Source organism: Tinamus guttatus, unplaced genomic scaffold (genome assembly GCF_059628265.1).
Source record: "Tinamus guttatus ecotype Peru unplaced genomic scaffold, ASM5962826v1 Tinamus_guttatus_pri_ptg000222l, whole genome shotgun sequence".
NCBI classification, from domain to species: Eukaryota; Metazoa; Chordata; class Aves; order Tinamiformes; family Tinamidae; genus Tinamus; species Tinamus guttatus.
The window spans coordinates 159,893-297,740 of NW_028288756.1; the positions used below are offsets into that span (position 1 = coordinate 159,893).

Genomic DNA, 137,848 nt, shown 5'->3' on the forward strand with positions numbered 1-137,848 from the left:
AAAACCCTCTGTTTTCATTCTAATATTTAATTGCTATAGCCTACTGCTGGGTGCCTGTGTTCCCATATGTAAGCAACAGGTCCGAATTTCTGTTTCTCTTTTAAAAGTGTAATTCTGCAGCATGAAGTTTAGGTATTACACTAGCATTCTCATATCTGAGAAAACCAGAGCACAAAGACAGTTAAAAACTCCTTTTTCTTGTAACTGAATAAGAATCAGTGTGAATTAAAACTTTATCTTTGCCTTGAAGAATGATTTATCTCAAAGAAGAGAATAAAATGGCACAATAAGAGCAATATTGGGAAATGCCAGTTTCTTTCAACCTGTCTCTACAGCAGGGATTCAGTGCTGATAATTGCAAAACAACAATGAATATGAAATGAATATTAAAGAGCAATTCATTTTCTACGTGTAATCTCAAGTTACTACACTCTTCATATTCCTATCTGAATGCAATTTGCTACTATTATGCTAGCATAATTCAATTGTCTTAAGAACAAAGATCTTAAGCTCTTGAGCAGTGAATGATGATAACAAGAGCTGTTTAACCTGGAATGCAAAAATCTACATGTGAAGCCATTGTCTTCTAAGGAGACAACTCACTCAATAAGCAGGTATCATGAGAAGTGTTCCTTAGCAAGTGTTTTTACATCTTGAGCTATTTCAACTAAGCAAGGTCTGAACTGCCACCTACATGCACTTAAGAAATAAGAACACCACCATCTTGCCTTCTCTCCCCTGCATTTACTTCTCTGGTTTTATGGCTATAGAGCTCTTCAAGTTTCAGTGTTTTTTAAAAAAGATGGACTAGGATGGATTAATACAAGAGGAAAGTTCCTAAAAGAATTAGGCATTTTCTGGGAGATTTTGAAAAATCTCTCATCTGCTTTAGGAGAGAAAATGCTTTCCAAAAGCACATTTAAGTTCCAGGCAGAATTAACAGCATTGAGTGTGTTACTCTACAATTCACATATACAAGGAAATTTCACTACTTGAGAAAGTGGGAGAGGTCCACATGTTTTCAAGGAGAGTACCTTAGTGTTCAGAAATTTCAGCTTTAATAAAAAGAGAGAAAAAAGCTGATTTTTATTGTAAGACCTGGTAAGTGATACTTAGATATACTTTTAAAATCTATAGATTATTTGAAATCAATATCTTTAAGAAAAAAAATGTTTCTGGCAGTTTCATCCAAGATGACAAGCATCTCCTAGATAGCTGTCAGCAGCAAAAAGTGAAATACAGGACCTACCTAGGACATTTCCTGAACAGAGCATTGTACAGTTTATCAGCAGCTAAAATTAGCAATAGTCTTTAGCAGACAATAGCAGGCTTTCCCTCGGAAAAAGCTTATATTGTACTGAGGGAAAAAGATTCTATTCACAGGGAGAAGTTTCTGCTATTCTTTTGAGAAGTTCTTGTGCTCTGGAGAGAGACTGGTTTGCATTCCCAGATCCTTACGTTTCAGGTAGATTTATGCTCTCCCATAGGATCTATAACATTCCCAGACGGCGCTTTCAAACCATGGTCCTGAGGACTGGCCAATGCAAAGACAAATATTCATTGTGATGTAGGAAACTCTCTCAGGTCCTAGTAGTTTAGTAAACAGCATAAGTTAATTTTTCAGCTCAGTGTTGATTTTTGAAGGATCTGGTCTAAGTCAGTTCAGCTCTTATACAAGAATTTTTATTTCCCATGTCTTAACTTCTACGAAGATGGCTTGTTGTTGTCTCCTTGTAGAAGTTGTCTGAACTACCATTTCATGAGTCTTAGAGCTTGATCACTTTCAAGTGCCTGAGGTCTGCAGGCTGAATATTCAAGCAGCCAGGCCCTTCACCCTCATTTGGAGTCCCACTGCTTGAAAGCAGTAAATATCTAAATATCTCAGGTAAGCAACTTCATTTAGAATAGATCATCACTCATTCTTAAAGTAGCTAGCCACCATTGGATTCATTTAACACCTGTGAAATCTTTAAAAACTGCTACTTGAGCCCTTTGATTACACATGGTAGAAGAGATTTCTCCTTCCAGTAATATGACACTTCTTGTCACAGGAACTAAGACAGATGAGTGACTAATAACGATTTCCTTAGCCAGCTGGTAGACAACCTGGATCAAGATGTTCCAGGCAATATCGAAGCTTGCTCAGACCAACAAAAGCTCAGGTCCTCATGGATCAAGTGCAAAGAAATTCAGTCATCTCTGGATCTGCTAGGGTCCCCTGTAAAGGAAGAAATAAGCAGCAGACAAGATTCTTTCTGTAGCTGAAGAATACTTTTTCATTAGCTAGGGTGGAAGGAAGAGGCAGAGCGTGTTTGTTTGAAGAGAAAAAAGGTTTGATAGCCATAGCAGCAGCATCTGCCTTCACTTTACAGTGGATGTATCTTCTGGTACGCCTAACTGAATCCAGTTATTTTCTCAGCACATTTCTGACAAATATTTATAGGCTATTTAGGCCTATGCTACTGCTACTACTACTGTATAGGCCTATGTTACTATAGACTATTTATAGTGTTCTGCCTAGAGAAAAAATTACTATTGTATATTGTATAAGTATAAAACAGGGAAGAAGCATTATCTAATAACTGTTTACAAAAAATTAATCATATTCATGCCTACAGTTATATACACTTATAGATGTATCAGAATAGAATGTTTTAATTTTTATTTATACTGTCATTATTTCAATAGGCATCTTATTAAACAAACTACACATAATAGTGCAATGCAGAATGGTCGGTATTTGTTTTACTTGCAATCTTCAATTTAATCTTCATATTCCTTAGAAAGTCCAATTCATTAACACCATTCACTACTTCTCATTCACTGTATCCTTTTCATTCTCCAGGCTGGAGTCAAGACTTGGTGCTGTGGCTCACCAAGTACTTCTTCTAAGAAAGGGAAGGCCTTTCTTAGAAGTCAGGAGCTCACACATAATGATGCCTGCTACCACGGCAGAACCTCCTTGAACTTCATACGTGAAAAAGATGGAAATTTGTTAATGCTGAAGCTTTCCAAGGCCTGCAGTGTTTCAATGCAAAGCCCAATCGTGTTTTTCTCTTGTTGTTGGAGAATACCACTTGCAAGGGCCTAGCCTCAACATGCAAGTTGAATACACTATCCTATTGTAGGAGTTGGGTTGAGGTGGAGGCAGGGCAGTCCACAATTATTATTTTTTCTTTTTTTAAAAGAAGGAAACAAAATCAGTTTTGCTTATTTTTTGTGGCAATTATTCTCTTGACATGACTCATACAGGATCTAGGGTCTGTTTTTCTCGTGTGATTTTGAAAGAGCAGCAAGACTGAAGAAACTCTGAGAATCCTTTGAAGGCATAATATAGTTAAAACTATTTTAACTTCTTGCATTAGTATTTCACCAGATGACAGTTTTCTCCTGCCCATGACAGAGCCAATGCCATTTCTGGAACTGGGAAAACAGACAAAACTGTGCACATCCATATACTCCCTTTGATTGTAATTGTGGCAGTCACTTCACCGCTTCACAAGAGACACTATTTCCCCAACAAATCTAACAAATACTTCTGGCTATCAAATGTGAAGTGAGAGTCCTTATAGCAACAGACATGCTTGTTTCTTAGTTGTTCCCAAACATGGGCTCGAACAGACTCCATCCACTGTGTTTATGGGAGTACAAGTGCAGAGTGAATTTCCCACACATGGCTGAGGAATCTGTAGCTAAATGTCAGCTGGCTCACTAGGCAAGAAACAGGAAACATTTGCAATCAAGCTGGACTAAAAGAAAGCCCAGTAGCTTACTACAGTCTCAGATTTTAGTGATCAGCAAAATAGCTTGTTTTTTCCTATCCTGCCTTTGGGACTTTCTAGTTCCAGAGCACCAGGCTCCTGCAGTGGGACACTGCAGTCATACTGGGCTTCCAGGCTTGGCTATGCACCAAAACATTTCTGCCTGAGATGACAGCCATCAGGTACCATTTCACCTCACCAGGAAGCAGTAGATTTCACACACAAAGGATTGTGTCATTCCAGGGTTTTGTTACTTTAGGAAGGCTGGCTGTCTCCTAGCTAATGCAGAGCAGTGAATAGCAGAAGCCATTGACTAGAAACTAAGGACAAGAAAGTCAGTGAGGAGACAGAGTGATTTATCAGCAACAGTGCTGAAGTATTACCGAATCAAAAAGCCTTACTCAAATACGGTAAATATTGTCATCAAGGTCTAAATGCACAAATTTTGCAACTCATAGTTTATTTTTCATTTCTTTCAGAAACTTAGTGGTAGATGACATAAAAGCTGCCATTAATGATCTAACTATCAAATACTTCTGCAAAGGCTTTTTGAAACAGTCCTATGCTAACATTTTGTCCCTCTTATTTTCAGTTGACCCTCACAATAATATTATTTAACATTAGTTAGTTTGCCATTTTTTTCTAGATATGTTTACTGCATCTCTCATATTCCACTGTCTCATATATTCAATATCTTCTAGGACAGTGAGAGGTACTACCATCTTGTTTCATATTTTGCTATTTTCAGAAGATAAGAGCATGAGATGATATTACTTTTTTTTTCCAGTTTCCAAAGCATCTGGTACTGGTTGCTATCAACAGCTACTGGCTAGATATGTTTTAATAAACAAAATTCTCATCCTCAGCAGTGAAAGCAGTCCCTCACTGACCATTCATTAGACCATTAGACCATCAGACCAGTGCAGGGCTACAAGGATGATCAGGGGCCGAGAACATCTGGCCTGTGAAGAAAGGCTGAGAGAGCTGACCTGTTCAGCCTGAAGAAGAGAAGGCTGAGAGGGGACCTGATCGGTGTATACAAATACCTCAAGGGAGGGAGTGGGGAGGATGGGACCAGCCTCTTTTCAGTGACGGCCACTGACAGAACTAGAGGTAATGGCCACAAGCTGAAACACCAGAAGTTCCACAGGAACTTAAGGAAATTTTTTTTAGCAGTGAGAGTGACAGAGCACTGGAACGGGCTGCCCAAACAGGTTGTGGAGTCTCCTTCTCCGGAGATCTTCAAAACCCACTTGGACGCAGTCCTGTGCCACATGCTCTAGGTGACCCTGTGTGTGCAGGGGGGTTGGACTGGATGACCTCTAGAGGTCCTTTCCAACCTTGAGCATTCTATGATTACCTCAAGACAGTAAATTGAAATCTTGATGCATCCAGTAAACAAACTGCTGTTTACTCACAAGCAGTTGAAACTAAACTATATCTATTACTGCAGGGTATTTTGGCAGCACTCCAGTTTTATCTGTGTAATCCATCAAAGAGCTGGAGTGATGTCAGCTATTGGTTCAACAGACTGGTTTTCTTACATAAGTAGAGACACCTAACTCCACACCTCACTCAGTTCCACCAGTTCTTTAAGTGATCCAAGTCTGCAGGGAGCACTTTTCCCCTGCCACATGCACACAGCTCCAGAAATGCTTTCCAACATCCCACCTTCCAGATATTCTTATGGTTCCACCAGTCTTCTCCTCCCAACGAAGACTAGAGTACTAATCTGCCAGCCCCAATGGCTGATTAAGTGCAGTGAACTCAGCAATCCTCAGTCCCTGCTCCCTTTGAAGGTAGACATCACTGATCACTCTCCCACATAGCCTGGCTTTAGGCAATTCCTCAAACTCAACCCACACCTTCTTTGTTCTCTATTTTCATCTTCCCACCTCTTCACCAGCTACTGCCTCATACAGCCATCAAAGCCCTCTCCTACCTCATTAAAACAACTCACTTGCCCTCTGATCCCCTGACTATTCAACTAAATGATTTCCCCAGCAGAGATGGAACTTGTGGCATCTCTTCCCCATAGTTCACCCGCTGCTTTTTTAAAAAGAATTTCTATACTCTTTACATAAAATGAATGCTTAATTTAACTGTTAACACATTTGACACAATATTAAAATCTAAGGGCAAGATAATTCATTACACTGAATTAAAGAAAAGTAAGAAAAGCATGAGGGCCTACAGCTCTCCAGCAGGAGGTAGCTGTTTGCTTTAGAACATACAATTTGATGGTTAGATTTGCCAAATATATAGGCATTTCTGAATGACACACTGAATGTAAAACTAAATGAGGCATTAAACCACCCACAAGAGCCTGTCATCTTCACATAATCCCACAGAAATATATGACTAAAGCAGATCAGTTTATTTACACACTCAGAACCTCCCAGGTAACTGAACGATGAAGGTCTGTTGGGTAAAGGCCTAAGGCTGACTATTAAAGCAGTTAAATATTCCAAGAGCCTAATTTATGTCATTATTTCTAGAGCTTTGTTTTTCATCATGCAGTTAAGAAGTTGTAGGAATGAAATATTCTATACACATAAACTACTGATTATTTTTTAAAGGTGGTAACACTGAGCCCTTTTACACATCTTGAGGCCCCAGAGATCTCTTTACAAGACAAAATGGTGATGCAACCATAATTTAAGCTCTTAATGTAAGGCAGCAATGGGTATTTAAGACCCACACTTCAAGGAGTCTATCCGTTTTTCAAAAAGCTTGAATTCATTATGAACTTCATTTGACCCATAGGGGAAGAGTAAGTATATAATCTGCAGTAAAGGCTGATATAAATGTGCTCATCTTTCACACTGCTGTTGCTCTTGTCCATCAATAGTGCTAAAAGCTTTTCCTGCAAAACAGGAAAAGGAAGGAGTTCATCCTTAGAGGCAAATATGCATTATTCCAGACTGAGATCCATCCTATCCAGATTCTCCTGGACTTTCAGATAGACTCTGTCTATGTCCATCTGTGTAAAACACATCAGTGCCAGGTTAGTTGGAAAACGCTGTACAGAAGTCCATATTTTCCTCTAGAAGTCCTCTAATTCCATCATTTGAAAAGGCTCCAAAAACAGGATGTATTCATAAGCAGATTGCATCTAAGTTTAAGTATTTCTTTCTTCCAGTTTCAATGTTCTGTGGAAGTTTGCTATTTGGGGCAAACTGCTGTGAAGAAACAGCTTTTTCCATTATTCTTTGAGGTACTTATCTCTGGTATCACTGTTTTCCTATTGCAGATTTTCTGGAGGTGGTTTTGGCCCCAACCCACCTCTGTTTTGCTGATCCACACACTTGCCTTTTATCTCTGACTGCTGCATTGTTTCTGATGGTTATGCCCATACTTGCTGGGTTTGATCGTAGCCATGAGAGGTGACCATTGAAATAGACCATTGCTGCCCCTGAAGATCAGAAGACAATAAGATCATCCAGGACTAAGACTTGGTACTTGTGCCATCGGGTCTTCTGTGCAACACCAATAGTGCCAAAAAACCTGAGTACCAACTGGAGTTCTCTCCACCACTGGGAGTTTTGAAAAGAGCGCGTGTGTGTACATGTGTAATTTCTGATATACAATAAGGAATCAGCTCATGCTACTGCCTCATGAGGAACATTTGTAATGTCTCTTTCCTCTACCCTGGTTGAAGCTTTACAAAGAGGTTATAGGAAGATGAGATTAAGTCTAAGGCTCTAATCATCTCTCAGACTTTCTTGAAACAGATCAGTCAGCAGTTATTTGGGAGGAAGGGAGAGGAAGAACAACGGGCACACTTGCTTACACAAGTGACTCATGTCCCATTTTTCTCAGGGAAGCATTCATGGCTTTTCTTTGAAGATTACCTTCATTTTTTTTCTCTGTTCTGCTCTTACAGAATGGACAGCACTCAAAGCATTAACTCAGCTCTTTTTGCTTGAAAATTCACTGAACAAGACAAGGAAGTCTTGAGGTCTATACTCAGCACTTAGGGGATGGAGAATCATCTCCAGCATCCATCGTTGTTCCGAAACCTTCCTCGTCTTATGAAAAAAATGAAGTTTTGAAACCATTGCTAGGAATATTTTTCTCTCCTATCAAATTCCCACTTACTGTACTTGCGTATGTGTGTTTTGTGTGTTCTGCTTCTGAAACAAAAACAAATCTTAATAGAAAACTGTGTTGTCCATAAATGTCCTTTCAGATTTATTTGCTGCAAAGGAATGACTAATTTTCAAAAGGTCATGTACAAACAATACATTATTTTTCTCATATGTTCCATTTTCATTTCTAAATCAAAATCCAGATTGATTCTCTCTCTCTCCCCAGATGTCAGTATTTGAAAATAAAATATATTACTTGATCTTTTCCAGTCAATGGTTCACATCTATTATTCCATTCTTAAGAAATCCATAATTCTGAAAATTCAAACTATATCATCAAAATATAGCCACAGTAGTAAGCCTGCTAGCCACAGAGAGAACTCTCAGTAAATAAATATATTTGAGATAATGTAAGAGGTACTTAATGTATTAATGGCCACACATTTCAGTGATGATTAACAACAATGCTTGCACTGATCAATGGGAAGTGCATACAGAATCTAGGATATGAAAAAATCTGCAGTAATAAAGATGACAAATAATGGAATAACATTTCCTTCTTTCCTTCCTTTCACTTTTACTAAACGAAACATTCACAGTGATTGAGTAGAAGTGATAAAATGTGGGATGATTAAAATTTGATATATGTCTAAAATCAGTTTTAATAAAGTATAAGAGTAATTGTTATTATACCGTATATAATTATAGATCATGTGTATAGTTATATTTAAGTATGTACTTATGTATATATAAGAAACTGATTGTTTAACCTAGCTATAGGTCATGTAAGCTAGCTATAGTATACAAGCTTATATATATAATACATACATAAAGGGCTACAGCAAGCCATTTATAACTATGAATAATGCTTTCTATGAGTGAATTTATAAAATCATTGATAAAATAGACTATTCAAACCTGTCATATATATTTACAACTTGTGTATTAACCTGCCTTAAGTGATTCTTAATATGCCATGTTACAGAGACTGATCAAAATAATAATCACGTATTTTATATGTAGGTAAAAACCCAGATGCTCATCTGAAACAACTGAAGTACAGAACATAGACTAGTCACTGCCACTCAACAAAATAAGCCTTTGCTTTTGGGGCAAATAAGCACTGAACTGGTTTCAAAACCAACGAAGCTAGAAAAAGGCACAAACTGAAAGTAAGTTAGCAGAAAAATAGCTGTATAGAGTTTATCAGCAATACGTATCTATGGCACAGAACCTGACAGTCTGGAAAGATATTGTCCATTCACATTCACACACACACACACAAGTAATTGAGTATATCAAATGAATTTGCAAAATGCAGGAGTAGATAGTGATTTCTACTAACAGAGAAAAAAAATAAATATTATAAATAAGTTATATTGAAAAAAAGTTAAATGTAATAAATAGGCTATTTTACAATAAATATCTAGCTGCTAAAGTCCTTGAATCAGTTTTATTGATTACTTCTGTGAAACTAGGGACATCACTTTAGAGAGAGGTGTCAGAGGCTGGCTGTAGCTCAGGTAACATTATTGTGATTCACATGCTATATATTTTTTAGTAAACAATACTTTTTCTTTCACATTAGATGGCATGACATGAAATGCATGCAGCAAAGAATACTTCTGGAAGAAAAATATACAATGAATTAAATAGAATAAAACAAATGCCTAATTGCTAAGTTTTTCACAATATTTTAACATGATGATTGTCAGTATCTTTATTGCTATAAGTCACTTCTCAGTTGGTGGATACAAACAGTTTTTTGGTATCAGAAAAATATATAAGCTTGAATATTTTGATACTTTTTCAATTTAAAAAATCATTTTTCAGATGAAGTGATCTTTGTGTCTGTATTCCCTTAATCTTACTTAAAAATATATGCTTATTTTAAAGATTTCACATTGCTTCAAATACTTTCAAGAATTTTAAGCAGATTTAATCTACTCAATATAAAAAAATAGGCAAAAATACTAAAATCTCATTATTACTGTCTTATCAAAGGAGAGTTGATTTTTTTCTATATATGTATTTTTTGTCTAATGATCTAACCAATTCACAACTATAATAATTAGGCATTTAAAATTAGGTATCAAAGCATAAAAAGATTGAGATGGAAGCAGAAGTAGCAGAAGAGAGGAAAACAAAACAACCATGGAAGAAAGGACAAGCTTAACACAACACTTGTTCAGGAACGTCCTGCTAAAAATGCCATACATTTCAGAGACTTCTTTTTATCTGCTTTTAAAAAGATTATTGACCTGAATCAGGTATTTAGCAGAGCTTCCATAGAAACCTGAAGACCTACCAGCAACACCAAAAGTAAACACATCAGTGAGACAACACTTTGGAAGTCATCTCCTAATATTATTCACTGCTTATAAAATATTTCCTCTCCATGGGCCTACCTCTAGGCATTTTTCTCACTGGCTGCTTCTGCTTTTCAATTGTTTGACCTGTTTACGAGAACATTTTGGCGAAGTGCTCAAGCAATAAAATTGTATAACCATCTGCCATCCTGATAGTAAGATGATCTTGATCATCGTAGTGTTATTTATTCTGGAGTGTGCAGAGTGCTGTGGCTTTAGTAGGATATTCAGGGTTGCTGTGTTCATAGTGCCTGGGCTTTAGAAGTGCCCTGTGAGTGGTTTTTATGGCTTACATGCAGGATGCAGCTCGCAAAGTCTTGGGATGAGGGAGGGCAAAAGGTAAGATGATGAAAGATGTGATTGGAGTAGCTTTTCTTTCTTTGTTTGACATGAAAATCTGGAGCCCAAAATAAGATTGTGCCCAAGTTGTATAACTGATTGGTACAAAGGCAAATTGATATAAAAAGTGTTTTTCAGATGATATGAGGAGTGAGAGACTGAAGCCCAGAGTCAAAAAATACCAATTTGATTAAAGGCTTAGAAATAAGGAAGAAAGCATGGGGCAAGGGAGGGGAGGAAAGGAATGGGGGAAAAAAAGAAAGACAAAAAAGAATGAGCATGCATGAGGGGAAGGAACAGATCAGTTGCTGAGATTGCTTTTCTCCTTAAAAAATGAGAAACAAAGAAGAAATTGGGAGTTACTTATATTTTTCTGTACAGTCTAGTGATAGATGAAGTGACTTTTTAGGAAAGAAGGAGCAGCCATTTGTCACCTCAACAAAGACAGGAATTTTAATCTGCAGGTTTTATTCTCCAAGAACAATATCTTTTCACTAGAGACTGAAGAACTGAGCAGTTGCTTTGGTTATTTTTTCTGTCAAGCACACCTGGGAAAACTGAATAGTAATACACACATTTGTATTCTTCTACCAATTTATAACCACAGGGAAAAAAATACTTCTACCTGACATGATATTGCCTGCATTGAAACTTTTGGACTGTCTGGGAAATTGAATTTATTAATGCATCAGTTTTTATTTGCACTTCTCAGGAATTTTAATGAACCAGCTGTGAACTAATCCTGCATATACTTGAAATATAGTAGTACTTAGAGGCATGGAAACAGGATCTATCCACAGTCTGTTTTCAGTTAGAGGAATATGAAAAATACCAGGTGTATTTTTGTTGTTGTTGTTTTTTAGAGCTGACTTTTTTCTCTCTTTCGTTGATGAAGATTGAAGGAAGGACTGAGATTTATCACAGTAGTGCTGCTTTTTGCGAAGAATTAGCCCTGTGTGCCAACTAAGGCACATCAGCAGCCTCCCATTTTTAATGTTACAACCTGGAATTGAGCTGGAGAGACTTGGAGAGACTAATGTGCTCTCAGAAGTAAGGAGGTATTTGGATTCTGGCAGTTGGAAATACACAGAGGATAGCAGCAATTCAGAAGAAAATCCAGCCGTAACAGGGATTGGGTAACTAGTGACCTGTGCTACCTGCAAGTGAGAAAATAAAGCTAAAAAAAATAAAGAGGTGAAAGCCCCAAGGCAGGTCTGGATCCTCTGAAGATAAGAATTTGAGTTACTTTGGATGTTAGTGTTCAGAGCTGTGTAAAAACAAGCTGCAGGGTGGGAATGTCTTGCATGGGGTGAATCATTCCAGGATGTTTGCATACAGCTTGAGGCCTTATTAAATTTGTGCTTATAACAATAACAGGAATGTCTGGACAGAAAGACATCAGGGTAAAAAACAGAACACAAAGGACATAAATATTATAATAGCACATTGTACAATAAAATTTGCCGTAATATTTCAGCTTCACATTAATAACACTTCTGCAAGGTGTTTTCTGCCAGATATTGTACCCTGAATAAAGCTGAGATTTAAAAATCACTTTGGGTAGGCAAGGGATGGATATGTCTTAGACCTGTCTTAGGGGCCTGACATCTCTTACTCAGTCTAGCCCTATGTTTGCACATAACAGGCTTGATTCTGTGTGTAGGCGGTGGAAGACAAACACAAATGTCATACTGTTTTTCTGTATTTTGACAAGGGCCTTGGGTAAAATTATATGCTAACATTTTCTCTTGCACATAAACGGGCAAGATAAATGTTCTGCCATTTATAACAAAGAGCCCAGGCAGCGGGTCTATCTTGGGAACAGAGCTACAACTAAGGAATTAAGTTGGAACTACTTTTGCATACCTCTGCTGCTAGGAGATATCTGTAAGTGCCCAGCAAAGTGTTCATCCTCACCCCAACAGGGCCAAAGGCAGTAACAGAAGTGGCGGGAGCATCCGCTACACATGTCAGTGTGGAGCCTTGCTGTCTCCAGAGGCATCACTATGCGTATGTCCCTAAGTGGATCTGCTTCTAAAGGGCCTTAATGCCTTGTCCTTGTAATACCGATGGGAAGTGTTACGTATTACAACTTTGTTGTCTTGCTCTGGGTGAAAGATAGTAAAGTAAACTGAGAGAAAAGTAAGACAGATTGTGATTCTGAAGGATTTATACCTTAGGCCAGTGAATAACTCATACACAGCAGAAAGGAGAAACAGATACTAGTGTTTCCAGATTAAATCTTTTCTGTGCAGCTTTTTGTTTGTTGTTTATTTTCTGCTGAAGAAGAAAATAACCATGCAAATTTCCTCTTATTACAGAAACTAATGCTTTTTTAATTATGTAAGGCTGACTGTAAGATTTTCTGGAAACTGTTACACAGTTTGCATGAGTCATAGATTTCAATCAATACAAATTTGACATCCATGAGCAACAAACATATTTGCTTTAGCCTGCTCCTGGGAGAGACACTGTTTGGGAGGTTTCTTATATAACTTGGCACATAACACATAGACAATTCGTGATGACACTTAAATTGTACAGAACTCCAGTTGAAGTATGCTCCAGTCGAAACATACTACTCATGATTTAAATGAAGAAACTCCTGACATATCTGGAGATATGGAGATCTACAGTCTTCTCTTAAAGAATGTTGTCCAGATACTACAGTACTCCTTTGCGGTCTAAACCATGATGTATCTAAACCATGCTTGAGTCAAAAATATTAGTGAAAATACATTCATCAGATTATGATTTTTCCTTAAAAATTGGTATGTTAAGGTATACCAGTGTATGATGTACTCGGTGTGTTTTGCATCCTTCATATTTTCTTTATTTATGTGGAACTCTCCCATTATGCTGCAAGTCTTCTTGAGTTGCATCAGCTGTTTAGATGGTACACAGTAGTGCTCAAGTTTCAGTATAAAAGAAAATGCTCAAACACCTGTGAAGAGATTATTCCATTTCTTTTTCGTGATCATAGTTTAGTCAGGGTTGAACTTGTGAAGCTTCTAGGTTTCTTTGCCTTTATTTCCAGCCTTAGAAGCGGCTTCCAAAAGATGCATTTATTGCTCCACCTAGTGACGGTAACAAATATCTCCATGGACATCAGCGGTTTGGGAGTCCAGGAGCCGACTGTAGCTCATGGGGCTCTACTGCTGGGAAGGGTGGAGAGGATGTTTAGCTGTTTAGCTACCTTGAGCTGAGAGAATCCACAAAGGAGGATGTTTTATTTTTCCAGACATCGCTTCTGGATGGCATAGGAAGTGTCTGCACAGCGCATAAGCTGATGAAGGGATGAATCCAGTGCCCCTGTGTGAAGCTGAAACTAGCTGATGGGATGTCCTGTGTGGAACAGGAGCAACCCTGGAGTTTTTAAGAGACAGGAAGTGTTTCCTGAGCAATAGAAAGCACTTACAGTGTGCCAGTGTTTCCTGGCCTGACTAGCTCTCTCAGCTTATTCCAGAGATTTTTCCTGGGCCTCCAGAATAGCCCCAGCTTTGTTAGAAAGGACGCTTCTTCCTAAGAGTTACAGCTGTAAGCTCTGCTTCTCTGACCGCTGCTGAACTGCTACGTTTGTAGTTTCTTCAATTATATGGCCACTCTCCTGACTAATAATAGTTAATTCAAAGCCTGCCACTGTGTGTGTCTCATTAGGATTGTTGTCTATTGAAGTATGGTTAAATCTGTGAGAACCTAAAGGTCTGGTCTCCCAAAAGATGGACTTTTGACTCTTTCTGGGGCCCTGGTTTCCTCAAGCAAAGGGTGATGGCTAATTAAAACCTGATGAGCTCCTCCATGAACTGCAGTTCCAGCATTTCCAGAATATCGCTTTTTCTGCAGGCAAAAATCTGAGAAGCTGTGCCAAATCCAGGAGAAATAGAATTTTCTTCATATGCTGCTTTTTGCTATTGTTGTTCAAGAACAGTATGCAAAATTCAGTTTCACTGTGGTGATTCCAAATGCATAGATGCACCCAAGAAAATAAAATTTAGCTTCAAGAAAGAAATATATTTAAAAATGGGTGCTCTTTCACATTAAGATGGTAACATGGACGAGGTAGCTGAACAATTAACTGATGAAGCCCTACTTTGTTCTCTCACAATTATTGCATGCCAAGAAATCTGAATTCAGATTGTTTTTTCTGGTTCAATACTAACGCTGTTGCATAAACCATCTGACCTAGTGTCCTCCACTTTAGAAAGGCTTCTCTAGTCATCCTGATTCTTTTAAACATACATTTCTGTCAAATGCAAATAGTGAAATTTTCTAGAACCTTTGAGAATATTTTAAGCATTTGCTTTTCAAATAAGCATAGGTAACAGAGATCAAGTATCAAAGTGGAACGCAAGCAGCATATCTTAATTTTGTGCCAAAGAGAAAGTCTTTTCAAGACTATTTTAAAGTCTGAGTCTGATGAATTATGGCATATTTCTGGAACACTTTCCATCTGAGTTAGTTACCCAACCCTCAATCTGCACATAGGTACAAATATAATCATCACCAATTTCCAGTGCATTAGATGACAACTAATGCTATATTTCAAAAGCAAAGATCCTGTTCAAGCAAGTCTAGGTGTTCTCCATCTCAAAGCAGTGGTGGATAAATGCAGTTTTAAAAATACATTTGAGGTTGTAAAAATAAAAGATTTTTAAAACTGCATTATTCTCCTTTCTGAAACATGCAAGTCACTTGAGTCTGTTCGCAACATGCATGCATATATATATAAAAGGCGTATGTTGCGAACAGACTCAAGTGACTTGCATGTTTCAGAAAGGAGAATAAAAAGAGATATCTGTTGCTGCAGTGCTGAGAGATGCCAATTCTATTCCATTTCTTGACATATAAGGAAATCAGTACTGATGGATTTCAGAATAATAATGGAAATAAAGTGTCATTTTAAACAGTAGTTTAAATTCTTAGTATAGGAGAAACCTCCACAACACTATGCTCAAACGCACACTTTAAAATGCTGCTTTTGTCCAAGGAAATTAATGCAAATTGGTTTTCTAATTGTAGTAAATAGTGAATGTCATCAAATGTTTCAAAGATCATGTAAAACTGATAAAAAAAACTCAGAAAAAAACTGTCTAAAATTATCTTTTCCAAGACAATTTACACATCTTGATGTGTAAATATCTTGAGAACTATTCTGTATCAAATCTCTGGATGTTGCCAGTTCTCTTTCCAGTCTCATTTCGACAATGTCCTGTTTAAGGTCAAGTAAGTGAAAAAGTCTATTAGTAGTATTTTAAAATATAAAAGCGGATGAAGTTGTAGAAATCTATTTTAACAGATAACAAATTCAAATTGTTGGTGCGCAGAATGTGAGTATTTGGCTGGCAATTCCAACCCCCCCCCCAGTACATAGCAAAAGAAGCGACAAAATAAAAATTGCACTGTGATGACTAGGAATTCCCATAAATAGGTTTCCTCTCCGAAGCACTGAATGACCCAGCAGAGGCCAGAATTAGCCACAGCTCATATTACAGAGCAACATAAAATCAGGCCTCCCAATTGAACTTACACTGAGCCAAGAGGCAGTCCTCGCCTCCCACCTCTGTGCTGCTGCTGCTCACACTCCTCATTCCTACGGCTGCAGAGGAGGAACGAGTTCCCTCTCCTTTCTGCCTCTTTCAGGTGAGTTTCCACCAGCAAACACAACTTGGATTTGCCACGTCATTAATCCTTGCCTCTTCCTGAGATTCACAAACCACCAAAGCATTACCAGTCTTGACTGTCTTTGCTTCTGAGGATGGAAATCTGCCCTGATGTAAGCAAGCTGGCAATATACAAATCCTGATATCCTTAAGGGGATGCGAGTCCTGAGGACTCGCTGCATTTGTTCTAGCTGAGGTCCTGGCTGGTGAAGCGTTTGCATGAGTACATTCACAACAGAAACAGGGTGAGAGGAATCCCTTCTCCATGGGTATCTTTGGGTGTCAACATGTGGTAAAGCGAGACAGAGTAATTAGGCAGAAAATTATTTGATCTAGAAGGGACTTGCAGAGAAAGATGCAGTAGGTATTTTTAATACGTTAAAGCACAGATATGACCTTCTATAAGAATCTGATATGAGAAATGAGATGAAAATGTTTCATTGGGCCAGGCAAAAGGCATGAAAGAAAATAGGATTGCTGTTTGACAGAATACAGTTTGGATAGAAACACTTTTTTTTCTGTGAAGAATTTCTCCTTGACAAATTACATGTTGCAAAACCAATTTGCCATGTAGTTGTCAGGTATCACATGACAAAACCGAGAGGCCAAGAATAAGCAAACTGTCCTTTAAAACTCACCAACGTATGTTGTAATAAAAACTAAATCCTTTGACTCAAATTTCGTTTTACCCACCCAGGCTTGAATAGAGTAGTTGATGAAGAATTCATCAACAATGCTATAGAGTGACAGTTTCTTGGAGAAGGCTTTTATTTATTTTACAGTCTCTCTTCTACGGTCCTAAATGAATATTATGTAATCATATAGGCAAAAATTAACTGTCTGAAGGTGGTTGGTTACAGCCCACATAAACCAGCAATAGCCATATAGGATGTAAATGAAACAGTAAATTGTATCTTATTTGAGGGAAATTTTAATTTCAGATCAGGTGTGACCCACAAACACAAAATCTATGAACTTGAACCAGAACCTGAACTGGAATTCAATTCAGCATAGAGCATCTGCCATGGGGATATATGCTGGTTTATAACTTCAGCCCTTCTCAGATGAAGCACAAAATGCCTTTTTAGGCGGAAACATAGGCAACAAGATCTAGTTAACTCAGCCATATTCAATTCAGTTCAATTCAATTTCACCAGTTCTCTCCTTTCTTTAGACAATTACCTTTCTGGATACCTCCTTCTTAGCTGGATATGAACTCAAAGTTTCCTTTTTTTTTTAATCCTTTTTGGAAAAAGTGGAAAATTGGAAAAGCACCAGCAGTAAAAAGAATTTTAAAGGTATTTTAAACAGAATACCTATATCTGTTTGAACAGTAGTTCTTCCATATAGCTTTGGAGATATGTGTGTGGTGAGGGGAGAAAGACATGGAAGAAAGCTCTACAGGACCACTGAGTAGTGTGGGGACTGGGCAGGGATGAGAGTGATAGGGTGTGAATCTCCCTCTTAAGTATTCGGATAGCACAGATGTTTCCAGGTTCTGTTAATGCTTTCCTTCTGGGGTCTCAGCTTCTCTGGAAAGCTATTGTCTCATTTTGTGATTAATAAACCAGTGTGACAGAGGTGCAAATGATCTTGCACATCAAGGGCTTTAGCTAGGGACCAGTGTGCTGTGATCCCTGAATGAAGTGAGAAGCAGATGCCTTATATCTAACTGAGCACGAGGGAGGTAGAGGAGGAGGAAAAGCCCTTTCATTTGGCTTTAAATCCCTCTACTCTTAGGAAATACCTATAATTCCCTAGCAAATTTTGTGGCATCCCCCTGTGCAGCTGAAAGATGCAGACACGATGGATACTTTGGAGGAACCTTTAGAGTTTTCTTTAGGAGCCTTACCTCTAAGAACATGTGTCGTGGTGCCTTTCAAGACAAAGGCAGTTATTGGAGAGAGGGAAAGGAAACCGTAGAGGGGACAAAAACATGGCAAAGACAATTTGTAGATGTGGTCAAATCAATAACTCATTTGGCATAGAGAAGAAAGAAACAGAACTTAGAAAACATACATCAAGTTCCTGCCTTTTCTAAGAAAGCTTTATCAAAGGCAGAAAGTAACCTTACAAAATTTCCCTTACAGGACATTAACTTTTAAAGTGTAGCATGTCAAGTTGTTTCACATATGAAAATCTGTACTTTTCAGAGAGCTGTCGAAAAGATTTGACTTTCAAGGACAAAAATGTGTTTTGAAATGAAAAGGCTTCAGCTTGTCTTTGGAAAAGTACAGTTTGGGAGAAGGGGACCTTGCTCGAAAGAGACAAAATGGAAAATTATGCTCAGCTTCACTGAAGCTGTGCAGAGATTTATGTCACTTATTTTCAACTTTGAAACACAAACACAAATAGAAGAAATAAAATCAAGAAAGGATTAGGTAAAATCAGTTGTGCTCAAGTTTCTCCAAGGTACTTATCAGATTACCAACTAAGTCATTTTTTTTTTATTGAGAGGTGGTAGCATGCACAGTGTGTTCAAGTTAAGGTTGTCTAGGTATATTTATTTATAAAATACAAATGTCTTATTTGCATTAAAATTTAGTTGCACTATAACACTGTCTGTATTTTTATCACTTCTGTTTTCTTTCCTTAGGTTTTGCTATACCTGATTTTCACTAAGTCCACTAATCCAATTCAAAACAAGGCCATCTCCATATCCACATTCAAGTTGAAGACAAATCATGCCACTCGAGATTGTGGCTTTTTTTTAAATCTCTATTTTAATTTTTTACAATACATTTTATATGTGCAGGAAAAACTTAAATATATATATTGCCCTATGATCCTTTTAGCAAGTCTTACAAGCATTTCCTCAAAGCTGAAGAGTGCTAAACCATCATCATGTTCAGCTGCTATATCATACTTCTTCATGACTTTTCACAAACTCCATGTAGGTTTAAATTTTCAGTGCTGCTATGTGCTACTATCAAGTCACAGACCATACTCAGCCCTTTTGTGCAGAATACGTTTTGATTTCATAGTGATACAGTATTTAATGCTTTCAGAGTGTAAGAATGAAGAAGGCTTAAAAGCATCCTTGCTCTAGCACTCATCCAAATTCCAGCAGCTTAGAGGTTTTGAGACAGCTATATGATTTTATAGTTGTGCTATAATAAAATACAATAAGATTACAAAAAAAAAGACAAAAAGAAAAGAAAAATCAATCTGAGCTTATGTTACTTTCGTATTCCCTGTCTGTATGCTACACAACCTACATACTATAGGGAAAAACATTTCCCTGTGTCTGTTTTTCAGGTGTGATATCTCATAATTTGATCAGATATTTTCGACTTTTCATACTGTAAGAATCAATAAATAATCTTCCCTTTGCACTTTCTCCATGGCATCTATTGGATATTTCTAATTCCAGGTGATTGCCAGAGTTGCATTCTGTTTTATCTCTTCTTGTACGGAAAAACCCATAACTCTGATAATCCTTTTGTCCTTTCCAGTACACCCATAGTTTTTCGGATTGCAAGACCAAAACTATCCACAGTGATCAGTAGGTGTATGTATTCTGTTTTATGTTGCCTTTGAGAAAAAATACCTATATTTGATCAATACTGACCTTTTGATCCTATAATAATTCCTAGTCCACCCATTCTATCCCCCACCAACACATGAGAAGCAAAGAAGTCAAGTTACTACACATCATTGGATATGTCTAATGAGGACAGTTGTCAGAGAAAAGTTTACTTTTCTATTGGGATGTTGTGTGCTTGAGGATGACTGCTGGAAACTTTCTCTCACTAAAAGGCAATTCCTCCAGTATGACTGAGCTCTGGCACAGCCCAGCTGGATTTCTTCTGAGGTCAGTCCCATCAGGACTTTCCAGAACACTTCTAGGGGGCTATTCCTGTCTCCTTCTTATTTAATACTTAGAACACGTCTGAAATTGTAGCTAGTCCAAGATGATATCCTGAAGTTCTTGCAATTAGACTTTTTCATGATTTCTTCTGCATTTAATTAGTGATCAAAAGGCCAGCTTGCTTCAGCAGAGATTGCAGATGCACATATGTTTGAGAAGTGGTGACAATTCTGCAGCGAGATATCACTATTTATCTTGTTGATCTCCACAGCAAGCAGTGTTTCAACTCAACATATGGTTGGGTGCCTGAGTTGCTGGTGAATGGACATCTGCAGGCTGTGTGAACTAGTGGAGCAGTTTTTACTTGATCCTTTTGGAAGATGGAAATTAACTCTCAGTAAACTACTACAGAGTTGAAAGTGTATTTGAAATTCTCTGTGCTTTTTTTTCCACTGCCATTGATTTTGTGTGTGTGTGTTTTCATCTCTCAAATCAAGGGCAGGTGATACATTCTGGTTGTCTTCTGCATTCAGATAGGTTTTTGCTGGCTTTCAGAAGCAGCTTCTAAATGTGTTTGGCTTTGGAAACTGATGGACTTTCCCTACTTTTGTGCCCTTCTGCTGAGTTGCAACAGTGTAAGTATGTAAATAAAATTTATTTTAAAGTGCTGTTGCATTAAACGATATTCAGCACTTCTGTTTTAAAACATTGAGGCATAAAAGCAATTTGTAAAAGTATCTGCTACTTATGGAAATAAAAAAGGAATCTTTTTTAAAAGCTTATCTTCATCTTGATGGGAGGTAACTTCTAAAACCCAGGCAAAAGAACAATGTATCCTACAGCATGGCAAAGCATCCTACAGCATGGCAGTAGCGAGAAATGTTAGTCTTTCTTAGTTACTTGGCAGAACAAGCAGTTGGTGAAAATGAATTTTGGAACAATAATGAAAATGAAGTGCAATTTTACAGAATAGTTAGCATGAACTGGAGATCTGTGTGCGGTCCCAGCGTCATGATCTCATCGGAATCACAGAGACGTGGTGGGATAGCTCGCATGACTGGAGCACTGCCATGGAAGGCTATGTGCTCTTTAGGAAGGACAGGCTGGGAAGGCGAGGTGGTGGAGTTGCTCTTTATGTGAGAGAGCAACTGGAATGCATGGAGCTCAACCTGGGAGTCGAGGATGAGCGAGTTGAGAGCTTGTGGGTAAGGATTAGAGGGCAGGCTAATGTGGGAGACACTGTGGTGGGTGTCTGCTACAGGCCACCTGACCAGGACAAGGAGGTTGATGAGGCCTTCTATAGGCAGCTGGATGTTGCCTCACAGTCACAGGCCCTGGTTCTCATGGGGGACTTCAACTACCCCGACATCAACTGGGAGGACAACACAGCCAGGCATAAGCAGTCCTGGAGGTTCCTGCAGAGCGTCGACGATAACTTTTTGACGCAGGTTGTGGAGGAGCCGACGAGGAGAGGTGGGCTACTGGACCTCGTGCTATCACTTGTAGGAGAGTGAGGAGGGACTTGTAGGAGATGTGAAGGTGGGGGGTAGCCTCGGCTGCAGTGACCATGAGTTGGTGGAGTTCAGGATTCAACGAGGAGGAGACAGGGCTGTAAGTAGCCTTGCGACGATGGACTTCAGGAGGGCCAACTTTAGCCTCTTCAGAGACCTCCTCGGTAGAATCCCATGGGCTAGTGCTCTAGAAGGAAGGGGGGCCCAAGAGAGCTGGTTAGTTTTCAAGCGGCACTTCCTCCATGTCCAGCAACAGTGCATCCCTGTGTGTAGGAAGGGAGGCAGAGGGGGCAGGCGACCTGCGTGGATGAGCCGGGAGCTTGTGGCAATGCTCAAGCAGAAGGCAGCAGTATACAGAATGTGGAAAAAAGGACAGGCCCCCTGGGAGAAATACAGGAACGTAATTAGGGAGTGCAGAGATGCGACAAGGAAAGCTAAGGCACGTCTGGAAGGCAAGCTGGCAAGGGACGTTAAAAATAACAAAAAAAATTTCTTCAAATACATTAACAGCAAAAGGAAGATCAGGGAAAACGTGGGTCCGCTGGTGGACGGGATGGGCACCTTGGTTACAAATAACACAGAAAAAGCAGAGTTGCTCAATGCCTTCTTTGCTTCGGTGTTTACCAAGGGCAGCCCTTTAGAGCCCCAGGCCCTAGAGACAAGAGAAGAAGCTGGTGGAGAGGAAGACTTGCCCTGGGTAGAGGAAGATTGGGTCAGAGAGCACCTAAGGAACCTCGATACCCACAAATCCATGGGCCCTGATGGGATGCACCCCAGAGTGCTGCGGGAGCTGGCAGATGCCATAGCTAAGCCGCTCTCCATCATCTTTGAAAGATCCTGGAGAACGGGGGAGGTGCCGGAAGACTGGAAGAAGGCCAATGTCACGCCAGTCTTCAAAAAAGGCAAGAAGGAGGACCCAGGCAACTACAGGCCAGTCAGCCTCACCTCCGTCCCCGGAAAAGTGATGGAACGGCTCATACTGGCCGTTGTCTCCAGGCACATGGAGGACAAGAAGGTGCTCAAGAGTAGTCAGCATGGATTCACCAAGGGGAAATCTTGCCTGACTAACCTGATAGCCTTCTACGATGAAATGACCGGCTGGATAGACGAGGGGAGAGCGGTGGATGTCGTCTATCTCGACTTCACCAAGGCTTTTGACACCGTCCCTCACAACATCCTCCTGGGCAAGCTCCGGAAGTGTGGGATAGATGAGTGGACAGTGAGATGGATTAGGAACTGGCTGGATGGCAGGGCCCAGAGAGTGGTGATCAGCGGTGCAGAGTCTAGTTGGAGGCCTGTGGCTAGTGGGGTCCCCCAGGGGTCAGTCCTTGGTCCAGTCCTGTTCAATTTATTCATCAATGACCTGGATGAAGGCACAGAGTGCTCCCTCAGCAAGTTTGCTGATGACACGAAACTGGGAGGAGTAGCCGATACCCCAGAGGGCTGTGCTGCCATCCAGAGGGACCTGGACAGACTGGACAACTGGGCGGTGAAAAACCTCATGCAATTCAACAAGGCCAAGTGCAAGGTTCTGCACCTGGGGAGGAATAACCCCAGACACCAGTACAGGCTGGGGACCGACCTTGTGGAGAGCAGCTCTGCGGAGAAAGACCTGGGTGTCATGGTGGATGATAAGTTGACCATGAGGCAGCAGTGTGCCCTCGTGGCCAAGAAGGCCAATGGAATCCTGGGCTGCATTAAGAAGAGCATCTCTAGCAGGTCGAGGGAGGTGATCCTGCCCCTCTACTCAGCTCTGGTGAGGCCGCATCTGGAGTACTGTGTCCAGTTCTGGGCTCCACAGTACAAGAGGGATGTGGAGCTGCTGGAGAGAGTCCAGCGCAGGGCCACAAGGATGATCAGGGGCCTGGAACATCTGCCCTATGAGGAGAGGCTGAGGGAGCTGGGCCTGTTCAGCCTGGAGAAGAGAAGGCTGAGAGGGGATCTAATCAGTGTATATAAATACCTCAAGGGAGGGAGTGCAGAGGACGGGGATGGTCTCTTTTCAGTGGTGGCCACTGATAGGACTAGAGGAAATGGCCGGAAACTGAAACATCAAAAATTCCATAGGAACTTAAGGAAAAATTTCTTAACAGTGAGGGTGATAGAGCACTGGAACAGGCTGCCCAGAGAGGTTGTAGAGTCTCCTTCTCTGGAGATCTTCAAAACCTGCTTGGATGCAGTCCTGTGCCACGTGCTCTAGGTGTCCCTGCGTGTGCAGCGGGGTTGGACTAGATGATCTCTAGAGGTCCCTTCCAACCCTAAGCATTCTATGATTCTATGATTCTATGATTTTAACTTTTAATGAAACCCCATAGTACTGTCCCCAAACACTCACTGCAATAAGATATGCCATTATTACACTGTGATAATTAATGAAAGTTATTTCAAAAGAATTCAGTGTTATTAAATACTCAAAAGACAATATAAATAGGGAGTCTGTGAAAGTCAAATTAAATTACTGTGTCTGGAGCTATTGTCTTCCAAAGATACATCTCCCTCAGTTCACAGATGTTTGAGGAAACTTAAAGTACAAAATCTTTTGTTTAACTATGACAACTAAGTCTTTTCAAAGCTCTCAAATTACTTCAACCTTTTTGCTGAGGCATTTAGCTTTTCTCATCCTTTAGAGCATGGTGAATCAGATGATCACGCGCACTTTTAAAGACAATTAAATGAGAAAAGTGCAGAACTAGAGATCTGAAGCAGGGATCAGAAGTAGTGGCTGCTGTAAAAATCTATGCCAATGATCGTGGACCATGGCCAAAACAGACGTTGCTAAGGAAAGGAAAGGGAAGGAAAGGGAAGGAAAGGGAAGGAAAGGGAAGGGAAGGGAAGGAAAGGGAAGCGAAGGGAATGGTCTCAGGGAGCATCAAGGGCTGCTCTTGGCACCTTCCTCCACAGGCTCATGCTCTGGGGTTAGTAAGGGAGAAAAAGGGAAATGTGCCTGGGTTCTCCTCATGTCCAGGTGTGCTTTCTCTGGTGTCCTGACAGGAGCCTCTCCAGCACAACAGTTGTCAAGACTGGCTCTTGGCAGAGTTCAATCCTGGCCATCTCTTATTTTAGGGACTGCAGGTAGCCCTAACCATAGTTCTTCCTACCCAGTTTCTGCAGCCAATAATATGAATTGGGGCCTGAAAAACATTCGTGCACCTGTTAAAAACATATATTTGTGGCTAGTGTGGACAGGTCCACAGAATTGATTGGCAACTCGTGTTCAGCGATGAAGGATTTCATAGCCCCGTGCGCCCTCCAAGGGCTGATCTGTGAGGACACTAGTTACTTAGCACACCAAGCCAAAAGTTTTGACTGTTTTTTTTTTTTTTTTAAGAGTGTTTTGTGAAAGGGAAAAAGAAGGAAGGCAGAAGTCAATTTTATGTTTATTCTGAATCTGAAGTGGAGATAAATCTTGTCGAAATACTGCAGTGAAAACATTGCTGTTGTGCCAGACCCTGAGGTCAAGCTATTGCTCTTCTCTTATTTAGAAAAGCAGAGAAGATGGGGATTTATTTGACAACGGATTTTCCATGGCATGTGCTTTTTTTTCTGAAAAGGTTTTCCCATAGGACAAGTAAATTACAGGATGCAAAAAGAAACAGGCCCACACTCTTGTCAAATCTCACAACAGAAGTAGGACTGATTGGATTAAAATTCTTTTCCTTCCACAGTTTTTAAAGAAAGTGCCCCAAACAGCTCAGGTAAACAGAAACTCCCTTGATTTGTATGCAGTTTTATCCTCTTGGCCTGTGTCTGGAGGAGCTAAACAGTCTTCCAAGCCTCTGTCAAGACACAGATCCTTGAGAAAGATTGTTTCTGAAAAAATCATCCTATGAGACAACAGTGAAGCAACAGAGCTGGTGATCAGGGATTCTGAGCAAAGAATTTGACGCTGCTGCAGGGTAGTACTGTCTAGATCTATATCTATACAGACATATCAGTGTATTTTAATTAGGTATATAAATATAGATATCAAATAAGACACAGTAGAATACTGGAACGTTAAAATAGGAAATGTGGAATGTGAAAAAGGAAATCCCATTTACTGCTGGAAAACAGAGAGAGCAACAGGTGAAGTGCAACTCTGTCATGCCTGTGTATGGCAGAACCAGAACTTCAGAGAGGAGCAGAAGAGTTAGTGGTCTCATCAGAGGACCGGCAGGTGTCTTTTCTCTTGCAGTCAGAAAGAGTCTGGCCCAGGAAAACCAACTTTTACGGTTAGAAACCGAAGCATCAAAAGTTCCACAGGAACTTAAGGAAAAATTACTTAACAGTGAGGGTGACAGAGCACTGGAACAGGCTGCCCAGAGAGGTTGTGGAGTCTCCTCTGGAGATCTTCAAAACCCGCTTGGATGCAGTCCTGTGCTGTGTGCTCTAAGTGACCCTGTATGTGCAGGGGGGTTGGACTAGATGACCTCTAGAGGTCCCTTCCAACCCATGCTATGATTCCATGATTCTATGATCTCCTTCCTTCCAGATTGCTTATCTGGGACCTTCCCATTTCCTCAGTTACTTCCTTTGGCAACAACTGGACCATTTAACCTTCTCTCACCTGCCAGTGGCCACCACAGCCCTACCGATGGTTTATTAAGATTGCAATACACCTTCTAAAATGACAAGGGTTAAAGGATACAGAGAAGAGAGATGTATGCGATGAACATACTTGCCACAATGACATCTCTTTAGTAGAGAAGTCCAAGTAACCTAAGAGGAGGGGGAGGAATGTGTCGTATAGCTATGAATTTTCACAGGGTATATAGATTGTGCAATGCTAAAACAGTTTGCTAGTTTGCAAGTATGTGAGGACTGTCAAAAAGAAATTAAAAATAAGTAATCCAAAAAAAAAAGTAATAAAAAAGTAAAGGTAATGAGATTTTATGTTTCTTCTTAATGTTGCTTGTTTTTCTAGCCTGGACTGGTAACAAGTCTGTGCTGAGGCTGTACCTGAAGCATGGTACTGACTAGTATAAGCAAATTGAAAGTACAGTAGTAGTCTTGAGAAGTGATCCTACTCTAAGCAATAGGATGGAAACTGAGTTGTGTTACTCAACTGTACAAACCAAAAAAGCAGCTATCCCCTCTGTGAAAATGGCTAGCTGTGTGTGTCCTTTTATGATAAGGCTTCATTTTTCTCAGTGGTTGTGTGTTCAATTGAGATTTGAATCAGAAAGCCCAAGGTTCTTGGCCCCAGACTAAGGTACCTACCCGAGGATATGCAGTGGGAAGGGTCCTTCTGGCTTCCCAGAAAGAAGAAAAGGGTGCCAGAAGGGTACGCAGAAGAGTGCCAGAAAGAACAGGTGGCTAAAGGACTGGGGGAACAATGGAAGCTGTAGTGAATGTGAGCGGTGACGAAATGTGAAATTGGGAAGAGGGAAGTGTGCCTGGTAGGGACTGCGGCTTCAGCTGTTATTTCCAGGGCTGTCTGAACTGTAGCAGGTAGGCCCAGTGCCAGGCAGGAGCATATCCTTTGGCTGGGTGGCCTGAGAAGAGGGAGAGCCTGTTAGCAAGACTCTCCAAGATCATTATTTCCTCTTCCATTCTGAGCTAAGGGAGTGGGGTGCAAGGAGACTGGGTTGGAGTAGTGCCCCCTAAAGCTACATATGGAACTGGATGATAAAAGGAATTGTGAAGAAGAGGATTTGTTTCTTGCGGCTGAGTTTCAGAAAAGGGCTAGACCAAGTGTGTGGTGGGACTGCAGCCACAGCACCAGGCTGACTTGGAAACTGCTCCTGCAGGAGACAGGCCTGCAGGAGCGTGAGGAGAAGTCACATTGGTCACAGCCTCAGTTTAAAGGAGGATGCATTATGTCAGGGGCTGTCCTAGGACACCTGAGGGCTGTCCTAGGACACCTGAGTCCCAACAGAAGAGTCTGAAAGAAATGTTCTGGTCAGCTTCAGGGACAGTAGAGGGGCTGGTAGGTGGCAGAGCCAGCATGAGCGAGTTTTGCAAGGGCACCATCATCGCTTTCCCTGTGACACGGGCACGGAAGCATGTGCTTCTGCTCCCAGAGTAGTGGTGAGGGCTTTAATGGGGTCTTTTGAGAGAGAAAATCACTGCAGCTACCCAAGAGGAAAAGATGGGTTGCCGATTTGCCCACAAGAAGGTCTCTTGAAGAGAGGTTGCTGGATGCTGTTTGCTGACAGCAGAGCTGCTGGGTGAGCAATTCCTCGCAGCGCCCCATTTCTCATCACCCAGGAGGCTAGGAGGAGCAAGGAGCAAAGATGACTTGCGGTGCCCAGAGCAGCACTCTTCTTGATGTATCCTCAATGGAAATTGGGATTTCCCTGCTAAATTCTATATATCATCATTTTCAAATATTTTATTTGTGAAACAAATATAGGAATAATGAGTAACTATTACTTTTTTTTTCCTGTGACATTGTATCCACAATTGCACTTTTTCTCCACTTTTATGTTTCCTATCTCATAAGCACAAAATCGTGCGTAGGTAGGACTCCAGTTTCCTAGGTAGTTTCCCAGGTGACTGCGGAGTTGGTCACCTCTCACCTCACTGAGGGATGTGTGCAAGGGTACTCCTTCCATTCCACATAGGGCGACTGTAGCCCCTTAGAGTTTAGAACAAATGTCTCTTGTTTAGAAGATTAAAACAGCACTGGGGATTTGGAGCAGCTTTGCATCTTGATTGAAGACTCCCAATTTTAACAACATGTGCCTGGAAGGCCTCTGTGACTTTACTCAGATGCTGGGCATGAAGTCATGTTTCGCCTGCACGCACTTTGGTCCTGGATCCTTGGCACCAAGATCCATCCCTCCTTTTACAGACCACGGTGGCTGCATCTTGGGTCTACAGAGAAATGCTGGATAAGGAACTGCCAGCATCTCCACAGGGAGAGCAGCAAGGAAGGGAGAACAAGACAGACAGGCATTTCATACTGATGCAAATATGAGTTTGACTTTCATAGTCTGAAATCAATAATTTCTGCCTTTCACAGTGAAACACACAGGGAAAGTAAGAAATTTAAAATAGCCTAGCCAGACAAGTAAAAAACTTACGCTTTGTTCTACAGATTTTCAGAAAATATGTTGAAGAGCTATTGTGGTAGAATCCAATTTTTAAGAATTACATCAATTCTCCACTTGCATATCAGCCTGTATCTTTAGAAACTTAAAACTCAGCTTATATATGTAAAACCACATGTATATATGCATACATGTATGTATATATGTTTAAACTGAAAATTTGCACTAGGCCTTTCACCCTTGCAGTGCTAAGCTATCAAAATGTTTATGCATGTTCACATTTAGAAAACACATAAAAAAAGATTTTCTTTAAAACATGGTCATATTTGGTCCCACACTCAAGTTAATTTTCCATTATTTTCATTTTTGGAACTTGTGGGGAGTTATCCTATTTCATCTGCACGGTACATTTTAGAGCAAACACTCTTTGTGAGGCGAGTTCTTTGTGGCTGGAAATTATATAAAAGGTTAAAAAGGCCAGTTAACCTGTTGTCCTTCTCTTTGCCAGGGATGAACACAGTTTAATCACACTGTGAAGCTGGAAAGGTATTTGCAGCCTTCCAAGGAGAAGGAAACAAGAGGAAACAGCAGGCAGCAGCGCAGTTCGCTCTCCATCTAGTGGGAGACACAGCAATTGCTGCCATTATGTTAGTGAAGGCTCTGCCTCAGGCAGTGCTTGCACCTGGGACAGGACACACGTGTATGGGACTCCCTCCAAGAGCAACAGAGACCTCCTGCTGCTGCCTCGCGTTAGTTACGTTGTGAAGGTAAAGAGACATCAAAAGCTTTTGAAGCATCTACTTCTGATTTTGCAGAATCACTGTAAAAGATTCCTCTCTTGCTTCTAGAAGTCACTTCTGGTTGAAACAGGCAAGTAGTAGAGGTTCTGTCCAATCAAGGCTGCACTTGAGGTAAAAGTATGTAAGGCAGTGAATGCTCTAAATTGAGATGCCTACAAAAAACTTTTTTTGTCTTTTTCCTACAAAAATCAGCATCCATGTCTCTTGGTCAGTATACATTTCCAAGACGAAAGCTATAGGCAGGGAATAGCATGACTACGCTATGAAAAAAATGCAGTAAGAAAAACTAAGAAAGAAGAAGACCAGCAGGCCTTGGGCTTCCTATTGAGCTATTTTTTCCAGGCAGGAAGAAAGCTTTCACTGGAAGCTTTTTTGGCGGAAGAGAGAGAGGGAGGGAGGAAGATCTCTGAGCCAGTACCACTTTCAGTAACTACCCACTCACTCACATGAAAAACTACTTTGAAGAGTGACCTGTCTTACAGAGGTTATCAAACTGCATGATCCAAGTGCGCCATTCTGCCCTAGCAACTAAAGTGAAAATTGGGTTAGTTTTCCTCAAATAAGCACAACTAGTTTACTCTCCTGCTTTAGTCAGCTTGACATCAGTGCATGAATGCCTAAAGAAGGATTATGTCATCGACTAACTTAAAATGACAATTTCATATGCAGAAGGGAGGTAACAACCAGGTGACTGCAAATGCCACCTACCTAAATCCTACTGTAATTCATTGCAATAAAAGACTTAAAATTAGATATGGCTTATAAATTAGATATGGCTTATGGCTTCCCCTCTGTCAAAAAATTGATTCTATTTAAAATATTTCTTCACAGAAATTAATACTTGAAAATTAAAATCAAGTGCTAGTGGTTGAATGCCATTTTAAGTCTGACATCCTGAAATCATGCTAACCATCCCCTCCACTCTTTTTTTTAATGAAAGCTTGTCACCTTTTTCAGAACAATTTGCAGCACTGAACACTGAAAAGTTTTTTTTTAAAGAAAATTAAATTACATATTGCAAACAGTGCCTGAGATACCCAAATGATTTTTTTGAAGTATCTTCAGATTTAATACATTAATACTTCCATATGTAATTTGTCTACATACTACTTTAGGATACTTGCTATTCCACCAACTATATCCGGCTTAGAAAAGGAGGTACGGAGACAAATTCGCTGAAAGGTTGGAAAGGCAGTTAGAAAGACTATGGGGCTTTATTTTCTTGAAGACAGAGGCAAAAACTGGCTTGGTATTTTAGTAAGACCTTTCTGTGTGCAACACATCTGGCTATTGCCACCTAAGACGCCAAAGACATAATTTCTTGGCAATAGCAGCGCACAAAGCCCAAAACTATCATCTAATCAGCCTCATGCCCCATGCCCGCAGTTCTAACTTCCCTCTGGAAAAAAAGTGCTAAGCTTCACTTGTAACCTAGTCCTGCTTATCATGCTGAGCATGGTTTTGTGGGGCCTGTCTCCTCCCCTGAATTTTGATTCAATGTACCAACAATTTTGGCTACTTCTGTTTTAACCATGTCAGAATCAGAGCAAATCCCGTGGGCTGTGCTTATGCCTTGCAGTGCAGATGTGCCCAGGAGCTCCACAATGGACTAGAAGAAGCTCGAGCAGGTGAGCTGCAGCTGCTCGAGTTGGGCACACTGATCCGAGCCCCAACAGCCCAGACAGAAACAGACTCTGATTCTGCAGCTAACACAATCCCTACTAGCAGAGCATCCATACCCAGCAGAGTGCATCATTTACTGCAACAACATTACACAAGCAGGACTACCTGACCTTAAAAAATACCAATACCCAGCACTGTACAGTAGGGATATTGCCTGAATCACCAATGAAGTTCCGAGGCAAAAAAAGACAATATGCAATTGAGTACAAACATAAATGCTACTCAGATGCTACTCAGTGGATAAAGCAGGAAGCTATAAACTGCTCCAAAGAAATGAGAGAACACCTCATCCTCTCCAGCACTGCAGTTAGCAAAAGTCACCATGCAAGTCACTGTGAGCCTAATGTCTTAATGGATTTAAAAATGGTTAAAAAAAAAAAAAAAAAAAAAAAAGCAGACACCATGCATAACCCAGGAAAACATCTGTTTTATGTGCAATATATTTCAAAAACCTCTATTAAAAAAGTGAATCACATAAAAGAAATCCATTTACTTTTTAAAGTTTTCATTTTTACAGAGACCTAAGGACATCAGGTGAAAAAATACATTTTATGGACAAAAAAATCTCTCTCCACTAATTATAATAAATAAAACAGTTAAAAATAATAATCACAATTAATGGTGACAAGCACAGATGACAGTTCAAACACAGCTGACCTGCACAAAGCAATGCAACTTAGAACTAGCCCTTGGTCAGCTTGGCTTCTAGTGTTTCTTGCTGAAATGTCTTCCCCTTCCAACCATAGCTAGTGAACAGTTTAAACGAATCCACTGGGGCAATAGGTGGAGAAAGGTCACACGGAAGATGAACTGCTTGAGTAATCTAAGTGCACATCCAGAGCGCCATACACTGAACGTAGCAAATCGAGAACCTTCTCCTGAATGACATCAACCTGCTCTGAAGGGCAATAGTCATCCACACTGGATCTGTAACAAGAATTTGAAGAAAGTGTGAGGGAGAACAAACATCATAACCACCTTTTATATTCTTGTAATGCTTTGTATCTAGGGACTTGAATTAACTTTCAAGTTTCAGCGAGTTCTGCCTCTCAGGGCCTCTTCAAGGCAGGCTGCAGTGTTCACCCTCACTACTAGAAAAGGTAAGAGTTTGCTTAAAGTTGAACAGAAAGTTTGCAGAAAATCAGAAATGTGACCTATTCATTCCTCAAGTTCTGCTCTCTTTACGACTCTGACATAAAACTTGGCAGTCAAAATTCAAGCAAATTCTTTAACTATAGCACTGGTGAAAAGTTAGCTTGAATTCATCTGCTACTAGTAAAACTGAAAGAGAAAACTCGAAAAAAAAATCTGTGATCCCTTTCATATCTTTTTTTTTTTTTACAGTAACTATGAATGAACTGCAAACAGAAACTGTTAAAAACTGACTTCTTGGATTTCACATTTTTTTAAAGACTTACAGAGGAAATATTGGATCATTTATGTAACAGTGGCCGATATCCCTGTAGCAGGTGCAAGGAGTATGTCTTTTTAATGTTGTTTTACTTTAGGTATTAGTCATGTTATTTCTTTTAGCCAGTCCCATGTAAGATGCTGCTATTGCACTTTAAAGGCACACTCAGTATTTTTCAAGCGACAAATTACAATGATTTGTCAACAGATACACTGTAGTCTTGGAAGTACATCTCTCCCCTGTCTTGAACTCCATCCTCTTCTCCCAAATAATAATTCCCTTACAGTGCTGAGAACACAAATGTTTTCTATGTAAGACTTTATTAGAGTTTTCTACAATACCAAACCCATTTAACCCTTTCCCCTTCCATCAAAGCTTCACTAAAAAGAGAAATCCTAACTCCAATGAATCCTAGACAAGGAGTATGGAGCAATTTCAGCCCATTCAGGCTTGTCCAAGCCAGCTTTGTTCTAACTAGCTCAAAAAATAAAAACAGTGGAGATGTGTCAGTATGAACAGCACACTTTACAACAGTTTATGATAATTTAACTAATGTTATATTCATTGAGTTGGTTTGCCTTACAAGCACAGTCTAAGTGATTTAAAATGAAAACATGCAAATATTCTTACCGAGCAACTGTTACAAGTGTTGGTTTAGGCATATTTTTTAGCAGAACTTTAATGGATCTTATGAGGCCTTCTATCTCCTCTTCAGTGCTAACATGGTGGGGAAGCTCAATATAATCGCAGGTGAGACCAGCCTGATGGACCTATATGTAAATTAAACATTTAATAAATATTTTAATGATTTTAATTTCATTTGACTAGTTACTGACACAACGTGTCTGTGCCACTGTAAGTTACTTTCTCTAGTCCAGTAATTGATACATGTTCAAACATTTTTAATGAGTTTTGTAGGTTGTATATATTTGTATGATATTTTCAGTTATCTCCATTAAAATGTAACTCTTCTATCAATTCAGAATTTGCTGCAGTCCTTGAAGATGCTATGTTTGATCTTTCAGAAATAGGTATCTTATCTTAAATTCTGTAAGCCATAGCAGGAGACCTAGGTTAAATAAAGCCTTACTTTACAGAAAGCACCTTGAGATTTTACAACCCTGAAAGATCATACTAATGCTGCCTAAACAGACAAAGCAGAACTTTAGAAGCTTAAATAAAAAAGGTTGGCCTAAGTAACAGGATATGAATAATAAACTGAAGTAAAACCACCAAACCCCAACAAAGAATCAAGAAGCAAGTCTAAGCAACAACACAGGCTTTTCCTCTCCATGTTGAGGCTATGCTTTTAAAAGCTGTGCTCCCCTGCCTAGTGACCTACCATTTCATAGTCTGGGCTCTCCATCCTGGTTTTCAGACTGTGAATGAGTTGAAGAAGTGGCTTCATTCTGCAGTTAAAAACAAAATCCTTTATGTAAACAGTTGCAAACACTCAGATTTAACCATCAGTTCCCAGAAGCAAAGGCAAAAGTTTCTGAAAACAAGCATCAGGGCCTAAAACTTGAAAATAATCCTTTCCCTCAACACCATCTTGCACCTAAAGAAAACGGAAAGCAGCAGTGCTATTGTGCTGCTTCGCCAGGTCTTTATCAGAGAGCCTCCACACTGACAGCTGTCTCAATCAAGCCCTTCTTGCAGATCCTCCAGGCAGCCCTGAAGAAGCTCCAAGTTGGATCAACTAGACAAGAAACACTTTCTGTCTGACCTGTGCAGCAATGACAATAACTGCTGCATTTCGTGGGGAAAATGAGTGACTTTACTATCATGGGATCATGTGCTCAGTTTATTTTTAGCTAAAAATGTTAGTTGTAACAGATGTGGCAGAGATGCATTCTTGACACCATTACTCAGATCTCAGGCACGACGTGTATGTTCTAACCAGGTGCTGTTCTCACAGGGTTGCAGGATTCATTCCTCATGAGGTCAGGCAGGAACAGGGAAGAGCAGCACAGAAGCATTTATTTCACATTGTCCTTTTCCATGTCCTCCTAGAATCTGAGTGTTCTACTCTATACAGGCCACTAAGTGTTGAGTCACCAAACCTGCCTCTGGCCACAGAGAACAGAACTTGCACGATGCTGCGCAAGGTCCACCTCGGAAAGTTTACCATGACAATGAGGACAGCAGACTTGCTTTTCCTTTCTTTGCTTTGCCTGGCTCATTCTCCTTTACAATCACAGGAAAAGCAGTATTCTTACAAAGATCCTATCCAGCATCCCTCCTTTTCTGTTAGGACAGTGCTGGGCTAATCAGTTTTTAAGCTATTGTTTGCAGTGTAGAAATAAGGAAAAGAGACTGGATTCAGAAATTCTTGGGTGTCCTACAGAGGCATATCCCACATAAACTAAATGATACAGCAGGCACTTCTGCCCTTAAAAGTTATGACAAAACAGTATGTTGTGATACCCACTTAGACTTAGCTACACTTTTTCTATTGAAAAATGAAATATATAGATATTAAGTATTGCATATTTTTTGAGGAAATTGATTAGGAAAAAAATCACATCTTTTTAACTTAGCGTACAGTGCACAATAGTTCTTTTACTCAGTCTTCTTCTGGTGACATACTTTTTTTCCAGAGCTGTATCCCTGTCTGCATTGCTGACTCTGACGAGTCTGGATGTCTCTTGCTGCACTGCTGCTGTGCTAGTCCAGGGATGAGAGCCTTGTACACTGGGCTCCAGAAAGGCTCCCCAAAAAGGAGAGAAACCTTACTGGCACTGATAACTTGTTTCTGTTTTGCAGTAGAAAACTCAATCTTGGATAAAAAATGAAAGAAAGTATTAATGTAATGCATTCCACAGGAGAATTAAAAGCTACCCATATTAGCAGGGAAAAGGTTTCAGTAGAAGAGGGTTTAACACCAATTAGGGAGCTCCTACCCAGGATATGAAGCCCATTTCTGTAGTGTCTCTTCATCATCACTGTCACACAAGTCTGCAAATGCTGCTTCCAGATCTTCCAGCTGATGAACACGGTTTTCGACACAATCCACTAAGCCCTCCTTTAAACACAAATATGCTACAAATGAATAAACAAAATAAAAATGCTGTTTTGTTTTTAGCTCAATCAACTTAGTCTATAAAATCCTGAAAGGATTGAGGAGGTGAAGAAACAGACACAACTGTTCATTGTTGTGGAGTATCTTTTCAAGAGGATCAGCATGAATGACTACAGAACTTTTTTTTTTTTCCTTTGGTCTTTCTTTCCTACCACAAAGTAAGCTGTTACATCTACATTTCAATGGAATAAACTGGGGAAAGCTAAGAAACTGCGTTTGACTAACTGCTGGATTTGTTTGTAAAGTCTTGAAAAGCTGCAGTATTTGTTGAATTTTATATAAATATACAAAGACTCAGATGAATGTTTGCTTTACATTGTTAGAAAAAATGTGGATTTTTTAAATTAAAAAATAATGGGCATTGTTAAATCAAATCAGCTATTTGGTGTTTCAAGGTTCTGATCTGGCAAAGATTTATGCACTTTCTTAAGAAGTTCAGCAAACATGATGGAGCAATTCCAATAGGAATAAGCGGAGTAATCTGCATGCATATAAGTTGTACATGCAAATATTTGCAGAAGTAGATTCTACATAACAGATCAAATGAAAAGCAATGCTTGGCATAATTAGTATAAAAGATACTCAGTGCAGTGGTGCGTAAAGGAAAGTTATTCAAAAGTACATCGGACTATATGGATAACAGTCAGAGTGATTCCCTCTCCTGAGTCTGCTCTGCTTATCGTATGTCAGATGCTGCTTTGGCCAGTAAAGTCAGCTAAGGGATAATCTTTGAGAGGAGCTGAGAGTATCAACTTATCTTGGGCTAAAAATAAGGCCTTTTTTCAAAGCTGCACCAGTAACTAATATTAAAAATGTATGTCTAACCACCCTCTATACTACTTAAAAAAAAAAAAAAAAAAAAAAAAAAAACCCAAACCAAAAATCTACTATCTTGCTGTTTAGTATGGTAGAAATACACACCCAGTGGTACCCTAGAACTATTTAAGATTATCAGTCCAGAATCTTAAAATAATAGACACTCAGGAGATGTCAGGCATCTTTGGAAAACATAACGTTTGCTAGCTTTCTATCTCTGTTCATTCTCCTGTATATTGACTGCTTAACTACAAAATCATCCATGAATTTCTTTTTACCTTGTTCGATTTTATAGCTACCCATCACTCACTTTCTGCTAACTATTTTGGCTGCCCTGAAATCACACCAGAAAATTAATCACAAGACTTGCACCTTCCACATTTAACTATTTTTTAAATATGTACTCCGGTATCACGATGACTGAGAAGCATGAAAGTCAACTTAAGATAAGCTTCCACACGTCTCAACTTCTTTGTACCTAGAGGCTAATACTTACTAATTGGTGATATTGGTATGTGTTGAATCTGCAGGTAATCATCTTCAGGCAAAACCACTAGAGATGAGACAAAACCTTGTTTGGAAATTGTTTGGTGTAATCACCATTACAGTGGCTGTGTCCAAGCTTTAGATTGGGGTTGAATAACTGTATTTTGGCAGCTAACAAGTTTATGATTTCAGGGCTCAGAATCACATAGAAACAAAAGTCCATTACAGTGGTACAATATTTGCCTGTCTAAACACGTGTAATACCAATTAGCCATTTAGCACAGCTGCTTTAAAGAAGAGCAACCAAGGAGAGGGAGGCCTGAAAGAATATCCTGCGGAGCCATAAAGAGGAAGAGACTACAGATGACTTGTTAGGTTTTCACCTTTTCCTTGTTAATTACCACTTGTTTACACATATTAAATTTCACATTCATGCTAAAATACCTATGCAGTTCATACACTAATCAAAGCGTTTATTTAGCAAGAATTCCCAGGGTGCTGCTGATTAGCATTCAGCATAAGCTGCATGGCTTAATTACAGACCACTTCATTAAGCACCTCTCATAAGTTCTTTCTTTGACATAAATCACTATTATTGAGTAACAAAAAGCATCATTCCCTCATACATCCCACAAAGAAACACCGTACCTCTGTCGCATTCCTATGAGGCTTCTTAAAACTGTACAACTCTTGCAAAAGCTCATATTCTCTCTTGAAGAAAAGAGAAAAAAATTACTCTTCATGTGAAAAAAAACCAACAATCCTTACTACTTTCCATCTTCAAGGAAAATAACTGTTTTACCAAGATAGTTAATCTACTTCCCTATTGCAGACAATTCTGCAAATGCAGGTGGCAAAGAATCTGAGGCTTGAGGAAACAATATTCCCTGGCCTGAGTCAAACACCTGGCTACTGTTAAATGATAAATCTGACTTCATTAACACAGCTTTAACAATGACGTATTTAGGGTTTTGCTGTTGAGATTAATTGGACGCTTGAAATTGAACGCGCATTTTACTGCACTGATCAAAGATAAACAGATCTCACTCTTTACTAAACGGCATTAAAATGCTAAGCACTTATGAAGTTTTCAGCACAGGGAACAAAAAGGCAGACTAAGAGACTAATGAATTTTACAGAAATATAAAGCATCTTTACAGTAATGTTTTTGATTTGGGGGCTTTTTTGGTGGGAATACAATAACCATCTGAATTGATAAACCATATTTAACTTTTACCTTTTCCTTGGATTCTTATCTTCCAATTGCTAAATTAGGAAACACTTCCTAGTGGAATTATCCTGTTACAATTGTAGGTTCACAGTTATACCAAAAAAGGCACACTGGGACACTGTACAAGCCCAATGCTAAAAGTGTTTCCTAGAACTGAGAACCTACCATAACAAAAAAGAAATCCATTATTTTACCCAAAATGTATTTTAAGTCCTAACTGGGTAGTGGATATAATTCTCCTAAAGCAAGACCCCCACGGTGTTTCCCCTTCATAATATATCTATATATATGTTGCATATTTATATCACACTTGTTGTGATATAAAAAATGCGGCTTTGCAGATGTCTGACATTACTGTTCTCACAAATACCACATTCCATAAGCCAATACAAGCCAGAAACACTACACTCACTTCAATACAGTGGGCAAGAAAGCAGTACTCTAGCTGAAACTCCGATAAGCCAGATGCTCTCCAGCACAGGTCAAGGCTAAAACAATGTTCCTCATTATAACAATAATTAAATTTTGAATAATTTATTCAAAATAAATAAGATCTAATTGCTAGAAACAGCCAGGATATCAGAGAAGAATTTGTAAACCTGAGCATTCCACCCAATTCTCAGGGCAAAAAAAAAGTCACAGATGACAGGCACTTGCTCACTGTTTCACACAGTACAAACACAGCAGAACAGAGACTCCTAGCATCTCACAGAGATAAGTTACCACTATTTGGACATCCAGCAACTCCATGCCTTTTTGAGAGGTAAGGTCCTATGATACCATTGTGGTATTCCAAGAGCAGGCAGGAGAAAGACAGAAAATCTGCCATCGCTCCTTGATAACCCCTGCTGGGAGTACGACACACATCATCACTGAAAAAACCTGTTTTGAAACTCTGGCCTTGAACAAGCACCCAACATCTATTTCAAATTTAAGGTCTACTCCTATCAGCTTGCAGTACTTCCCTGCAGCATGCACTATCTTAAGAGGGTCTCTCTTCCAAAGATTTGCCATGATTCATTAACCATGAATGGCTGATTTGCTAGATTTAGCTTACATGAGAGTTTCTTCACATATATCATTGTCCTTCTAGCATTTGTTCCATTAGAAATAAGAAGATTGTCCATCTTCATGCTTACCTGCGTGTACATTTCTTTGAACGGATTTTTAACAGAAAAAAAATCTAAGTCAATGTCTAAAACATACGCATCCCCTTTCTGTAGGGCTTGGCATATATCTTTAACAGCTTCCCTTATTGGGCATTCACTGTTTCTAAGAGAGCATGAAGCTGAGCCCTCTGACAAAGTTTCTGTCCCATTTTGTGTGCTTGTATTTTGTATTCCCTTGTTATTCACACTTGAGGAGCTGTGATCAAGGTCACCAGGAATCTCTGATGAAGAGGCAGAAGCAGTGCTTGCTGTATCATCTGTACTTAGCTTCACTCTCTTAGCAGATGCTGCTTTGCCATTTTCTTCTTGATTGTTCAATGCTTCAGTAGGATTAATGAGGATGACATGTAAACTTAAAGGCTTCTCATTTTCCAGTTGATCAGCAGGGACGTAAAGACCATCACTGAGAAAGTAATAATCTGTACCCGTAACCCTACAATTAAGAATAACTCAAAGTTAATATATATCTTTGTAAAGTGCTTAGAAATAAGTTTTTACAATTATGACATCCTGAAGGAAAAAAACAATAGATGTCTGATAGGTAAAAAAAAGGGGAATAAAACTGTGTACACATGATTATTTTAATCTGCAGGTGCTTGAATTGAAACTGCATTTTTTCCTCTACTTCTTATTGCTGAATCGATATATTAAAATTTATTTTACACTTTTGATGATAGCTGTACAAGGTTTCCAATGGATAATATTTTACATTAAAATATAATTCAATGACAAATTCATCTTTTAGGAGCATGCAGAGACAACATAAACAACAAGATACTGTCTACATTATAAAATATAAGACCGTAAGACATGGACATTTTACATCTACTACCTTCTTTTTCTAGTAAAATGCTTATAGTTGTTTGAGAAGTGCCCTGTAACCTATGAACATGCAACTAAAGTAAAATGTTACAAATTAATAAGCAGCATTTTACCACTGACAGAGTTTCCTGTCTAATATGTAGGGCAGACAGGCAACCAATTCAAGGATGAATAGGTACATATTCATAGAAACTACTGAATTTAAAAAGCACTAGAAATCCCACTTATGCAAAAATTTAAAGAATATTTTAAGCTCTATTTCTGTACATTATGCCTTAAGTGTCATACATTCATCTTAAAAGAAAAAAAAAAGTAACTTTAAGATGAAGCATCAACTTCTGCTCACCTGATCAGGCCTCATCTGATTATAGAGACAGGCTGTTTCATGAATAGCAGAAATTTGGAGCCTCAGTGTCTTGTGGCTGGATTATCCTGAGACTGCTAAGGGAGAGCCTGGATCATGGCTTCATCTTGTTGATTGGGAATTCACTGACCCTCTCCTCAGAGATTCTCTGGTGTTCAATATAAATGAGTTCATGCCACAGTCTTACCCTCTGTGAGGCATTAACTTAGATACCTATCACCTATCCAGCCACCTGCTGTTAACATGACTTTTAGGGGGTTCAGATTTCCGACTCCTTCATGATTTTTGTAACCCTAGAATCTGAAGCCATCTTTAAAAGACAGCTCGAAACATTGATTTCAAAGTTTCTAAAGCAACCACAGGATCTGTGGGAGAGCTATTCAATCATCAAGCAGCACATTTCTGGAGGTGTTTTAATTCTGATGGTTAAATGTTACTAAAAGTGAAATCTTTTGCATTATCATTTGAATTTAATTCAGAGCATAGATTCACAACTGTAGGACTTTTATGTTTTATTCAGATTGTAAAGCAAATTATTTTTTCATTGTATTCTGTTTAACTTGCTTCAAAAGATTTGTTCTGCCAGAAAGATTTTTAAGGATTCATTCAAGGTGTACAAAATCACAATACGTGAATGCAAAGTTGCCATTCACTAAATAAAATGGAATTGTGGGGGGAAGGCTCATTGAAATTAGAATCACAAAAACAGTAAGATTGGGAAGGACACTCAAGGTCTCTAGCTAGATTAGCTTTAGCTATCTCAAATGGTGGAGATTTCACCACCTGTCTTGGAGGTTCCAATGATTAACTAGTAGACTAATTTGAAAAAACAACACTCACACTAGAAAACCACAGTGACAACTGGAAACAAACAAAAGTCTTGTCAGCAAAACTCAGGGCTGAATGGACTCAAGCTGAATTGCCTTCTCCCATCCACAAAAAAAAAAAAAAAAAACCCAAACAAACAAAAATCCCTTATGTTCATGAAATGCCCAGTTCTGTCATAACAACATGACAAACTCTGAACTTAAATGTGCCAAATAGGACAGTTACCTATTAAAAAGCTACCCTTTGCTTTCTCCCTAATCTGTTTTGTTGCATCTCCACTGAATGGACCTCAGTCAGTCACACTCCATTTAACCATGTAAGCTCACTGCCTGAAAACAAGAATTCAGCTGCAGCATCTGAAATTAAAGCAAAGTTAGGGATTTTTTCCTCAGTTAGTCTAAACATGATGTGACTCTTATCCAGAGCATTACAAAACAAACAAACAAAGCTTTCTTTAGAAGAGTACTACGAAATAGAGTAGCAGAAATACTTATGATGAATTTTGTAAAATTTAGTAGCACCCTCCCTCCTTTAATTTCCAACTACTTTTATCCAGGCAACTTAATTCACCTAATTCTATCTTATTTTTGACTGTAGTACGCATTAGGTTAGAATCTTGCAATTTATGTTTGAGCGGTAAAGAAAGAAAGAAATCTTGCCAATAAGTCTGTTTTAACTGATAGAGAAAATAATGGACGCATCATTGAGGATGTATTATTTTCCTCATTTTAAGTGTTTAATATCAATTATCATATGATCATATAATACTTGATATGTACTATATGTATAGTGTGGGTGAAAAATTGGCTGGACTAAGATGTTCAAGAGCAACCTGGGGGTATTTACAAAAATACAGCCAAAAGGTCAAGAGAGGAGATTACTTCCCTTTACTCAGTGTCAGCAACACACATTTAAATTACTCTGACCAGATCTGGGTTCCCCAAGGACATTATAGATGTCAACAAATTGGGAAAAGTCCAAAGCAGAGCTGCTAAAATGATTAGAGGGTTGAACACATGATGATCAAAGGGAAGCTGAGAGAACTGGGCTTTTTTCTTCAGAAGGGAAACTTGAGGAGGATCTAATTACTGTCCTTAGTTACACAGATCCTCTGTAAAAGCAGCTTTCTGGGATTTTGACTATAACGAATAAATCTAAATCTTGACTAGATGAAATGAAGTGTGAGCAGCTAGAACATTAAGACAAGATATTAACTGTGTTTATCCACATGAATAAACATGTCAGGTTAGGTCCTAAAGAACTCACAACTACATATTACAGTTGTACTGAGAAAAGGCATATTTTTCGCTATATGTCCAAGAATATAAAATTTAATATGTGAAAAGTCATAAACAGAGCTTTTACTTTACTAGCATATGGCAGGAGGCAGTTTACCTGATTGTTGTTGTTGATATGTCTTTCCCAATTAAAAAGTCATGTTTTCCTTCTGAGATCTGCTGAGCCCAGGGTGGGTGAAGCCATATTACTTGAGAAATATGGCCAGCATAAACTGCAGGCATAATCCAGTTCTCAATACTTAATTCACTGGAATGAACAGAGAAAGACTAGAGGTTACACTGTTAGCCTCCCTGTACAGCCTCTCAAGAGCACCACAAACATGTTCCAGATCTTGAAAGTACACACACGAAACACCTGAAGTTAGAATAATGTGTACAGTTTACATTGCCAAAAAAAGTTAAAAAGGGAAAGCTCGAGTCATAAGAAGACCCAAAATGTTATAAGAAGAAGACCCGAAGTGTCTGTAGTAGATGAAAAAAGGACATCGTCAGTTTTGTTCTTAATAGGCTACTTTGACTACAAACTACATAGATTAGTTGCACATTTCCTCTGTCTGGCACATCAAGATAGAAAGGACAAGGACCATCATTAACACTAATCTAGACAGCTCTGAACTGACCTCAAATGAGTGTTTTGTTGTGAACTGGTCTAAACATATTTTAAATATAATCTCAGTTGTGAAAATGAATTGATCAGCACCTACAGAATAAAATCGCTCTATATTATCAATAACCTATTTCTGCAGGTGTACAATACCCCTCCCAAAGCTCCCTATGGGTAGCACGGTACAATTACTTAGATACTGATTACATCAGCCTGTCACTGCTGTGAATCACCACAGTAATCTAAGTAGTCAATAGCTACTGTAAAACAGGAAGAAAGAAAACAATATGGGTCACTCTGTGCCTTGTTGCCTGCTTAAGAGTTGGGGTAAAATATTGGTCCTAATTATACTATTGAGAAAATCTTGTTCAACTTCACACATTCAGCACATCACTGTAGATGATGCTATTGCAACCTTGAAGCAGATTTTACAGATTGAGGATAGAAAGGCTGTTCTAAACTTGTAACTCTCCAGATGAAAAGGATCAGCACTAAGATTGCTGACCTGTTATCCAGAAAAACAAGGTGGCCTTGCAACATGATATCCTCCAGAACAGCTAAAATAAATCTGCAAGTCTCAAATATTCTTGATATGTAGCGTAAACATTTGACTGCATTCATAAAGCACAAATATAACTTCTCCACCCCACACACACCAAAAAAAAATCATAAATTAAAAGAAGTGTTCAGGAAAAGTGAAAAGAGGGAAGATTCTCCCTGGGGCTGCCTAAGCCTCTTGTGTTCATGCTCACTATATAAAAAGTTAAACAAATATTGACTGTAAATCAAATGTAGCAAATAAGTGGCCTTTATGCATTCTGATGCATTACATAGGGCTTTACCTAAAAAGAGCTTCTTTGTCAAATACGGTGTCTGCTGGCATATTCACAGGAATAAGGAGGTCTGGATGAGAATCAAGATGGACAAAGCTGATGTTGCTGGCAGGAAGATGCTTTGAGCCAATAGCACGATAGATGAAAGGCAGAACCTAAAACAACGTGAACAAAAGTATTTCAGTCATAACCAGTTAGCTGAAAAATGCAATGACGTTAACAGCAAAAATATCTGCCCCGCTCCTCTTTGCTTCTTTTGAATCTAGATTATTTATTGGGAGAGAGAGGAGTACACTGAAAACAACACCAAGGGATACAACGTCAACAGTAGGACAGTTCATGGGGATACAACTCTAACAGCAAACCAATCCACCAGCTGTGAATCTCTATGAGCCCTGGAGTTGCACACATGATAAGCTGGCACAGAATCATAGCTTTACTCTCTTCTCTTCTGCCTAGGAAGTCTTGTTTGTAGTGGCTCTTCTCACTAATAATCTAATACCATGCCCAGTTGTTTTTTCCTCTTTTAATTTATCTCCCAAATGCCTCTCTCTTTTGCAGATTCTCTCTCATACCACTTTTCTATCTACAAAGTTGCTCACAACCAACGCATGGGGGCTGTGGAGACACAAACTTTTGAACACAATTAACAGCAATGTTAACTGATATGGGGTGAAAACTGACCTTGCTACCATTTAAACTTGAGCAGATCGTTAAATCTATTTCCCTTGAAGAAAGATTAATTCCCAATCCCTACAAAGTTTAGTAGTGGCAATGAAGAGATTACCTTCCCCAGCTGCCCACCTAAAAGATGGAAAAAATAGAAGATAGGTTGATGTGCCAGTTTATAAAGGAGCAAACCAGTGATAGGTAATAATGCCAAGTAGTAAAGCGGGACAACCAAAGGCTGATTCATGATCCTTCTTATACCGAGCTGCAGGAGATGCAGCTTCTCCCACACTTACAGGCCAGCGGCTGCCTTAGCTGCCAGAACAAATCTAGCAATGACACGGATTTTTGCTATACAGGGAACACAAAGGCTATGAAGAGATTCGGCAATATGAGATACATGTTAATATTCGAACACAAATTAAGCTACTTTTAAGAGCAACATTAAGAACTCAAATCCTGAACAGTGAATGTAAATAACCATAAAAGCCGAGTGACATATAGTTGAAATCTGGATTGCAGTTCAGCAAATTGGTTATAAATTTTTAGTTGACCCACTACTTACGTAATGATATGAATACTAGTATAATAATTGATAAAATACAGTTAAAAATAACAAAGTTTCTCTGAGCTATGACCTCCAGCAAAGAGTCTGGCCTACCTGAACAGCCAGCAATGTTTACAGCTTTAATTAGCCTAATCTCATATAACTATTACTGCAAATTCTGAAAACTGAGTGAGATGAGGAAGGAGACAAGAACCCAGAGTCTCTTATGAGGTAAGTTCTATTGCTATGGATTAAGAACAAAATTCACTGCCCAACAGCTGTTATTATTAATCAAACACTGGTGCATCTAGTTTCATCCACCTCCGCAGAAACCTCAGTAATTCCTCTGGGCTACGCACAGTTTGTGGGAAGTTCTCATGTTTTGGGGTAACAGATTTTGTACATTTCAGGTAAAATGGCAACGTATGTACACATATATACTAAAAATATGGCACATAGGTTGGCAGGAAAAGTCTTTGTTAGCATTATTTAGAAAATAGTATAGAAAATAAAATAGAATTCGTTAATAATAGAATTAATAATAGTGGTTATCTCAGTATTCCTACCAGAGCAACACTCTTCATCCTTGGTTACTGTGGAAAATCAACTACCACAGCATCAACTATTTCAGTCCTGGCAGAGCTCATCGTCATTCAGTTATCCACTGATGAGCCCAGAACAACCTTTACCTCAATGAACTACATTACACTAGTGATTTTGGTCTGCAAAACACCAATAGAGTTAATGCCTGTGCCTTTGTTTTTTCCTCTAACAGCTCTTTACGCCCTAGAAACACTTGCTGAAATCTGGGTGCTTTTTATGCCTCCACATGAAGAATTTGCTTAGTTCGGACCTAGGCCTAAGCTTGTTCCACAATAAACAACCGGAGAAACCTGGAAGGGCGGCTCAGAACCAACCTCTTCCACACTGCGGAGAGGGGCAGCAGAGGGGCGGTTTTCCCACCCACGTGAACGCGCCGAGGAGGGCCCCTCTACCCCCTCACTCACATCCTGGTGATCCTCCACCACGCGCACGGGCAGCGCCGCGTAGCTGCGCAGGCCGCGGCCGCTCGTCATGGCGCCCACCGCCCCCAACCACCTCCCTCCGGCCGGCAACGGCGGCCGCTTCCGCCCGCCGCGCTCCGCCCCACGGCTTCCGCTTCCGGTGGGGCGGCAGGTGGGCCGTGCGCCGAGGGGCGAGTGTCCCTGTCTCTCCCGTTTCTCCCGTTCCCCCCGTTCCCGTTTCTCCCCTCCCGTTTCCGGCCCCGCAGGCCCGTCCCGCGCGGCGCCGGGGAGGATGCGGCCGCAAGCAGCGCCCTGCGCGGCCCCGCGGCTGCGGGCAGCCGGCGGGAGATAGTGCGTTGGGCACAACGCGTGCCACGAAAACGTGCGTACCCGGCCTTAAGCACTGCAGATTGTCTGCCGAGTCCAGCCCTGTGCTAAACGGGGCCCGCGCTGTGCGTGTCGGCTCATTAGCAGCTCCGTGGCTTGTTGGAGTTGTTCCGCCGCCGGCTTGGAGCCGCGTCCCGCGGGACGGGCCTGGCTGCGGGGGGCAGCCGCGCCCGTTGGGGTCAGGGGCTGCTCTGCCGCAGAGCAAAGCTGATCGTTCGTCGCGGTAACCCGGAGCTGGATGGGAGCGTCGGTCCTGCCTGGGTGCTGGATGGGAGGCGGGAAGGAGCGCTAGAGACCCAGGGGATCGGGACCTGTGCGAGGCGGGAGCTGCAGGAGTGATGCTTTCAGCACTTTGGAAGTAGTTCCAGGAAACGTGCAACCAGCCTCCTAGAAGCCCCTTATGCTGTTGTACGCTCACTTGCTTTTCCTCCTTACAGGTGAGCCATGTCTTTCCATTCGGGCCGAGGATGCCCCCGCGGCCAGGGGGGCCCGGCGGGAGCGCGCACGTCCTCGCAGCCCTACCGGCCGCAGAACCTGCGGCAGCTTCACCCGCAGCAGCCCCCCGCGCAGTACCCGTACGAGCAGCAGACCGCCCCGCCGACAGCCTACTCGAGCCCTCCGGCCGCCGCCTACATGCCCCCCCGGCCGGACTTCGTGCCCTACCCTCCGCCTGTGCCCCCTTCCGCGCAGAACCCTGTTGGCCAGTGTCCCGTGCGGCCGCCTTTCCCGAACCATCAGATGAGGCAGAGCTTCCCGGTGCCTCCGTGCTTCCCTCCCGCTCCTCCGCCCGTGCCGAGTCCCAGCAGCACCGCAGTGCCAGGAGCTCCTACGGGGCAGAACGCCTTTCCCTACATGATGCCCCCTCCTCCCGCCGTTCCGCATGCCCCCCCGCCGCCCGTCATGCCGCAGCAGGTCAACTACCAGCCTGTTTATTCCACGGGCTACTCCCAGCAGTCCTTCCCGCCTCCCGGCTTCGGTAGCTATCAGCACAATTCCAGCTCTTTCCAGAGCAGTGCTGCCAGCAGCGGTGGCAGCAGCCATTTTCGGCATGCGGGCCAGTACCAGGGCGAGAAGCCGCAGAGCGACCGCCGGTCCCCGGAGCGGAGCAAGCACTACGAGGAGCACCGGCATCGCGAGCACGGGCACGTCCACAGCGACCGGCATCGCTCCAACAGCCACGGCGACCGGCGGGATCGAGGCCGGAGCCCGGATCGGAGGAGGCAGGAGAGCAGTCGGCACCGGGCGGATTACGACAGGGGAAGGATGTCGCCTCACCATAGGAGTTACGAGCGTAGCAGGTAACTTGACCTATCCTCTGCCTGCAGACCAAGAGCCGTGGTTGTTCTGTAGTATTTATTTGAATCAAGTGTCCATCGCTCACCCATGGCGTTTAACTCGAGGTGGTGTAGCCATGGGTGTAGCCAGTGCTCGAGGCTTTTGCTGTTCTCCAGGTACATGGTTTATGTCTGTCAGCCTGCTCCCCTGTCTGCAGACAGAGCTGGAAACAAGGAGGCTCCCCTCCCCGTGCCTTGTAGCACTCTGCTCTCCGTGGGGCTTCCCACAGAAGCTTCAGCAGTTGTGTCATGAAAGCAAAGTTAGCACAAGTCTATGCAAAGGGCTGTGTTCAAAGTCTCAGCCTTGAGACTTTGGTTAAGTCCCAGTATTTCCAGCTTCAAATTTGAGTACCAGACTGAAGATGCTACTTTTTGTTCGGGTACAGCCCTGCTTTCATTAAGACCTGTGTGTGTAGATAACCAGGACTTGTTGGGGTTTTACGGTCTGATAGATGCACAGATCTAATTCCTGAGAACTGGCAGTGAGCTTCCCAGTGAAAAGACTGTTGCACAGTGTTCTTTATCCTGCTCATCCCTGTCTTTGTGGGAGATCCCTGCAAGTGAGACCTCCCTCCCAGCAGACGTGTAGACCTGCATGTGTGGTTCAGCCTACAGAAGTCCAAGGAATCTGCCAGCTGTGTTGTCATCTTATGACTCAGGGAGATGAGAATTCACAGCCTATTCTGGGGTGTCTCATGAAGCTTTTACCCCTCTGCTTCATAGATGAAAGCTCACAAATCAAGTTTGCCTTATAGTGCCTTAGAGCAAACCATTGCCACGTTTCTTTCAGGCCTTTAGATTTGCTGTCTTTAGTGCCTGTGTTTGTGACTAATGATTTAGATCAGGATTTTCAAAAGGAGGTTCCTGAAAGTTGACAATCTAAAAATTTATTAGTGCATCTAGATCACATGTTCTATTTTAGAAGCTCTGAGCTTTGCCATTTCACATGGGAAACATGAATTTGCACTTAGTGTCTTTGGAAATGAAGCCATTTTTATTTAGATGCCTGCGTAGAAATTTCTTTGCAGAACTTAAGACAGCTGCATTCCAAAAATATAATGTGTGGTCATTTTATTCCTTTTTCTTTTTTTTTTTTTAACTTTGCTGCTATGCCATTTCCAAAGGAAGATTTTCCTAAAATCTTATTTTACATATTGGGAGAGATGGCATTATAACCAAAGCAGAGCAGGACAGTGGTTGTCTGTTCCATGTTTCTTGAAGAATTAAGAATTTTTAGGCTTCTTTAACTCTAGCAGTTGGCAAGTGTGTCATATTGGACAATACTGGGAATTGATCTTATCCTGCTTCTGTCTTTCTTTCAGGTGTGAATTGTAAGAAATGCCACATTTCTCATTTAACCAGTGTTTTAAACTCTTTCAGGGAGCGGGAGAGGGAGAGGCATAGACACCGTGACAGCAGAAGATCACCGTCACCAGACAGGTCCTACAAAAAGGATTACAAGAGAGCAGGAAGGTAAGGTGGTACATTGGATCGTTCACATGTATAAGAGGCTTTGTGCATGGAGACCTTAGTGTGTTTGTGTGTGTGTAGTAGGTGTAGATGTGACTGGTCTGAGTAAAAAGAGTTTTAGGTATATAGCCATCTTATACGTATGAAGTCACTGTTAACAAGGCCTTGTATAGCTACAAACAGGATTTTTTTTTTATTTTCTTCTTTTTTCCTGGCAAGAGGGCTTCCCTGTGTTGTCTTAAAGATTTTTACACCTGCTTCTAGTCTATAAAGTAACAGGATTTTTTAAAGGTATGCTATGTTTATAATAGCTTTTAGAGGCTGTTCTTGTGTTGTTGCTCCTTCCAAATCCTGGAGAGTTGTATTCGGTGCAACATGACTTATATAGAGAGGAATAAAAGAAATGTTTTTTTTTTTGTTTTTTTTTCTATATTCAACTCCCCAAAGTGTTACCATTGCAGTAAATGAGAAGTATCCCATGTTGTTTTGCTCACAGGAGCACAAGAGTTAGATTAACCCAAGCAATGCAGCTAGTATATAATCCTTCCAATAAAACCCTAGCTCTTATCTTGTGCAAGTTTAGCTTATGTGCTTCAATCATAGAATCACAGAATGGTTAAGGTTGGAAGGGACCTCTAGAAATCATCTAGTCCAATCCCCCTGCACACGCAGGGTCACCGAGAGCACGTGGCACAGGACTGCGTCCAAGCGGGTCTGGAAGATCTCCAGAGAAGGAGACTCCACAACCTCTCTGGGCAGCCTGTTCCAGTGCTCTGTCACCCTCACTGTTAAGAATTTTTTTCCTTAAGTTGCTGTGGAACTTTTGGTGCTTCAGTTTGTGGCCATTACCTCTATTTCTGTCGGTGGCCACCACTGAAAAGAGGCCAGCACCATCCTCCTCACTCCCTCCTTTGAGGTACTTGCAGACACTGATCAGATCCCCTCTCAGCCTTCTCTTCTCCAGGCTGAACAGGCCCAGCTCCCTCAGCCTCTCCTCATAGGGCAGATGTTCCAGGCCCCTGATCATCCTTGTAGCCCTGTGCTGGACTCTCTCCAGCAGCTCCACATCCCTCTTGTACTGTGGAGCCCAGAACTGGACACAATACTCCAGATGTTTTTTTTTTTTTTTTTCTGAAACAAAACTGTGGGAAAAAAATCACCTAGAATGCAAATAAGAATTTTAATGGAAAATCTCAAATATGACTTAAAATAGAAAATCGTAATTTTCAATTTTGGCTGCTGTTTCTTGTGATAGGCCTGAGTACAAAGTCATTTTTTTTTTACAGTCACAAGTTAAAAGCAGGAAGAGGTAATTGAATTGTGCTGTAATTTATGTGGTAGAACGATGTGCTCATCTGCAGGAAGTTATTATTTCTCACTATAAAGCTATCGCTATTAGAATACCCAAGAGAATTGTGTGTGTGTGTGTCTGTCTGCTTTCTTCCGCTGCAGCCGCTCCCCAAGTAGAGAGAGAAAGAGACCCCGGTGGGAGGAGGACAGAGAAAGGTGGTCTGAGAGCCAGAGCGCCAGCAAAGAGAAGAGCTATACCACGATCAAAGACAAAGAGTCAGAGGAGAATGTGTCTGAAAAAAATGAAGAGGAAGACGAAGAATTACTTAAGCCAGTCTGGGTTCGCTGTACCCATTCTGAAAGCTATTACTCTAATGACCCTATGGATCAAGTGGTATGTTTGAGAGAGAACTCTTCATCTTCCTTTATTGATTATTTGATTACTTGATTAATAGAATCATAGAATCGTTCAGGTTGGAAGGGACCCCTGAAGATCATCTATTCCAACCCCCTTGCACACGCAGGGTCACCTAGAGCATGTGGCACAGGACTGTGTCGGAGTGGGTTTTGAAGATCTCCAGAGAGGGAGATTCCCCAACCTCTCTGGGCAACTTGTTCCAGTGCTCCGTCACAATATGAACACTTCGTCAGGATCCTATTTTGTGTCATCCAATGTTAATCCTTCTGTCCTCCCAACCATCTCATTTAATGATGTAAGGGTTTTATTTGGCAGGCTCCTTCTCCATTTTCATCAGTTTTTTTATATATGTATTTTTTCATTTCGATCGGAAGAAGGATTTTTTTTTTGTCTTTGGGAGATATTTTCTTTTCCATTAGACTTGTATTTGAGGAAAGCTGTCTCAATCACTCTGTCTTCAGTCATCCCTACAGAAGCATGAAGTAAGGATTCTTTGTATTGACAATAGCATTTGCTGGGAAACAGTAGGGCTTTTATTCTTTTTTTCTTTCAAAGCAGGTGACAAAATGAGCTGGAGTTTTTGTATTTTTAATGGGCAATAAGATTATTTTTAATTGCTATATTTTTACATGAAAAGTGAGCAATTTCTTCCTAATCTAGGTTGTTAAAACTCATCTTTGAGTAATCCAAAATATGGTTAGCCATAGTTCTGGTTGACTAGGCCACAGGTTTGATGGTATTGTACTTGCAAGTTAAGTCATATCTATGAATGTTGATCTGGTAGAGGATGCAACTGTATGCTGTAGCCTTATCTACTGTTTCCATGTTTTATTGCACTATAGCACTGACATCCATCTGCTTTTTTCTTGCCTTTTTCTGTGAAATGACTAAACTCACTGTGTTCAGGGGAACAGATTTTTCAACATTGTCTTTGTTTTTTGCTTCTCTTTTTGATTTGCAGGGGGACTCTACTGTGGTTGGAACAAGCAAGCTCAGAGATCTGTATGAGAAGTTTGAGGAGGAGTTAGGAAGGCGGCAGGCAAAGGCCAAAGCAGCCAGACCGCCATGGGAGCCCCCAAAGACCAAGCTGGATGAAGATCTAGGTAGGCAGAGGTCATGGCAAAACTTTGAAATGCACTAATCTGTAGTTGACCTGTTTTTCTGTGCTTGTGTGTGTTCAGTGATGCCAGTAGGCCAATATGTGTTTTTAAATCCTTTCTTTCTGTTGCGAATACATGAGAGTTTTGCCGTTGCTTTTGACTGAAGTGGATTTAGGCTCTTTAACTAGAAAGGCTGAAATAAGGTGAAGAGGATCTAGCACAGTCTACTGCTGAAATTTCTTCCATGCCATAATATCTCCTCGAGTCCAATCCTGGCATGGTCAGACAGGCCCAAGTACGGGACATGGGAGACTTTTAGGAGCTCTTGGTCTTCGCTTTTATTTTAAGGAGAAACAAGAGTAGTGGTGATAAACTCATATGACAGCTTGTTATGGCATTGAGCTCGTTTTCCTTCTGGATTGTATTTTGATTGGGTAACTCTGCTTCTTATGATTTAATGGAAAAGTTTCAGTTTTTGAAACACAGTTTTTCTGTGTTACCCTTGTTCTCACGTGGATCTTTTTGCAGTGTAATAAATCTACTGGCTGCATTGGTTATTTAGGAAATACTGGTTTGAATATCAAGCATACTTTTTGATAGCAGTTCATCCACTCAGAAGTTAGTGAAAGCTGATTTTCCTTTTTTCTTTTTTGTGAGACCTTTTTGTTGTTCTTACGCTTCCAACATTTCAGTGTTTCAGTGTGATTTCCAGTCAGTTGTGTTATCTCAAGAAACTTATGCAGAACATGCTCATTTAAGTGTGAAGTGTGTTTTTGTTTTGGTTTGTTTTATATTGACAGCTATGTATTCTCATTCCATGAAGTGTTTTAATGTCAAGTAGCTGTACTTGAACTTCTAGGACTGATCAGTGGTTCTTTTGGACATCCCAGCAACAGTCTCTGAGGCATGCAAACAGATGCAGTTGAAGTAGGCATTTAATATCCATGACATTTGCTGTCATTTTAAAATAAAAATTGAAATGCTCCTTTTTCATTTGTGCGAGCATCACGCACAACTTTAAAAACTGTGTGCGCCACATTTTGCTATGTAATATTAGAGAATTCATTGCTACTGGGGAGGAGAAAAATGTGAAGGTGTTTTTCAGCTGCCTTCGTTTTCCCTGTGTGCTTCAGAGAGCTCCAGTGAGTCAGAGTGCGACTCCGAGGACGACAGCAGCTGCTCTAGCAGTTCTGATTCTGAAGTCTTTGACGTCATCGCTGAAATTAAACGTAAAAAAGCACACCCGGATCGTCTTCACGAAGAGCTGTGGTACAATGACCCCGGGCAGGTACGGTGAGAGGAAAAAGTGCTGCATCCATGAAAGTCAGATTCTTTCCTGGAGAATATTGGGGAATATTCAGCTGGAATTGTGTTTGGCAGTGTTAAAACCTGGACTGCCAGCAGTGTACTACTAATGCTGTCCTTTTAGCCCCGACATAAAAGTACGCAGATAAATTGTCGTCTGGAGGAAAGGCAGCGTATATATCTTCTTCACAGATTATTTACATAAAAGCTCTCACTTCATAATGATAAGTAATGCTTTAAATATGCTCTTAATGCTCCTAACTTCAAGTCTAATGGTTCTTTTGTAATTGCATCGAGATTATAGTTCTCATTAAACATAATTGGTGATCTCATTAAATTTGTTTTGAATATATGCTTTGCACAGAAGACTAATTTTTGCTTGCAAATTTGCCATCTTCATCTTTCTTAAATATTTTATGGTCCATTCTAACTCTTAGTCGAGTGGCACCTCAGTAAATTTGTTCTTCTGGCATTTTGTGTGATGCATGAGTTTAGAATGCAGCAAATAATAATGGCAAAGGGTACTGTGATACTTAGGGCCAATGTGGTAATTCAGAGATCTGATGAATCTTCTGTTACCTACTCATTCATGTTTATAGTTTAAAAAATAATAATTTGAATCAGCATAATTAGTTACTTTTATTTCTATAGGAAAAAATAGAAAACTCTTTAGCTATTTTTTGAATGAATGGGTGTTGCTCTTGGCCACATTTCGAAGTAATATCCTAGCCCAGGATACTGGCTAAATAAAAATAAGTGGAATTACTGTGGGATGAATAGTTCCTTGAATGTGTGGTTTCTGAGTTTCATACTGAAAGCCATTCTTTCCTACAAACGTTCCTGCAATTTACTCCTCTTTATCTTTCTGAAAGGGGCTGAAATCAAATCTTAGTGAGCTTGTCAATATTGTACTATTTCGGAGTAGAATATGTTTGAAAGTGTTTGCTGTCCTGCTGTGTTCTTCAGCATTTATTTGGGTACTCTGAAATACTTTCTAAACAGTCACTATATAAACCAGGCAGGAATGAGCTTTGTGCATCCTGGCACGTACAGATGCACCAAGTAGCGCGTAGTCATGTCACACTTTCAGAATGGATCTTTCTGATGCTTCACTCTGAGCACTATGTCACTTTGGATAATCTGCAGACCACTTACAGGTAGAAGAAAATAAAATGTTAAAAGTAATGCTGCTGCAGAAAGTATCATTTTGCTTACAAGTGTTCCTTTTTTGTTTTTATTGCCCTTTGGTGAGAGATGGTTAGAAGCTATTGCCGTAGTTTACATTAAACAATGATCTTTTAGCCTTGTTTTGCTATCACTTCATGTTTGCACCTGTATGTTTTTTTCTGTGAGTTGTGCCATTAGGAACAAGACAGATACATATCTGACTTGCAGCTTATATCCTGGGCTTTATAGGCGCTGCCTATCTCTGTAAGTCTCTATTTGTGCATGCAATGTAATAGAAATAGTGTTAGGGGCAAACAATTCTAAGAATTAAAGAGAATATTTTCAAAAGTAAGTGGTTATTTTGATACCCCCATTTGGCCCTTGTGTTTAGGGAGTGCTGGACAAATTGGGTATTGACTGCAGTATTTACCTTTCCCTTTTGTCACTATGGGAGCCAGTGAGGTTCATTTGAGACAACCCATTTCATTAGACTGCGCTTTCCTCAAAGGTCTCTGTGTTTTAAAAATGATGCGAACAAAAGAGATCATGTCATTCTGCAGCTAGGATTGTGTGATTAAGTTCCCCAGAGAGCAGAGAAGTGTTCTCCTCCTTATGTTGCATATGTGCACTGTGCCAGTTTGGAGTAACTAAGCCGAGTCCCTCTCCACACAGTAATGTCAGCTTGGTGGTTTTTCCTTCCTTCCTTCACATGATCTCTGCTGGCTGATGATATTGCTTAGCTCACCTGCAGAATGCTGCTGAGGTTTGGTGACTGCGTGTGGTGGCATGTAAAGTTCGGCAAGTTTTTGTGCTGCACTGCACTAGGCTTTTTAATTTAATTTTATTTTTAAGTGATCTATCCAGAGGGCATATTTCAAGTGTTTCCATCATTTCTCTAAAGTACCAAGTATACTCTTCAAATGCTCTGCTTTACGTACATTGGGTGGTACCCTGATCACATTGCAGACAATTTAGGAACAGGGTTTCTGTCAGTGGGCCAAGAAGAGTTACTTGAGCGTGGAGTTTTTGACATGTAAATATTTGCATATGTATTCTTAGGGCCTGAATTTTGTAGGCAGATAGCATACTGTTTACGCATATAAGAAATGAAAAAGATTATATATGTGGTGGGAGAGTAATATAATTCTGCTGACACCACTTTACCATCTTGTACTTCTGAAACAGTGATTAAATTCTAATGCTGTTGTGCAGTTTTCTTTCATTGGTGTATACAGTTTTCAGCTTTATTGGCTTGAGAACATCCACTTAATCTAAGCATGACAGGCTTTTAGAAGCATCAGCACTTCGGCATTTAAAGCAGCATACTTTTCCAGACGTGATCACTTATCATTTTTCAATAAAAACAGAATCCTATTTTGTGTTTGGCAGATGAATGATGGACCTCTGTGTAAGTGCAGTGCGAAAGCCCGACGAACAGGAATAAGACATGGCATTTATCCTGGAGAAGAGGTAACTAGTTCTAAGAATGCGTTTATGAATACAAACATGCCGTGGTAGATTCCTACTTGGGTTTCTGTTTTTTTTCTTTTTTTCCTCACTTGTGCAGTGTTAAATCTGTTGTATACCATCATATTTAAAGTGCAGTACCTGTGGCAAAATCCACCTGGAAACAAGAGTAAACTTTTGCCTGTTTTTTTTTAATTCTTTTTTTAAAAGTTTTTGAAATACAATTACGTTAATAAAAAAGAACATGTGGTCAAAGTTCTGTCATCTTCAAGTGGGTGAGTGTGTTATGAGGGCCCTCTTTCTGAAGGGGATACTTTAAAAGAAAAAAAAGAAAAGTGGACAAATTAGTATTTTGCTGCTGGCAGCAGCAGCAAGCTTTTCAGGAGGTTGCCTCAGCAGTAGGGCATTTCTGTATTTCAAACTGCCAAACGATTTATGAAGTTCTTTACAAGTGCATGATTAGGAAAAATGATTCGGTCAGCCTCCTCCAACATTTTCTTGTAATGATAGTGCCTTTCCTTTGAAGAATGCTATTGAAATAGCGCTTGGTTATTTTCATTAGAAATACTCATTTGTACAGAGCATACGGTGGATCAGTATTGTTTCTGAAGACAAAGACAGTGCTTGGACCATCTCAAGTTTTTTGTTCCTTGAAACAACAACAAAAATGTTTTGAAAACATTCAAAAATATTAATATGCAGGTTTACAGTTTAACACACTTTTTTTCTAGAAGACCTCCGTTTATCAGTATGCCTTTTTTACATACATATATATATACACACTAAAATGTGTTATTTCTCTGCAGTTAAGAATGTGTGTTTCTATTACAAAAAAAAAAAAAAAAAAAAGAAAGAAAGATTAATCGTTCCATTTTAGAAAAACTGCTCCGGTTTGAAGTTTTCAGTAAATCAGTCTTGGCTCAGTTCCTCCCCTTGTTGTTTCTAGCACTTTTCTTGCAGAAAAGGAAGAAGAGAGTTTTTAGCAGGAGAAAACTGTGATATATCAAATCTGCTGCATGTAGGCAGCTGCTCCCTGAAGCAAATCCAGCTGGGAATTTGAAGCTTTTGAAAATCTTCTAGGATATACTAGTTCTTGCAACACCCTGCAGACAAACCTGCCTGGCTTTAAACTAGCTGGTTCCCAACTGTCTTGTTACAAAAATGGGAAGCCTAATTTGGGGCCGAATGGTGAGAGTAATTGTCCTCTTGGCAGGGAAGGTTTTGCAGACATAATGCTTTGAGACTTGTGCTTTGAGATCTTCTGATGTAAGATCGAAATTTAATTTTCATTAAGTCATTTGTTTTAAATGAGTTTCATAGAATAAACTTAGATAAAAGAAAAGGGAACCAGTCTGGTACACAAATGGCCAACTACTGTGTATACAAATTGTGGAAAGTCAAATGGGAAAAAAAAGAAACTATAGCTGTAGGTTTTTTGCCCCCCTCTCTTCTTTTGTGTGTGTTGTTTTTGCCTTTGAATAGCTTTAAAAATACTCCTGAAAGTGCAAATATAGAGAACTCTCCCTCCTTCCCAGAATACTTCATTATGACTACCTGTTTTATTTAATTTTTCCTAGTGCATATTTCATGGTTATTATAAATGCTTTATTCTGTCTTTTTATCTAAATTTGCCTTGACTTTCCACATAATTCTGCTTATCTCTTTCTCTAAGCCCATTAAACCGTGTCGCCCCATGACCAACAACGCTGGCAGACTCTACCACTATCGAATTACGGTGTCACCTCCCACAAACTTCCTAGTAAGTTGCTTTAATTAGGTCTCCAGTTTTACTTTCAGTGGTGGAGGTAGTACTGTTCCTTGCTAACTCTATGCTGATTTTATTTGCTTTTTCAGACAGACAGACCTACTGTTATTGAATATGACGACCACGAATATATCTTTGAAGGGTTCTCCATGTTTTCACATGCCCCATTAACAAACGTAAGCATCTTCGTTACTTTATGCATGAACTGTTATGAACTAGCGCTTTTGTACAGCAGGAATACATGTGTGTTACAAGCATCATTCCAGCATGGGGGGGCAGAGAAAAGACATTTGTGCTAATGAGTCTCAGGTTTTGTCATGATTAATTGGGGTAAGTGTTGCCTGCAAACTGTGATTGAAGCTGTGATGTGCATCAAAGTAGTGTTCTTACATGTTTCACAGTTTGGAAGTGAAATAATCCATGGAATAACTTGTTAAAACTGCTAATTGGATTTAAATTAGATGAGCAAGTTTGTTAATTTGAAAAAGTTTTTAAGAAAGTGAAAAAAGTCTCTTATTTATTCAGTGGCAAATGGGGACTGGCTTCCTCAGAGTTCCAGCTCTATGGAGATTTTTCTTTTCCAAAAAGTTATCTAGAAATATCCCCTGCTTTCTAACATATTCTCAGCTTATTCAGGAAATGGCATGTCACAATTTTTATTACGCGTTGTAGACATTTAAGCTGAGTTACTTGGTTGCTTCCAAAGCAAATCTAACAGAAAGATGGCCATGTTTCATACCTTCTGCTTTTCCAATGTAGAGTGTATTTGTAATATTTAAATGAAAAAATATGAAACTGCATTTGGTTTCATATTTGGTATTTTGAGAATTCTTTTTTTCGAATGCTTTAAGGCACTATCCATTTCCTTGTTTTTATACCTGCTGTTAAGAATATCACCAATGCCAAGAGTGGCTACAAGTGCAGGACTGGGACCTAATAATTCTGGAACTGAGAGCCACTGAGAAAAAAAAATACCCTTTTTCCTCTCATTTTGCTTGTATAATATGTATGCAAAGTCGAGGAGAGAGCTGAGTTCAGCCAATAGGGTTGCAATGCAAAACACTCCTGCCCTGTGGCGTTAACTCAGCCTCGGGCCTGTTCAAGGCATGTTTAGCCTGAGGCGTTACATTTTCACTTTGCAAAAAGTGAAAAGAAAAAGTCATGTTTTTTTCCTATTAAAGTGATACCGAGACTACCTTGTCCTTATTGTTTTATATCTGCTATAAGATAGGAAAGCAGAGCGTTGCGGAAAAACAGAAAAAACAAAAAGAGCGATCTCTTTGGTCTGATATGAGTTGCTGAAGATGTTCAGCTGATTCTTACTGCAATGCTCATGTGTTGCAGCTACCAATCTTATCAGAACCTTGTTGTAATTTCTCGTCTCAAGTAGGGGAAGGTTTTCAACAGCAAATGATGATTGTCCTGCGGACCTTTGAACACAAATCAATACCATATCATCAGCTTCTGTTACTAACGGGGTCCTAGGCATAAAGCTCTTTGAAAAGAATTTGTCTTGCTGTCCTGAGAAGATTTTTGGCAACATGAAAACTATTGTTTGAGAGACATTGTGGAACATATTGGATGCAAGCGAGGTACCCGAGGGTAGCAGAAACAGTGTGGGTCATGTTTGCACAATTTGAAGTCTTGGCTTGCACACTGCTGTAGATCTGTGACACTGTACTATAACTTCTCAGTAATAATTGGCCTGGTCAGATACTGGGTAAAATGTTTCTTGCAGTCGCAAAAGGAAGTGTAATTTTCATAATGTAGCTACCAAAGCCATCTGATAGTACTGACCAAATGTTCCTTGTATATTTAATACTGTATATGTATCCTTGGTTCTGTATGTGGAACTAATTCAGGTAGATTAGAATGTGGTCACTTCTCTGAAGCATTCATTTTCTACCTAAATAAGAGAAATATTTTAGACAATCAGAATGTCTTGCCTTTGTTGAACTTGCACAGTAGAAAACAAAAAAGCACTCCCTTTTATTTATACCTATATTTATTTATAGATATATTCATACGTGTGTGTATTGTGTGTATATGTAGTATTTTAAGCATTGCTGATATAGCAGCTTTCCTTCCTTCAAATTCTGTGAGGCATCTTGTCAACGTTTTTGTATTTGTTTTGGCAACATTTAACGTTAGAAAGGCTTTTTTTAAATCCCAAACAATGCGGTTTGTTCTTGTATTGGTTTGTGTTTTTTTTTTACTTTAGCTCCTTAACCTCTAGATTATCTTGATGCAAGGGTGTAGTCAGCAGTTGGAGAAGAGTGACTACAGCAGTTGCTGATGGAATCATGTCATCAGCAGCTGCACGTCGGCAGAGTAACCAGATGTTTGTTTAGCAGTGGGCTGCAAGGAAGATGTGAAGAAAATACTGTGCCTCTGCTGAGTGTGTGGATTTCGGTGCATCTCCAGTTGTGTGTGTATACTGATGAAAAATAAAAGTCTTCAGCTGCTTCAGTTTCATAGGTCACTGGAATGTTTTGAGATTCTGTTATGTTTGCAAGGGCAGTGAGTAGTAGAACTTCCTAACAGCTGCAAGAGTCTGTAGTGTTTTAGAAATTTAACCTTGTTGACTGAAACAAAAAAGAATTCCCTTTAATAATAAAAAAAAAGTGTTTCAAAGTCCATTACATTTCCAAGCATTAGTAATATGAATTATTTTAATGTTTGTCTTACCAGTTAGTATAGCAAATGTTTAAGAATATTTGTTAGATAACATTTGTGTAAACCTGTAAATCTCTCCAGAAAGTTGCTGCATTCTGTTTCCATCTCTTAAAGCTGCATTTTAGGGCAGTATGCAGTCAGTGACGTGCTAAAAACACTTCACCTTCAGGTCACTGTATCCATCTGGCGTGTTGTATCATCAACAATAAATTTACCCCCAACTAAACATTCCCAAAGCGAGAGAAGAAACTGATTTACCGAGCTGTGCCTTTTCTAATCAGAGCTTGCTCTCCAGTAGATGGCATTATTTAATCGTCCTTGGCTGCGCGGTGGCAGAGGTGGGGATGAGGCTTCCCTCGCGCTTGCTGCAGTTCTGTCTTTTGCAGGATCTCATTGTGCAACTGTTATTAAGTGCCCTCTTGATCAGACAGTAATACCTGTGCACTCAAAATGGCATTAACTATAGAGTTGATGCTGCGTCGCTTTTTGTGCTGAATCTCTCTTTTTCTGCTTTTTTTTCCTTCCAGATTCCTTTATGTAAAGTAATTAGATTTAACATTGACTACACCATTCATTTCATCGAGGAGATGATGCCTGAGGTAAGAAGGGTAATTAGTCAAAAGTCAGAGCTGTTGGTGTGTTTGATGGATTAAGGTCTACAGAATCCTCTCCCGTGAAGTCCGTCAGGGACTGGCTGTGTCCTGAGTGAGGGCCTGAAAGGGGATTTGCACTCACAAGTACTAGCACAAATCCGTCTACCCAGGATATCCTATGTTATAATCCAATATGAAGAACTGCTCATACCTGTAGCTTCTTTTCAGTTTAAGCTGCGCACCGTATGTGTCAGCTGTTCTACTTGAGAGGTGAGTTAGGCATTATCCTTCTTTTACAGATTAAAAAAAAAAGATGTATGCTGCTGAGGTGCTGGTTTGCAAGGAGCACATGAGTCAGTGGCAGAGCTGAAACTTTGTGAAGCCCAAATGATAGCTTACCAGTAGTTAATAAAACCTGGTGCCAAAACAAATTTCCTATGGATATAAACAAAGTAAATTCAGTTCATAATCTGTTTTTTATTACAAAACCAGTCTCTGATGAAGCCAGTTTGTGCAGTAAATTGCTGGCATGGAACAGCTGTGTGGGTAAAGAAATACCCCTGTATATTAACTACAAAGATAGGATCAGTGTTTAATTTAGTCACATATATTTACAATTTTTTCTAATATTCTCCTTTTCTTTTGTTGCTCAGCAGCAAATTTATCTAAGTATATGCAAGTATGCAAGAGCCCCAAAATTCCCTAACATTATTAATATGATCAGTCCAATTCTTTTCTTATTATTGAATATGCTGTGTAGTCTCCAAATCTTTCTCTAAAATAATAAATGGACAGTAAAAGAGGAAATTCGACTGTCTGAGTCCTCGTCCTTTAGCTGCAGCTACAACACTACTTGCAAACATTACTTACTAGAGCATTTGTGTGAAAGAGATTCTCATGTTGCATTGTTTGGTTTGGAACTTATGGAGAGCTTTATATACATCCAATTTATATCTAGCTGGTTTTGTTTTTTCAGGAAGACTTTTTAAAGGAATGGTTTCTTCATTTATGACTGAAAGCTGCGTGCTTTGGACTAGCTGCTTTCCCAGTTGATGAAAACCCCTTTGAAAAAATTTATTTTATTTATTTATTTTTCTGCTGGCTCCTAAGGTCATAGTCTCCTCAATCTGTGGTGTACCAGTTTGTTGCTGCAAAGGTGACTGTGATATCACAAATGGTTGTAAGTTACTAGAATGAACGTTTAGCAACAAGAATTATGAGAAAGATCCTTCTTAGAAGTATATCACCTCCTTAGTTTACTCAGTTGAAAGAGTTTCGGTGCTGGTGAATTATTTCATAGCCTCAATAATTTTTGGCCTGCAGAGTGAATTTGGACATTTAATTAAGTTTCCTCAGTATGTATTATGCATTGACAATGCTTTCTTAAGTGACCACTGTGTTGTATTGGATGGCTACAGATACATCTGTGATGCTGCCAAAGTCTAAGGTCTAAAGACTGGCAAATATGAAAAAACTTCTTTTTTCTTGATATATTTAACAAATTTTGAGTGGCATTATTTATATTGTAGTATTACATAATTACATCTGTCTTAATTTTTTTCCCTAGAATTTTTGTGTGAGGGGTCTTGAGCTGTTCTCTTCTTATCTATTCAAAGATATTTTGGAGCTCTATGACTGGAATCTTAAAGGTAACTATTTTACTTTGAAAACACAGAAACAGGTAATCACAGCTTTAGTAAATGGGCCTCTTTTTCTTTTTTTTTTCTCCTATATAGGCTCAAAATAACAAAGGCAAATGCTGTTTTAAGTCAGAGGGACAGAGGAAGTTCTTTCTTGAAGAAGGTGAAATTAGCAAATTTCCCTTATGTGGGTTATGGAACAAAATACGCACAAATTTGTTATTGTGTCCTGAAACATAAACTCAACTTCTTCCTTAACCCAAAATCACAGTGAGGCAGTGTCGAGCGCCTCACTAAAGTGAAGAAGGGCAACATCCACTGCTCTCCTCTCGCCTACCCAATCAGACATGCCGTCACGGAAGGCTATCAGATTGGTTAAGTGAGACTTTTCCCTTGGTGAATCCGTGCTGGCTACTTCTGATCACCTTCTTGTCCTTCATGTGCCTAGAGATGGTCTCCAGGATGAGCTGCTCCATCACCTTCCCAGGGTTGGAGGTGAGGCTGACCGGCCTGTAGTTGCCTGGGTCCTCCTCCTTGCCCCTTTTGAAGACTGGAGTGACACTGGCTTTCTGCCAGTCCTCAGGCACCTTTCCTAAAACCCATGAGCTTTAAAAGGTGATGGAGAGTGGCCTAGCAGTGATGTCCACCAGCTCCTCTAGCACTCATGGGTGCATCCCGTCAGGGCCTTACACAATCTCTAACCCAGTCCTCTTCTACCAAGAGGGATCTTTTGTTCCTAGAGTCTGGGATTCCTGAGGGCTGGCCTTAGCAGTAAAGCAAAGTAGACACTCAGTAACTTTGCCTTTTTGGTATCCTTTGTCAGGTGAGTTCCTGCCCTATTCACTTGTATTTCTCTAGAGGCAACTCATGAAAGTGTCATATAGACACCATACAGGGGTAAGTTGTAATTATAGCTGAATGTGACACCTTGGCAAGGTGAAAATTTATCTTCCTGATGAGACTATAGCAAAGGAGAATGTAAAAGATGAGCCTTTAACTGGTCTGAGAGAAAATCAAGAAAATTTCAAAGGAATTTCGTTTTAGAATCTGTAGATGTGTTTTGGTGTCTTGATTTTGTACTTCTTGTTAAATAGGTGAGCATGTAAGCGTCATGTATTTTGTTTGGTTTCCTTGGTTTCATACTAAATTTATTCTTTTTTTTTATATCACTGATTTTGTTTGTAATTTTAACAGGTACATGTTATTTATTTACTTTTTTTTATCGTGCAAAGCTTTGGATAATGAAATCAGAAAGGAAAAACTGTAAAGTAACACTGGGATGTTTCATTGTTACCTCTGTCCATTATTAAAACAAAAAACTATTAATTAGGAGAGAATAATCAAAGCACCAGTGTTTGTGCTTATGTCTGTATTGTGTTGCGATCTGAATTCGTTGATTATATAAACAGATTTTTTTCTTTTCTGTGTCACTCTCTTAAATAGAACTGTATTTTTGTTTGAGTCTTATTTTTCTTTATAAAGGCTATCGCAGTTTCCTTTGAAATTGTCCATGGGGAAGCTTTCATTAGAAGCTGTTATTCTGTTGCTTTCTGCTTTGCATTTTACCACATTTCTGTATGAAACTTAAGCGCCTAATATTTATCAGTTCATAGTGATTTTATTTTGGACAGGGTTTCTGTCTTCTCCCTTCTTTGTTAAATTGCTATTTTTTTTTTGCTAAATTGCTATTTTATTTATTTATTTATTTTTGTATTCAAGGTCCTTCGCTTGATAACGAGTCTACTTGCTGCCCCAGATTTCACTTCATGCCGCGATTTGTGAGATTTCTTCCAGGTAATGATTCTATTATATAGTTTTATGGAAATGACAACTTAATAAAAGGAGAAGCCTATTACAGGTGAAATGATTCAGTTGGTGCAGCAGCGTGGTGATTCCATCTGAATACCTAAAACACTGCCTGACGTTATGCTCAGATAGGCAGGACAAGTCTTGTGTCGACCCGGTCATTCCTGCTTTGTCCTGCCATGGAGCTGTGGGGTTTGAGGAGCATCATTTTCTGCTGTCACATATGAAACCATCTGTCGCCTTTGCTCTTCAGGATGTTGTGCCAAGTGATTATATAAGATTTTTGATACATACTTTGAGGGTCAGCACCTCTGAGCCCTGAGTTGTACTGATGGTTGATTTCTTTATCTTAGTGCAAGTTTAGATCCTGCAGCTCACAGTGTAAGACAGAAAATAGCCATTTCGGTGTGATTCAACCCTAGCCTACCATCCAAGGACAAGCTTCAATATGAAGAGCATTATGCTCATTTTGAGTGATCAGCTTATGCAGGCATTTAACACATCCTAAGATAGTAAGACAGACTTTCAGTTGGTATAAATGTCATGGCTCCACTGCAAATGTGTCCTGCTGAGGTGCTGCTGGTGATTGCTCCAGTGGCTTGGGTGGGCAGGAGGAGATGTTCAGCTGCTGGGCTGGGGGAGCAGCTGAGACACGGCGCAATCTTCATCAGAAGGACCATGGCCTGGAGATGCACCCTGCACTGGGCTTTGAAACTTAGTGGGAATATTAATTATAGCCGTAGCTAAATGAGGTTTGGCTAGCTACTGTGGAGAGCACTGATGGCTGCGTTTCTAATTGTTGTGCCTTCCTGGATGCACAACGCTATTCAGTCAGAAGCAGAGCTCTGAGGCTTGCTAGCAAGCATCGATTCGGTTCTGCTGAGGCAATTTACAAAATAAGCCATCAAGCCACATGTGGCTGATTAACTTGACCTCATCACGAAATGAAAACAAGTTTGACCTGCCTGCATTGTGTAGCTTGAGGGTGTTTTCCTGTTAGTTTGGGCTTTTATGTTCCATTTTGTTTTATTTTAGTTGGAAGTCACTCTTTCTGCGCTGTTAGATTGTTTATTGACGGGAGAGATAAGTCTCTGTCTGTGTGCTCCTGTCTGCTTCCTTTTTGAAGTCCCCAGCCCTTCAGCTCTTAACAAAAATGGCTTTTTCTTCCCCCGTTATTTTCTATGTTCTCTTTTAGCAATTTTATGATAAATACCTATTTAATCAAGTTTGCAATGCAGATAATTTATTTTCTGAGGTGTTCATAGAGATTATTAATTTCCAGAGAGTGTAAATCTATGTCCTTCAGGTGTGTTTACAGAAGATTATTTATCTGTATTTCTTCGAAGAAGATATATTAGTGCTATAGATGCCCATACATCCGTCAAGTGCCTCCTTAAAGATGGAAAAGAATTGCTGATTTCCCATCCCCTCTACTTTCCTTTCTAATTTTTCTCACACAGTGACAAGAAGCCCTGCTTTGTGATCTCAGAATTTGTGAGAGTTACTTGCAGACACAGACATTGGACTCAATCTGAGCTTTGAACTAATTGCATTAGATTTGCTGAGTGCCAAAGGTACAGCAAACACAGAATAGTTGTCTTTTTTTTTTTTTTAATGATGTGTATACTAGAGAGCAAGAGACTATAGAAGACTGTTTGACTTCACAAAGATAGTATGTTTTGACCCAAGGAAGGTCAGGTCTCTGAATTCCTGTTTAGCATGACTGTCCATAGCAAGCTCTCCTCTTCCTGGCAGTAAGTCACCTTACACATACTTTTTTATTGGTTACTGGACATGGGCTCTCTCTTGCTGAATGATATAAACTAGTAGTTGCCAAAAGTGTAAACAAAAATGTTCTAAACATTATTCTTTCTTTATTTCTAAGATAAACTTGACAATTTTTAAAAACTGTTTTGCTATTTAGGTGACCAATATGACATTCTCTTTCTGCCTCTGTAGATATTCAGAAGTGTTTTCTCTCCTAATTCTTGCTTGGAATATATTTTCCCTTTGGTAGAGTCCACTTTGTAATTAAAGTGATGCTAAATGTTTAAGTGGTTGCTAAACCAACTTATATATCATTCTTCCTCATCTTTTCTATACTGTAGTGCTGTAATCCGAGTTAGAGAAGTGCATTTCCCTTCATGTTCATTGTAGAGGAAATCATTTCCCTTCATGTTTGTTGTAGAGGAAATCATCTTAAGCAGCACTGCTGTGTTGCAGCAGCTCAAAGAGGCTTTTTATATGTGCCTAATACCACATCCCCTGTGCTGTGTATTCTTCCCCAATATAATTTTTAGGCTTTATCCAAGTGTTCTTTTTTCTATTCTTTTTTGTGTGTGTAGTGTTAGGGAGAATGTACTCAGTGGCAGGACCAGATTGCTTCTGCTTCCTGTGGAGGGGAAATCAGTGTTTGTGCTTCTGTGGGCTTGAATTTACAAGTTGCCTCCAATATCTACTAAAGTCCCTAATAATTTAAGGGGGATATCTGAGAGATTTGTGACAAAATTAAAGCTCCAAGGCAGCATGTCTGTCTCTTTTTGGGCTGACATACTGAATTTGAATGGTCGGTATCTTCACTGGTCTGTCAAGACCATTGCCCGTTTGTCTTTGCTGTTTCTGTCTTTGCATCTGCAGCTGGCTGCCTGCAGCTAGTAGGGTGTTTATTACGCTGTCTTCCTTCACAACAACAGCCTTTGCTGTGCGTGTTTCCTGGGGTCGCAGGAGTGTTGAGCAGTCTTCACCTGTCTTCATTCAGTTAGTGACAGAAGAGAGCATGAGACTCTTCAGTCTTCATTGCTGCAAGTATAGCACATAAGCACTACAGATGAGCTTGTAGTGCCAAGATAACTTAGTACATTCACTTAGGAGTATGCTGTAAAATTTTTGAGTGTTCCTTAAAAAAGCCACATAACTTCCTAAAAGGCTTTTTAATTGCTCTTATAAAAGGAGTGATGAAAGTGTGAAAAGGAAGACATAACTGGACAATGTAACCTGTTGTTCTGTCTGTTCAATTTAAAGTTATTCAGTTGGAAATTCCAGCTTTGCAGTATGATGAAACTGTTGATTTTGCTACCGCTACCATTATTGCCTCTAGTTTAGCAAAGAAGTGTTTATGTATCTGCACTATTCATCAATAAAACATTTGCCTTTTATTTGTCAAGTTGCTTAGCCATTTTGCATTTTATTTTGCTCATCTGAATATTTTTTGTTCTGTGTATTTTCTCCTTTTCTAATACTTCAGGAGCAAATAACTGAAATGTGATTTTTTTGTTTCCCTTTCATTTTCTTTTTAAGATGGAGGGAAAGAAGTACTGTCAATGCACCAGATTCTTCTCTACTTGTTACGATGCAATAAAGCTCTTGTGCCTGAGGAGGAGATTGCCAACATGCTTCAGTGGGAAGAACTGGAATGGCAGAAATATGCAGAGGAATGCAAAGGGATGATCGTTACCAGCCCTGGCATGGTAGAGCAAATAATTCTGATTTATGAACAATGATGCATGCATGTTTTGTTTCAGAGAGTCTCCTATGGGCTGAATTGTAAGTGGAAAAGATGACTGATGACAGTTTGCAATAGGAGAAGTGAGTTGACTTGTTCCAGCCCTGGCAAGAATTGCACCCTCTGCCTTCCTACTGAAGGACAGGTTTCCAGATGAGCCCTGTTTAAATGTGCACATTAAATGAAATAGCCATATTTTAATTATGTGAAACCTTAGTTTGCCCCTCTGCTTTCATATTCTTTATGACAGTCTTTATCTGCATGATCACATTCTGTTTTCTGTGATGTAGGCCCAGAGAATTAGTAATTATTTTAGCTTTTCTTTCATCTTCCTCTTTTGAACCCCAGCTCTATTTAATGTGCTCTATCCGGATTCTGCCCTGAATAAGTAAAAGGTCTTTTCTGCCTGTATGTTTTTTCATCTGGTTGCTATGCTGCTCTCACTCATACCAAAGAATTTCATGTGTATTAATGAATGCATCCATTAATTTTCAGTGCCAAACTTGAAACCTCTATAGTTTTATTATTTTTGGAAGAGTTAGTATTTTAAAGCATATGTTCTCAGAACATAGCTCCTTTCCACTCCAGTATTTATGCAAATTTAGCCCATTTTTCTGAATTTCATACTCTGAAAATGAGCACAAGAATAAACAGTATCTACTAAGAACTGCAGGGTTTTATATACGTAATTTGGTCAAGATCACAACGATGGCATGTCAGCAGTAGAGGTGTATCTTGGACTTCATATTTTAGACAGTCATCTGGCTTACTCAATTGTAAGACCTTTTTCCCTTTTTTTTTCTCTCTCTCTTTTTTTTTTTTATTTTCCTCTCCTCTCCCCAACTTCATTCATTTTCCTTCCTTGCTAGTTGCACAATTTCTCAACTTGTCCTGAAAACCTAAAAATCTATAACCTGGAATCACTCCTAAAGGGAAATACAGTTTGCTTACTGAAAAACCTGTCTCCTCATTTTACCAGAGGTGGTTAAAATTAATTCTTAAATCAGAATGTCATAACAGAAATTGTTAGGTTGTTTTAACTATTTAACTTAATGTTCCCTGTGGCCTTCATGGACTCCTCAGTACAAGGGACAAGGTAGCATAGCTTCATTCGCTGATTTCTGCCACTAAAAACTTGGTCTTTTTTGTTATTTTTGTATATTCTAGTATAAAGTGCATATAATATGCTCCTTTTTTACATGAGTGAAAGACCTGTAAATGTCTTTATGCACAAGACTGCACTCTGTGACTGCTAGTGTTAGTTGTAGGATTTTGTGTGATTTTTACCAAACTTAGCATTCTACAATACATATTTTTTAGAGATATAGATGGATATCAAAATATAAAAACATGAAAGAAATTTTCAACACTTTGAAAGAGTCATATTATAATGCTGTCTTTAAAAGGCGTTTTTCCTCTCAAGAAGGTTGTAGTGATTTTTTTTTCTCCTTAGTCTATGGATTTTTTTTTCAGTTGAATGCAGCATGTTTTGTTGAGTATAAACGTAAGTGAGAAATAGAGAATGAAAGTACTTTCTGTGCATCTTACCGCATGTTATAAGATGAAACAGTTCTATTATGGAGACAATGTGAAACTGTTTTATAAAATGACAGCTCTTCAATTCAATTTTATCTACTTGACACAATGAAGTAAAACACTAGATTTTATTTTGCTGCTTTCCTCCACAATACCACTTCAGAAATAATAATTTCTCCTGAGAACAGATCCAGTTTTTCTGAACGTGTTGCTTTATTTTAAAATGTGAGGTGTACATATGCACAATGGAGAAAAGAAAAAAATGGACAAGTATATAAATCTCATTTACTTAAACAACTAACAGTAGATCTGCATTACTTAAAACAGTTAAATATGTTCATAGTATTCTGTTAGTTCTTGGAAACTTTGTTTGGGAAGAGATTTAAAGGTGAATAGATTTTGATCTTAATATGTTACTCTTTCTAAAATGCTGCTGCTTTTTTTTTTTAATTAGTAGATGCATATATATGTATACATCCATACTCGCATGTATATTTATATATTTTAACACACTTTTGTACTACATCTATGTCTAGTCCCACCATGCCTTTTTTTTTTAACAAGGAAAGCCTTGACAAGCTTTGGAGTAGGGAACAAAGATAATGGGTCTCTGCTCCATTAGAATTTCCTTCTTTTGGGTGAGATATTAAAAGCATGATTCTGATTGTTTGTGGTTTGCTATGGCACTCTTGAGAGAGCGATAAAAATCTGAAGAAAAAAAAATGCATTTTATTTGTAGTCTCTCTCCTGGTACATAGTTTATACTGTGTTTGTGTATGGTGCTACTTAGGCTTAATTTTGTTTGTTTAACCTTCAGAAGCACCACAGAGATGAAACTGGTCTTCACTGTGCTAAAAACTTACTCTGTTTAAGTTGAGCGTCTCCATAACCATCAGGGACGGAACAGTTGTAATAAATCTTTAACAAGGAGGTCTTTGTCCTGGTTGTTGTTTGGCATTTCTTAAGAGCCACATGACAGAATGCCCAAACACAAAGACGGAGCCATCTAAGTAAACAAAAAGGGTCCAGTTTTAACTGATGCTGAGCCCACACATTTTGCACAGGCCTTGGAAGCTCCCCTCCATGTCCCACCTCTGAGATTCAACATTCTTCTGTGTAGGTGTCTGAAATGTGGAACATTTGAATAGAAAAGTGTTGGCTGTACTTCCTTAATACATTGATTCTAATCAATATATTGAGGGTAGTGATTGCCGGTTATCCTGTTAATCAGCTTTTGCCGCCTTTGTTTTCAGAAAGATCACTGTTACATAGTAAGGCGGGCTCTGTGTGTGTATATGTGCATGCCTGAAAAAGAACACGGGTAAAAAATTCTTCTTTTCTAATATTAGAATTCACTGTCCCATTCCTTTTTTATTGGAAATACTGTCTGGAAGAACTATTCTTTTTTTTATTAGCTTGCATGGGCAAACTGAATCTTGGATTGCTCTATATAATCAGTTGGATAGATGAAACTTTATCTTTTGTCATCCTGTCAAAAGGGAAGTTGATAAGCCCTTCTCCCCTTGGAAAACATTTATCTGAAAAGTCAAAGTTTTAGATAAGTTTTTCAACAGTAGAGGAGTCATTTGGCCACCTGAGGAGGGTTACCTTTCCTTCCAGAATTGCCTTCATTTATCCATGCAGAAAATTATTTCTGTAAATAGTTCTACAAAGGTGGTTTGAAGGATTAAAGCTTTGTTCTCGACACGGTTTGTGGTGTTTTGTTAGAAGAAAGTCTGAAACTCATCTTTGAGAAATTCTCCATGCTAAATTGACAGTTTTGAGATGCAGGTAACCAAAAGTAATGCCCTTTTTCTAGAACTTTAGACAAGCAGAAAACATTGGCTTCATCCAGCTGATTGCATGGTGGGGCGTAAGCAAGCACATAACAAAGCAGCTTGCAAGGTAATGGAGAACGTGTTTACTTGGAGACAAACTGTCTCCACCTTCAACTGAGTTGTTAAATATGTTTGGTAAGCAAACGAGAGCTCTGCAAGCAGCAGGTCTCTGGCAGTGATGTGTAATTACTCATTTTCTGCATTTCTAGAGGTGAAGTGAAAGTTGCCTCCTTCTACACTGTCCTTTTAACTATAAAGAGAACTTCAGTTTTGAAGTATAAAAAGGACAAAAGTTTTCCTCATTATACAAGACTGTGTTCCTTCCTGTATGTGTCAGCCTAGGAGCCTTTTCTAAGAGTGGCGTGACAGGTTTTTATGCCACTTAAGTCTCTGTGATTGAATGGATCTAATAAAGGATTTACTTACGATGGATATTAGGAATAGAACTAAAACTAGAGGGCTACCTAGTGAAATCCTCAGAGGTGTGGGAGCTTGGGTACCATGACGCTAAGCCTGATGTTATTTCCAGTGTGATTCTTGATCAAGGAAAAGGTGCTGTAAGTTCTCAGAAAATAAATAAATATATTTCTGCACTTGTAAAATGAAAATAAAATGGCTACCTTTTCTTTTCCAGAGGAAGTCAAGTCAGTTAACTTTGATTCAGTCATTGCCATTGGCAAATATTGACTGTGGTACAAATGATAAATTTTATGTTTATTTTAATAAGCTTGGAGTTCTGCTGCTTCTTGCTTCCTGGGCAGTATGGGCAAGGGACTGTACGTTTTCCATGGAACTGTTGTTAATTAGGTGAATTTTGTTTTCCTCCTAGAAACCCAGCTCAGTTCGTATTGATCAGCTGGACCGCGAACAGTTCAATCCTGATGTAATTACTTTCCCCATTATTGTCCACTTTGGGATACGACCTGCTCAACTCAGTTACGCTGGAGATCCTCAGTAAGATGCTTTTTCTTCAATCTCTTGTTTGGAAATTAATTACTGCTGTCATTTGTGGCTTAAACAGGGCTTGTTTATGTGCTTGTTGAGTCCCATGAAAAGCTTAGTGCTTTCAGAATTGGACACTAGCTTTTGTAAATTAGAGAATGTGAGGTATAATTTATTTTACTGGTTAAATTTGGGATTTTCCTTTGTAAACTTCAGTTTTCTGAAGCAAGTGTGCACGCACAAGCAATATTAAATTGAGAATATTTCTGAAGAAATATTTGGAGAACAGCCCTTCTAGGTCAAACTGAAGGTTTCTCTAATTCCATGTTGTTACTCTCAGTGGGCAGTGAGGGATTTTTAAGAGGAGAACAATGTAACAAGAAAAGCAGAAAAAATGAAGTATTTCCCCACATGCCCAGAAGTTTGTAGCATATGAACTTCAGAGCTACAGGATTTTTTTTTTTTAACTGCTGTGAGTGGATCTTTCTTTGTCTGAAATCACTGTTTGAATTTATGCTAGTGGCAGTCAGAAGGTTGCGGATAATCCTTTCCCCAAGACCGTGGTGCACTGTATGAAAAAGGACTTTCACTTATGTTAGGGCTCTACTTGATCATTGTATTAGGTGCTCTACGGGTCTTGTATCTAATAATGAATAATATAGCAATTTTCTGTTTGCTTTCTTTGTGCCATTGTGCTTTTATGCACTCTGTCATATATTTCTAAGTTTTCTCTTTTTATGACTTGAGAGGTCAAGTCGATTTCCTGTCTCCTAGCTCGGAAGCTGTTCCATTGCTGACGTTTTTCACTCTACCTGTTCCATCCTTACAGAACTGGGGAGAAGTGTAGGGAAGGAGCAGTGAGGGAACCAGAACTTCAGGCAGATGAGAAGATACTGCTTCACCATGGATTTGTATGGTGGCCTAATAGGGATTGCTGTTGTTGTTGTTGTTGTTGTTTTGTTTTGTTTGCTTTTTGTTCACAAGTGTTTTCCTAATAATTTCTGTTATTTTTCAAGGAACTCTCCCATTGATTCAGAGATCTCTTTTCTGAATGATAACAGAAATACAGAACCCCTCTCTGTGCATGTATAATTAAGTGTTTTTGTCCCTCTTGCATTTTCCTCCGGTGTCATTTATTGATATTGACTTTCATCTGCCATTTTCTGCTCTCGTCACTTATGTGTTATTATAATGTTTTAAGCTCCTTGCAGTGAAATTTCAATTTACAGTCCTGAATAATTTTGTATCATCAGCAAATTTTTACGTCGCTCTTCACTCCTGTGGTTGTCAAGGATCATGTTGGAGCTGTCTTTCATTTAGAGAAAACTGCACTTTCTTGGCTGTGAAGGCTTCAAACTCAGCAATACTGACTTTGCTAAATATTCTGCATGCTTTCAGTCCCTTTGATAGGTTAAAAACAGGGAGGAAACTTGTATGGGACTTTAAATTTATGTGTTAGTTGGCAGGTCAGTTACAGGGTTGGGAAATAGGAAAGCAGTCAGCTTGTTCAAATAACAGAACGTTTTCTTTTTGCCTTTGGGCATGACTTTAGCTTTTCTGTCCACAAATGGAGAATAATTAGACAAAAGAATATAAGAAAATACATCCCTACCTCTGTTTGTTTTTTGATTTCTTAATGTTCATAAAATTGTAATATCTTCCATACAAGGCAGTATAAAAGTGCAAAGATTATTATTCTCACATTTTTTATTTTTTACTTTATTTACTTTATTTAAAATCTTCATTTTTCCCTTCCCTTTCCTTCCCTTCCCTTTTCCCCCCTTCCTTCCCTTCCCTTTTCCCCCCTTCCTTCCCTTCCCTTTTCCCCCCTTTTCTCTCCTTTTCTCCCCTTCCCTTTTCTCCCCTTTTCTCCCCTTCCCTTTTCTCCCCTTTTCTCCCTTTCCCTTTTCTCTCCTTTTCCAAAGCGGCATAAGGAATATAGATGTGCTGCTTCTATTGAAATAACAGAGTGGTTTTTGTGGAAGACCTCTGCATTGTCATCATAAATCTCAGGCTTAGCTTTGATGTATGTGTGATTTATGCAGAGTTCAGAAAAGTATTTCCTCTAGTATTTCTTTCCTTGATGAGCTTCTGATGCACTGCATCTGTTTCTGCTGCCTGTTTGTTTATCATTATTCTCACTGCAATAACAGAGTTGGTTGGATCCATATTAGTACCAATAGCAAAATCTATATTGCACTTCATAGACTCTGGTTCTCCTTCTTGGGCTGAAACTTCTTCACGGCTTTTGCTTTTTTGGTTGGTTATCTTATTTGTCCTCTTTGGATGAGGATTCATCAGAAATGGATGTTCTACAAAAAGCTATTTTGCAGCTTGCAGCAAGGCAGGAAGTTGTCATAAGAAAAATCTATGGATTACTCGTTTAAGATGTGTTTGTAAACTCTAAGGACACCAAAATCTCTTGAGACAGAAAATACACATTCAAGAATGGTGTGGATAAACAGCTACAGCAAATGCCAATAAGAGACGTGTGTGTGTGCAAGCACGTGTGCCTTTTAGAGTGTAGCATCCTGGAAAGGTATTAAATCCATTCAATGGTTTGTCACTAATGTGGGGACTGCCCACTAAAACCACTGATACAAGATGGTGCTGAGGATTATCTCCTTATAATATAAAAGAAAATAAATTAAGTTCTTCCCTCCGTCCCCAGAAGTCTGCTTTTTTGTGGGTTTTCTTGAAAATTTCTGTAGTTTATGATTATCTTATGATTGTAGGCTTGTTTCCTGAGGAACCAAGGCTCGCACCATGCTCGGCCACTCCTCCTGTAATAACTCTTGAACCTAATAGTCAGTTGGAACCAGATACAATGGTGGGGTGTAGTCTATGAACGGACTAAGGGCTTAGCAGATTTATGAAAGTGGATGTTGTGTCACAGAGGAGAAGGTGCAGTCATTTTGGGTCACATGCAATTAGACATCCCCGTAATATGAAATAAGTAGACAGTTACTGCAGAGGAAAAATAGAAGCCTGATGTATATCCTAAGTGCTGCAGAAGCTTCTCTTGCAGGCTCCATTCAGCACAAAACCATAGGGATTCAAGCTTTGTTCTTTCCCTGTTCACAGAGTGCCTGCGTGTTGCACCTGCCTTGCAGAGACTTTCTCCCTGTGCTTCACCAACATGTTTCAGCCAGGCTAGGACAGGTTACTATTTCTGTTCAGCAAGTGATAGGTGAAACTTCTTTGAGAAGGGGGAGTTCTCATATTTGACAACTTGAAAAAGTGCTCCCCCCAGATTTTTGCAGCGTCCACATGGAGGTGCCGTGGGCCAAGCGTTTGCAGTTCATGGGGGTGACCCATTGGCAAGGGTGGGTGTCTGGGAGACACCAGGTCTACCCTTGAGCTCTGCCATCCCAGCCTTGCGCCCGTCTGCTGCCACGTCCATAACGCTGGGGCAGACACAGTAGTGTGGCGGCCTCTCTTGGAAAATGCTTTGAGATTTCTCTGGAGCAAAAACATACCTGTAAAAAATCTGTGTAAATAAATTATTGGTATCTGAGATGTTCATACGGCCAAGCTGCAAGAGTGTTTTGTTGCATTGACCAAAATACTTGTTTTCTCTTTCTGTCTTTCAGATACCAAAAGCTGTGGAAGAGTTACGTGAAGCTGCGGCACCTGCTGGCCAACAGTCCCAAAGTCAAACAGGCCGATAAGCAGAAATTATCGCAGAGAGAGGTATGATGGCCCTTCTGTAAACAATACTTGATCACAGATTAAATAAAATCATATGACTGCCCTTTATGAAAACACTTGAAATCCTTCAGAAAAGATTGTCTTTTCAAGCTGTTGCACTGACTTTATTTTTATCCTTTCCTGTTAGTGTATGGCCATAACTTCTTTATAATCATTGTCATTAATGATTCCAGGAATTAGTACAGACAATAACTTATTTCAGACAGCTCTTTTAAGTGTCTCATAATTTTAAACATTTATCGTAAGAAAGAAAACTGTTACACTCGTGCAACCTTTTAAACTGTAATTTATTAGGCAGCCTTAGTGAAATTCTTTAATATCTGGAGTGATGGACAGAAACAACAGAACTCAAATACATACTCTTTTTTAAATCATTTTCAGTAGTCTTTAATAGCGAAGTGTTTGTTAAAATTGATCTTTATTTTTTTCCCCAAAGTGATGTATAGTAAGCAATTCTCGAGTGCACATGCTCAACCCATGTGAAATTAAAGTTAGCAAAATAAAGTCACCTAAATATGGACTAACACAACCTGCTCCGAGATACCCATCTTTTAACATCCTGGACTGAGCACTCGTGCAGTGCATCAGGCACTCTTAATTGGACAACTTATATAAAGGGTAAATGGAGGAGGAAGAAACTTTGTTAATATAGAATAAATCTAATGAAGTGATATTGTATTATTTATTTATTTATTACAAAGCCGGATGCTTTTTTGAGTTTTCCCCAGCTTGCTAATTCTGTTGCTGTGGTTGCAGTAGTTGTTCAATATATTTGACAGTTCACCTGATTTTATTATTACTGTAAAGCATAGTGTGCTGTTGCATGAGCAAGGGGCTTAATTAGCGATTTATTTATGTTGGTATTAAATAAGCCTGAACCCCTCTATTTTTTTTTCCTATGTAAATGAGAAGAACCACAATATTGAAACTCACCTGTGCCACCACTTAAAGGAGAAATTGATTTTTGTCCTTAAAGGAGGTGTTTTTCCTTAGCTACAGCTTTCCATGCTCGGAGATCAAGTGGAGGGGAGGGCTGTTGTTATGAACATCTCTTCATTAGTGGCTAATGGATGACTTACTTTTAAAATTGTAGTGCATAGGATGTAGGAGGGCGAATGTGTTTTGTTGCGAAAAAATAAATAATGTTCCTTTGGTATTTACTGCTTACTCTAGTGCTCTGACTTTTGCTCCTAGACTGTATTGTTTAGAATGATGGGTTTCTCCAGTAATTGCCTGCCATCAGAGAGATGTACAGGACTGAAGTAAAAGCTTTATGTGAAGATAACTTATGCACTGTGACACTGGAGGTGTCAGTAACTTGGTAGGAGCTTTAAGGTGCATCTGACTGGCACGTGGGCGTTTCACAACTATGAATTATGCTCGTGAGTAAAACCAGAGTGTTCCTGAGCCGGTGAGCATGCCCACGAAGGGTCAGTGTAGCAAACGCCAGCGCCTCTCTCGGAAAGCACCCAGTGGCTTGGTCTCCAAATGCAGGTTTTGGGCAATGCATAACAGGTGCAGTGCCATAAGCATCTCTCTTTGCCCTGCTATCCATCACTCGTTTCCTCATGACCATTTGATGTTATCTGTGACAGTGTCATTTCTCAGGGCTTTATTCCTCTAACCTAACTTGGAGCACTTACAAGAGGAGCATAAATTGGGAACCTGCTACCCTCACGCTCACTATGAAGTCATTGAAGAAATGTGTTTTTTGAAGCAGTTTATCCCCTTTCCTTGGTTTAAAAGGAGCCTGAGCTAGCTAACCTCCTACCTTAGACACTTCAGGAGAGTGCCCAGAAATTAAGCCTGATTAACCTACCTGTGGGTAGGTCACCACTTTTGTGACACTATCCTGGAAGTCTCTGCAGAACAGGAAATAGAGGTGCTGCCCGGAGGTACTCACGGGCTTTCCTTTGGGAGCTAGGACAGGCTGCTTTTAACACGTGCACTGCAGTGGAGAGGTGAGGGAGAGAGAAGACAGGTTTCAGCTTTGGAAACTTTCTTGTTCTGGAGAAGCAAAACCGCTAAGAAAAAAAAAAAAAAGTCTTTACTCGTAGTGTATGAGGCGTGGGGGAACTTGTATTCTTTTGCTTTGTAGTTCTGGAACCTAAAATCAGGCCGGGAGGTCTGATAGGTATGTGACTTACTGTTTTTTTAAGAAAATTATTATAAAAAATGCTTAGGTCCTTTGCATAATTAACAGACATGAATAAGCTGAATATGCGGAGTATGAAACTTGCTGTAGTCAGGGCAAACCAGTCTGTTAAATATTTGACTTTTTATATGATATGAGTAGATATGATGATCTAGGCTGCAGAACTAGAGCTTTCATGGTAAGGACCTTAGCTTACTTGCCTATGTATCCTAATGGAGGTACAAGTAGGATCGGCTTATGTCATTTTTGGAACAGAAACTCCCCTGTGTCTAACAAAATTCCCTGCTGTCTGCAAATCCACCATGTTCTTGTGGCTGGTTGTGCAAAGATTTGAGCTAGTCTTGATGATTCCCTGAAAGCGAACCCTCAACAGGTACTGTGAGCAGCCTCCTGCGTGGTTTAGCACTGCGTGGTTGTAGCAGGTTCCTCCTCATGGGCTGCCCGTATTCTCGCTGTCCAGGAGGCGCTGCAGAAGATCCGGCAGAAGAACACGATGAGGCGTGAGGTGACTGTGGAGCTGAGCAGCCAGGGCTTCTGGAAAACCGGGATTCGCTCCGACGTCTGCCAGGTGACTAAGCCGGGGGTGATGCATTTTCTTTGTCAGTAGCTGCCACTCACCTCCTGCACGGCGGATGCTCAGCTGAAGAAGCAAACTCTGGAAATTAATGCTTTTGCCTTGACATATTTTTGTGCTTGAGGAACTACTATAGCCACAGAAGAAAGCTGTTTTTTAGGCTCTGTTTTTAGTTCCTTGCACTGGCCAACTATTTGATTGATTATTGCAAAAGGGTGGCCAGGAATGGGCAGTCTGGGCTTGACTTTTGGGATGCAGCAACCTTGACTTATATCAGTCAAAATCTGAGCCTCATACTGAACTTTTAGGCAGCTTCTTTCATTCAACTGGATGAGTTTTAGGTATTTTTATTTTAGGTGTATTTCTATTTTGAGATTTATTTATTTATGTATTTTCTGTGAAGCATAAAGGCTAATATTTTTATATAAAAGGAAAGTTGAGGAGACTTACAGTTCTTGTGGTAAGCTGTATCTATATTTACAAGTTAAGTCAAGAGTGTAAATTTCTCATTCAGGAGATTTGACACAGTTCTGTGTGTTATTCATAATACCTTCTGTGAATTATATTTTAATGTATTAATGTTGATATTCCTGTTTGCTGTTGAAAAACAACAAATCACTGAAGAGCAGTGAGCTATTTCATTTTTTTTTGCGCACATCCACAGCCATAACATCTAAGCCAGCCAGTTTCGATACGAAAGTCATTTGATTTGGTTTCTTCGAGAGGTCAAGAATAGGCAAACTGTGTATCTGTAAAATGAAAGATTAGTATTGCTGTTACCTGTTTTCCCCAGATTATAGAAGGATTAACACTAAATACGTGTAAATCAACCCTGTGGGCAGAGCTAAAGTGCAGTGATTCAGAATTATTGGCTTGTTTTAACTTTTAGAATTATTGTATTTTAAGATTGAAACTTCTAAGCCGCGGAAGCACTCTGATGCTTCAGAGCTGCTCCATGGTTCATGCAGCAGTAATAGCACTTGTCCTCCTGGTTTGCAAAATGAACCACTCCAAGGGGAAGGAAAAAAAGGGTGAGCAAAATGTTCTGAAGATGGAAAATGGCTCAATTCCACCAGACTGGCTTACAGTTATCCCTGCGTTGGGCCACCGTTAGCAGCGCAGCCTGGCCGCGCCAGGCCTTGCGGAGACGATCCCGCCCCAGCGCGGCTCTCCGCTGCCCGCACTGCTGCCGTCGCGCCCCCGGCGCTCTGGGTTAGCACAGAAATGATACATTTCAAAACACTTGAGCTTGCCTGGCTCTTTCGGGAGCTGCGGCTCAGGGAGCGACCGCCTCGGCCGTCGCGCTGGCAGCTCTGAAGAAGCGGCCGTTGGCTGCGAGCTGGGGGGATGGCGACACTGCCGGGAAGCCCGGGAGACCCCACTGCCTCGTGCCTTAACTGGGGCAGGAAAAGAATACACAGCACGGATAAAAGTACACGTACCAAATAAAATGGCTGATACATTTATAACCACGTTCAGGTGCCAAGGCACAGCCCCTGTGGCCTGTTGCTGTGTGGCTTCGGGAGAAACTGTTTTAGATCACTAGCTGTTCTTCAGTGCAGTACATTTTTTTAAAGCATGTTGTTTTACAGTTTGTTATAAGGAGATAAATAAAACATCGGAAACATCAAATAGTTATAATCCAACATGACATACATTAATTGAATCAATCAAGTATTTAGTGCCATGAAAGCAGTGCTTTGTCGATACAGCTGCAAGAGTCAAGTTAAAGACCTCCTGGCTGGCTCCTGAGGATATATCAATTCCTCACTCACGCCACCACCACTGGTAAAATTGAAAACTTGGTATTCCAGATCCTCAAACTTAGGGCCACATATGTTGCTTGCTAAGTATGAACAATATTAAAATATGCCAGAGGAACTGTGGGATTTTGTTTTGTGTTGGGATCTCTGCAATCGACCGTACAGACAGAGAAGTAGAGTTGCCCGATGAAGTAATGATTTTTTTTTTACTAGCCTAAAACTGCGGGGTATGAAAAAGGAAGGTCCAAGCAGCTAGTGTCATTTCGGTCATGGCTTGTTGAAGCTTGATCTTTTTTGTGACCAGATATCCCTTTATCACATTCAGAGTAACTCAGGAGCAGATTGGCTTTCTTTGCTTTTATCTTGGTTTGTTTCCTTGCAGTAGTTATGCGGATGGATAAAATCTAATTTACTTAAGTGTTTGGCTGATGAGGAGTGGAAAGCTATGAATTTTTTTTTTCTCACTTAAACCAAAACAAAATAGATTTCACAGTGTTGTGACAAATAGAACGTATTTCTGTTTGTAGCTCAGTCTGCGAGTTGTCTGTGCACTGAAATTGAATGCTTTTACTCACTGGAATTCCTTTTTTTTTTTATTTATTTTTCTTTAGCATGCAATGATGCTTCCTGTCCTCACCCACCATATTCGCTACCATCAGTGCCTGATGCATTTGGACAAATTGATAGGCTACACTTTTCGAGATAGGTGCTTGCTGCAGGTAAGATCTGCAAAAAAAAAAATGACTTGCTGTTTTTATCTTCCTAAAATTATTGAGTTTGGCCATAGTCCTGCTTGCTATGCAATTTCGTAGAAATGAGTTGCTATGCTGTAACTTAAAAATGCCTGGTTATTTGCTTGGCAGATCTTTCAAAAGTTTCAGTTGTCCCAAGAGTGCTTTAAATAAATTGGACATCTGACCGTGCATGTAGGCACGCTTCTTTTCTCAATGGTAATAAGTGTATTTGCCTGCAACATGTAGAAAGACAGAAATACACTTACTGAAAAGATTAGCAGATACCTTACTCATTATTTCCTAGTCAGTTCTTTTATTAGATAGCTGTGAAAAATATTCTTTTTCTGCATATGAGTCTGAATAGCTTGTCTTCCTTTTTTTGTTTGTTGTTCCAAGAAAAAGAATGACTTAAGGGTTGCCTTTTTTTTTTTTTTTTTTACTTTGTGTTTGTAAATAGTGTAAAGGCATTTGCTAGCTTCCGTGTAGAGTTTGCAAGATTCTGTTCCTCTTTTGCTTTCTACAAGAACATAGCAAAATTTTCATATTTACAAGCAAGGACCAAGAACTAGAGAGAAGCGTTTCTTGTTTGTTTTAAATACATCTGTGTTGCCTCTCTGGTGACAAGTTGGACTTACGGAAGTGCATTTTTGGAATTGGCTGGCTCTAGAAAGTTACTCTAGACACAGGTGACCCCTTTGTCTTCCATTTCTTCCAAAGTTATTGAGGGACACTCGACTTTTGTTCTGCATCTCCTCCAAAAGAGCTGGTCTCTCCCACTGTGGATGGGGCTTGGATGGATAAATTTTCCCTAACTTCAAAAAGTGCATTTGTTTGTGCTAATGAGGTTTCATTGCCCCAATATTCTGTGTTAAGTAAATCAAATCTTACTGAGAAATAACTGAGAACTAAAAAGTGTGGTGGAAGAGAAAATTCATGAGTTTGGAGGATGAAGTCACAAAAGGCAAATAGTTCTGTTCCCTGCTGCCATTTTTATAGTGTCAGCAGTAGAGAAGTAAGCTTTTGATAGTGGTAGATAGTACAAGTGTATAACTAAAGACCAATCCTTCCCTTGCTGTATGCTTTCATTTCAAGAGGAGGCCTATATCCTATGGGGTTATGAGGAAGAATTCTGTTGTATTTGTGTCGGAAATAATGTGCTTGTTTATTGTTGCTGTTTTTTGAAGTTGGAAATTTTTATTCAGTCAAATATGTGAACAGCTGGGACACTTTTTATTTGTCCAATTTTTAATATGAATATTCATGCTACAGCATTAAAAAGAAGATATGTTTAAGTAAGCAAACATGGTTGTATTTAAATTAACTCAGCCAAGACGGTAAGCAGAACCTCTAGGGTGAATTGACAGTTCGTGCTTTTTTTCTTCAAAACTAATTTATTTCTTTTTTTGAAAAAAGTTGAAAGCTAATTAGTTAAAGTGATGATTGGGCATAAATATTGCTTCTTTCTGACATTTGAAATAGTACATCCTACATTTAAATTGCAGAATGAAGTTACTAATTGACAACATTGCTTCATTGCTTTTCTGCAAAGTAAAAAAAATAACTGTTATTAGCTACCACTCCAAGCTTTTTCCTGGATTTGCAAAAATATATCTAAGACTTTTTTTGTCTTTGCATGTGTTACATTATAGCTTGCCATGACTCATCCAAGCCATCACTTAAACTTTGGAATGAATCCGGACCATGCCAGAAATTCCTTATCCAACTGTGGGATTCGACAGCCAAAGTACGGAGACAGAAAAGTTCACCATATGCACATGAGAAAAAAAGGTATACAGTTACACCATTTCCTTTTAGCCTTCTCTTGCACTTACTCAGTATGAAAAGCTTCTGTTTGTTACTGTTTCGCTGGCCTTTGCTCTTCTGAGATTTTTTTTGTAGAGGATTTCAAAGGTTATACACAGATAGCAGTAAGATCTTTCTAAATAACTCCTTTTGCAAATTATTCAATAAATTTTTAGGTGACAAAAAGCTAGAATAATGAATTAAAATTTTTATGTTATTTTGATTTTTGGCATTTTTATGATTTGCTGTGCAACATTGTGAGTATACTGGAGGACATATTTTTAAAAATACTGGAGGATATATTGTAAAAAAAAAAGTTATGAAAATATGTAGTCTGTTTGTTGCAGAATACTCTTTATCCCTTAGAAGTGTAATCAGCTCTAATGATGCAAGTTCTTTATTATTTGTGTAATGTTTGGAATGTCTTTTTCATGCCAAGGTGGTATTTTTACCTGGCTCTCTGAACGCAATATTGCAAAAGCAGCTTGTAATGGGAAGGCTGTCAGTTAGGCAGAGAGCATCTGTGAGGATTTTACCTGCTGTAAGTAAAGCCTGTAAATAACAGAATGATCTTATCCATAGCATTTGCAAAGTAACATGTTAAATAATTAATTTTAAGCCCATTCAGATTGAATTAGTGGTTGTTTATTTAATTGTGCATTGTTTATATTTGTAGGGATAAACACATTGATAAATATTATGTCACGTTTGGGACAGGATGATCCAGCTCCTTCCAGGTAATGAAAACAATAGGCTTTAGGTTTGTACGTGGTCTGTTGTATGGTCTGTTTGCAAGCAGGGAAACTTTTGCAGAGGGAGAGGTTTAATAGTATCAGCCAACCTACTGGCAGCAACAACTTTGGCAAATACATTAAATGGAAGGTGATTTGAATAGCCTTATATTTTCTGAAAATGTGCTTTCCTCAGTGACATGATTGTGCCTGCAGAAAACATGCAAAGAAGCTTTTTGAAGGTAGAAGTAGAAGGTAATTCTACTGTTCCTACTTGGGTGCCTGGAAATGAGGAAGACCAAAAGTCTACCTTTCACTTGTGCAAAATGAAAAATAAGATTTGTAATTGTTGTTATCACTGATGTAGACTTGATTCTCTATCACCTTCCCTCACAGTTAGTATCTTCCTAGCATGGCACTGTTTTAATAAGAATGTGGTACCGACTGTGGACTTGAAAGATGCACTGGTCCAATTTAAAGACAGATGCATAAACAGCTAGGGTTGAATAAAAAACTCTCAGGAATAGTGTAAGAAACAGTTGTGTGTTAAAGCTCCTAAGTGCCTGAAGGAGGGGATAGAGCATACGCTAGTTAACTCGTGCTGTAACTGGAGCTTTTGAAAGAGTCATCACTTTGGAGGAAGCTAGGGAGCAGGAGAGGTTGAATTCTGAACAAATGGTTGTTGTAGTGTTCCCTAATGCTGTTTCAGCTAGATGGTGCCCTCTTCCTTGAGGGTCAGCTTCAAAGCTTGCTTCAGCTCTTCTAAGACAATGTGAGGTAAGGCTGAATTGTGTTAATTCTCACAAAATAATGCACAAATATCAAATCCTGCTTCTGAGATCTGCGTTTGCTACGCTGCCCCTGCAAAGAGGAGTTGGAGAATAGCTCACACTTGATTGTTTTATGCAGCAAAGGTACTTGAATTCTTTCAGCCCCTAAACAAAGGCCTGCTATTTCTCAAGTTAGATGAACTAGATAATTACTAGGGGAGTGCAAATTGCAATAAAAGCTGTCAACCACTTGAGGAGGATTAAAAAAAATCCTGTAGTTGTGGCCTTGATTCTGTTCCCATCATATGTGTACTTTACCTGCTTCAAGGTGCAGTGGAGAAATTGTTGTATATTCTATGATATAATTCAACTCCCATTGTTTTTTTTTTCAGATGCTTTGTCTAGTTATTCATTTATTAAATAAACAGGCAGAGAGTTTGGAGGAAAAGAAACTTTGTGCAAAACAAAGGAAACTCAGGAACATTAATAGAAGAAAGAATGATAGGGGTTATGAGAAGGAAAACACCGGGAAAATAAGATTCTACTAACTTTGGAGCATCTTTGAAGAACATCTTGTTCTCTAATAATATTTCTTTTGAGCTCAAAGGAAATTGCAGAGACCAGGGCATAGTGTACTTCTGCATGCTGTTTCAAAGGTGCTGTGAAAAATAAAAGTATTCCATGTAGCTCTGGCAAACCATTGGATGTACTTCAGGGTCATCACACGGTGCAGGTGCTGACGTTCACTGTGTACACCCCCCCAGAGTGGCACACACAAGAAAGATGGTCCTTTACTTCAAACAACCTGGTGCCCTCTGACGGGCAAAATTTTAAAATACTGCAGTGTCAGTCCTGAGTTTGATGATTCACTTAGTTGTTACTGAATTTTGGACAGGATGTGCCCAGAGAGGATGGGGGAACCTGCAAGCACAGCTATTCTAGTCTGATTGCCAAGCAAGTCAAACTTGTTCTGTTTTAACTTTGTTTTGCAAATAGCCAACATGTATTATTTAACTGAAAGTAAATCTGAAAATACCTTTTTCAGGATCAATCACAATGAGCGTTTAGAATTTCTGGGAGATGCTGTGGTGGAGTTTTTAACAAGGTAAATGTGGAATTCTTCAACAACCGTCCCCTGCTTTTCTCTTTGATTGCATTTGTATGTTACTGGCCTACCATCCAGCTTATTAAACTTTGTAATGTATGCTTTGTTGTGGTCCTGGCCTGGATATTCATAGCTGCACATCTGCACACACCTCTTTTGACGTCTGCCCCAGTGCTGATGGTACAACAAATTAAATTGCAAGATGAAAAGATAGAGTTTCTGTCTCATGGAGTACATTTTAAAGTTTGGGGAGATTACAAGTTCAACTACAGACAAGTTGAGTTTGTACTCATTTTTAAAAGAAGTTTTCATTACTGTGTCATTTTATTTCCATGGATTCTTTGTGTTCTTCAGCTGCAAGTGAAAGCTATTTAGTGTTAATATTGAATGTGTCACTAGATTTCCAGTTACTAGGGGCATGGCTTCATAATGTCTGTATGTAAATGAAACAGTTGAGCATAAATGTAAGTTATTTAGAAGTAAAAACAAAATTTCATGATTAATTCAAAATTTTGATTTTTTTGAGTATCCTGAGACCAGTTGACAATATTGTAAAAGTTACCTGTAACTTTTACAATAAGGTAACTGTGTAAGTTACCTATGGAGCCAACTTGCTAAAAAGTATCATCTGTCGCAAAGGCAGTTTCAGAATTCTGTGAAATCCATTTTTAATTGCTTTCTCATGGCTAATAGAGGAGTAGTCTGTTTTCTTAAAGAGAATCTTTACAATAAGGTTGTGTTATAAAGAACAATTGCCCTTGTACATCTGTCCTCAACTAGCCGTCAGCTACTCAGAATTAAGGATTATGTGTTTGTAAAGGTCTCAGTTGCCCTAAAAAACAGTGGCCTTTTCCCTCACAGAACAAGTACAGGCTGTGAAGATGGAAGACTCGCTTAATAAAAGTACCTTGCGTTTTTCACTGTCACTGTTCATCAGCCCTCACTTGACTTTTCTCACCTAACTTTTGTCTTTAATGCAGAAAATATTTGAGCTACTAATTAAGTCTGTTTCTGTTCAATAAAGCATTTGAGGGCCTACTTACAATCTGAAGTTCTTACCCAAGTTCACTCCAGGACTCATCTTTTTTGTGAATTATGGTTCTTGATTAGTTTGCCTCTAAGATCTATGGCAATTCTTGTTCTCAAAAAAAAAAAAAAAAAAAAAAAAAAAAACTTGTGCCCATCTGCAGTTTTCCTCCCTGTACAATTGGCTTGTAGTTGTTTTTATTGGTTTTAAACATGCTATTGTCATTAGCATTTGAGAGTAAGTATTTGCTAAAGTACTGTAAGACGCTTATTTTTTGAAAACAACCTCCTGAGTGGTGGTGCAGACTGAGCCAGCAGTCTCCTTTTGAAGCACCGCGTGCCTGTGACACGGAGTTCCCCAAGCCTGGCAGCTGTCCTGCCCTTCGTTCCCCACCGTCTTCTTAGAGTCCGGGCCCAGCCCTGGCTGAACCCATTGCTACTGACACAAACCTTCACGGAAGGGAAGTTCATGCAGTTGATGGGATTTGGAAATAATGTACTACCCAGCAGTAGTGCGCTCCCTGCTCCCCATGCAACCCAGTCAATACTATTGAGCGCTGTTTGATATTTGATTGTTTCTTTATTTCAAGATGAGTTGCCTTTTGGGGGGAGTTTTATCGGCAGCCAGGATCTGATAGACATTAACCTCCCACCGAGATTCATGGGATTTGTCTTTAATCAAATGTATCCATATTGAGAGGATCTGGTTTGATTTTGTTTTGCCAGTGTCCACTTGTACTACCTGTTTCCCACCCTGGAGGAAGGGGGATTAGCTACGTATCGCACTGCCATCGTGCAGAACCAACATCTGGCCATGCTGGCCAAGGTATGGTCCTCTGTTTTATGTCCTTGTGTGTTTGAAACTCAGACGTAAGATGCTGTTTCATTGGGGATATTTCTCAAAGGGTTTGTCTGCTTTGAACAACAGTGTCTTCACCGCGTTTTGTGAGCTGGATTAGGGATACAGGAACTTGCTTCAAATTGACAATAGATTTAAAGATGAGGTAGGACGTAGTGTTTTCTCCAAAGCATTTTATTAAGAGTAGTGATTTTTACCAGCAGAAGGATAGGTTTTTAGAATGGTGTCTTGAAGGCAACTCTATATTTTACTTTAAATTGCAGTGATAATGAAGTTGATAGTGGAAAATAATGGGGAAGGGCAGGGAGGAAGATACTTATAGAAGGACTTCCTGATAAGGTACATGTGAAGAAAAAAGTGACATGTGGTAGAGAGAAAGTGAAAAAACTCATTTTGTCGCCTCTGACCTAAAAAGACATTTTCAGATTTGCTGTAATCTGTCAAAAAGCAATATGTTAGAGAGGCATTTGATGAAAAATAGGCATTGGAAGATTTGCGACCCCATGGATTTTTTTTAAAAAAAATGTGAATAACATGGACTATTTATGTGACACTGAGCACATATGATGGAGAAGTTTGAGTAAGTTTGTTTTCATGGGTGCTTTGGTATTCTAGTCAAATTTAATTTTTGTTAACCTTTGATTTAAAAAAGAGAAGTCTGGGACTTACTATTGTAGTGTGTTAGGCCATATGCACATGCACACATACATACACTGCTGGTTTACAAGTGCTCTTTTTATCTTCTTTGGCCACACTCAATAATTTGAAGAACAGAAGACACATTCAATATTGAGATTTTGGCAAAAACTTTATGATTTCTCTTTTTTTGCTCTGTGCAATTCTCAAGAAATCTAGGGCTAGGCAGTGAACAGACTCGTTTTCATTTTCATTCAGAGCTTTCTTTAATGGTGTAGAAGGATGTGATTGAAGAACATTCCAATCTGGGCTTTGTTTATAAATGTAATATTAAGCTGCCTGGCATTTCAGGTTGGTTTATCATTTTAAAACATGCATCAGGCAAGTTTGTATACTCCAAAGGCTGTTAGCAGCCTTTATCATTGTAAATGGGCAATTTTTGATAAGTCGCCTTGCAGTGTGTTTTACATGTATTTATATTAGATACAGCTGTAAATATTGGAGTTCTCTACTCTGCTGATTTCCCAAGGTATCCTTTGCCTGTATTGTGTATCCGAAGTGACCTTCCTGCTTTCACCCCATTATCGTGCAGAGTGTCGCGTTGCATTCCGTTTGCTTCCTCAATCCAGTTCTCAGATCCTGAGCTTCTCCTGTGCATATGGAATGCTGCTTTAATTGAGTATCAAATGATAGGCTTCTCAGAGCTTTAAAGCAGAAGTTTTAAAAGCAATCTGAAACCTGGCTCGATCAAATATGAGATGTGAAATGTATGCAGAATACTTTGAATGCAAGCTCCTGCTACAGAGTTAAGTCACTGAGAGAAGAAAACTAAAGAACAGCTAACATGAAGAAATGACAATAATCTGTAAAAAGTTTCAATTAACATAACACACAGTTTTTGACTTTGATAACGACTCTAAGGGGTTGCTCCCTGAACTGTGTGAAGTGCAATACCACATAGTAAGTGGCAATTCCCTGTGCTCTGAGCAGTGAATAGACTCTCATTCATTAAAAATTGAAGGCTTTTTTTTTTCTTTTCAAATTGAAAGGCATATAAAACATACATTTCAAACACCTTAGCTTCTTCACTTTTGCTTCTTATGTATACTGTAGGAGGATGAAGTTGAAAGTTAATGAGAAATGGGTCAGTAGAAATTTATACCCGGTTGGGAAGAACCTATTCTCATACAAATTTTGTAAAATGCAAAAATCTCTCTTCTTTTAAAAATCCTATTAGTGCGTTTGGGTCAGAAAGATAAATATGTAACGAATCTGGTATCTCTTGTGGGCATTTCTATAGCAGAATTATCATATATTATATAACATACCCGACTTGCTACCTGCAATACTACCTGGCAAGCAGAATTATGGCTCAGGAAACAGATGAATTTTAATGATTGTTTGAAGAAAAAAGAAAAAAAAGAAAAAGGAGAAAAGCTAGGTGGCACTGTGACTTAAAACATCCATCTCTGCTCTTGGACCTGGAGGCTGTTGTTCTGCCACCTGTTGATAGTCAGAAAGGGAAGAGATGGATATTTTTTGCATTCAGCCCACCAGCATTGCCATTTCTCAGTATTTTACCTTATCTTCTTCTCATGGATGCAGTCCTTCCCCTTTGAGCGTCCTGTCGGCGTTTCCCAAGGGAAACCACAAGGGCAAACTGTCTGCACAAAATGCTCTGTGCTGTACCATCCAACCAATATTAGTCGTTTTTTTTCTGTCGCTGCCTCACCTTTCCTCTTGATTCCTAGGTTAAAAACTTATTTTGATAGTTTTTAGCTTTTCCACAGAATCCCGCTCCAGTTGCTTTCCTCTAGAAAGCTGTTGCAGAGTGTTTTGAGCTTTAAAGCCTGTTTCTGCACTGGAGCTGTATGGAGCACAGCGTGCAGGCTCCCTAGAGCCCTGCAGCTGCAGAGTCCCAACATAGCTGAACTCCAGGGGCTGGAGCTTGAACTCTTGCACATCTGTAACCCGCCTGTGAATCTTTGCATGTCTCCTGCAGAAGCTGGAACTGGATCGGTTTATGCTTTACGCCCACGGTCCGGACCTTTGCAGGGAGTCAGATCTCCGTCACGCCATGGCCAACTGCTTCGAAGCCCTCATAGGTAAAGCGTACGTGTTGGTGCACGCAGGCGTTGTGTTCTTGTGCCCGTGCTGAACCCTGGCTCAGTGCAGCAGGCGTGGGCCTGCTGGGTAGTGTTCATAGGGGCAGGGATAGCAAAGCTCTTTAATTTCCCGTCCCGCTTCCCGTCTACTGTACGTGTCGTGTGTAGCGTGATGAATGCACCATATTAAAGTGAAATCTCAGCTTTCGTCTCCTGGTTCACATGTCCCGCCGATGTACCCGTTTCATGGTGTTATAGCACCGCTCTTCCATATGTCACCTTAGGACTGCACCTCTCGTGTCACTGTGCCCAGCTGTGGGCGATCCTCTGAGGTTCATTCACCATGGTCTGACAGCAAAAGTGGAGGCTCACTGCTTCCAGTAATTAGTACTTACACAGACAAAAATGTCTGCAAAATGTGGAGTCCCAAACTAGCCCTGAGGCTTCAGTTCTGCAGGTCACTTCTGCATTCACCAGATACTGCTAACTAAGCCACCGGCCAACTTTCTCTCTGCCCTGGCAGCTCTCTTCCTGTGAATTAAAGGTGACATTTGCTCAGTAAATATCTTAGGTTTTTGTATTTTCTCTTCCAAAGAGAAAACATGGCAATATGCCATGGCTGCTGTAATAAAGCTACCAAAACTGTAGCTGAGGGTGAAGGAGTGCTTCTGAGCTGAGTGCAGCTCAGAAGTCAGCTGAGGGCCCCTTTAGTGCTGATCAGTGACTGTGTGCTGGTAGATGCATTTATTTTGGAGAAAGAGAAGTCTGGAACGCCTCACCACATTTATCATAATCAATAAGCAGGAAGTGTGGGAGGGGAAATATGGTTTTAGAGCCACACAAGTTGTATTTTGTGTACTGTATTTTTATAAATCTTTATTTGATTGAATACATGAAACAAGCCAAACAAATCTCAATGATTCAGCTTCATATGCATTCAAATGCACTGTATGTGGTATTGACTACAGCAGTATCTTAGGCCTATTCAGGCCCTTGCATACTACAGGCTCCTAAAGCATTTTATTCTCCTTTGAAAATACATCCCAGCGTGCTTAGATGACAACAGTTATGTGCATTCTGCCTTGGGCCAAATTACATTTCATCTTATCAAGAAATAAGAGTCATCTTTTTAACTCTATTTTACTTTCCATGAGTGCTTTGATCTCAAATTAAAAAATAAAAAAGAAACAGAAGAGGAGCACTAGATCTGTATCTGTGACTTTGCTCATATACTTCAGCCTGACAAGGGTGTGATGATGAGGACTTTCTGGCAGATGCTGAGATGTGCTAACGGAGCAGACTTGCTGCTTAACCTCCAGTGGGAAGTTGCTCAGGAGGTTAATAGAGCAGTAAGGTTTTGTCAGGGCCACGGCTGAAAGCTGGGAGTTTGTGAAGGGACAATAAAAGTATCTTTGGGGTCTGGAGCTCCTGCTCGGGAACCTTTGTGCAAAGCTGGTGCTCTCTCCCTGCAATGAAGATAGCTAAAAGGCTGCCTACTACCTGCTTAAAATTCTGTGCTCTCATAACATGCCTCTGGCAAGATACTGTTACAAACCCGCCAGCTATTCTCCGAAGAATCAAAAGAGTAGTTGACCTACTGAGAGAGTAAGGAGGAAAGAATAATAATAGGAAAGAGAGAAAAAAGAAAATCACAGCAAGGCAGAGCGTGTTCTCCCTATATTTGGGAATATTGACTCCCTTGCTCTGTATTCTTCGTATAGCTGTGCATTCCCTTTGCTTTATACAGCTGTGCTTACAAGGGCTGGTATTAGGATTGCAGAAGCCCTTTTGTTAGAGAATCAAAGTGTTGATGCTCTTTGTTTTAAAAGTGTCTGTACAGATACAGTGGGTACAAACAAAAAAATACAACTTGCTAGCACAAGTCTCCCCTGATTTGTTACTGAAGGCAATATGGAGGGCTAGTAATGGCCGAGTATGCAGGCTTTCAAAAAGAAAATATATTGGGAAAGGAAGCTCAAACTCAGATAACATATTATTGTAATATTGAGGAAATACTGACAGATTTATATGCAGGATGTGATGTCCTTGAAGAAACATAATAAATAAACATTATTCATTGTCTGTTGAAGTTTTTCATGACTGTCACTGTCCACATATATTGTATAGTTAGCTGATGACTGGAAACCACTTTTAGAAATAGATCATTTTTAGAGAAATTTCTTTAAACTTTGCTCTTACAGCATATCACTTTCAATGATTTAATTATGTCTTTTTTTCTATGAATTTTACAACTATTGATTTATGTTAGTGTTTAATATGCCTTAAATTTCTCAGAAAATCAGATTTGCTGTTTTGATTCCATAGAAGTCATGCTTTAAAAAATAAAAATATATTGCGAGTGAGGAAGGTAGGCAGAGATCTTTAACTTCTCTGTGCTTAGTAATTTTCTAAGTACTGATGCATTTTTTCCCTTTGATGTATTGGTCCCTCTCTATAGGAGCTGTGTATTTAGAGGGGAGCCTAGAAGAAGCCAAACAATTATTTGGACGTTTGCTCTTTAATGACAAGGTATTTATATATTTTATTACTTGACTTCCATTTTAAGGTATTTTTCTTAAGCATCATAATTGAGCAAGAATACACTTAGTTCCTAGAAATTTAACATAGCAAGGCATGTTCAGGACAGCAAACTGCACTAGCTCAAGACGAAAAAATATGGTATTTCCTCAGGGTTGCTTTTTGTTGGTTGCTCAGGTAGGGAAGGGCCCATAGGTGCGGGAAACCTGCAGGCTTTCATCCAAGTGCCTCTCTAAGAGCACAGTGTATGCTGTGGATCCAAGCGATGTGCTTTGCAGAAATGGTGCGCGATTTCTCTTTCAAATACCCCCAAACCTATACTACGTGTATTTTCTAAAACTAAATACATATCTTGGGCAGGGGGAGAGTTCATCCAGTGTTTACCCAACTGCGAAGTTGAAATCTGATCCATTTTTTCAGATTATATCTTAGATCACTGCTGACTGGAATTTATCTCAGAGAGTAGTTAAGGACAGTTAAGGGAGAATTGTGCTCATACTGATTGATGTGTAAGTTTTGCAAATTCGGTTGTGAACCTGGGAGCTATTACACATACCTCCCTTTTCTTAGTTGGCCACACTCACTTTTTATTACTTGTTCCTGTCATCTTTCATCATGTTTTGACACATCATTTCCAGCTGCAACAGAACAAAAGCCCTTCAGGTCAGGGAACAAGTTTTGCCAGCTCAGAAAAGCAACCAGTATGTAATGCCGAAGCGATGCATGTGGCACCACTGAAGGATGAATTATATAGCCTTTTCCTTCTTTATAGCCTGTGAATCTGTGAAAGGACAAGGTTTATTAGAAATAAAAATATTTTGTCGCATATTATAACTTATTGTTTACTTGCTACCTGCATTTAAGGAAGACTATATGAAATAAAAGGGTACAATGTTTTTTTTTTTTCCCAATCTTCATTTTTTGGTCAAATGAAACTTGCTACTGAGGAGGAGCGGGGAATAGTGTTAGACCTGTGGCTTAAACAAATCTTTTTTTCTTCTTCTCCAACCAGTTCTTATTTGGTTCAAGATTTTTTTCTGCTTCCTTGACACAAGCTAATTGGGAGAACTACAGGCAGTTTGAACAGCAAATACACGATTTTAAAAATTAGTTTGCCAGCACTATTGAATTTGCAATAAGCAGAGTCAGCATCTGAAATAGTTCGGTATTTCAAGTAATGACATTTTATTTAGTACTGTGGAATTTGTTAAATGACTCCCTTGAGAATTAAAGGCGTCTCTCAATGCTTGCAGGACCTGCGGGATGTATGGCTTAATTATCCACTACACCCACTCCAAGTAAGTGTGTCCCTTTCTGTAATAAATTTCATAGCTCTGTTTCATTTCCATGGATGCTTTTCCTTAGGTTTTTGCTATAGTGACATCTCAACATCTCAGAAAATTTACTAACAAGTAGCCAGAGGAATGAATATATTTGCCTTTATGTTTTTTTTTAATATAAATAATGATTCTCTGCCTGTCTGAGGATTAATCATTCACCTTCCTTGGCTTGTGTTTGATGTATGGTTGTGTTTCTCATATAATAAATCTAGGGAGAGGTAACTTTTTGGCTTCTTTCCCTGTATATGCTGTAAGCTGGAACAAAGAGGGCACAGAAACGGTCTTGGGTCGCTATTTGTTGACCTGGAAACAAGACCTATATGTTAATTATAGGAAGTCACACTACCTAAATGACTTAAGAGGGTAATGCTAAGTATTTGCCTGGTTACAGCAGAGTGGTTTCATTGATTCCAGTAGCTTTAATTGCAGGCGAAAGCTGAAAATGTGGACGTGTCTGAAAGATAACTTATCCTCTGTTTATTTGTGAAAGCCACAAGTGGTTCACACTAGGTTAGCTTATGATCCTGGAAGTTGTCAGAGTTGATTCCACGTCTTGGCTCCATGACTGAATTCTGGTGGAGACCCTGAGCAAGTTGTGGGGTCTCCCTGCACTGTTGTTGCCCGTGCTTACACCAAGGATGTGGCATCCTGCAAGGGTGCAGAGAGAGCTACGTGCAAGTTGTGGTTCAGTCCATTAGTAAGGCTTTCAGGATCACGTCTGAGAGAGAAGTGGTCCTCTTACTGCCTCTTTTGTCTGGCCAAATCTCGGGTGTCTTGTGCAGAGCCAGTCTGACCCTGTTAGAAATTTTTGTGAGCCATCCTTTCCGGTAGAAGGTCACTCAGGGACCTGCATCTGAAGCGTTTCAAATATTTGGTGCGGATTTTAGAGAGGGCCTGAGGACAAAACCCGTAGTGACAGATCAGTGTGCCCGAAGCACTTGGACTATCAACTCTGTGTCACTGTAAGACAGGAGTAAGTGGGAAAGTTTCTTAGTAATAAAAAGTGAACTTTCCACACTTGGCAACAGTTGTTATGAGTGGTGGTACAAGCACACAAGAAAACTCTTCTTCTGGATTTCTTTTTTTTTTTTTAACCTCTTTCTGTCCACTTTCATGAAGAAGGATTGGACTGTGCTTGGATTGGAGACAGGCAGTATATGAGGCCTTCCTTGTTCCTCCTCTAATTTTTGTGGGATGAAAATGTGTTTTCCTCTATGGTCCAGATGCCCTCCTAACTCTCTGCTTGCCAGTAGGGGAAACACAAGCTGCCCAGTTTTGCCATCAGAAAGTGCTAACCTGAAAAATGATATTTTTAAAAGTATTGAATGTGACTGTAACAATGTGGCAAATAAAATGCCAGTTAAGCAGTGTAGCTCTGGGTGGGATATATAGAACTGACTCTATAAACTTGTCATTTTGTGGCAGGGAATCAGATGAAACAGCGATAAATAAAATAATTAGTGGACACCTGGGTAAATGTAATTTCTCTGGAAACAATCACATGACTTTTGGAAAGGCAAGTACTGATAGGAGAGCTTAGAGGAGACAAAAAAAAATAAAACATGGTGATGCAGATGCCTTTGTCTGTTGGGTTTCCTAAAAGGCTTTTGACAACCTACGCACCAAAGACTTGAGGCAATTAAATAAATAGCTACATAAATAAACATCCCAGTGAAGAGTGACACTTTTTGCATAGATTTAGAGGAATAGCTGAAATACCAAAGACAGAGGACAGGACTGAAATGGCCTTTTCTTACAGCGAGTTTCCCAAGGAAATCATGTTCTGTTCACATCAGTAACTTAGAGTTGAGAGAGGGAGATGAGTGTGGTGGTGGCAGCACATTGACAATACCAAATCACCCAGGTTCGTAGGGACAACAGCAAGCTGAAGAATTGTGACCCAGCTACAAGACAGTGGCTGAAAAGGCAGTATGAACACAGCTGGAGGTTCATGTAGGTAAATACAAAGGGCTGCACATGGAGAAGTGAAAAACACTCCTGGCTTCACAAGCAGGGGAACTATGAACTGAGCATTTACACTTGAGAGTGGGATTTGGGGATGGGTTTGGGTATTCAGCTGTCAGCTGAAGGCTCAGTGTTTGAAGAAAAAAGGCAAACTAAACCTTACTAATTGTTATAAAAGGGTTAGAGAATAGAACAAAAAAGATCCTAGTGTCACTTTACAAAAAGCTGTGGCTTGTGCACACCTGGAATGTGCTGTTCTGCCCCGTGTGTTGAAAAGTAAAACTAAAAAGATGGATGAGCGGAAGGAAAAAAAATAGAAAAGCACCAACCTAAATCAAAAATAAGGAACAGATTCTTATTGAAGAAAGGCAAGTAGGTAAATCCTCTAGGAAAGAGGTGGTAGAGAGGGAGGGCCTGGAATAGAGATCTCCAAAACAAGAGTGAATGAGCAGTGAGATAATTCTCCTCTGTCTCTTCCAGTGCAGTAGGAGGTGTTGAGGAGGAACCAAAGAGTTCCAAGTTCAAAAGAATCAAGAAGGTCCTTTTTTTCCTTAGGGAAGTGGTAGATCTGTGGAACATACCACTGAATACATCAGAAGTGAGGTTGTGGAGGAAGACTGGCCTTCCACAGCCCCATGAGGGCTACGTACATTTAAACAGCATCAGAGTCAAGAAGTCCTGATCTAACAGTAGCTGGAGGATGCCCAGGAACGTCCTTAATATGTTGCCCTGTCTTACTTTTCCTTGAGGCATTTGGGTGTGGGTGATTCCTCTTTTGAAGCATTGCTATATGAGAGAGAGGCACAGAGTGGCTGAAGGAAATGCCTGAGTCTTTTCCTAGCTCCAGAAAGCCATTTAGCGATCAAGAGTGTGCCAGACAAGTAACTGAAAAGAACAGATACAATATATTCAGGGCTGGAAGGACTTCTGGTCTGATTTAAATCGAACTTTTCATTTTCTGAAGTTATTGTGCCATTTTGAACTTTGCTAATTATTAGTATCTTTTTGATACTGAAGGAAAGAGGGAGACCTGGAGGGCTGTGAGTTCTTTTTGTCTCCATCTTGATGCTTTGTTGATTCAACTGGTTCTGAGTCTGTTGCTCAAATTCTAGCAGTCTGGTAATATTAAAGATCTCAAAGATACATAAAATTTTACATGTTTTGTGAAAATAAGTATCCCATGTTATCCATATGCAGATAGGACCATATAAGCAACACATTATAAATACCTCAACTGTTAAAGAAAGCTTTCATTAGTGCTCACATCTTTTTGACAAGTGATAATTATCCAAGACACAAAGCCACTGGAAACTGTTTTCTCAGTTCACCTGTTCACAGAACAACTTGTTCACTCTATTCTTTGTCCTTGGCTTACAAAAGGTTTGCTTTTCCCTTAAAATTTTGGAAATTGGTAGTTATCTGTTTGTCATTATTTGCACTTAATCTCATTTACAGCTGCAAGAGTCCATTACTGACAGGCAGCTCATTGAGACCTCCCCAGTTCTTCAGAAGCTCACAGAGTTTGAGGAGGCAATTGGAGTCATTTTTACTCATGTTCGGCTACTAGCACGTGCATTCACCCTGAGGACTGTGGGTTTTAACCATCTGACTCTGTGAGTATAAAGGAGCAATTGCCTTTCTGCAGTTCTGCTGGTCTTTCTGTTAATATCATGAATTGTTCTGCATAAAAAATGAATAAAAATTAGGGCTGTTATCTGTGTTCTCCATAAAAGAGGAGAACAGCTCTGTGTGCAAGCCCACGTGGCTCAGTATCCTGTGCACAGTAGTCAGTGGTGAATACTTTGAGAATGCATTTAAGGGATGCGATAAAGACATCCTGGTGTATCTCCTGAGCTTCTTGCTTCAAGGCCTTGGAGGCTCCGTCGTTCGCCCTGTAGTGAAATGTATTTGAAGGTACAGTTTGAGAAGAGGAAAGAAGCCATGTTCTTCAGCTCTTGCATTCTGTGGTTTGTGCAGTACCTAACACAGCAGGCTTTTAGTCCCTAACAATATCTGTTAGGTCCCATTTTAAAGGAAATGGTAGTGTTATACCAATGGATAACCCATGGATCCAGTCCAGGATCTCTTGTGGGTTTAAACCCTGATCGTTTTGCTTCTAAGAAATGGACAGACGTTTTTCTCCACTGGAGTCTTTGCATTCATTAGTTCACTTGCTCACAAGGAATTGCAGAGAATAACATGCCGTTACAAACCTGATGTCAACTTGCTCTTTTTCAATTAGTCCCACATCTGTGATCCAATAATTGTGTTTAGCTTCTCTGATCTGTGTTTTCTTGAAAATCAGTGTTACGACAGTAGTGAGCAGTGTTTTCATCTCATCTGGTTAACAGTAGAAAATTATCTTAAATGTGTTTAAAAATGAGCAAGGCTCACTATCAGATCACTCTTTATTTCAATTTGTGTGTGCATGCTGGTTTTGTTTTTTCCCTTCCTGAGTGCTTATTGATTTTGCTGCACTGATGTCTCATTTTTCAGAGGCCACAATCAGAGGATGGAATTCCTGGGTGACTCCATAATGCAGTTGGTAGCCACAGAGTATTTATTCATACATTTCCCTGATCATCATGAAGGGCACTTAACGGTGAGACTGCCATCAATCATTCTCTCTAGTAGAACAAGTGTGGGATGAAACTGAAATTATGGAAGGAGCTAGTGAATTATTCTGAATTTGATTAATAAAAGAAGCCTCAGCAACCTCTGTTCTTAATAAGGCTCTGTTAATTTTAAGACATGAGTCCTACAGTGAATACAAAATGGTGATTTATGAGTCCAGTGCAGTAATTTTTGTTCTGTTTGTGAAATGGATCAATAGTTTTAATGAGGCCAGTGGTGAACTTGAGATAAGACTAGTCCTTGTTTAAAGACAAATGTTTTAAAGCACTGATTTAAATAAGCATCTCACTTTTTTTTTTTTTTAATCTATCCATAACTATTAGTCTGTGCACCAGAAGGGGGTTTCCTTCCCGATAAGATTGATATTTTACAATCTATTGTACTGTGATTTGCCCACTATCTTCAATGCAGAGTGACTATGGTAACTTTTGACTTTATTTTTAGTACTGTTGTGGTCATCTGTTGTTGGTTCCAGTAGCCTTTCAGCATCTTTCCCCCAGTCTCTAACAACTCTATTTGTGAATCTTTCAGCAGTTTAGTGTTTTAAGCATAGAATGGTGCTACATGGTTGTTTTTTTTTTTTTTTTTTTTTTTTGCCAAGAGAAATTAATTACATTAAGCAGTGCAGCTAGATAGTTTAGGGTTAATTTGTGAAGAAGAATTTTCTTAGACTTACTCAATTTTCTTAGTTTTATAATCTTGATTAGAATGAAAAAAGTCTAGAAGTATCGGGAATATAAATCAAGTCCCTTAGTTAAAATTAGGAAGTAGTTTTTTATATTTCTTACCTATTGGGAGTGATTTTTCTCAAAGCAATAAAGTGAGGGTGATGCAAAGTCTCTAACATACTGTGTTTTCAAGAAAATGCTTCTTAGGTGTCTAGGGCTAAATCTGTTTACAAGAAACAAAAATTATATGCTCTGAATAAAAGTAACATGAATTTTTCTTCACTAGTTTTTAAATTCCATTTCATTTGCATGTATTTTTCTGCAGCATTTTTAAAGTTAAAATGGAAGGGAAGGGGGCAGAAACTTCTCACACCGCTTTTTGCTTGTGGAGAAACATGAGGCAGAAATCCAAGATTGCCTTTTTTTTTCTTTTGCAGGTGACTTAAAAATGTAATCATCAGTGTTGTTATAGTATGATAAATTTTTCAAGAATAATCTGGCAGGAAGAGTATAAAATGTTGGTATTAATTGCTTTAAATGACTTGGCAAGTGGAACGAGTTGCATGTTGTCCAAGTTTGCAGGCAAAACTATAAAGTTTGGACACAGAATGTACATTGAGGATGCATAAAAATTCAGAGAAGTAAAAAAATGCCTGGAATACAATTTAAATTCTAGGGATGCTCATGCAATGAAAACAAGAATTGTTTCTGAATGCTTTAACTTTGAGGACAAATGAGATGAAGCACATGAGGGAGAGGGAGACTGATGATGTAGGGCTTGAAGAGAAGCAACAAACATTGAGCTCTCTTGCCTTCCATCTAGGGACATCCTTATATTTGAAGTAGTAACAGAGCATCAGCTAAATTGTGTGTGTAGGGCTGAGGACAATTTTGGTCAAGGATGAGAAAATTTCACTTGACTAGTATTACAATGGCTTCTCATTGTCAAGTGATTAGTGAATTAGTGATTTTTTTTTTCTTCTATGAAGAGATGTCTGGAAATTTAACTCATGTGCATGTTTTGAGCTAGCCAAATGATCTGTCAGAAAAAGAAAATGGAATTTGGTTGGCTCTCAATAGATGATAGATACAACTTTCCTAGTTTTGACTTATGCTTCGGTCGTAGGTAGCAATGGAACCTGGAAGAATAGAAGTAATTCCTTAATAGCTGGAGTTAGGCTCAACTCGAGCTTATGTCCTGAGTTACAGCATCTGTAATGGTACAGGCTGTGTATTGTTGGGATGGAGACTAGCTCCCCAAAAATTGTTGGGAAGGGACAGATACTCCGTCCTCTTCATAACTGCTAAAGGTAATTGGGTTTGCTACTGCATCCCATTTGTAGCAGAGACAATTTATAATACGGAAGAGGTTGAGAACCAGAGTGTTAGATGGATATCTAGTTCTTTCCATCCTCAGGTTCGTGTCAATGTACATGTTACTCTTTATTAATTTTACTGTTGTACTAATCATAACTAAGGGTTCTGTCATAATCATAGAATGCTTAAGGTTGGAAGGGACCTCTGGAGGTCATCTAGTCCAACCCCCCTGCACACACAGAGTCACCTAGAGCACGTGGCACAGGACTGCGTCCAAGCGGGTTTTGAAGCTCTCCAGAGAAGGAGACTCCACAACCTCTCTTGGCAGCCTGTTCCAGTGCTCTGTCACCCTCACTGTTAAAAAATTTTTCCTTAAGTTCCTGTGGAACTTTTGATGCTTCAGTTTCCGGCCGTTTCCTCTAGTTCTGTCGGTGGCCACCACTGAAAAGAGACCAGCACCATCCTCCTCACTCCCTCCCTTGAGGTACTTATAGACACTGATCAGGTCCCCTCTCAGCCTTCTCTTCTCCAGGCTGAACAGGCCCAGCTCCCTCAGCCTCTCCTCGTAGGGCAGATGTTCCAGGCCCCTGATCATCCTTGTAGCCCTGTGCTGGACTCTCTCCAGCAGCTCCACATCCCTCTTGTCCTGTGGAGCCCAGAACTGGACACAATACTCCAGATGTGGCCTCACCAGGGCTGAGTAGAGAGGCAGGATCCTCTCCCTCGACCTTGAGAGGGGCAGGATCACCTCCCTTCCTTGCCAAACATAATAGATGCTTGGCAAATGCAACAAAGATGATCCTCCTTCTCCCTTTGCAGGAAACTGTTTTTTCTCATATGGGACTGCAATTTTGTCTTCTAAGTTGCGTATCGTAGTTAGGATTTGTCTGAGGAATGTATTTATTGTTCATCTGAAGGACACAGAAAGGAAGAATTTTGGAAAACAACAAGTAGGAAGATGATTTTGAGCAGAAGTTAGGAAGGCAGGTAATAATCCTCCTCTTTCTGCAGTCTGCGTAGTTTATGAAGATCAAGATGCATCTGCTTCATATATCATTGCCAAACAAATTAGGAACGTACTGTTCTTTATTTATCTGTTGTCAGAGATGAAGTATCAAGTACAGGGAATAAATCTTGATTTTCATAAGCTCAGTTGACATGCTGGAGCCAGGTAGCATATAACTTGTATCTAATAAGCAGAGCAAATGTGACATGGGAGACAAAGAGGGAAAAATAGGCACTACTACTTTGCAACTCTAGATTATATATAAGCACTGCAAAGAGAAATATTCTTCCCCACACCCCATCCTACCTCCCAGAATAGCCCCAAATCTTTAAATTATACCATTTCATTTAAATCAAAAAAAAAAAAAAAAAACACCCTAACCAGGAGATTAGAAAATTGAATGAAAACCTGAAATCCCCAAATACTCCTTATAGCTGTACGAGAAAGGTCTTTGGATTCTATATTTAAGCAGTCTACATACAGCCAACCTTAAGCATCTCAGGGGACTGTGCTGGACATCAGGTATCCTAGACTTTAACATGCACTGAAGTTTTTAGAGACAGATCATCTTTGAGGTGCATACCCATGCTCGGCCATGCTGCCTTCAGGAGAGCAGTGTAACAGTGTGTGTTGGCTGTCCAGCTGTGCTCTGCCCAAATGATTGCAACAGCTTCTTCATTTGGTGTCTCTCAAAGACTGGATTGTCTCAATTCAGAGTGTATTTAATTATTGAGTGTTTGTTTCTTATTTGATCAACTCTGGGAACTGCTCTGTAGGTTCTAGAATACTCTGTGCTTATGTGGAAAAACGTATAACTTCATGTGTTTCACCAGAAAACTGCAGATGAGTTAAAAAGTATTGGAGTGGTGAACAGACAGTAGTGTTTGATTGCAAAGAAATTCATAAGGAAGCATGTATAATGCAAGACTAATAGGAACAATGCATAGAAGAAAAAACTGGGGAGAAGATGTGAAACAGAAATAAAAAATAGCGGGAGAATGAGTGTTCATGTTTGTGCCTATGTGTAAATCATATAGCATATGAGATTTGAGAAAGAAGAGAGAGGCAGCAAGGATAAATAACTTTTTTGCCCCCAGCCCTCCTTGAGTTTTGGATTTTAGTATTGATAATTTTTACCATTTGGTGAAACTTCCTTTTGTTGCAGCTGTTGAGAAGTTCTCTGGTAAACAACAGGACTCAAGCCAAAGTGGCAGAAGAGCTGGGCATGCAAGAATTTGCCATCACTAATGACAAGACAAAGAGACCTGTAGCTCTTCGGACTAAGACTTTGGCTGATCTCTTGGAATGTGAGTTCTTGTGCTTATAGCCACTTTGTACTCAGCAACTTTCTTTTCTTCAGGGCTTGTTTAAGAAAGCCCTCAGAAATTTCCCAAGTTGTTATTAAAGATGCACATTCAAATTTTAAACCAAATTATGCCAAATTATATGCAGGTCAGATTTTTGAGCACTAGCCTACATTTTTGCAGGCACAGTAAGCACGCTTGAAGAAGGTATAATTGCATGTATGATATTGCAGGTTTAGAAATGGGGGGGTTGTGAAGATCAGATCAAAGCTATATCTCAAAAAGTTAAAACTTGTTACCTCAATCAAGCTGTTTATTGGCAGTTTCGATCTATATTCTTTTCTGTTAGAAGATAAAGTATTTTCTTCATTCAATGAATATTTTTGTGGTTGATTTAACTACGTTCTAGAAAAAGGCTTCAAAATGGCAGTTCCAAAGGAGGGAAAGCCACCTGAAAATTAAATGGACTTTTACTCCATTTGTGAAAGTGTGTGGTACTGTCTTTCCAAAGAAAGTGAAATAGTAATAAATACTGTGCAAAGAAAGTTAATCCGTATCCTGTATATTCTGATATATTTTGTCAGCCATTCAGACCCCTTGGCTTTTGCCAAATCCTCTTAGTAAATGGAAATTGCACACAAACAGGAGTGATTTATATCTAAAGCATTTTTATGGTACCCAGTAGTGATTTATTTCAAAGTAGTCATGGTCTGCTGGCTAAATGTGGGATTAGGAGCTGTTGTTTCTGACTCTTTGAATGACTAAGTGAATTTGAGTAAGTCAATCTCTTGGTCAACTTTGTTTTTTCCCGCTTGTGCAGGATAATAATACCTCATCAGATCACTGCTGTGAAACTTCACTGAATATGGTTTTAGAGTACTCAAAGATACTTTTTCTAAAAGGGAAAGCTATTAACATTGTTCTTGAATGAGTGACAGTACTTTTTTTCCTCCCTCTCAGCCTTTATTGCTGCCCTGTATATTGATAAGGATTTGGAATATGTGCACACTTTCATGAATGTATGTTTTTTTCCACGTTTAAAGGTAAGACCTTTATACTTATGCCTTATAAATAAGATTCCTACTTTTTTAACGCTTTTGTGCTTTTAATATATGCCATTCTGTTTTGGAGTCTTAACACAAATGCAACCATAAAAGCATCTTTGTGAACACCTTACAGGAGTTTATTTTAAATCAAGATTGGAATGACCCCAAATCTCAACTTCAGCAGTGCTGCTTGACTCTCAGGACTGAAGGAAAAGAGCCAGACATTCCTCTTTACAAGTAAGAAACGGTGCCTTATGGATACAAGCTAATTATCGGTCTTTCTTTTGCACGAAGGAAGATGTGATCAAATGCTCAACATTTTTTCCTGAACTTTGGCCTTTTTTATCTCTGTAGTACAAGCTGTTTAGTCTCTTCTTGTCTGTAAATGACAATTGTTAATCCAATGTTTTCTGAGCTTTCTACTTTTTAAGCCATTGTAGGGAGGAATCAATAAGAATTTTACCTTTTACATACTGAGGGAAAAGAAGTGTGTTCAGTGTTCATTGGCATCGTACTGTTGTTTTTTTTCTTCTTTTTATGTAAAATAGTAGAAATATTTTGAATGAATAGAACAAGGGCAGTGGCCATTCAGATACAAAGTCAAGACACCCTCATTCTGTTTCTAGTAATACCGTGAACTTTCTTTACCTCTGGTGTAACCAAAAATAATGTGGTAGACCTCCTGACTGTAGGCTTCAGTTCTAATGAAGAAAGAGCTGGGAACATCTGAGGGTCAGAGCAGGATTTGGTCATGCATTTCAGCCCACATCTGTCCTCCTGCATAGGAGTATAATTGCTCAGGGCCAGAAATTTCTTGACTTGGGCACCTTGGTTAAATACCTGAGACTGGGGTGGGACAAATCTGCATTCTTTCAATTTGATCAGTACATAACAGTTAGTTTAATGAGACAGTAACAAACTTTTAAATTGATATAAATTTAAATTTATGCCAAACCCACATCTATTTGATGCATGTAAGGAAGGGTACAATGTTAACCACCCAGGAGAAGAGAAAGGCTGTGAATGTTTAGGACTTGCGTTGGGATTGCTCTATGAAATATATAGGAGGAATTAAAATCTTAAGAGCGTTTGTCACATTTACTAAATTAAAGTTTTTAACAAAATGTAGCAGCAAATTATAGTGAGAAACAGTACACTTCAGAAATATGACCATTTTAACATGGTAGCTGGTGGCCTGCCAGTGTGGCTCCTCAGTTTCTCTGAGGGTTTCCCTTTTATCTTGAATGAAGAAGATTAATACAAAAGAAATGTCTCCTGATTCTTGTAAAACCCCCCGACTATCGAGTACCAAATGTTTGTTTTGTTTTGCTGTGATAAATCGATTTTTTTATTTCAGTACAGCTTAGAGTTATTCTGAGGCTGTTATCTTACTATTACCTTGTTAAATTTCTTCCCTTGGGGCTATCTGTTGCACTGCACTCGGTAGTTTAGCTTTGGAATTTGGGGTGGTTTTACTTGTTCGCTTCTGTATTTCCATTCTTCACTTGTGGTATATTGTAGTCAGATACTTTAAAAATTGATGTGAAATTGCTGCGCTTTCCTCAGTGGAAAAAAAAGTAGTGGACAGAAATCAAGCTGACAGTGGGGAGAGATTAGCAACAGAGGGATGGGACAGCAGAAGAAGCAAATTCATCGCATGCCAAGGGAATTATCCTTTTCCCCTTGAGATGATTGTCAATGCATATCCTAGACTTTCACTCAAATGGAAAGGTTCTTTAAGTGACAGAAACTGTATCTTCAAAGTTGAAGGAAAATTCCTATGTTCCCTGGTATCTTGCTGTGTAGAGGACCCCCCACTGCTAATACCAAAGACTTAAAACTTGCTAAACATTCCGCTCTTGGAGCTTAAAAATTTTTGGTGCCCGTCAGCTTGTTGGTATGATTATTTGCAACTGCACAGCTCTGTGTTTTTTAAATGATTTTATTACAAGTGTATTCACAGTGTTTCAGCACTTTGTGCACAGTACACTTTTTGGCCTGTAGGCTGAAGTTTTGATTTTCATACGGTACTCCTCAGTGAGCTTGAAAGAGTAAGTAAATGCACTATAAAGAAAGATCCATTTTGTGTAAATTACTCCTTTTAATTGTGCACTCTACTAGCAGTCTGTGGGCTAAGGACATTTATACAGCCATCTTTCAGTCTCTCCTCCATTTCTGTTCTAGTGCCACTATGTGTATTGATCAGACTGAAGGCTGCTGATGTATGTGCCACTGACAGATTCATTTTTTTTAATACTTCCCGCTTGAATAAATCATGTCTGTCTTATTTCAGGACTCTGCAAACCGTTGGACCTTCTCATGCCAGGACCTATACAGTAGCTGTTTATTTCAAAGGCGAAAGAATAGGATGTGGTAAAGGCCCAAGGTACTGTGAAAAATTGATGGCATAGTATTAAAGTTTATTCAACTCAGGAAGTATCCAGAATTACCAGCCGTGAAGGTAGATAAGTATCCAATTGGCCTCAAAAAAGGCAAACTTCAGAGCATTTCTCAAGTTTCTGGCTCAAATGTATATTATTATAAATATAAATCATTTATATTTAAATTATTCTAATTTATACCTGAAGGTTCAATATCCATATACGTTTAGGCACATAATTATACATGTGAACCTACTGACAACTTGGCGAGCAATCCTGACCTGTTGTGATTCACAGAATGGAAACTACAGAACAGCCTCCAATAATAATGATTTTAGCATTAGTTTTGCTGCTAAGTTATGGTCCAAATTAAGCTGGAAAGGGAATGGTGAAAGGCTGTGATTTTAGCCATGTAAATAAAAAAGTGAATATTCTGGGATAGTTTATGAAGTTACAAAAACTTACACTGTGAAGCCAAAGTACCTAATTTTATTTTGCGGTACAAAATAAAAAATGTCATTAGTTTTATGGCATTCACACCTCTGATGTTGTTCCTTTTTTCTTCTCCCAAATCAAAGTAAGTGCTTCAATAGGGAAGAATGAACTAGAATATTCTATTAATGTTATTGATCTAAGTTTAAAAATATTATACTGGAGTTGTAGTGCTATTGCTTGCATATTTGTAGAAAGGTTGATATATTGTGTACACCATGGGAATTACTGGCTAGTGATTATCTGAAAAACTTTATTACAGAGGAGTAGACAGTGCTTCATTTTCTTGGAAATTGTGATTTATTCTGTGTAACCTAGATGTAATGTAACATGTTTTTGTTTGGCTTTGACAGTATTCAGCAAGCAGAAATGGGAGCTGCAATGGATGCACTTGAAAAATGTAAGATACTTGCTTGGGCAACAAAGAAAATTATTTATATTTTACTTCCTTAGACTTTAATAGGGTGAAGTGTGGGTTTTTTGGGGACGAAAAATAGAGCATATACACTGAAAAACAGCATATATACTGAATGCTGTCAGCTTTTAAGCAACAGGTTTGCCTATTAATGCTTTCTAGGCAACTCTGTAAAAAGTGGAGTTAGTATACTAATAACAGGTATATTTTTCATGAAAGTTTTTGATCTCAAGCAGAGACAGGAACTTAAAGGGAACCTTGTGCAATAAAGTCTCATTGAGATTTTCAGTGTTTTGAATATGTAATGGCATCAGCCTGCTCCATCTCATATAGTGAGCTTGTCTCATGCTCTGCTTCGGGGAAAAGGAAATGAAATTTGACTTTTGGATTATGCAAGAGATTAGACTAAAGACCAACATGCAGATCCTCAGCCCCATTTAGGTCAATACTAATCTGTTAACAGCAGTTTATATCACCTGAGCATCCAGACATCTTTGTTTACTTCTTTCAAATTTATGCACAGAAAATGCAGTGTGGAGCAACTTTTCATTGCAAGGGCATCTCAGAGAGGAAACTAGTCAGTCTAGTTAAAATGCCAGCTGTGCAGGTACTGTTAGTAAATACATAATGTGTTTTGTGCAACAGCAGTTCTCTGTGCAGGAGAACTAGGGGAAGTCAGTTTTTGCATTTCACTGAAAGGAAACACCTGCAGCTCCTCAGATGCCAGAAAATTTTAATCCAAAGCCTCTGCATTCTGAAATTCCAAGCCTTAAAACTTGCAGAAAACAATGCAGTGTCTATAGTTGCTTCCCAATTTAGGTTGGGAGGAGCACCACCCCTCAACGCAGAGCCAACTTTGAAGTTGGGTTGTGCTGCTTCAGGGCTTCTTCAGTCAAGTTTGATTATTTTTAGGGGTGGAGACTCCATAACCCTTTTGGGCACCTTCTCGTGTGTGTGTATCTTTTAAATGAAGTGGGAGGGGGGAATTTATTTTTTATTCATTTATTTTAATAAAGTAGTTAATTTCAAGCAAAAGTCATTTTCCTGTACTTGTTTATACATCCAGTAACTCTGATTTTATTGAATAAATTTCCTTCTCCAAGTCATAAAAAGGATTATTAACAAGCAGGTTGCTACCAAGCAGATTTTTTAAGGAATTATGTTATAGGCACTGTGCAGAAAATACTGTTTTCACTTTATGGCACACATGAGCAACAAAATCTCCCAGAACTCCATTAAACACAAAGCACTGGAGTTTTAAAAAACAACAGCAATTTAAAAACAATTTGCCTTTCCTTAAGTTGTTTTCTATTTTACATAAATAAATCTTCCGATGCCCAAGTTCTGAGTAACTGATGGATAAACCTTTTATTCATGTAGTACATAATAAAAGCACAAATTTCACTCGCCAATAAAACACAGAAGTGGAAAGTCATTTTACTATAATAGGAACTCTAAGGCTTCTGCACTGTTGACTTCATCTGAACAAATCTATACTGCCTGGGAGCAGAAAGGAGAATTCTCCTGGGGAACAGCATCCCCCAGAGCCCCAGTCTGCCTTGGTGTCGAGGGGCTCCCATCAATTTGCTCTTGGTAACTAACTGCAGAGAGGAGCAGTCTTTTGCTGAGACAAATCCCAGGCTTGTTTATGACTTTAAAGGTCACTACAGTGACTTTTTGCATTCATCTTGGACACAGAGGGGCAGGCAGTGCTGATCCTAGCACTCTACTGCCATGTGATCCCAGCAGGATTAGCCACTCGTTGCAGCTTGCTGCGTACTCTGACGTTTCTTTGGTTTCTGAGTGGATGGAGGGTGCAGGTCTGCAGCACCTTCACATGCAGAAAATACTGTATCCTGGGGGCAGTGCAATTAACAAAGAGCAGTTCAGCCCACTGATACAAGCTGATTTTATAGGCTCAGTTCTAGCTCATGTGCCTAGATAAGAGCACATGGCCAGACCTCTGAAATCAGAATGGTCACTCTCCCTTAGCTGTTTCTTCAGCTTTGTCCGAGTTGGTTTTTCGACTTCAGTCATGCACATGCCTAGATTGTGCTAGATAAGTCTTCATACTAGTTTGTAGTTGAGCCATAATTTTTCAAGAATGGATTTTACTGCAATCCATTCTTCAACCCTATTCTAACACCACTAGGAACCCTGCCATAGTGTAAGGTTTTGCATGGCCTAGAACAGTGATGATAATGGGAACATCTGCATGGTGCTTGAAACCAGCAGTTCCTTCTTTTTGGAGTGGGAGCAAGGGGAGAAACCTTGACAGATCATTGAAAGTAATCTCACATTCAGTTTTTAGTATTGAGCACTTGTTGCTAAGGGAACAGAATGTCAGATCTAGGTTACGCCTGGCCACGTTGCTGTAACAGAATTTTGTATTTGTGCTTTTAAGAGTATTAATTTGGCAGCACTTTGTAGCGGGAGAAACAGAAGTGAAAATCATCTAGAAACTAAAGTCTTACAACAATGAACCTAGGATCACTGTTAGAATGGACCACTGTAAATGAGAAAAAATGACGAAAACCTTATTCCCCCGCCAAACTTGTAACCTTATCAAAGCTAAAAAGTAAAATAAGAGCTGAGCCTTTCTCTGTGTTACCAGTTTGTTTATTAATGTAAAATATTTCTTCTTGTGTCAGATAACTTTCCCCAGATGGCCCATCAGAAACGGTTCATTGAACGGAAATACAGACAAGAGTTGAAAGAAATGAGGTGGGAAAGAGAGCACCAAGAGAGAGAGCCAGATGAGACTGAAGAAGCAAGGAAATAAAAGGAGGGCATGGAAGCAGTGGCATATTTACTTACTTAATAACTCTGACTGTGGCCTACGGAGACCCAACCTACTTTCTTGCTGATGATGAATGAAGGGTGCCTGTTGGTATCAAATACAAAATCTTAACCTCTCCTTAAAAAAGTGTGTATATAGAGAACATTCTTCAGTTTGGTTTTAACTGCAAGTGTTTTGTTTTGTTTTTTCTCTGCTGAGGTTTGTTTTTAAGTCCTTTTAATTTTTATGAAAAGTTGTGGGATTATTCTTCCTGGTTTTAATGTCTTGTTTGAAATAATAAAATACTAATTTCAAATATCTGTAGGAAGAAAAAGTGTTTAACATGTCTCCTATGTTCAAATGCTATTGTGTGATCAGCAAAGTTATTGCATGAGCTCTTCTATGGAGGAAGAAGGTGTTATGAGGGTTAATTCAGCAGAGCAGTCTAACGCATCTCGCCGAAGTCTTGCAGCTATATGGAGTTCTTGACTCTGCTGAAGCAGAGTCATAAATTTCTTGCCAGTAGATTGGCATAATAACTTCAAAATCAGGAAATACTTTTGTTTTAAGCCGTAAAACTGGGATTGCACACCTGAAGAGTACACTGCTGTGTCCAGAAGATTTGGGTGTTTTAGTATTTCAAACCTCTTGAAGGGGGCCTGGGGGTAGAGGGAAACCATGGTAGTTGTGAAGCAAAGGAACAGAATGTGCTGAGTTTACAAGTTTTGTATCATTCTCAACTTCTTTTTTATAGTACTGATGCCTACTTTAATGGGTTTCTTTGCCCAGAATGTAATCACTGTGTTCACGATAGTCAAATGCTGTATCTGAGACTTCATGCAGATGCTGTTCCAGATAATTCAATTGAAAGCTATTCATATCCGTATGAGGGCAGTTTAAAGATTGTATAAAGTCTTGAACATCCAATTCTGCATGTGGTTCTGCATGTGGGCAGCCAATGTACATCACACAGCTGCCTTCATTTTGAAGTTTATGGCTTGTATTAGACAAAAAGACACCTCTTAGAAAAGATTTGAATCTTAATTTGAGGCACCAAGCAATGGAACATCCACTGTGTCTGTTGTTGGCAATTGATCCACCAATTACTAGCTTTACTGTGGGCATTTGTGCAGTTGATCCTCAAAAGTTAGAGGGACTGGGGCTGGACCCAACTCTTAGTAGGGATTCCATACACTGTGGTAACTATAGGCCCGTCTCTGGCTTTGCCGGATTCACAGTCTGTTGACTGTAAATCCAATTGCCTTCAAAACAGCAAATCGAATTCACAAATAGGATGATCAGCTATAGGCCCAACTCTGGCAGTACTGGGTTCACAAACAGAAGGAGAAGTCTGAGCAAAGTCCATCAGAAGGGACTGATCTGCCACCATTGTCGGCCCAGCACCAGACACACTATGTGGCTCGTCAGCTGCAAGGTACGACCAGGTGCCACAAAGTTTGGCCATGGTGTCTCCACTCTGCTCCACTCTTCGTTTACTCTTATTAATGTGTGCTAGGAGGGCAGATTGTGTTGCCAAGGGAATCGTGGAGAAGTAGATTCCACACATACCAACCATCCTGGATGCGGCAACTGCCTCTCACCTCGAGGAAGCCTCTGTAATGTCATATCTTTTGTTAGGCCGTAGTTTTTCTCTAGTTTCCCCTTTCTTGAGCAATTCTCTCACACTGGCTCAGCAGTTTTCTAAAGTAATTTGCAGGAGATGTCAACAAAGATCCCTGACAGCTCCTTCTTCTGGGTGTCCAAATAAACAGTGGTGTAGCTGAAATTACGGCTACAGAAATCTCTTCCCAATTTCTACTTCTGAGCTAATCAGTACGTGCATTTTCATACGCACATTTTTTTTACACATGCAATGTGAGGCATGATTAAGGGTGTTTTTGAAAGCTTGACCTCACAGCACTTCCTTACTTCTTTCCTTACTTCTCCCAACTTGTGGGATTACTTTTCTTAATAGATTGGTGCTTTAAATCCAACACAGAGGCTGAGACCAAAAAAAAAAAGGGAAAAAAAAATCTGTAATTTGAAGAGGAGAGGGGATTTTTGTCCTCTAAAACAGAGAGGAGAGGAATAAAAAAACAATACAAAAGGCAAGGAGCTCTTCTCTGCTGGATGCTGATGTTCCTTGACTCTTGAGAAGTGATTGCAGCTCCTTCCAGCTTCAGTCTGTAAATAAAAAGCTGAAATATTTGAACAGAAGCAGGCTTTAAAAAAAAAGTAACAACAATCTATCTCTTTTTCCCAAATCCTTTGTTTCAAGTCCTTTCATACAATTGCCCACCTGCTTCTAGCAATAGGGGGAACTGGTGCATTGGTTGAGACTTACAGGCAACTGAGTACACCATTACTTTATTTTCCCATCTTAACTGTGATCAGATCCATGCACTTAAATAAAAGCAGCGACTCAATTTCCAGATGTATGATCACTACAAATTTCTTATTCATGAAATGATTGGAAGACCCCAGTGCAATTCTTGGGTCATAATTTGACTCAATAATGTAGGGATTATAATTTGAAATTGCTTTTACTTTCCCTCTATATCATTTAACTTTTCAAGTGCATGAAGTATTGTTATTCATAAACATTTGCATAAAAGTAGATTGCATTTTTCAGATAGGCTGTTTGGGGAAGGAATCCAAGACTGTTTTCTCTCAGATAGCTCTTCTTGCAGATGCAGAAATTAAAGACTGACTTTTAAAGTGGTTACTGCATTCTGATACCGCAGTAAGTGTTTGTGAATATTTTTGATCATTTAATTTAGATGGACATCTAGAATGTCTAACATGAGCATAATCGTTTATAACACAGTAAGGAGATAATGGTGTTTCTTTGAATTGCCTTAGTTTTTGTAAAAATAGTTACTTACCTCATGTTTATCAACAAAAGAGTTGTCTATGATTAGACAACTTCAATTTTTGGAGGGGAAAGAGGAGGCACGTGAAGATGTCTCTGGCTTGTTGATACAATAAGGTCCTTGTTTCACTGCTCTAGCGCGTGATCTGGAGTTCTAATTCATGATCTGCTGATTTGCTTTGGGTGCAAGCAGGTGAACAAAGAAAAAGGCAGACATTTCTGTGGACCAGCTGGTCCTCCTTCAGAAGTGCATCTTTGGGGCGGTTTTAATGTGCATGTGTACAGAGCATTGAACAGAATTGCAATATATAATCCAGTTCATTTTAATTAGGAGTTTTAATTGAACATATAAAATTCAGATATCTTACTTGCAGGGCAAGTTCACTAGGTGAGATTGTAGTTTCTGTATTATTGAACAATGATTCAAAGAGAACCTTTGACTGCACAACTTGCACATATTGTTTCTCCGGAATTTTCCAAGAGATACTGGTCTGATTACACAGCTATGTGTTTAAATGAATTAGGCATTTCACTTGTAAAATCTGTCTGTTTGATGAAAGTTTATGAAAGGGTCTTAGGGATCCCATTAAGGGCTTAGGGAGTTGATCATCTACATGATATATTGAAGATATATTGTCATTGGCGGGGATTATGTTGTGATAAAAATTTTCATGACTCGTACATCCCATCCCCCTGCCTGTTCTTCCTCTTCCTCACCGCCACAGGTTATAGATTTGTCACCCAATCTTTGAAGTAGTTTTGCCTAAACAAGAAATGCTAAACCAGAAGGTGGTTCCTGTTTTCTTGCCCTTATGAGTGCCTTCTAGGCTGTAAGGAGAACTTGCAGTTTGAAGAAAACTCTTCCATTCACTACAAGCCCAAATGGTTAGTTCTTGGAATGAGTGCAATCTTACTGTGAATGGGTGCACAAAGAAATGTGACGTGTCCCATCGACTGTCACTGGTAACTAGTTTTTCCTAATAAGCCCTGGTTAGCGTGGCATTGGGATAGACATCCTGGAGTCTGCTGTTTCATTTATAGCTGGGCAAATACTCCAAATAACCTGGAATGTGGCTGGCTGAGCAGTGATCTCACATTTTTTTTATACACACCAAAAGGTAAAATTATCGTAACAATACAGTAGGTGGAGCAGGGAATCAGATCCTGCATCTGTCACTGGCATATCTCAATATCCTTTATTTTTACTGCAGAACTGTTCATTAGACTGTCACTGATAACAAATGAGTTTTGTTTGAAAGCTGGAATAACTTCTATTTTGAAGACACAATCTCCCTTTGATGTACAATGACTCCCATGAAAACGAGGTGCAAATCTAGAGGTGTACTGGTCACTTTGCAGCATAGGGTGGGTGGAGGTTTACACTGTATCAAGAATGGCAGTTTGAAAATTATTCTTGACTTTTCCCTCCCTCATATAGTGTATTTTGTGTTCCCAGCTTGCACTGCAGATATTATGTTTCTCAGCAAATTTGTCATGTTTACCAAAGTTCTTTGTCTATGTAGCAATTCAGTGCAATACTAGGTAAGATCATCCATCACAACCTTTGTTTAGTGTTTCTCTGTATTCCAGAGTAGTTCTCTGGGAGGAAATAAGGGTGGATGATTGCATATTGGTCTGGTTTTGCTTTCGTTGTTTTCCCTCTTTTCTTTGTGGTAGCCTGCCTTGCTGCTCGTGCAGCGAGTTGTTCAGCTAGAGCATCTCTCAGAAGCTTGCAGAAGAGAAGATCTTCTTAATCTCTTACATCTGTTTTCTGCTCATAGGCACATTCCGACGTGGAAGCTAATGAGCTGAGGGAAGCTGGTATCAACCTTTCAAAATACTGAAAGATCTGCCAGGGAGTCATAAAAACAGTGCTGTCAAACAGGCTCACCCAGCAGCTGCAGCAGCGTGTGTTGGCTAGAACAGGTAGGCTGATTCTGGGAAGGAAAAATAAAAGATCTGCTTTATTTTCCAAAGCCTAAGACAACAGCTACGCTAGGATAGAAAAGAAAAGAAAATGACCATATTCTCTCACTCTTGTGGATTTTCCAGTGCCTGTTTTTCCAGGCATCCTCACACTGCATAGATTTCTTTCTGGGGCCATAAAATGAAAAAGATTATGTGTTCCGGCCATTTAGATTTCCCCATCTATAAGGGAGCCCTTTTCTTAACCAGCTTGCTGCAGATAGCACAGGGAGCACCCAGTAAATATACTCAAACCTTAATTATATTGATGTATTTCCTTTAGTCTAAATCATCATTGCATTTCTCAGAGAGATTCAAAAATTTTTCGTAAGTAAGGGCATAAATAACACTCAGTAATGTGATTGTGTTGCTTTTCACAATACCCATGCCAAGGGAAGAAATCACTAGTAACTGCATTGTGTTGTAAGAGTGAAAACAAGGCAAGCAATTGTCACTCAGGTCCAGACATCAGGGGGTCTCTGGTGCAGCAATGATGCCTCATCTAGTGAATGCCTTGGTGTGTATAGAAAGTATCCTTTTTTTTCTAAAAGCCTGATTGATAGGTTTGTCTTTCCATGCATGATTGTGTCTTTTGGGGGAGATAGAGAGACCACCATCACCCTCATCCTTTTTTTCTTTTTGTTCTGCAATTCAGAGGGGTTCTAGAATTGGGGCACTACTATGAGAAGCCAGAGGCCCAACAGTGTATTACTGGTCCTGTTCCCAGCAACACAAATGAATTTAAAACTGCCCCTTGAAACAGACATTTCGAAAGTAATCCATTTGGACTCTGCTCCATTTGAAGAGCAGAAGGCGACCTGTTGAGGTGCCAAATCATGAACTCCTAGTGGCAGCAGCAGCAGCTCAGACAACGACAGTGCAGCCCTGAGGTGGCAGTGCTGGGTGAGGGTTCCTCACCAGAGGTTGTTTCCTATTTTATGTAAAGATGGGCATGATGGACATGGGAATCCTGACTCCACTGAAGCCAGTTAAGTTAACACTTCGAACAAAATGTGCTTCCCCTGCAGACTTCTCCGGGCATTACTTTGGCCAGTTACTGTGCCAGGACAGTTTTGATATGGTGACCACCTGAGAAACGTTTCTGCTGCCAGTGAGAATTATAATTCAAATGTTGAAGCTCTGTTTCCTGAGGGATATGTGAACTGGCAAACAAACACCAGCCATCTCGAAATCCAGCAGCGCTTGAAAATGCTAATGTTATTCAATATCTAATTATAGAGGGGTTAAAAAAAGGAAAAAATCCAATTAAAATTCTGTAAGATAAGAATTTTTAATGACCTCATTGGTCATTAAATTGCTGCTCTTGCCTTCCATTCTTGGGATGGGACTCTCACACACGTGAGAGTCTTCTAGTTTTGTCATCATTAAGAAAAATAAGAAAAAATAAATTTGATGCCATCAAAAGGAGAATTAAGAAAAAACTCTGCTCTACTCTTTGATGTTTCAAATTTATGTCATTCAAATACTGTTGTCTGCTTCCTTCTTCCAAAAACACAAGTCAAATATTTTAAATAAGTTTTCCATTTGCCAGGATTTTACAGGTCATGTTCTGGCTCAGAAAATGTGTCTGTAAGCTCACAAGCTAAAACAAACTGTGTTTTAATGCTTACTTTTTTTTGAATCAGAGCTTGACCTGACATTCAAAATGGAGGGACACTGCCAACCTGCTCAACCTCCAAACTTTCTGAAAAATGAGTGGTTTTGCTCTGCAAGGCTTCCCATTTTTCTTGCTTCTTTTCTTTGCTTTGGTCCTTAGTACTTCTCTTTCAAAGGTACTTGATCCGTACTTATGGTTAGGGATGCAGCATCAATTCCTTGCTCATTCTGAGCAAAAACAAATAAATGACCTTGAACTCTGCTCTTGTAGGTCATATTTTAATGTGTCTATTGGGAATGAAGCACCAGCAGCAAGAAAAAAAACCTCACCAGGCAAAAACCTCCATGCGAACGAAATACCGAATCTTTGCAGGGTAGTTTTATGGGATTCTGCAGGACATTTTAGGAAGAATTGTAAGGTCCTGATAGGGCTTTAGAAAGCTTTTTAATTACTCTTTTGCAGCTTATGTTGTGAATTTATGCAAGTGGATCAAATTTGGCATTTATTTCAGTTGGCAGCTTGTAAGTGGACCTTTATATATGTAAGTGAGGACAGAGAGGTAGGCAAAAGCCTAACTGCTATGTAAAACACTAGAAAAAATGGCTATTTCATACTGACTACTGGGCAGCAGATTGATTCAGACATAGAAAAGTTTTTTAACCACTTTCATATAAGTACTAAAAAACACAGGTTTTGCTTCTAACAAAAATACAATTATGTGCCATTTGCTTGAGATAAAGATGGCTTTAAAAATGTATTAGGAGTTGAATTTTATGTTAAACTACAAAATAAATCTAAAGGATAAGATATAGTAAAATCAATACTTCTTACTAGAAGTAAAAGTGAGGCAATAAAATCTTAATATCCCAAGATACAGAGGTAGGAAATATTCTAGCACAGTTGTAATAGGTATCTGGAGTTTAATTAGGAACATATTTGAATGTATGTGTTTGGGGTAAACACAAATAAATATACATATATTTATTTATGAAGTATATAGAGTTTTCAGACTCATTACAGCATGGTACTTTTTACCAAGGGGGAAAAAAAAGTTTTTTCTCTGTTAATTGTTTGTAGAGCTGGTATAAAAATATTGTTTGTATTGCAGTAGTATCTAGAGATCTGCACTAGCATTAGGACTTTTCATGCCAGCCACTATACGAACACAAAATGACAGGCAGTCCCTGACCCTGAAAGAAATAGAAAGAAAGCAATGACTTACTCAAAGTCACAGAACAGGTCAGGGGTAGAAATGAGAACAAAACCTGCCCGAGTGTGTCAGCTCTCAGCTGAGGCTTGCCCTCTCGTCATACCACAGCGCTGTTTATTTAGAGCATTTAGCGTTGGAGAGAAGAGCTGTTTACTTCTGCATTAATGTAGACATTTCGTATTTCATGTGCAGCAGGGTGGAATGCGGTTTACATGATCTCTTTCGTATTGAAGGCTCTTGAAACTAATTTTAAAAAGTGTTGTGCATTAAAAGAATATGCCAGTGATTGGTCCTGCATGGTGAAAGCCTTTCTTTGAACTCGACGCGTGCCGGTTTGCCCGCCGGCCCAACCGCCCGCGGCGGTAGCTCATGCTCATGCCTCCAAGGTCCAGGCACCCAGGGCTTGTCACGGGCAGTGCGGCAGCTGTCACTCGTGTGACAGGAAGGCACAAGCAGCGCTGCTTTTCCTGGGGCAGAGCTGTGCTTGGTGCCGATGTGCGTACACGGGGCGAGACAAATCTCCGTCCTGCATTCGGGGCCAGGCACGACGCCTGCGGCTTCACGGTCCGATTGTATCCCCACCAAGCCCATTAAGAGGCTAGCATGTCTCTGCGCACATGTAATATACTTACAGCATGGTTACAAAAGAGAATAAGGGTGTAAAAAGCTGTGCTCTTAACTTGATTTCAAGGTGCCAAAGCAATTTCCTCCCTTCCTTGAAAAGAAGTTGTTTGCAAATTGTTTGCCTTCCAGTAACTGTCACAGATGATATAAGGAACTGGGGCTTAATGTCATTAAAAGAGAAAGGAATGCCCCCTCTTGCTTCAGTGGGTGCTCTCTCTTGCAAGAAAGCAGCAGCCTCCAGGCTCAGTGACAGCAGCAGGAGGTGGAGGTGGAGGTGAGACTGCCCCTGCGTGCCGGGGCATCGCTCCCAGCCTGGATCGCAACCGGAGCGGGCAGCAAGTGTGCTGGCTCCTAGGTGGGCCCGCGGGAATGCGCCAAGCGAGTTCACTTTCAGCCACCTAGAGATGTGGTGATCAGGGCAGGTTAAGCGTGGGGCTCAGCCTCACCTCAGCTCGCAGGGACTGGTGAGGCAGGGAAGAGCGTAGGCAGACTCCGGCTGTCACCAAGAGTAGCTGGACTCTGGCCAGAACAGCTTTTCCTGAGGGCACCGAGGGAAGAGCCTGGAGGCCAAGATGGCCCACGTGCAGCAGAGGCCTGTATAGATACGTGTACATACATGTATATAGGTTAATCAGGTATGTATGTATATGCATGAAGAAGCATGGGGCTGGGGAAGCAGGGGGCTGTAAGCGGCCCGGGGAGGCAGCCGCCTGACTGCTGCACCTCCTAGGCAGATCTGTCATTTCTGGCTATAGAACTGGTTTGTTTATTCCATTTAATGATACTGACCTTTGTGTTGAATAGGTTGGCCTGTTGCAAAAATAGGATTTGTGGCCTTTTGGGACTGTAGTTGTTTGGAAGACTGAGGATATTTCTTACTACATCAGGTCCAAAGAGAGAGACTTCAGATGACCCAGCTGCCCATATAACTCATTTGCCCTTTACCTTTTGACAGACAAAGTGACTTCAGATTTAGTCATATGTTAGAGGTCTGTCTAAAGTTGAAGAACATTCCGGTACTAAGCGATGTCTTATGGAAAAGAGAAATGAAATGGTATTTGAAAATTCCTATTTTTGTTATTTACTGTAGGTACTTAATGATAACCCTCAGGGATGATAATATGAATTTTAGATAGGACTTCTCTAGAAAAGTTGAAAAGACAGATAATCTGGTTATATTGGACAGTATATCACCTTGTACCGTGTTGTCTTCTACAGGAGAGATCTTACACCTCTGTTACTGCATCTGTCTCCGAAAGTGCAGTCAGTTTCTTGCAAGGTAAAAAATTCTTCCCTGGTGTCCTTTGGTTTTGAGACTCCCAGTCTGATTCCACAAGCTATTTTAATAGGTGAATCTCCATGACTGGGGTTCAGAAGGGTCTGTACAGGAGATGTTTTGCAGAACATGGACAAATAACCTAGCCTGATCTAGACTTTTAGTCCCTTAGAACCTACCCTGCCCCTGCGATGCTTACACATATGCTTAGTTTTAAGCATATCTATACCAATCTATGCTGAGTTAAGCACATCAGGTGGAATTTGGCAGTCAGGTTGTTTTGACTTCTATACCATCAGTAGCAAGAGTTCTGCAAGCTTCATTTGCACTTAGAGCCTTCTGTCATCTACAGGGGGAAGGAAACTACAGTCATGATCTAGAGACACCAGGGACTGTACTGTACTACTGGTCATGTAGTTCGATTAATAGGTCTGTAAATGTACAAGCCATGTCCTATTAGTTTCCCCTCAGCTGTATCGATTCTGCAGGGTGGAAAGCAGGCAGGAAAAGGGAAGATTTTACTACCTTTTATGGTACGTTAAGCAGCATTCTTTCTGACTTCACACAGGAGAGATGCTGAGTAAGAAGGTACCAATTTCGCATAGTTGTTTTTCTCAATAGAGCTACATTGTAAGTACCAAGCCCGAGAGGAATGAGAGCATAGTCAAATTAATGAAAAATAGGTTATGATGATAAATTATTCAAGCAGATAAAATTACTTTGGATTCAGAAACAGTTGAAACTTAAGGGCTAGATCCTTTTCTGATAGAAAATGATTAAGCTTCAGCACTTTCAAGGGAGCAATGAGAATTTACATCATTCATTTGAAAATCTGATTCTATAGCATTAACTATGATTGACAGCATGAGTAATCATTTAAAAATCGGTGACACACATTTCATCTACCTTGGGTGGCAGCCATAAGGTGACTGTTTTAAATTCTGACATGCTATATCCTTTCTTTCCAGTTCTGTGGTGCCATTTTAAAGGAGCTGAGATAAAAGCCAAGCCTCTCCAAAGGTACCTTTTCTCTGATGTTAAAGGAAACAATGTAAAAATATGCCCACTAAATAAATCATCATGGTCTTTCAGAATATATCACATCCTTCTGTCTTAAAACTTGTATTACAGCTTAAGATGTTCACCCTAACTCAGCTTCCTTTGTTCAACAATCTGTACGAGGAAGACTGTAGAGAAGGCAGGCCTGAACGAGACACTGCATCAGAAGTCTGAACACAGACGGGAAGGCCTCTTTCAGATTTCTGTCATGGCACTTGAAAAGTTTAATCCTCATTGATTCCTCTCATATTTCCAACGTGGAAGGGATAGTGAAGAAAGGAACAAGGACTGCTACTATGCTGAAGGTAAATACCAGTGATCTGCGACCTAACTATGCAGAATAGCCTCTTAGCTAAGCTAGTTTTGTGGAGGAAATGTGTTCTTTTGGCTTCTAATGCTCTAGGATGAGTTTTTAGTTGCGTTTGTCTTCAGCTTTTATGCATACAAGCATGGAGCAGTAGAGGAAAGTGTAGGTTGGCACAATACAAATATGAAGAGTGGATCTGAAGTTAGAACTTGCAGCAAGCTGCATGTGTAGAAAAAGAAAATGCCACAAAGAATTCCAGGTAGACCCCTCTACAGTACTAAGCTCTTAAGGCTGAAACACATCCTACCTGAAAGCTGGCACTGAGGTGATAGCTACATAGTGATCAGCTGATACAGCACCTCCAGTGACTAGATCATAGCCAAGGCTGGATGTATCACCCACCTGCTTGGTTGAGAACTGAAGGGTGACGGCTCCTTTGTCTTTGTGATTAGTCACATGCTCATAGTTAAGATGGGGGTGAAACGAGTTTCAAAACCTTGTGGCACGTAGCTGTAATAAGCCACAAAAACTAAAAGTGAACCCGCATGACATAGCTTCCTTTACACTGCCATGACTGGGAAGTGTATGCCCCTTTATCCCCAGACAACTCCCTCCACCACCCCCTTGTTTGCAGATGTGAGGAGGAGTGACAATTTCTCCTAAGTGAGAATATTTTCAAATGTCAAGAAGCTTCATTCTTAACGTGTTAAACCACATAAAATCTCCAGATAATGTGTCTCATAAATTAAATGAGACTAATTAGTGGGAAGGTAATGAGAGGGCATTCACAGAGGTTACATCCCAGGGCCCAGTTAGTGCTATGGAAAATGACGGAGAAGGCTAAAAACTGCAGTCTGCTTTGTTTTCTCTGCCATTGGCATGCACAGTTGTTAATTAACCCTGTCAAGAACAAGTTCAGAGTGACAAAATGAAGAGAAAAATGTCAAGGAACTATGAACTTTTTCTTTCCTTTCTTCCTCCTCTGGCTCCTGTTAGCACCCTTAGGTGGAATGTGAGCTCCTTACCAGCCCACCAAGCCTGCTATTGCATATGCAGCAGGACTCTGGCTCCATCCAGCTTTCCCCACATTGAGGAAAACCTGGGTTCAAATGCTTTTTCCAGGGAAAGCCTGAAGAGCCATGAAAGCCATTTCAGCACATGTCACCAAGGCCACGTAGGCATTCAGCTCCTTTCAAACCACAACTCAATTGCACATCCACAAAAGCAGCAAATAGCCCTTCTTGACTATACAATACTGGCAGTACAAGGCTGTTAAAGATTTCTGGATGCTTACATACTGATCGAGTATTGAGAGTGATATGAAGACTGAAGAAAGACAGCTGAATTAGAATGTGGTCTATGATAGAGAGAGTGGAAGCTTTCACACTGAGTACATGTAATAGGATCCAGCTGGCAAATTTATGTTTTGGGTTACTTAAACAGGAACAGAAGTAAAAAGTATCATCCTAAACTCATCTGAGTTGATAGGATCCTTTCCTTGACTTTAATAAGCTTTGTTGAGCTGAAAGTTGAACCTTGAAATGAAAACCTTGGTGTGAGAGTAACTGAGACTTTAAAAGCATGAATTTACAGTTTGTCAAAATATGAAGGAGATACTGCTGATGAAACATCTATTCTGTGTATTAAATCATAATGTATTTAATGAATCATGGATGTCTAACAAAAGAAAAGGTCTGTTGTAAAACAACTCCATGCTGAACAAGGGTCATCTATAAGCATAGCCTTTAACAGTGGCCACCAACAGCTGCGCTCTCTTGGCAAGTGACAGAATTCAAAATGCTTGAGCAAATACAACGGAAGAAACCTAGGTCAAATCAGTGCTCAGTGTGAAAGAAAGGTCTATATCTATATACTGATTGAAGGAGCTGTGTGGAGAAAGAACAATGTAATGAGTTGGGGAGATGCAATGACTGAAGTATAACTGATGAGAAGTCAAATAAGACAAAAAAGAAGAATAGAATAGCACTGATGTCAGCTGTCACAAAAGAAAATTACGAACAAGCAGTTATAAAGAGAAAATAAGTATGTTGCAAGTAACAGAATTTGAACATTATGGCAATCTATAGCTGATCAGTCCATTGAGGAGAAAAATCATAAATGGGGTGCCAGGGAAGAGGGTGTTTTTTCTTTTTTTCGCTTCTTCTCAAAACCTTACGAATTTGCTCTATTCATCACTGTATTCTTTGTCCTGTATTATTAAATATGTGTATTAATTACACCTTAACTATTTCTGAATCTATTTCACTAGCCTAATTAACACTTAGGTTTTTGCACATGTTTAGCCTAAACTTTTCCTTCCTCTGCTTCAGGCCATTACTACCTTTTTCTGTTATCCTCTGACACTTCGCACAATTTCTTCCCTTCATTTATGTTGTTATCTTGAAGATATTTACAGGCTATATTCATTTTCCTCCTGAGCTTTATCTTTTCCCTTGCGTTGCTCTTCTATATTCCTTTTATTTTTGTCTCTCTCTCTAATTTATATACTCCCTATCTTTTCTACTACTAGTGAGGTTTAGTCTCTTGACTAATTTTGTGATCCGTGTGTTTCAGAATAGTGGTAAGTAGCAGAACTGACCTTAAAATGAAGCAAGGGACTCTTCCACAAAAAAAGCACTGCATAATATAGTCACTTTTGCCACACTGTTTTGTACTTTTAATGCACATCAGCAGCAAACTCCTTGTACTGCTAAGTCAGCTCCCCCAGTGATTCAAAGGAATCTACAGCTTTCGTGTTTTGAAGAATTTTTAATCCTACTGCTGTAATTCCCCTTTGGTGCATACCTATTTGTAAGCATTCCAGACTTGCATAGGCTGTACTGAACTGTTGAGGAACCTGATTATTTGGTACATGCACACAAGCAGTCAGAGAAACATATCCTCCGTGCATTTCTCACTTTGGATGTTTTCCCACTTACAAAACGGTAGGCCAGTTTGTCAAGTGTATTTAAGCACACTAATGGGCATGTAGGTGTCTAATAGGGTTTTCCGATGCAACTAGGCTGATTGAGTTTCTGCCCCTTAAGTTCTTGTCTTGGCAGTTTACAGCTGAATTCCCTTGAAAATCTGCAGTGTATTCTTGGCAAGTTTGGTGGGGTAGGAACTGCTCTTTTCTGAGCAGCACTGAGAGTGGTAGATACCTGGTCTCACCTCAGCAGCACCAACCTGCAAATGTTTAACAGCAGCAAAACAAAAACAGAGCAACGGGCCACACAGTGGGAATTTAAGAAGGAATAAGAGACAAGCAAAAGGACACCACAGAATCAGTTAATCTGACAGGAAAGAACTGACAACCAGAAGCATCTTCCTTACTGATTTAAGATGAGTTGTCATCTCTTTTCTTCCCAAATAGTCTGATCAGAAATATACACAAATAAAGAAAAAAAGTTGCAAATATAATGTGTGTGCAAGAATAGACCTCTCCTTGCAATCGCTGGTCTCATATTTGTCTGCCAGTTACAAAGCTTAGCTACCAAAGGACAGCTGCAATCTCAGAATGTGCCTGCACGTGCCATGCCGGGGAAGGTGAATCTGGAGTCTGTCAGATAAAGCATCCGTTTCCAAATGAGTATGACAAGCCCCAAACTGAAGAAGATACAGCTCCTTCCCTCTGAAGCCTCTGTTGTCACTGGCTGCTGTCACCCAGAGAGTTTGGTTTCAGTGTTGTGAGAAACCTTAGGCAATCTCACACAATGCAAGCAAGAAAATGACAGCCTGTGGTGATGCAGCTAGTTTTCCTGATCAACGTGATTGTATGAGCGTGCTGTACTTAGTTATATCGATTTGTCTCTGAGAGCTCTTTCTGCCACATAAATCTCATCGAAAATCTTTAAAGATCTTGCCCCAGAAGGCCACTATGATTTCTTTCTCCGTAAAAAGAAGCAGAGCCAGGAATTCATCTCTCGAAGTTTCAACTAGAATGGCCCATTTATGAACCAGCTCTGAATGCATCTCTATTTTACATTTTGAAACATTTAAGAACAGCACTGCACTTTATGATTAACCTTCACATCTAAGTAGTACTACAAAGAGCTGCATCTATCTCCTCTCTCTTTCTTTCTAGCTTGAAGAGACTTGAAAAAAAGAAAATCACCTTTCTTTCATACCGGGGAATTTGAAGGACCATTGTGCTTATTGTATCTAAAGCACTAAATACAATATATGCCACATTGTAAAGATCCTATTTGTGCTACTCTAGTTAAAAAGACTGATAGTGTTTCCATGAAGAAATTTCTTTCAGGGTATATGAAATGATTTTAAAAAAATAAGTATTTCAAATTAGGCATCAAGCCTCTCAATGCACCCAGAGCTGCTGAAGCACAAAATACAAATTCACACTAGCTTTTCATACAAGTATCAACAAATCTAAGTCATAAACTGTGTCTTTATGCCTGGCAGAGTCATTAGTTCTAATGCATATAGTAGTAAGTATGATGAAATAGAAATAATTAGATGTTTTACAAGGCAAGAACACCTTTTCTAAAAACACATCTGATTGATTGATTGATTGTAATATAGAAATAACCTGTCTATATGAGCACATATGTAAGTTTAGGACTATTCAGGTACAGAACAGCTTGTAGGTTGAGCTTTAAATATTTCAGTGACACTAAATGTTGTTTGAGATTGTTACTTTTTCCTCCTTAAATAATCTGGCAAATTATTTCTTAGCTTTCTCTGTTGCTGTGCACAGATGTAACAGCCTGTTCACACATTGTAGTAGGAGACTGGGGACTTCATTTCTTCTCTCTTCTTCTGAACAAACTAACTCCAAGACCTTTTAGAGCCAATACATGCCAGTGTTATTCATTCACTTAAACAGGGCAGCTTGGTGTAACTTAAATATAATTACCACAAATCAAACAAAGCTAACTTCATAAAATCAGGACATGGCAAATAACATTCAATTAGACGAGCATCCTCATACAGGTAGCAGAGTACTGGATTAATCCGTAACACAAGAAGAAAATAAACAGACCTTGGATTGGCCACTTATTGAATGGGGATACATGAGGACAGAGCCAATTTCCAAAAATCAGGGCTATAACAATTTAAGTTATAGCAGGTTTCAGGATAAGGCGCTAATTGTGTTAGTTAACCCCCTCTAGAGTGTATTTGCTTGTACGTGAGGTTGTTCTCCAAGGCTTATTCACACAAGTTTTCTTTTTTGTCTGCACTGTAAGCAATGTGATGTTATCACAGTAACTAGATGAGAAACCTAATGAAATAAAACAGTGGGGGTTTTGAGGATTGGAGCTGAAAATGCCTAACAATGCATGTGATAATTTTGTCCTGACCATACGTACATACAGCAAAAGCCTGTTAGCATGCAATTCTGATAGTTACCTCCCACTATTTGCCCTGAATGCCTTAATCATATTTTTCAGTGTGTAGTGTGTAAATAATGGTTTACAGGGATGATCAAAAATACGGACAAATTCTTCAGAAACATTGTGATTGTACTAGCCTTTACAACCTGGAAGGGCATTTTCAGAGTATAGTTCACACTGACTAGTGTTTGAATCCTTGTCCTGGAGTCAGAGAAATTAAGGCACAGATCTTGTCCAGACTTAAGCATGCTTTTATTCTTACACACATTGACCTAGCTGTTTGGTTTTTTTTTTGTGTGTTTTTTTGTTTGTTTTTATTTATTTATTTATTTAGACAGTCTTCTGATCTGAGAGTTCTTTATTGGAGAGAAAAGTAAATATGTCTGCTTTTATGATGGTTCAAATTGTGTGTCAACAAAACATTTCTCTAGCCAAACCTCAGCACTTTTCCATCTTCTGTACCATCCATCCCTTTTTATCTTTAGATAGTGCAAATATGGGTGGATCTTTCCTTTCCTTTCACCCTTTTCCATGGCTGATATTAAAGTGGTAGAGGGATAGGAACACAGTGGCAGCCAGACATGGTCTTCAAATGAAAGAGGGCTTCCCGAAACTGCTTTCTGAGCCTTCCTGTTGATGCTGGAGGAATAATACTAGCTTCTCCATTTTCTGTAACACCTTGAACCCCAATCAAGGGACATGCCCTATTTACTAAGGGGTCTAGAAAGAAATTTATTATCTAACTTCACTGCTATCTAAGGGAGAATGGGTAGAAGAAAAGTCAGTCTAACTGGAAAATACTTTTCCCTTGGGTAGTCAAAACATTCTTTTAAATTTGGATTTTCTGACTTCGTCACAATACTGGCTCCAGCAGTGACCATCATAATTCATGCATGCTGGCAGTACTGCACATACCAAAATGTCTTCTGGACTTTAAGATTAAAATGTACCCACTGAGTGCTTAGATTTAAGTACAGTAGCAGAAGGATTAATGGACTGGCTAATAGGGATGAACCAGAATATGGACTAATACCTGACAGGTTTTTCAAAAGACAAGACAGAGTAAGATAAGATGGTAGATAGTATACTTGTAGGTGGGGTATGCAGAAGACGAAAGACAGACAAGAACATAAACTGAATGAAACAGACTCTGTAGACTAGCTGTTAGTTCAGTTAGTCTAGATGCTGGTGTGGGCAAAACAGTCTCTTAATTTATTGCTAATAAACCTTTAATTACCATTTTAGGTATTGGGATACAAATACAACAATTAAGCAAACACTCTGGGGAGCCTTCCCCAGGCTCAGCTTGAGTCCAACACCTTTCCCTCTCTCTTCCTCTTCTCCACTCACTCCATTTTCACCAGATATTTCCCTTGGGCCCTTCAGGTCCTTCCATGAGGTGACAGATAGTTACAGGTTTAAGTCATGCATAGCAGTTTATCCATCCCTCCATGCCTCCTCTTCTGCTGCTCTCAGCTTCTTGTATCCTTTGCTCCACTGCAGCCTCCTTTATGGGCTGCTTATGTCCCCCTGCTTATTTCTCCCCAGATGGGTATAGGACAGCACCCCTGCTCCAGGGCAGGGCTCCTCCAGCCATGCCCGCAAAATATCCTGTTCTACTGGCCTCCTCCATTTTGTTTCTCCAAACAATTCTCACCCGCCTCCTTTTACATCTCTTACTGCATCTCGTCTTACATGTCCTCCCATTTTTCCTCCTACTAGCAGCTATAGCCTCTCCTTAAATGTATTTGAGCAAAGGCACCACATGCTCCTCAAACTGAAGTTCTGTCACAAAGCAGATGTTTTCACCCCTTTCAGAGACAACTACGAGCAGCACGGGGTAGCTCACAGCCTCCTCCCAGGCAACCCCAACTCTGATACTTACAACCAATGCCTTACACCCCTCACCCCTGTTAATCTCTTTTTATCATCATCCCTTCAACATCATGCATTATGCATTACCATTCCTCCTGAACCATAGAGATTGAGACTGTACTGTGCATATCTGCCCTCGGTACGACTCCATCCCTCGCTCCTGGGAGCCAGATTATTCAGATTAACTCTACCATAGGCTGAAGCCTCCTTACACTCCTCATGCCCCCAGAACTGGGCTATGGGGACTAACACTATAACCAACCCAACATGCTCACCAACTTCACCCCTTGACCCTGTAAAACACAACACTAATCAGGTTTAACGAGCCTGAACATTACAGTCCCCAACCCTTGTCTCTACAGGCTGGAGTAGCAGCATAATAACCTGAACTTTTATTGCAAAGATCAGGCCTTGGCCCTGAAAAACACTCCCCCAAGGACATTACATATCTCTGAATATTCATCCATTACATCCGTTACCGGAGGGTTTTTCCCCTCCCTGCTCCCAGGGATTGATCTGGATTTGCCGGCTGCCCACCGCACTGACACACATGGTCAGTTCTTCCCCCTGCTCAGCCAAGCAGATCCCATCCCTCCAAGCCCCTGGGAGCACGTGCTGGGCCTAGCACATCCCACAGCACAGCTCCACACTCCTCTCCTTGGGTCTCGCAGACTTCACATCTCTAGGCTGGTGGTCTGGGATCCCACATGGCCCCAAGGCCCTGGCTCTAGGCAGCTGGGACTGGGAAGAGGACACATCCTCCCTCCTCCTTCCCCTCCCACTCAGCAGAAGCTCTCAAGTCCCTGAGACTGCCTCATTTCTCTGTTAGCAGAGCTTGCACCTTCCTCCACCACACCCACACCAAAGGCAGTGCTTATACTACAGGCACCACCACGAAGGCACCGTAACTACTGCTAGGGTCTAAATCACTGATGTGACCCCAAGCCCAAGCCCAAGCCCAAGCCCAAGCCCAGGCCCAGGCCCAGGCCCAAGCCAGGTGCAGCCTGCACCTGCTGCCCATTAGCTGTTTCAAGCAACCCCCTCAACTTGCAGAGCTTAATTTAATTAATTGTCAGTTAATCTGAGCTTTTAATTACCAATTCAGTAATTGAGAAAACAAGGATGACAAACAATTAAAGTAGTACCTAGGGAACATCCCTTCCTCCCTTTTTCCCAGGCTCAATTTTGGTTTAGAACCTCTCCTTCCCCCATTTCTGGTCTCTATTCCCTCCTTTCACCACAGCCTGTTCCCCTCCAGACTGCTGGGCAAGCTGAAGGGCAGCAAAGGGGCTTGGGATCAGCTCAGTGCTATGTCTGCCTGCTGCTTCCCACTTCTTGCTCTTCTGCTCACTTTGTTCCTCTGCATGGGCTCCTTCAGCAGTCCAAGACCCTACACTGCCGTAGGGCTCCAGCCCTCTACCCAAAACACTCCTTAGTACTCATGGATGCTACCTCCCTTTCCCCAAATACCAGCTCCCACCACCTCATGCAGCTCCAGGAGCTTCACAGGCTTCTCAAAACCTGTGCAGGGCAGTCCCCTCACTTCCTCTCATTTGCTGAACTAGAAGTTTCTGCAGTTACTGAAGTGGCTGGAATGGGCCTGGGCCAGCTAGGACCTGCCTTGGGAGGGGTCAGCTCATAGCCTTCTCCCACACCACCCCAGCTGTCTCCAGCCTAGCTTTTCTGCTAGATACAGCAGGGCACCAAGGAGCAGTGGTCAAAGCTGGTGCCAAATAGCTGTTATATACAGTAGGGAGTTTGGCCTTTGAAAGGAATTGGGAGGGAAGAGGGAGTCAGCTGACAGGATCTGGTGCTGTCTAGGCTGAGCTTCTTGGGCTTTTTGTTTATTTGTTTGTTTTTGCAAGAAAGCGGCTAAGGGACATTGAAGTGAAATGCTGAACTCTTGGTACAACATTTTATATTCTCCATTCTTCTTGCTGGATGTCTTTCCTTCCTCTCTGGAGCAGCTGCTACCACCTGAGCCTGTTCACCCTGTGCTTGGCGTGAGTCATGGGGCAGTGAGCGGTGCACATTTTGGGAGGCCCCTTTTGCTCCTGGCAGATCTAGAGATAAAATTCTACTGGTGCCTGTGATCACACTCCTGGGCCAGGTGGAGATTTAGTATCAAAACATTCAAAAGTTCTGCAATTCTGAAAAGTTCTTCAAACTTTCTGCGGTAAAGTATATGAAGTATCTGTTGCCAAGAAAAGTACCGATCTGTTGTCTCTGGGGCATTTCTAATCTATATTGTATTACCAGTTGATTAAATATGAAGATATTAGAATTGTGAATCTCAAAGTTTAGTTTGATTTCTCTCTGTTGCTCTAAAACAACTGTTGAGACTGTTCAGAGAAATGTTGACAATACCAGAAAACAGCAGAATCAAAATAGTATTATAGCTGCTGTTTCCAAGGATGTGAATGGGGCAAGAAGAAAATGCTTGTCGTTAGATTCGTAACTGGCAAATGTTGTAGATGGGCAGAATATGAGAAGTTTCAGGCTAAGTATTTTGCCTGTTTTTCCTGTGTTCCTGTACTCAAGTTGATAGAAAAAAGCATGGAATATGCGCAAGCCACTAGTGTTTAGTGTGTGTGTAAATCGTGGGTATCTCTCCATGAGCTGGTGGCATTCTTGGGAAGCCAAATAGAAAGGCAGAAGTCTGCTCCCTGTATGTGTATGTAATGAAGGGTGAGCTGGTGCTGGAAACCATAGGTTTGATGCGTTTGAGCCCATGATGAAAAATGGATAAACAAGAGAATGCAGGTTGTGTACTGAAGAGACATGGCTCATCTAGCCCTAACGTGCAGCAGTAATAGGTAACTTGTTCCTCCTCTTGATGGATTCCTCCCTTTTCTCTAGGCTTTCTGCCTTTGGCTATAGGTTCATGCTCATCTGAGAAGATGTGAGAAGAGCTGGGATTGAAGTGAGCAGGAGGAGGCAGAGAAAACCTGAGTCCTTACTGTAGTTAAGAAAAAGCCGGGTCACCTGTACAGAGTTGAGCAGACATGGATCTAGGTCTGTTCTTTTTTTCTAGCAGGAATCCTGTGATACGTGTGGGAGAAAAGTGTGTGAGACAAGTGGCGGCGTAATCCTTCTGCTGACCTATCCTCTGTGCACATCCAGTAAACGCAGTTTAGGGTTAGACAGTTGAACCCTGTTTTCTAATTCTGTCACTATGTTGGCTTCCACAAAAAAATCTCATTTTTTCATTTATCAGAGTTCTCTCATTCAGCACTCCCTTAGATGACTCATTACTACGGTTTGGACTTATTCTTTGGGGGGCATTTTTGGTTTTGTTTTATTTTGTTTTATTAAAGGAGGTTTGAGAATTTGTTTGTTCTAATAAGCTGCAGCTGTAATTGGGAAATGGGCTAAGCTTGCTTCCAATTAAGATAATTGATGTGAAAAACCCAATTGTGTCCTGAGAGAAATAACTTCCCCAACTGAGTTGTAAAAGGCAGCAGCTTTGTCTAACAACGTAGGTAGAAGCAGATGTTTAGAAAAACATGTAAAAGCAATCAGGAGGGGATTTACTCATTTGTTTATTAATTAAGATGCATGCATGAGCAGACAGCCAGGAGAGGTCTGAGTTAAGGAAAAAGGCAGAGTTCCAGGAAGAGCTTGGAAGGAAGATGTATGTGCTTAGCTCCTGAGGATTTTGTTTTATTTATTTTTTATTTTATTTTTCCTAATACAGGGGGAAGCACCCCAGAGTTTTTTGTAAGATTCAGGTCAGCAAGCCACCTTACATAAAGTATTTATGATCCTCTTTCCTCTGATTTGAACAAGTCTCTTCTCTTTTGTTTAAGGAACGTAAGATGAATGCATGCTGTGGCCCTGTTAGGCCATGAGTATCTCCTCAGCTAGTAAAAATAAACATGGACCTGTGCACTCTCTGACTTGCCAAAGTTAAAAAATGCCTAATGGTACTAGAGCAATTCTGATAGTAGGTAACCGACAACCTCAGACACGTCAGAGGTTCCCCTTCTATTTTGTGGAGAATAGGGAAATTCGGATCAGCTTTTCTCAGGGGAGGGAGAGAAGGGCTTAGGGACCTGATGTAGAAACAGATGGTTGCTGAGAATGTTTTAGTTGGTATGGCCAGTTCAGAGAACAAGAAAATGTAGAGGATGATTATTAGCTGTGCCAGAGAACAGGGAAAGAAGTTCATAGAATCATAGAATGGTTAGGGTTGGAAGGGACCTCTAGAGATCATCTAGTCCAACCCCCCTGCACACGCAGGGTCACCTAGAGCACGTGGCACAGGGTGGCATCCAAGCAGGGTTTGAAGATCTCCAGAGAAGGAGACTCCACAGCCTCTCTGGGCAGCCTGTTCCAGTGCTCTGTCACCCTCACTGTTAAAAAATTTTTCCTTAAGCTCCTGTGGAACTTTTGGTGCTTCAGTTTGTGGCCATTACCTCTAGTTCTGTCAGTGGCCACCACTGAAAAGAGGCCAGCACCATCCTCTTCACTCCCTTCCTTGAGGTACTTATAGACACTGATTAGATCCCCTCTCAGCCTTCTCTTCTCCAGGCTGAACAGGCCCAGCTCCCTCAGCCTCTCCTCATAGGGCAGATGTTCCAGGCCCCTGATCATCCTTGTAGCCCTGAGCTGGACTCTCTTCCAGCAGCTCCACATCCCTCTTGTACTGTGGAGCCCAGAACTGGACACAGTACTCCAGATGTGGCCTCACCAGGGCTGAGTAGAGGGGCAGGATCATGAAAGTTAGAGAAAATACTTCAAAAGATTCAGATAGGAGTGTGTCATTTTCTTCCCTCTCTCTCTTTTTTTTGGATTTCATTTACAGGATCAAAAATAATGCCATAGAAGATCAGAGATGGAGGGATGAACACTGAATTCAGATCTTTGTTGGCACTTGGCTGCTTGTGTAAGTGATCATTCCAACAATTTTTATGCAAGAGTAAAAACTTGGTGAAATGTATTGCCTATTTCTTTGGTTTCCTTGTTTGAGCTGTCCTTGAAAATCTACACTGACGGTTAACACTTTTCTGAGTGAGATACCATAGGCATTAGTGGTTTATCTAATTAACTTAGTCTCTGTGATGACTTTGATAATATTAATGAAAGGTGAATTTTGGGAGTTCTGTGATTTACGTGTAACTTTTTTTTGAAGGGGGTGTGGGGCGGAGATCATTTTATACAGATAAAATTGGTAAATGAGTGGCTGAGAAAGGAATGCTTCACTGAAATTCTAGCCTTTATTTCACTCCTCTTTGTGCCTGAGGTGCTCCCTGATACAGTAAATTAAATAAGAAGATAAGAAATATATCTGATTCCTCTGTCCTGCAAAGCAGCAAAGTGATAGAGTCCTTGATTGTATTTCTGGCACTCAGACCCCCCCCAGCATATGTGGAGGATTAAAGATACTGGGCTACCTATCAGCAGGTGGCCATCAGGGATTCTTGCTGTGACTAATGTGCTTGCTCAGAAGATGAGGCACTGAAGCTGACATATTGTGAAATTTCTTAGGCCTGCTCTGATTCAAAAGCAGCGGAACCAAGGCACAGGGTAGCTGTGTCCTTTGTGTGCTTGCACCTGCGTGTGTCTCCGTACAGAAGGGCTCTTCTTGAGATCCACCAGAGATTGCATGATGTATAGGCTAATTTCGCCGAAGAGTGACAAAAGTTGTTCTTTGGATTTAATTTATAAACTGCATACAAGTTTCAGTATTAGACTGGTTGCTTGTTTTGGTTATTTTTAGTGTTTTTGATTATATGCTGCTTTGCTATGAGTTTTGTGCTTTGCCATCGTGCTTAGCCAATTCCACAGATAAAGGTAGATACTTCATTTATGAAATGTTAAAATGAATAATTTTCTCTGGAGGCTGTTCTCCTTATACAAAAGGATATTGCAAATGATGTTTAGAATCTTCATAAGTTAAGGCAGTCCTTTAGTGTTTATGGAGCACTGCAAGACAAATAGCTGAGCCATGACATTATAAATTATGATTTTTATATGCTTCAGAGAAAATGTTCCACACTCTTTACTTGGGCAAAGCTCCTGCTAACTTTCAGGGAAACCTTGGACAGTGAAAATATGGCATGTGATCATATATTAATATAGTCCTCAAAGTAATGATCACTCTTTTTGGGGGGGCCTCATCAATCACAGAGCACGGATCCTAGTGCTCTTACAGCATTTTAAAAGCCAGGCAGGCATTTGCAAATGGCGTTTGAAAGATTGAGCCAATTGAGCCAATTCACACCTATGTCTTGAAGTAACTATAGAGTTTTTTTTTTTTTTTGTCTCGCCTTTATGATAGCTTTGTGAATACAAACCATAGATTGAGAGAACTAGGAAAAAAAAACAAGTTAGAAAAAACAATTTATTAAGTAATATCATATAAATAACTTGTTACAAAAATCAATTTGCAAAAAGGCAAATTCACTCTATCTGTGAGAAATCATTGCTCAAATTGGTTTCTCATTAAATTCATAAATTTCTTCCTTCCCCACCCCACCCAGAAAAGCCATTACAGTGAACAAGAAATATAAGGGAGAGCGTGCACACTTGCCATCTGACCATACCAAGCTGCCCAGCCACGCTGCAAGAGAGAGAATCATTCCAGCATGGGTCCCTTTGCCATACAGGGAAGCTCCTAGGTGAAAACCTCTTGGGTGATGGGAGCCTTATGGCCCACAAATGTTCCTCCGTGCTGACCGGTGACGGGTCCATGCGGTGCTCCGGCTCCTTCGCGGACCAAGGGCATGACATTGCGAGAGACTGTGCGGATGGAGTGTGCCAGCAAGCAAATCCTCCCAGGTGGTGGCATCATTTTCAATTTATGCTCGGAAGTATTTTTAATTAAAAAAAATCAATACCGAAAAGTATTTATTTTAAGGGTTTAAAAATCACAAATTGCAATAGGAGTTTGCCAGATTCATTTAGCTCAGTAACACAGTTAAGATGCACATAGCATTTATTATAAGGCCTTATTTTTTTTTTAAGTTTAATTCTCAAAGCAATGAAAGTAATCTCAGAATTAAAATAGTACAGTGATTCTGAAGAGTTTTTATGTGTCAAAATCCAAGACAATTTCATGTTTGTAGTGTTGTTTCTTTGTTGTTTTTACCTGAATGCTTAATAATTCTATACATTTGTTTCTTTAATAAACACTGAAGTAATAGATCATAGAAAACTAAAAGCTTATAGAAAGTGTCTCCAGGTATATTTACATAAATAGTGCAGTCTCGTAGGAAAGGTCAAAAGCCTGTTGGAATGGAAAGGATTTCTCTATGTGCTGGACTTGCGCCTTTTTTTGTCAAATTAACTTTGTGGAAGGGGAATTTTTTAAAGTAGCTCCTGTCTTTTTTCTTTTTCTTTTTTTTTCTTTGTTTTCCCCCTCCTTTTTTTTTCAAAGAAAGAAAAAGACACATGCAGAAGAAATTAGAGCAAGTTCTGTAAAAACTCCTTTGAAATCTCGTAACTAGGCATAATATGACAGCTTAGTGGCTTTTAAGTGCCATGGGCCTGCCTTGTGTATGACTGATTACTTTCTACGTGAAATCCCATGCAATTAATTTTCTTCTCTTCTTCCTGAAACTCCCCATTTTCTGACTCTTGGATGCCCTATAACCCCAGACACACTTTTCTTAAATACTTACTGCTCAATTTTATGAGCTGTTCACGACAAATACAGATCTGGACCAGAAAGTGTAATATTGGAGAGTGATGGGCACGATCAGGATTGCCTCGGCCTTGCTGAAATAAAGTGACTGAGAGGACAGACAGGCGTTAAGATGGGAAATCCATCTTGCTCCCTTTCTCAAGCGAGTTGACTGCTGTGATTTTTCGCCGCCTGCCAGAGCAGCGCGTGAGGCTATAGACCTAAGCGAGCATTTCTTCCTCCTCTTTCTTAAATACAGAAACTGTTCTTTCCAAGTACCACAAACTCTAATGTTGTGGCTTTGGCATTTGTTGGAGGAGGCTGCTCTTTCACAGCTCTGGAGGGGCTGAACGCTGCCATCCACAGCTACCTGCTCAGGACCGCGGGCCTCAGTGCACTGAGCACTGCTACAGCAGGCCATCAAGATAGGCCCGTTGCAGAAGGTTAACAAGCTTCGGTCGGAATCACCAGAAAGTTGCACCGCTTCAGCAACTGTGGGGACTTTCTTCCCTAGAGATTTGAATCAAAATAGCCTGAATTTCTTTTGCTTGTTCAAAAAACAGATATTATCTTGCTCTCTGTCCATGCGAATCTCTCTCTGACTGTTTTGGGAATTCTGGAGGTGTTAGAAATGGCTCTGTGCTATAGTAGCTGCTCAGCATGGATAAGTCTGATTTAGAAATGTGTCCAGTTGTCGATGTTCATTATTTTCTATTCATACTCTGCAAGTGTACTTGTGTACACACATTCCCATAGCCATTTCTCCCTGCTCCACTTGTTTATAACCATAACACTTTTTATGAGATTACACAAATTTGGTTAACTGTCTTTTTTTCTTTCTATGACAGAGAAATAAAGATGTTGTGCCTTGTAATGCAGCTTGTTACTTGCAAAATGCAATAATTTGAAGACTGTCTCTCTCGTTCATGTTTATCAGCTATGAAATACCATTTCACAGAGTGAAGACCTGACAGCTAACAAATATGTAAAATCCCTTTTCTTCTTCTGGAATAAAGTGGCCACTTTGGGAGTTGGAGTGGAATAGTTATACTGGAATGCTTTGACTATTATAACTGTAGAGACGTTATTGTTCTGCAATAGCAAGGCTGGGAATTTCACCTATGTAAACAGACCCTTATTTCATGTTAACCCCACAGAACTCTTTCTCGTTGTTTTTAATAACTCCCCTGCCTTTAGATCAAACATTATTCCAAATTCAAAGTGAACTGCATTGCTCATCTCTGCCTAAATTGGCTAACTCACTTAACATTGTTTCTAGATGTGATTCTAACAGGAGCAGCGTTTCTTAACATGACCTTAAAAATACTTTGTAGCCCATAATCTAACGCTTGTTTATTCATAAATGACAATTCTACTGCTGTGTGAAAACATCTCAAAATACGTGTTTCTGTATCTTCTAGCAGTATGGCATGCAACAAGGTGAGAAGAAATGCTACTGCAAAGCTTTGTATTCATTGCAATGTAGCATTTTAAATATTTAATATGCAGTACCTGTTTTATAAATTGCACTTTGTGGTACCACCAAGAAAGAAGGAAAGTCAGAATTAAACTCTTGCTGTGCGTGAAAGATCCGCCTAATTTGTGGAAGAAAAAGGCCTCAAGACCTAGGTGTGCAAATAATAATTCAGATGTGAGTTATGCATTTTCTTTTTTTTTTTTCTGTTTTTGTTTTTGGCAGAATCTGTTTGCTATTCAGATACCACATTTGTGGTGTCATTACATAATTTATATAAAATATATTTACACAGCAGGCACAAGTAACCACTTGAGTAATCAAAAAAAAAAGA

General features: G+C 39.9%; 2 protein-coding genes across 2 annotated transcripts; one reads left to right on the plus strand and one right to left on the minus strand.

The window, feature by feature from the left end:
* Window positions 1–31,783: 31,783 nt before the first annotated feature.
* Window positions 31,784–46,235, minus strand: CUNH5orf22 (chromosome unknown C5orf22 homolog). The gene is made up of 9 exons (XM_010220520.2): window positions 46,167–46,235; window positions 43,953–44,098; window positions 42,604–42,753; window positions 39,165–39,627; window positions 37,443–37,505; window positions 35,314–35,435; window positions 33,753–33,819; window positions 33,041–33,180; window positions 31,784–31,926 (listed from the first exon to the last, which is right to left on the minus strand). The coding sequence occupies exons 1-9, from the start codon at window positions 46,233–46,235 to the stop codon at window positions 31,794–31,796; spliced, it is 1,353 nt and encodes a 450-aa protein (XP_010218822.2). The 3' UTR covers window positions 31,784–31,793.
* Window positions 46,236–46,978: 743 nt separating this feature from the next.
* On the plus strand, window positions 46,979–110,590 carry DROSHA (drosha ribonuclease III). The gene is made up of 31 exons (XM_088525026.1): window positions 46,979–47,848; window positions 49,265–49,357; window positions 50,807–51,038; window positions 52,024–52,165; window positions 53,296–53,450; window positions 56,024–56,104; window positions 57,774–57,860; window positions 57,956–58,042; window positions 61,070–61,141; window positions 62,703–62,784; window positions 64,495–64,569; window positions 67,879–68,048; window positions 72,287–72,411; window positions 75,993–76,092; window positions 78,726–78,833; window positions 81,214–81,321; window positions 82,986–83,124; window positions 83,816–83,876; window positions 85,686–85,745; window positions 87,498–87,597; window positions 90,269–90,371; window positions 92,830–92,900; window positions 94,163–94,207; window positions 97,670–97,827; window positions 98,711–98,816; window positions 103,005–103,146; window positions 104,104–104,186; window positions 104,323–104,426; window positions 106,483–106,575; window positions 107,416–107,462; window positions 110,129–110,590. Exons 1-31 carry the CDS (start codon window positions 46,995–46,997, stop codon window positions 110,257–110,259), a joined length of 4,014 nt encoding a protein of 1,337 aa, XP_088381152.1. The 5' UTR covers window positions 46,979–46,994; the 3' UTR covers window positions 110,260–110,590.
* Window positions 110,591–137,848: the final 27,258 nt, after the last annotated feature.

Bases quoted from the DNA above. Each gene is read 5' to 3' on its own strand.
- CUNH5orf22 (XM_010220520.2), bottom strand. From the start codon at position 46,235: ATGACGAGCGGCCGCGGCCTGCGCAGCTACGCGGCGCTGCCCGTGCGC. The intron at 42,754-43,952 runs GTAAAGCCCTAT...TGTTCATTCCAG, and splicing joins GACAAAGAAGCTCTTTTTAG to TGAATTAAGTATTGAGAACT. The intron at 33,820-35,313 runs GTAGGAGCTCCC...TTTTAACTGCAG, and splicing joins AAATGGGCTTCATATCCTGG to AATGAAGCCACTTCTTCAAC.
- DROSHA (XM_088525026.1), top strand. From the start codon at position 46,995: ATGTCTTTCCATTCGGGCCGAGGATGCCCCCGCGGCCAGGGGGGCCCG. The intron at 57,861-57,955 runs GTAAGTTGCTTT...TTGCTTTTTCAG, and splicing joins CACCTCCCACAAACTTCCTA to ACAGACAGACCTACTGTTAT. The intron at 76,093-78,725 runs GTATGATGGCCC...CTCGCTGTCCAG, and splicing joins AGAAATTATCGCAGAGAGAG to GAGGCGCTGCAGAAGATCCG.